This window comes from Neodiprion lecontei, chromosome 2 (assembly GCF_021901455.1).
Source record: "Neodiprion lecontei isolate iyNeoLeco1 chromosome 2, iyNeoLeco1.1, whole genome shotgun sequence".
Classification (NCBI taxonomy): Eukaryota; Metazoa; Arthropoda; class Insecta; order Hymenoptera; family Diprionidae; genus Neodiprion; species Neodiprion lecontei.
In genome coordinates this window covers 21,874,457-22,018,635 of record NC_060261.1, presented here as the reverse complement: position 1 = coordinate 22,018,635, position 144,179 = coordinate 21,874,457, and the positions used below count along the sequence as shown (strand labels likewise).

The following is a 144,179-nucleotide window of genomic DNA, read 5'->3' as shown; positions in this document are numbered from 1 at the left end:
ATTGGTGTTCCTGGTGCTCCTCTTCGAACTCCTTGACCAATGATGTTGCTGTAGATGTCAGCTCCGAGAATTACGTCGATTTGACTGGGATGTGCAAAGCTTGGATCCGCGAGGTTGAGTCCTCGTAGATGAGGCCAGTCTTCGACGAGAAGTCGAAATGAGGGTAGATACGATGTGAGTCGTGGAAGCACGAGTGCCTCCACCTGACATGAGAACGAGGTGTGAGCACGAGATTGGAGTTGCAATGTCGCGATGCCGCGAGTCACTGCCGATTGATGAGCTCCGACGCCAATGATCGGTATCGTTGCTTGATGCCGACGTAGTCGCAATTGTTGCGCTAGCGACTCCGTGACGAATGAACTTTCGGATCCTTGATCGAGTAGAGCGCGAGCGATGATTCTTTCTCCAGTCTCCGGATTCGAAGCGATCAATTGCACTGTGGCGAGAAGAACTGGAGAGCGCTTGATCATTGTAGGCTGAGCTGAGTGGTTGCTCACCTGAGAGGCGCTGTTCGAGATCGGTGCGTTCTGCACTGCAGGTTGCGCTACTGCGGCCTGTCCTTGAGATGTGCCGCTGTTGGCAGCTGTCGAGATTGAAGAAGAGTTTCGATGCAGCAAGGAATGATGTCGACCGTTGCACACGCGACACGTTTTGTTGGATCGACAGTCCTTCTGCTGATGTGGACCGAGACAATTGAAGCAAAGCTTTTTCGCAGAAACCACTTCCCTTCTTTGATCCAGAGATTTGTCGCGAAAGGTCGAACAGAACGCGATGTAGTGGTTGCCTTTGCAACAAGCACACGACTGTTCCTTTGATTGCGCTGTATGTGACCTTGTCGTCTGAAGATTTGACCTTCCTTGCGATGAGTGCGGTTTCGACGTCGCGATTTGATTATGAGCATGAGCTTGCTCCACGGCTTCGAGGGTGTGGATGCGACCGATGAGAAACGCCTTGAGCTCCGCAAACGTGGGGGGCTCGAGTTTCTCGCTAACACTTTTCTCCCATTCTTCGAGAGATGCTGGGTCGAGCTTGCGAATCGTCATGTACACGATGATGTGATCCCCTAATTTCTCGGGACTATCGAGAAGTTCGAGCGCGCCAAGAGCTTCGCAAGTGTTGCTGTGCAAGCTCTTCAGTTCTGATGACGACTTTTTCGTGACACGAGGAATCGCGAAAAGTGTCGCGAGATGAGAATCCGTCAAAAGTCTCTTGTTTTCGTACCGTGAGACGAGAGTTTCCCAGGCTCGAGGGAAGTTTTCTGCGGTGAGAGAAATGTTTTTGATAAGTTGTAACGGTTCATCGGTCACACTGGTTTTGAGGTAGTGCAGCTTTTCCACTTCCGAAAGTTGCGAATTTTCGCGAACCATCGACGAGAAGAGGTCGTGAAACGGCTTCCATTCTGAGTAGCTGCCCGCGAAAGTGGGCAGTTCGATACGCGGTAAGCGTTTTGATGATCCTCCTGCTGGTGCGTCTTGAGGAGCTGCAGCGGCTTGCACGGTTGCTGCAGGCGCAGGCTTTAGCGATTCGAGAAGATCAAGCATCACTCCTTCGCCACTCAAGAAGTGCTCTTCACACAGCCCGTAATAATCTTTCGCGAAGTACGAAAGCTTTTTTATCGCTTCGAGTTGATCACCTTTTGCTGCGAACTTGATCTCGCTGATCTTTTCGTGATTCTCTTGGAACTTATTCCAACTTGAATTTAAAGCATTAAGCCGCGACTTCACCTGCCCGTAAGTGATTTTTGCCTCGCCGAGCTTGCGCAGGTTGTCGACGGCACGAGAGATGCGCCAAATGTAGTCGTTTTGACGTTCGATATGTTCTTCGATCGACATGTTGATGTACGAGAGGATTTAAACTCACGCGACGAACTGAGTTTTCACGAACGAGACACAAACACACTGATAGTAGCGCGACGCGATTCACACTTCGAGAGATCGGTGTTGTTGACGCTCAGATCTTAGTCACGGTCACTACAGAGGACACCGCACGTTTGAATTTAACGGACGCGACTGATTTTGTTGATGGTTTTCACCGATAACGAGATTGTTCACTTTGATAACGTGAACTTTCGCAACTTGATGCACACGCGATAGTTCCGTTTCACTCACTAGCTAATTCTTTTTCCCGTAAGTCGCAACGATTCGAAAGATTCGACTCGATTTGCGAATGATCCGATTCGATTCGCGACTGATCCGGCTCGAAGGACCAAAAAATGTTTAGAGAGATGGCAAAAAGATATGGATCATCGACGTGGGATCCGCGAATTAGTGATGAGAACGAGTGTGAATGAAACGAAAGTGATGTTGAGATGGAGAGAGATAATGAATGCCGATAAACTAGAATTTTATTGGTTTTGATGAGGCGATACAAACCGTATCGCAAGAGAACGTTACAGAGAGTGAAGATTTTACAGAGCGAGAGAACACATAGATTATACACATACATGATTTCGAGATAGTAGACAATACATGAGATACAGCTGATGGGTTTTGAGTCGCGACACGGGCAAGCGGCGAGATTTGACGCAGAGACGGCAAGTAAACATTGCACGCGAGTGTGCGTAAATGTACGAGGACGATTTTGAGTGTCGCGAGACACACATTTAACTATTCGATACCTTGCCGAAACACTCAGAATTGGGGAATTTTTATGATATTCGCATACTTTAGCAAATCCCAGTTGGTCAATGCTCAGGGTGGTAGCTTCACTCGTACTTTTTTGAAAGATGAAGACCGAAACCCTTTTTGTACGGTTTAAGATGAAGAGCTTCACCTTAAGCGATCGCTTCTATCGTTTTGTTATTCCGTTTCCTCTCCTCCAATCCTCGTTTAGCCGCGCTGGCATCGTTTACAGCCTTCTCAATACCCGCAGCATCCCCCGCGAATGGACCCGTGGCGCTGAGACTGGAAATAATATGTATGAGACAAGGTGGAAATCCGCCAACTTTTGAGAGTACCGGCAGGACGCGTGGTGATTTGACGTTATGCCCACCGCCTTCTTTTTTCACAGTTTCTCGAGCACCTTTGAGTGTATCCTTAATGCTTGTTTTCGCGTTGTGGCTCGGAATCATAGACGTTTAATTTTGATTAAAACGGTTATTTGGTTGGTAGTCATCTCTTCTTGAGCTTTTCCCAGTTATTGATGTACTTGTACGGAAAAACACCTTTTTTGGTCAATAATTGAATTCATCCAAGGTACTGCAAAATTTGCGTATAATTGTTTTTTGATTATCACCCAAGTACAATGCTAATTTCTCAAGGCTGCTGGGCATCAAACAGAACAAATCTAGGAATCTAAACTTTACATCCTTTTGAGTAAGAATTTCTTCTCTGCATGCACGATGTAAGGAGACTGTAGTGTGTAGATGTTTATGTTTACCCTTTTCAATCCTTTGCTTCCGATGAGAAGCCCGTAAGACGGCAATGCCGTCTAATAAATGAGATGCGGGTGTGCAAATCATTAATCTACGAGAGAATTTTGTTGAGAATATGTAAATTTGAACAACTGGTGAATTTGAAAAATTAACGACGGAGCCAGGAATCGAACCTGGAATCTAGCGATGCTTTACCGGAGACTTACATCCTTTACATTACATCCTTTACATCCTTTTCCTTGATATATTGATAAACGAAATGTACTTCTCTTCATTAATGAATAAAAGCTGAATAGTCTCCTCGAAACATGTTGCCAATGCTTTCATCAGAAAATGTGCATCGTAACCTGATAGATTGGGGCATATCACTGGGATAGCATGTGAATTTTGATAATGTAGATTACAGCCTCGGTGAGCAGTACCATGGTAGTTTCCTGTGAAATGACAGTGATCACGATGTTCCGTGTCATTCAGAGTCAATGGTTTTTTACAAATGTGACACACTGTTGTTGAACAAAATTCGTTAATTTGGTTTGAATTGAGCGGTTTCAAAGATACATTAGTTTTGAAATATGCTTCTAACGAATGTGCCAATTCCTTCAATTTATTGACGAACCATTGAATGCAGGTTTCCCGGCGATCAATTTTTAATTTTGAAATTAAATCGTCAAACGCACAAGGCAGATAATAAGCTACACTATATGGGGAATATGCTTTCGATGAATTGCTCTTTTTTTTCCCGATGCTTTTAAGTGGGTTTTAACGAACATTCAAAATTTGCGTGAATACAGAATGGGACAACTTCTTTATGTTTGAAATTTTTGAATTTGATAATCTTGTCCTCTTCTTCTGATACCATAATTTTGCATTCATTCAAATTCGTACAATGTACACCGTGCTCCAACAAATATCTTTCAGAATCAAAGTGCGTCGGACATCTATCACATAACCAAATATGACTTGCACGTTTTGAAATTTGAGGACTTGTTAATCGCGATCAATTTTGAATCTATGCAAAATGATGTGTTACTTCCTTTTCATCATTTTCGATATCATCATCATCCTCGTCATAATCAATAATTTCAGTCTCTCACACCAAAAGACGAATGACAAGTTTATCAGACTAAATTCGGCTCAGATAAACGGTTACAATTTCACTGCGCTTTTATTTTTTAGCATATTCTATACCATAGATTTTCATCAATAGTACGTTCAGTTTTTCAAATATTGGAATTTGATTTAAAAACATCGGAAAATTCGAACCATCGTACCGTAGCACTGAGCTGAAATGCGGATACGAAGTAACTACGCTGGGATTCTTGCTGTTAGCTGGAAAGAGAGCTGCGGTCACCGACCAAAGAAACCAATATGAGTCGCTGTTACGAACGTGACGGCACCTTGAATACCCTTAGGTAGCTGTGTGTGTGTGAACACTACTCCTCGTAATGGCACGTATTTGTCAATATTCACAGAGAAATTGATTATCTCGGTCAACAACCAGTCAGAGTCTCTTTTTCGGAAATCCACCACTTTAGCCGACGCTTTTTGCCTTGGTTCTCTTTGAACCACCTGTGTATATCCGTTGTTTGGAGGATGATTCGATTTTTGGTATTAAAAAATTTAATTTCTTTTGTAATTTCAGCGTTTTTCGTTATACTGAATTCACAGGACAAGATATAGTCCGCTTATAAACTCCCAGCATGTGTAGCATCTTCTTTAGTCTTGCAACAACGAGGTGTTTAGCATCTTCCAAGAACCTGCAGAAATCCTTATGCCGCAGATTGATTACGGATCCCGTTTCAATGCGGATCTCGAAAGCTGTCTCCAAATCTTCCTACCGTACTTGATCGCTTCTTTGTCGGCATTGCAATCTGTCACTCTCTTTTTCAAACTGTTCACATTCAACTGTCAACGATTTGAAGATACCAATTGTGGTCGCAATTCGTGTCTTCTGTCCGTTCGTTGAGGCATCTTTTCGTAAAATTTTATTCAAAAGGCTGGTATTTTGGTTCCAAATCCAGTCCACTTTTGAATCTCTGTCGATGAATATTTCTCATTTAAAACCTTGAACGGAGTCTCCATGATTTTAATTAATTTCAAACATTTTTCGGAATCTATGTTTGTTCCCTCTTGTTTCAATCGCACACTTGCCAGAGATATAGTAACAAGACATGTTATAGAATGACTGTTCTACGCTCCTGCAGTCTCTTTTATGGGCGGAAAACATGACTCACACATTGATGAAAATTCGCGAACGTTATTCCAACAAAAACTTAGAGATAATTCTTTAACGAAACTGGAGCGGGTGTAAGATGGTGGGGCAGTTCTTTGAATTTGGCGAAGAACTTTCGCACGTCTCACGTACGAGCGAGAGAGAGAGAGAGAGAGAGAAAGCGGTATTTATTGTGCGCCCTGGCACTATATCCCCTCAAGCGCATTACATATAGCTTTGAGGTTAACAATAGTAGTATAAAAATAAATAAAAAGATATAACAGTATATGCATAATTAAAATAAAAATTCAAATAAAATAAAAAGTAAATAAAAATACAACACGTAGTGCTTTACAAATTCAAAAATGAATAAGAAATAAACAAAGAAAAATAGCGTGATCCTCGCTTCACGTCCACCGACAAGCTACTCGATCCACCAGCGATGGCGTAGAGGCGAGTAGAAGCACGCTTTACATTAGTAAAATTAACTATCTTCAAGTTACAGCGTTATTCAATCGTCAATAAGTGCGCAGAAAGTCGTTTTCTGAAAGTTTCCATTGTAGCAGCTTGTCGTACCGATGCTGGCAAATTATTCCAGAACGAAGGTGCTGCTCCTGCGAAAGAATTTTTGTAGAGTTCCGTCCTACATGATAGTGGCTGCAGCCAGTCTCTGGGTCATCGCGAACTCCCATGTGCGTTCCCGTTTTGGAGCGCAAGTCTGTCGTATAGGAACTTTGGAATGCGGTTGTTAAGTACTTGATACGTTACGCACCCTAGGAAGTACAACCTTCTACCTTTAGTTCTGAGCCAATTGAGTTGCCGGTAATATGCAGAGATGTGAGCATCGCGCCTAATATCCAACGTGAAGCGAATGCATGCATTTAGAGGGCGACCAACGGCAAGGTCTTGTTCGTTCGTTATATCAAGATATATTAGACAACAGTAATCTAAGTGAGGAAATACAAGCGCGGAGACTAGTTGCGCTCTCAACTTTGGAGGGAGCAGACATCTGCATTGCTTAAGCTGATAGATGATGCCATTTATTTTTTTTGCAATCTTCGTTGCGTTGGAATTCCAAGATAGAGGTCTACTGATGGTTGTACCCAAACAAGTAACATCGTTAGAGAATGGGACCTTCACATTGCCAGCCATCACCGGAGGAAGGTCGTCGAACTTAATGCTGGCAATAAAACGGCGTGTGCCAATCACAATGGATTTAGACTTTTCGCTGTTTAGAAGAAGGCCCAAATCGGCAGCCCAGATGAAGACGGCCTTAATATCTTCATTGACAGCCCTGATACCCTCCACAAGGTCATCAGGCTTGCAATGTAAATAGACTTGCAGATCGTCAGCATAGAAATTGTAACTACAATTTCTAAGTACGTTGTTAAACCCATGTAGATACATTAAAAATAGAAGAGGACTGAGTACTGAGCCCTGTGGAACCCCATTCCTGATGTTTAACCACTCAGATCGTGCCTCAGTATGACTGTCTTGTGTGGATTGTAGTCTCCCTGTTAGATACAAGCAGATCCACTGCAGCGTAGACTGCGAGAAATTAAGCGCGCGAAGTTTTTCGAAGAGTTTCTCATGCCGGACACGATCAAATGCCTCAGAATAGTCAAAAAGTATCAAAATAGTGACTTTACGTGAGTCCCCAGCCTTACGATGATCTTTGAGCACGCGCAAGAGAGCTGACTGCGTATTATGGCCAGCGCGATATGCCGATTGGCAAGGGTCTAGCAAGGCATGCATATGAAGGTGGTTCATAATCGGATCGGCCACTATCTTTTGCAGGCACTTTGAAAGAGCACAGAGAATAGAGATGGGACGGTATTCATTTGAAGTGGTCGGGAATTTTACCTTAGGAAGCGGGCAAACGAAGGCGCACTTCCACATGGTGGAAAAAATTCCTGACATGACCGAGATAGAGAAGAGATGGTGGATCATGGGCCGAATGCAGGGAAGAGCAAGTCGAATCATCTTAGTGGAGAGTTCGTCAACTCCGATGGCTGATGGTTTTGAGTGATAAATAGCCTTGTCGAGGATGTCGTAACTTATGTTAAGAAAATAGAACTTATCGTCTCTATACTCGCGCTCTCCCAGGTAATAAACCGACGGCTGTTTGTAAGTCGGATCGATGCTAGCAGATGCGAAATGCTTGTTAAGGCAGGTAACGGAGGTAGCTAAGGGTTTAGCACTATCTCGAGATTTAATAAGTCCCAGACACCGTAATTCGTTCCAGGTAGAGGCGGCACTTGTGAAGGCCGAGAAAATTCGGTTGCAGTACGTAGCTTTGACTGTTTCAATCGTGGCTTGCACAGAGTTTCTGAGAAGCTTGAATCTGTTATGTGCGTCCAAAGTGCTTCTCCTTCGCCATTCTCTTCTCGCCCTATCCCTCGCCCTCATTAACGTTTTGATCTCAACAGTTAGCCAAGGCGCAGGTGCCCTTTTGGCTTTCACCTTGGTTATTAGAGCATATATGTCCAGCCAATATGTAAGACTGGTGTTGAGTATAGACAGTTTATGTTCTAGATTGTTTGTATCGTAAAAAATACCCCAGTCCATACTGCTAAGCTGTGTTGGGAAAGCAGCACTATTGAAAGATCTTAAATCGCGACATGAGAACTCACGCGGAGGGAGCCTATCAACTTTCGGATTGTACTTAATATAAATAAGGTCGTGTACTGAGAGAAATGGTACTGCAACTTGTCCACAATCCACAAGCATGTTTTCATCATCGACCATGCAGAGGTCGAGCAGAGTAGACGCACCGCGAACATGATGTGTAGGCCCATACGGGACTAAGTGTAAATTAGACATTTCTACAAAATTAAGAAGGTGCTTGCTATCGTGCGAGATGGTATTAATATCTGAGTTGAAGTCGCCAAGTACTACTGCGTGTTGATACAGTGTACTGTGCTGAAGGTATGAGTCCTCAAATTCTGTTAAATGGCCGATATTCGGTGGTCGATATACAACACAGACTAGTATTTTAGAGTGATTAGGTATCGTTATCTCAGCAAGTATATACTCCGGTTTTATATCGCAGTTTCCTCCTGAGTCAATCAAAACATGTGCTTGCAAGCAGGAATGCACGTACATGCGTCAGATTGATCGCATCGCAATAGGCAATAGTTTTGCAGATTCACATAGTCATCAGATACCTGAAGAGTAAGCCAGGTTTCAGACATGCGTATGATGTGGTGAAAATTTCCGTTAAATAATAGCGAAACTCGTCTAGATGGCATTTTAAGGACTGACAGGTTACATAGCATATCAGAAGACAGTTCTGCGAATTATTCTCCATAATCGGTATTACGCGCGTTATCGGCAATACGTTTACACAGAATGGGGCAACGTTTTCCGTCAAGGGCATTATGTTGGCAGTCTTCATCGGTGAAGACTGCTTTGCAGTTATAACAGAGCGGTTCCTCTGCACGATTTATGCACCTCGCAGTTTCATGGTTACCCGAGCAGTGTGCGCAGTGCACGCTCTCGGTGCAGTCCTTAGCAGGATGGCCGAAAGACAGGCATCTATAGCACTGCAGTACTCTAACGTGGTCATCAAAACGACACGAGGCATAACGGACATAAATTTTTTGTTTATTTCTCAGAATCGCCCTAATTTCTGCCGAGACCTCTATAACGCACGCCCGCGAATTCCGTTTTTCGCGCGACATGTACACTATTTTCACCTCAGGATTCCCCGCTTCGACTTCCGCCAGATTCATCCTGACGATGTCGGACTGAATCTCCTCCGGAGTGAGGTCAGCTGGCACCCAATGTATAATGAGGCGTGGATTGAGTTTTGTGATTTCACTAACTTCGAGACCGAGTTTTTGCAGAGAGGGGAGAAATCGAATTTTTACTAGGTCCGCGACTTTAGCGTCGATGCGAATTCCGTTGTTCTTGGCTCCGATGGCTCGATCTACTTTCATTCCTATTTCGGCCGGGTCGAGATTTTTTTTAACGACTTCCCTCGTGCGTTTCGAGGACGGGAATTTTGCAGCTACATTGTCTTTCGGTGTAATCAAAAAGCTCACCAACTTGTCTGGAGAAATAGTAGGTCCGTGGGGGACATGCACTTTCTTGGAATGCGATGCAATGCTTGCATACGACGTGGATGCAGAGGGCTTCAGCGAGGTCGCAATTGCTTCTTTGACTCCGACAGAACAGGCTTCGGTTATTTGCGAGATTATTGTCGTATTGACGGGGGATTTGAAAGCCTCTCTTATACTAGAAATGCACGTACGAGTTATCTCGTTTTGAGCTGAAGTGACTGCCACTGCGCATCTATCTTTTGCTAAGACCTCTCCCACTAGAGTAGAATAAGCTGCAAATACCATATTATATGCAGTTTGATAAAACAGAAAAGCATCTTGCAATGCAGTTTTCTTGTCGACAGATTCCTTTAAAATGCAAATAAATTTCACTATTTCCGTATCATAGGCAAGTAACTTCGCGAGCATAGAGTTGGTATCCGCCGACGAGAGCGGTAGCTCGCGTGCCCTCTTACTCGCGTCTAGCGACGACGAATTCCGAGGAAATTCGAGCAACAGCGACAGCGGCGGGGTGAGGCCGGATCGTGACATCTTTCACCACGCGTTGAGCAGCGCCCGCCCCGCAGCCCGTGGATCACCGCCAGCACAGCCGAGTACATTATGGGTATAGTCATAAGTACGAGAGCGCATGCATGAAGGAAGAGAGAACAAAGCAAGTAACGACAGGTAGAGGAGAAATGGTAAACAAATTGAAATGAAGAAAATATGCAATTATCACGAGAAATATCACAGAGAAACACCTACTCGAATATTCCGTATGTGCCGGATGGCAAGAGGAAGCCCATCAGCACAAATTATCACCAGAACAAAGGCAAGATCCATCACAAAAAGAGAAAAAGACGAGAGTACGAAAGAGACACTCCCACTCAGCTCGACAGAGAGAGAGAGAGAGATTTTGATTGATGTCGTTTATTTAGCCCATGGCTACTTCAATGGTACATTTTACAGAGGTACAAATATGACTGTCACTTGGGAGACTTATTTTAGGCCCCGGCATTAAGGTACCGCTTGCATATCTGCACGGATTAGGGAAACCCAAGAAAAACCCAATCAGACCTCGTCTTAATAGTCACATAACGGTTCATTGTTCACACAACTTTCTCATACATACATCTCTTTGATATATTCTTTCGCTTTACGTCTAAATGTGTTCACATTGTCAATTGATTTTATACCGTTTGGTAAGTCATTATAAATTTTAAACCCGCTATATATTAGTGTGTTTTGTGATGTTGTTTGATTACGCTTTGTGATGTGTATATTATTTCGCTGTCGTGTGTTATAAGTATGTGTTTCGCCAACTAGAGTTACACTTTCCGCATGGTAAGATGGACATATCGTTAATTTAATTTTATGCACAAATATAAGCGTATTTAAAGTAACTCGCTGTTTAACATTAAAGAAATGTAATGCATTTAACATTTGTTTGATCGGTGTAAATTTACTACATCTAATTATCGCTCGCATCGCTCGATTTTGCACTTTTTGCAATAAATCAAGTTCAGTTTCGCCAACGCTTAAGAAAATCGTAGAACAATAGTCAAAGTGCGGGGCAATCAGACTTTTATAAATAATAGTCCTAGTTAGCGGCGACAAAGAGTCTCCAATTCGGAACAAAAAAATTACTTTTTCAGCAATTTTTTTAATTGTGTACTTTAGGTGTTCTTTAAAGTTTAAATGCTTGTCAATAATTATACCAAGGTATTTAATTTCATCCACATTTTCAATTAAGTTATTTTAAATTTTTATATTACATTTAAAATTGTAACTAGAGGTTCGCACTCCTCTTACCAACATGAATTTAGTTTTAGCAACATTTAAACTTATCATGTTTCTGTTTAGCCAAATAGATACCTTATTTAAATCATAGGTAATCTTCTTTTCAATGTCAATGGAATCAGAGCTACTATAATATATTATTGTGTCGTCCGCAAACATTTTACATTTACAATATTTTAATTCTCCTTTTAAATCATTAATATAAATCAAAAAGAGAAGTGGGCCCAATATTGAGCCTTGTGGAACACCATATTTCATCTGATAAATTGTCGTTAACCAAACAACAGTGGTCTAATAAAGGGAAAATTAAAGCAACCACTAGGCGAGCTTTAAGTTCGCGAAAAAGAGAATTTTTATTAAATTTCAATTAAAATAACGAAAAATGAACCTTTTGTGAGATACTTACAACATGTGATCTCCATGAAAGGTTTGATTGTAATATCACTCCAAGATTTTTTGCTTCTTGAACGTACGGGATGTCAACACCGTTTACCGAGATGGGGGTCAGTGAAGAGAAATCAATTTGTTTAATAAACGCACTGCTGCCAAAAATTATGGTTTTGGATTTGGACAAGTTCAATTTCAGACCATTAACTCTAGCGAAAGTGGTTAAGGCAGTGACGTCTTGAGTGATGCGGTGAACCCCTCCTTTCAATTCAGACGGTGGGCAGCTCAAGTAGATTTGCGTATCATCCGCGAAATTCATACGTTGGGTGTTCGTAAGAACGTCTCCTATATCGTTCAAAAATAAAGAAAATAATAAGGAGCCGAGGACTGACCCTTGAGGGACACCCGAAGAAGTAGGTAACCAATCGGAGCATACATTTCCGTCATTTAATACTGATTGGGTGCGCCCTGAGGGGTATGAGAAGATCTAGTCTAAGACAGAATCAGAGAAGCCGATTTTTTTCAGCTTACTGAGAAGAACGAAATGAGGAACAGTATCAAAGGCCTTGCTGAAATCAAATAACACAAGAATAGTAATTTGTCTTTGGTCAATTCCTCGTCTAATATCCTCGCAGATGCGAACGAGAGCCGATGGAGTGCCATGGTGTTTCCTATATCCACTGTGTCTCTGGCCAAGAATATTGTGTTCGCCGATCCAAGTTGTGATTTGCTTGTGTACAAGCCGCTCGAGCTTCTTAGATAATTCACTAAGATTTGCAATAGGACGAGTTTCCGAAGGTGAAAGAGGAGTCTCAATTTTGGAGAGTGTTCAGAGATAAGAACGTTTCCATTCTTTGGCAAATGTAGATGATGAAAGGCAAAGATTGAAAATGAATGCCAATGCAGGGCAAGTAGCAGGATAGGCTTTGTGTAACGCGAAACGAGATATGCTGTCAGGGCCAGTAAAGTGAGACAAAGAGGAGGAAAGATTTGAGAGCAGTAGCTTGATATGATCTGGTTCGATGATAGAGAAATTGAATGTGTGACACGGTAACGGCACGCTCATTTTCATTTCGTCGTATTTGGTAATAGAATAAGGAGGTAAGGTGGTGAAAACGGCAGAGTGAAAGTTATTTAAAATGTGGCTTGGAAAAAAAATGCAACGGTGAAGCGAATGAGGATCTTGCGAGTCCAAGAGTAGACAATTCTTTCCATAATCGATTGGGATCGGTGATGGAAGAGAGCCTCTGTAGGTAATAGTTATTTCTCGCAAGCCTAAGATCGTTAGTAAGCTCGTCTCGGTATTGCCTGAAAATAGCGTAGTCTAATAATGCTCTTGTCCTTTTTGCACGGGTATACAATTTATTCCGCTGAGAAATTCGACTTTTCAAAAGTCTTGTGAGCCATGGCGCCGGTGGTCCACGCACTAGAAATGAACGCGTCGGAGCTTGCGAGTCAAGAGCATCAAGAAAAGCACCGGAGAAAAGTGCTGTGATTATGTTTACATCCTTCGATGAGGAGTATAATCCTAACTTTGTACGGCTATCTACCAATGAGTCTTGAAATAGAGACTCGCTGAAATTCTCATAACTACGTTTTGAGATTGTTCGACCTTTGACCGGTTCGGCATCAAACATGTAATTTAATTCTAATAAATCGTGGCCATCGATAAAAGGTACCATAGATTGAACAAAGGACTGTTTTTTGTCAATGCTATCTATAATAAAGACATCAAGCCAAAAGTCCGACTTAGCTGTATGATACGTAGGAGTAGAGTCTACTATGCGAAGCGAGAGAGAAAGAGCGAGTTCACGGAGGTCATTAGATTCGAAGTTCTTGCGAGAAGGATCACAATTGAGATCGCCACCTATGATAATATTCTCGTAAGCTTGAGAAACATTTGAAAAGCAGTGCAAAAAATCATCAAAAAACAGTCCTTTCGGTCTCCTGTAAATGCTGATAAAGAGTGTTCAAATTGTTGCATTTAATTTCCATTAAGATAAATTCCGGGGAATTGGAGAATTAACTGGGAGAAGAAGCTAAAACTTTGACCTCGAGACAATTGTGGACATAGCAGGCAACACCTCCTCCCATTTTACCCCCTCTATCGTTGCGAATGAGAAAATAATCATCAATACTTAACAAATCATCAGAAACACCCTGGTGTAACCAGCTTTCGGAGATTTAAATAATGTGATATTTACCTGGAATAACTATGGAACGGAATGAATCCAAATGTGCTCCGAGGGAGTTTGCATTAAACTGAGCAACTCTTAGGCAACGATGACCTGAATAGTGGTGAAGTAATGGTGGAACGGATTGTGACAGTCAAACAAATTTTTCAAGGTCGGCCTCTGAGGTGGTACTGATCGGATTGTGCCCATTATCTTTAAGAACGAAGATAGTTCCGAACCGATGCCAAACATGTTTATATCCTTTTGTAGTGGCTCGACTTTTGGTTGTACGTAATAAATTGTAAATCGCAGCAGGTAGAAGCTCGTCAACAAAAATGTTGCCTTTGCGGTCGAGGTTGAAAACATTTTTTGTTGTGGTCGCAGGAACAGATGTAGCATTAGCTGCGGCTCCGTGATTTTTAATAATACTGCGTATATCTAGAATATCGCTTACAAGATTAGGTATGCCAAGAGCCGTGAAAATCTTTTCAGTACTAATTCACGGTATATCATCGATAGTTAAGGGGATGCCAGATACGATTATTTCGGCAGACGTTGTAGAAAGATTGTTGGTAACGTAGGGTGCTGTTTTGATAGCATGAACCTCTCGGTGAAGATCGTTGTTGCTGGCTTCGAGTCGGCTTATTCTTTCGTTGAAGGAATCCAACAAATTACTAAGATTTTGAAAGCTATTGAGTTTATTCGCAATGTCCTTGTAGAATATAGTTTGTTGTAAACGAAATTCAGAAATGTTAGCATTTGTGGCCTCAATATTGGCATTTGTCGCTTGAATCATCTTGAGAATATTTTTTAGCAAAGGATTCGGGGTTCAATTGTAGTTAACGTAGATTGTGAACAAGCGGGAAAGTTAATCGAAGAATGTGCACCAGGAGGTGAGCGCGGTGTTGTAACAGATCGATGCATAGCGCATGATTCGCAACGAAGATTACTGGTTAAAACGATCGGTTTAGAGAGAGAGAGAGAAAGAGAAGAGAGAGAGAGAGAGAGAGAGAGAGAGAGAGAGAGAGAGAGAGAGAGAGAGAGAGAGAGAGAGAGAGAGAGAGAGAGAGAGAGAGAGAGAGAGAGAGAGAGAGAGAGAGAGAGAGAGAGAGAGAGAGAGAGAGAGAGAGAGAGAGAGAGAGAGAGAGAGAGAGAGAGAGAGAGAGAGAGAGAGATAGTCTTATTGTTAGATAGGGATGTTTTACTTCGCCTACGGGTGAGGACCGCTCAACGTCAAGATTTCGAGGCCCACCCATTAGTGCAAACGTAACCGACAAATGTAAACGACTTCGCGATTTTCCATAGCTTCAATTGGGAACTTCAACACATGAAAAAGCTGTACGAGGGGTGGATGCCCCATACGTCTAATGAAAATCATTCGCAGTCGAACTATCGCAGCGTTTAGGTAGGTGATTGAAATCAGTGCAGTTATCAAGTCTTTACGTTCATTATGCAACAACTTGGGGATTTTACTTGAGTGAATAGAAACAATTCGACATGTGCTTTTTTAAAAATTACATCATGAGTGTTTTTTCTTTGTTTTAGATTTCTTCCATGGTCAACAAATAGCAGACACTTTGATAATAGTAGTATCAGTAGTACGACATCAAATAGACGAATAATTTTATAGGAGCAGTAGAATAAACTATTTTTTTTTTTAAATTCACATCAATCGTATAATGTTTTTAAATGTCAATCAAGATAATTGATCTTTTTACAAGGAAAATGTAGATTAATTGCAAACTTATTTAAGAGTTTCTGTATATCTTCAAATTCAATTGGATCGTATTGGCCGTCCAGTTATTGCAACAGCAACCGCTCCTCATCCATCGCCTGTACCAAGTTTTGAAATTGATTTTCATCCTCGTTCAGTAGTCCCACGATCCGTGCTGGTAAGAAGGCTCATTGTTCAGGTCTGTGACGACGCGTTGACCAAACCTTGTTTAGACTCCTCGGATGTTCGTTACTTTATAGGTTTTGAAGATTTCCAGGTCAGTTAATTTCATTGTTGGAAGAAATTCGTTCAAACTTCCAACTTTATTGATTTTAGTGAAATCCATTTTTTTGAATCTTTGGTTGTTATATTTCTTGACAAATTTCAACGTTCCAACTTCTTTGTCACTGCATTCAGCTCCGACTTTTGATAAATAACTGATTTTAAGTCACGAATATTGTTTAAGAACAGATAAATTCGCTTTCGTAATTCTGCTTTGTTTGAGCTCTCTTTATGAGAGGTGGATGATCGATGGAAGACTGACGTTCTGACGTGAAGTTCCAAGTTTGATAGATGTATTTCTCCCACCACAAACGGACAATCTTTCAGAAACTTCTAAAAGTTCCATAAGCTACAGAAAAAACGTCTGCGGAACTTTATAGAATTCAACATCACACCAAAATCTTTTGGCCGCAGACCGCTCAACGTCAAGTCGAAACTCGACGGATGATTACAAAAATTGTTTGTCAGCCTCAGCTCGTTCAGGGTCGAAGCGGGTCTTTCTCACGACTCCGAAATCTTTTGGTCACAGAGACTGCGAATGATGGCACGCACTTTTCGTACAGCATCTTCATGTATTTAGGTTCACAATTAAACCATGTGACATGGTATTTCACATCCCGTCACATGGGCTATTATGATGCACTCTTCCCTTCACAGAATAACGCATAAAAAGCGAAGGCACGTCTGAGGCCAATACTACAGAAAGAAGTACTAGCTAAATTTTAGATGAGATTTTTACATCAAGCCAACACCTGTCTATTCTCTATCTTTCGTACCGCACTACAACAGCATCCTCCAAGAACTTTGCTTCGAGAGAACTAGATATCGCAAGGCAGAGGTCACGGACCGGGTCAACAGCGTTATACCGTCAACCAGAGGACAGACTATCGCAACCTAACTCCAGGTGGATGTCTGCAAGGATTGAGAAAAGGGTCATGTTCGGTATCAGGCGCAAGGTGCCAATACAGACCTCCAATGACCAGACTTATCGGCCAGGAGCCGAACCACCTGCATTGGCGCTACAGTCGCTTGGACGCGTCGCCCACGGATACGCGAACCGTCGACAACACTTATCAGTCATGAGCTGAACCAACCCTACCACCTATTTCGCCGTCAGCCATCAAGTAAGAGCATGTTTGTCTAATGCACATGTCTCATCACAAGATCGCAGCGTGGCCACCAGACCCGAATAACAGAGGGTGGGCCATGTCAGATTGGTGAGTTTTGGATGAAGGGCCCCTGTGGTAGTCACCACCACCAGGACATCTCGGTACAATGGTGCCCTAGGGCGAGTACCGCGCTGCGACACCGGAAAAATGGACTGCGCGGGAAATACCAGCATAGCGAGGAGCATGCAGCGTCTTTCTACCTCTTTAATATCGATACCGCAACATTAAGCAGGATCATTATACAGCCCAATAACATCATGTACCGGCAAGATCTATTCCCGCATCGATACCGCATTACCGTGAGGGGTACACCTTCCCCTCTCACGCGTAGCGCGATGCAGCCGATGGCAACCCCCCTCTAGATATCGCTCAACGGATCGATAATTCAGTGTATGACAACGAGGGAGAAGATAGACTACCGCCCGTCTTATATGTTGACCCGTCTCATGTGACCTGCTGGCCCAATCGCGATCGCCCAGAACAAGGATAGGATCACGTAACGGCAGCGCGCCGAAAATCGACCGGGATCGCGAGGAGCATCCTTTGACTCGGTACATTCTACGTCCAGTGCCTGAACCATCTTGACGTGTTTTCGCTCTTAGTAGTTTCTCTTATCGCAGCCTCTATATCCTGTGTTTCGCTTCTGTCTCAAATATTCTCTACTGTATCATCTTTTCACGGAAGTGAGGTTTTCTTTGTTATATTGTAAAGCCCGCAGTTATTTGCATCGTATCTTACTTATCTCTTTTATCTTTTCTTGCAACTAGCAGTGCGTGCGCCACGTGAGCTCATCCGTTACCTCATCTCCTGTCTAATACCGCAAATAAATTCGCGACTTACTTATTTAATTTGTAGTGACTATTGCTTCCTTTCTTAATTTGACTTCGGTTATCCAATATTGCTGGATTGCAGCGTTTTGATATCGCTTTGCTTCTGATTTCATAGCAATTGTCTAATTACCTGCTTTATTTGAATAACGTATCGATCGTTCCTTGTAGTGATCAGTAAATTGATTAGCTTATATATTCTCTCAGTTTGTCTTATTCTTAGTATCTTATCTCCATCTCTTACCGTAATTTCTATTAGCTTGTCCATATCTTTTTCTTAGATTTGATTAATTCGCCTTGCTATCGAATACTGTTAAGTAATTGATATCGTAAATATACCGCGTGCGCGATCTTCCATCACTGCGCGGTGTAATACGTCGTTTTCGGAACCTGAAGTATTGCGCCGTAGTGAGTAACATCTTTCTAGTTAATTCTCGTTTCTATTATCGCCGGCACATAGTTTGTCCGTAGTTATTCTCGCTTGTGATATATCGCATATCTTTCTGATAATTTTTTTTCTTAATACGTTAAGATTATCTGTATTTTTCCTGTACCTTATCGTTATTTCTTTCATATCTATCGCATATATTTCAAGTTGGACACTACGTATTACTTTATCTTTTCTATTATAATTTCTGGGTGGTGAATATTGTATTGAGTATCTTGTTTCCTTGAATGTGGATTATTATAATATTTCGCTGAATTGAATTTATCAACCTCTGACTTAACTTTGATATTATCTGATTGATTTGTAATTCATGTTTCTTTTTGTTTTTCATAATATTTCTTAATTTCTTTATTATTTATAATATTCCCTGCTTTAACTGTAGATTATCTCGACTGAACTTTTCTTTATTGCGATCTGACTATTCTCTTGCTTTCTCATTCTGTTGTCACTTGCATTGTTAACCTAATTTAACAACCTTAGATTATGGATTGCATGTCAGTTCACCTTGATTGACTCAACTCTTGTAAATCTTGTTGAACGTATTTTAATTAATAATATCGCGAACGTACGCATTTCTATCGCTTATCACATGTCTCTTGGCTCGTTCATCTGTTAATTCTCACTCATACCTCTTTTCTGGTTGTATTTGAAATTCTGTCATGATTGAATTGCATCTGAATGTCTTGAATTTCATGCTTGTAATTAATATCACTCGAATTTTGTCAATTATATTTGATACTATCACCGTTATCTATTTTATTGTGTTCATCTGTTTGATACGACCCCTCCCCTCTGCCATTATCTTGTGTATACTGAGCCAACTGTGCAAAACCGTCGTAGAACCTGACCGTTTCTTTTCTTGTCTTTTCTCTAATTATCTTATATCTGACGCTATTGCATCGGGCACCCAACAATAGTATCTTTATCGTTAATTATCGTATTATTCAGATCAGTACCTGCGTCGTAGGGTAACCAGACTTAAGCCCTCGCAATTATCTTTTAAATTGAATAAAAATACTGGTTACAACCTACATAACATTGTGAACTGGTTTAGACTTGTCGGTTGCGTTTGCATAATACCTCCCCAGGCAGCACACTTGCTTCATTCACGTAGCTGCCTGATCACAATGAAAAAGTCAATGATACATCTGGTTTTTTACATAACTGATATGTCATATGTGCCCTACAAGGTACGTTGACCTCACTGTAACGTAACTGCTACGTGAAAATTTGATGTAAAATCCACAGAACAGATGTTACGTAACATTTAGGTCTCTAAGCATTCGTCTTTGTGTGGTCCAAAGAATTGATATATCTGTTACGTAATGACGTGTACATAAATAAAATATATCGCCGTTAACATTACCGATATGTATCAACGGATCTATTCTAGTGTGTTTCAAAGTATTTGTATCCTCGTTACATAATTCGTTTTATGTAACGATTATAGACCATTGCGAACGTATTTCATATGTTCCAGCGGATCTTTTTTTGTGTGTTTCATAGAATTGATATCCTTATTACATAATTATGTTTACGTGAGCAAAATCTGCAACGTAATTATATATATGTATATATGCGCATGGTAGTAGTCTGAATGAAATTTCATACAGTCGGTAAACACTGACTACATAGGTATAACGCCTTTTAAGGTAGCTAAAAGGGAATCGCCTGTGGACACCGAGAACTATAACAGCATTCAGCATTCGAAAATTTTTGATTCCTGCTTGAATTTCGAGAGTTTCTGTCATACTGCGGCGTGCCTATCGAATCGCAATCTAAGGATGAAGAATGCAAAACAGTGACTGCAGTATTCGAAACCGTATACATATCGACGGGCCCTAATGAAAAAGAGCCAACTCGCTAGGCTGGTTAGAAAAGAGCCAACTCGCCGGGCTGGTTAGAAAACCTCGCCAGGCTGGTTAGAAAAGAGCCAACATTTCGGCGAGATAGCTATTTTCCAACCGCCCGACGAGTTGGCTCTTTTCTAACCAGCCCGGCGAGTTGGCTCTTTTTCATTAGGACCCGTCACCGGCGATACGTACGAGTATACCGGTGGTCCTAAAATGGTGTATAGTATAGTAAGTCCATAGCGGTGCGCTGTACATAAAAAATTGGACTGGAAAAGTACAAGTGAAATTGTCAGACGCATGGGAACGAAGTTGTAATGTAATATGAGGCCCCACCTTTATTTTTTACTTTACGTTATTTTTCATTGCTTTATTTTTATCACATTAGATTACAACTGCGTTATATGACTTCGTCCCTATATGTGTCTGAGAACAATTCCACTTGTTGCTTTCTATCCCAGCTTTTCGTGTGGAACACCGCTACGGGTTTACTATACTGTAATCGTATTTTTTACCACTCTAACCTCAAAATCGCGACTTCGTCTCGATCTCTATAATAGGCTTTCGTGATAAAACATACGAGTCGAAAGTCGTATGGATAAAGTTTTTTGACTCGTGCGTTACAGCACTCGCCTTCGGTTCGTGCCGAAAACCTCACGTCTCGTCAAACCCTACTGAAAATCGAATCTCGGCATGGGATCTAATGTGCGATTTTATATGAGATATCATACGAACCTAAATAAGATCTCATATTGTCTCACATAAGATCTCAATAACGAATTTGAACACAGGAACTGAGTGAGATCTCATATGAAATGTCGTGTGAATTTTATATCAGATATTCTCATATCACATCTCACCGTACGAAAAAAACCTATGTAATGTAAACCTGTGTATAATTGTCAAAGAAATTAATAAAAAAGGGGGTTATTGTATGGAGAATGTCAACTTTCTTGGCTTTCATGCTATTCTTGAAATGTAAAATTGGATCTGCTATGAAAGTTAGTCGTTCATTTACACAACCACACCGATTTAATTTATTTTTAATCCTCAGCAGCAATCATCCAATATGTACGTAAAATAACACATATCATACAAGCAGTGCCATAGCTGAGTGGCTAGGTAACAGATTGTGGAACTAGACGGCCCTGGGTTCAATTCCCGTGCGTGTGTAAATTTTTTTTTTTCAGCAAAATTGGGTGCAATCATGCATTACGTAGCACATAGTGAGGTCATTTTCTCCATATTTGACAATTATACGTAGGTTTATATTACACAGGTTTTTTCCGTACCGTGAGATGTGATATGAGATCTGATACAAAACTCACACGACGTTTCATCAGATTTCATTCGGTTCCTGTGTTCAAATTCGTTATTGAGATCTTATAAGAGCTGATATGAGATCTCATTTAAGCCAATATGAGGTCTTATGTGAGCTCGTATGATATCTCATATAAAATCGCACATTAGATCCCATGCCGAGATTTTCAGTAGGGAAAAGACTTATGCATACTCGTTATGTACTAATACGATAATATAATATTTGATATTGCGCGCCAAGCGGATATCGGAACCGAACGTAAGGATGAGAATGCAAAACAGTGACTGTATTAATATATGTAATCGTAATATATATCCGAGTATTTTTATTCTAGCAAAATTCTCGATGTAATATTTGGTCGCACATTTTCATACAGTGTTTCACCTATCAAACGAAACACAGGCATAGTATAATTAATAATACTAAAGCCATTATTGTATATAGTCGTAGTCAATAAGTGTGACTTCCGCTTCCGACAGCCATATTGTCATCATCAACTCGGCTTGCAGCATGGCTTGCAGGCATCATGGGAGACGTCTTCCCCGCGCCCGCCTTAGACGGTGTGATCCGCGGCCATCTGATGTCGTATCAAAATATAATTAACTAAATATGTATTATTCCACCCAGTGTCATACAAGTAACAACATACAAGTGAAGTAGTGTTATGTGTACAAGACTTGAGCCAGTATCAGGTAAGTGCACATTTTACCCAAATTCATTCAAACTTCTGCTGCGCGTCTTTGGCATGACTTGTTGCGTCACTGCCGTGCGAACTTCTTTACGAAACTGGTAGCCCGTGCATTGAACTTCTCCTGAGTAAGATAAAAAATGCAATTCTTTCCACAAAATTTGCTCTCGATTATTTTCTTTCGCCACCTCATGATTATCAGTGTAGCACGTTTCATTGCCAACTCCCGCTGCCCACTGCTACATTCGGTTTCATCATCCTAGCATCCAGCTATTCGATAAGGAGTTTTATGACCAGCCACGCAAATAGCTACCAACCAAAATAGAACAGTAACGGTAAAACAGTAAACATTTAAAAAAAATAGAGGTGACTAATATACTCATTTAGTTATTTTCAAATTTCTGGAAACAAGCACCCTCATTGAAACTCTAACACTTTGCCCTTGTCTTCACTTATCTGAATGACATGGCCAGCAAGTTTACATGAAGCTGAAGTTAGCGGCCACTTCTTTTGAAGAGAATAATACGGTACAGTTAAATATGTTTACGGTACTAGAAAAGTGTTAAATTTTCTTGAGATTTGCCTGGAAACCCCCTTGCGTAGGGGATTGGCGAATGGCGTGCACTACTTTCCACGCGGTAGTGGAATGACTGCGAGTTAGTGCATAGATATAATCTGCATGGCGTAGCGTCAACAGTTTTGAATCTAGTTGCAAATCGTCCTGTGAGTCAATGGCGTTGCAAGGCAACTGTCTTGAAGTAAGATAAAAACTGACGATGAGAATTATAGTGGAAATACACCAGCTTCCAGAGAGGGTTTAGTAATCAACATTAGTGCACTTGGTGGACTAACTTGGGCTACTAGCTTCAGCTTCATCAAGTTTACAAAGGTGCAAATTAAAAAAGGCTTTGCTTCTTTGGTTTATTGAGATCTGATTTATATTTAATGAAATATTTGTGCTTTCTCGATCCGAATATTTTGTACAAATAAGATAACAATTTTTGTTGCCACATTGCTGTGAATGCAAGGTATATTTGTGAACCATGGACTATGTCTGATCCACTAACTGCCTCTTATTTCCTTGATACGTAAATAAAAAGGATAAGGATTGCGAACTCAGGGTGTCTAGTGCTCAGGGAGTCTAGTGCTCAGGGAACATCTTTAAACAAGAAATTGATAGGCAATTTCATGTTCATGGAGGTTTCAGGAAATTCCCAGAAATTCGAGTTATTTCTGGAATTTCGGATTTTTTTCTCTATCTAATATGATTTTTTACCCTGGTTTTGTCAACACCATATAATGCAAACATTTAATTTTGATAGTATTTTATTTAGCCACTGTGGCAAATCTGCTCTTCTTAACTGATGGCATTATTGAATACAGTGCTATATTTGTGCGCCATGTGAGTTCGATTTACTCATCTACATTACACAATCTAGTCATTTAAGTAGTAGAAGTGGTGTTTTTATTCAGAAAAAACCCTTATAAATCAGTGAAAAATTTGGAATTTTCAGAGAATTTTATATTTCTCAGTCACTGGACACCCTGTACACTGGACCAGAGTCCTTAGTTCACAAGTATAACCTTAATAAATTGACCGATAGTAATGCCTGAATGTCACAAAGAACCCTTATCTTTTATTTACAGATTATATGTGTGTGTATATTGTATATACTCATTGAGATGCCTAAGGTATTGAAAGATTCTCGGTATGTGACGAGAAGGCAACGAAGACGTCAAATTAAAGAAGAGTATCGGAAACTCTGTAATACCAATGACAATTCATCGATTCCTCGCCATATCCCAGCAACAGTTTGTACTTGTACAGATACAAAGTCTAATACAGCTGAGTTCAACAATGGTGGCATTACTGCAGACGTACAGCTTGATCCAATAGATTCCAACAATATTGCCTTAAGTGAACCTATTCACGAAAACCTCAATGATAATGTCAACTTTAGTGACAGTAGTGGTGGTAGCTTGCCTCAAAAATGCAAGCCGGACCCTAACATTGATAAATCAGACTTACGGAATGATCTTCGAAACTGGGTTGTTAATTGTTGCATCAATCATAGCAATGTTAATGCTTTATTGAAAATTTTAGTTAAACATGGACACGACGTACCTCTAGATGCAAGAACTTTACTTCAAACTCCTCGAAAGCTGGAAATTATTGATATGAGTCCTGGGCATTATTATCATTTTGGTCTAGCGCAAGGTTTAGTAAGAAGTGTTGCCAAGTATTATTCAACTGAAAATTGTCCGAAAGAATTACAAATCAACATTAATGTCGATGGACTTCCCTTGACAAAAAGTTCAGGCAGCCAATTTTGGCCTATACTAGCATCTATCGAAACAGATTTTTACACCGAACCCTTCATCGTCGGTCTATATCATGGTAATGAGAAGCCTCATGATAGTAATGAATTTATGAAGTACTTCACCGAAGAGTGTGATAGGATCATTGATGCAGGTTTGAGTATAGGTAATAAAACAGTTCCCATTAAAATTAATGCATTTGTTTCCGATACACCTGCGAAATGTTTCATTACTGGAACCAAAGGGCATAACGCTTATTTTGGCTGTGGGAAATGTGTGCAGGAAGGAGAATTCATTGATAATCGAGTGACATACCCTGAGACAACAGCAAGATTACGAACTAACGAATCATTTAGACTGAAAACCAATGAAGAGCATCACAAAAAAACATCTATCCTTGAAAACTTATTTATCGACATGATATTAGATTTTCCAATAGATTATATGCACTTGGTCTGTTTAGGTGTAATGAAAAAACTGTTACAGTTTTGGATCAAAGGAAACAAAGATGTTAGAATGACAAATTTTCACCGTAAACGAGCGTCAGATCTATTACTATCATTAAATAAATCCATATCAAAAGAATTTTCGAGAAAGGCAAGACCTTTGGAGGAAGTAGATCGGTTCAAGGCTACTGAACTACGACAGTTGTTATTATATACTGGACCAATAGTATTTCTCGATAATTTGCCGAGTGACAAATACAATCATTTCCTATGCTTGAGCGTTGCGATTCGAATTTTAGCGAGCCCTGAATACCACATAAAATTGAACGATTATGCCAGACAACTGCTACAGTATTTTGTTGAATCTTTTCCATTACTCTATGGTCACCAGCATGTGTCATACAACGTGCATAATTTGATACACCTTTGTAATGATGTAAAGTTGAAAGGGCCTCTAGATAAATTTAGTGCGTTTAAATTTGAAAATTATATGCAAAAAATTAAAAAGTTATTAATAACATCCAGCAAGCCTTTAGCACAACTTATAAAACGTCATCAAGAAGAATGTAAAATCAACGTCCAATCTGAAAAATTTAAATATCCAATCATAAAATATGCAAACATTGAAGAGACCAGTAATGGCAAAAAAAACATTCAATCTATTCGGTATCGTGATTTTTTTATAAGTACAAAAATTCCTGACAATTGCTGTTGCTTAAAAGATGGTGCAATTATCGAAGTATCGAGAATTCATCTCGAAAATAAAATAATATATCTAACAGGTCAGAAATTTTTAAACCCGAAATCATTCTTCAAAATACCATGTGAATCTTCAAAAATTGGAATACAACTTGTTGATAGACAGCATCAACTTGTGAAAGTTTGCATTTCCAACATTAAATTGAAATGTCTAAAATTCAAATTAACCGATAGTGAAAATGTGGTCACTCCATTGTTGCATCATTCATAACACGTAAAGTAATTATAAATATCATAGTAAAAACACAACGTCATTCTTAAATTCACGATTTATCTATTTTAAATTTCCCGCTTAGTCCCGCGTGTCACAAATGTTCGCGCTCTCGCTTTTTCTACAGATTTCCGGGCTGGCTGGTGGCCATATTGTTTTATTACGCATTTCGGTCGTAGCTCCCACGTGTCCAAGTATTGAAGTTTCGCATTAAATAATTTAATTACTTGAAATACATAGATCGATTGATCTCGATTAGTGTTATTGCGTCCAGTGCAGTCAGTGCAGTTAGTGTTGTACGCAGTCATTACGTCATTCTCACGATATATTCGGACTTCAATAATCAACCGACTGATCAGAATTGGTTCTGCCGGTTACATCTACACAATCTATAGGTAATTTTATTTGAATATTTTCCTATATAAATCGAATATCTTTTTTCATCGATGCGTCTATTTACACGGTTCCGTGATCCTATTTAAGTCACGTAAACGGGCACGTAACCTAAGTAGAGTTACGCTAAATCTAACCTAAAAATTCACAAGTTATGCTTTGCGGGTGACAGACACCGGCATCGTGGCTTCTATCGCGCGCGCGTGTATTTTCGACATCAAAGATTTCGAACTCATTTTAACCTCTTCTGCATGATATTTTACTCAGATGTAAAACTTACACGTGAATTGCGCGACTGATTGTGAGTGTCCCTCAACCATGTGGATAGCCGCCTCGTTTTGGGATGCTCGAAATTTACGTATACAAATTTTTGCAATTCTGTACATAACCGTCCAACATGCGATAGCCAGACACAAGCCGCAAAATATACGTAGTTGGTGATCGCTTTATCGCTGTTAATTATGATTAGACGAACACGCTATGATAATTCATCAACTGTCCTCTTTTTCCATTCAAGAAACATGCCGTTGCCCTACGCTGTTGTATCTTTTTCAAATGATGATTCTGACGATGAACAAGTGACATCTGAGGTCCCGAGTTGTTGGTTAACTCCCAACAATACAAAATGCTGGTGGCCTATGACAAAAAACATAAGTGCATTCATGGTTAAAAAAGTATTGCCCGATACTGAAGATCCTAAGTGGGAATTGTACGACGTCATATTCGAAAACTATTTTGGTAAAGTTTCTATTTATTTATTGTCTTGAGCAATGATCAAGATAGGCAAAAATCTGTCGATTAATTATATCACAGTCGATGTTTTAAATTATATCATCGTAAACTTGCTCGATTTAACAGTATTGTTGCGAATACAAGTCAAGGTTTTTTCATGGTGGATGTGCTCGAAAAACTTCTACTTTACTTATATGCTGGTTTTCTTTAGAAGGTATATACAGAAAATAGTTGCTTAAATGAAGCCTTGTATTCACAAAAATACAGATGATTATCAGGTCATGCGTAGTTGGGTAATAGTTAGAAAAATTTCCTGAATACCATACCAATAAACATTAATATTAATTTTAATGTATTATGTGTTTAGTATTTGCATTATTAGAAAATGAAAGGTTCGTCGAAGTTCCGGTCAGGAAGAAGAAGAATTTAATAGTTGAAAAACGTGAATATACAAAATCGACGTTTCGGCCGGGCCCTGCCGACCATCCTCAGGAAATAAAATCTAAATAGTTAACAAAAAATAGGATGCTTCAACAAAACAAATCAGAGTTGAGAGCATGGAATATGTTTAACAATACAATATTTGTTGTTTTACAGAATTAAGTGAAAATTAAACAGTTTTAACGCAGCTGTCAAAGTGACAGTTTTAGGTTACGTGTCAAAATTTGAAGATAGGTTAATCAGATGAAAAATTGGTTTAAGAGAAATGAAAATTTGTCAGAAGAAAGCTTATTAATAATTTGGAACAAAGGAGATGGGAAAAGATTAAATTAATTTAGAAAAGATTACTCACAAAAAATGACAACCGGTACATGCTTAGATGTTGTTAGTGGTACAGCATTTCGGACGGAAGTGAAGGTTAGCGGGGAACCATCCGTAAATCTATGTTGTTGATCACGTGTGAGATTTGAACTGTGCTCGAAAGTCATGGAGTACAAAGGCAGTGACCAATCAGGAGTAAGGGGCGTTACTGTTTTGAGAACCAACGATAATGTAGACTAGAGGATGTTGGAGTATAGGTGGCTAAGATTTTCGATATCTGTACGTTTGTTAACCGAGTTCCTTTTGTTCTTAGAGATATGTATCATTTCTTTGATAATGCGTTTGTACCAATTCGGTTCTGTAGCAAGGGTTATAGAGTTGTTAAAATCGAAATTGTGACCCAGGGTCAAAGCGTGATCTGCTAAAGCGCATCTTTCAGTGACATGGCATTTGATATTAGAACGATGACCAGAAATTCTATTTTTTAGGTGTTGTGACGTTTGTCCAATATAACTCATGCTACAGTCTCGACATGGTATTTTATATACACAGTTGATTTTCTCTAAATTAGGAGTAACAGATTTAAGATGAGAAAAAAGAGACAGTTTGGTAGTATTAGATATTTTAAAAGTAATTTCAATTCCCTCGTTCTTAAGAATTTTTTGGATTTGGCTAGATAGATTTTCTACATACGGTATAGAGATAGAGTTTTTAAATTTATCATTAACATCAGTTGGATTGTTGGAGTCTACATTCCAATCAATCGAGTTGTACATTTTTTCTATTCTATACTTTTTGATATCATTGATGAATTTGATAGGGTAGCCATTGGAAGTAAGAGTTGTTTCTACAAGTTTTAAATTCTTTTTAAGGAATTGAGGGTTTGATATTTTAAGGCAGCGATCGAACAAGGATATGGCGACAGATTTTTTGTGTTTGATGGGATGATGTGAGTTGAAATGAATGTATCTCCCAGACCAGGTTGGTTTATGGTGCCAATCTAAGATTATGGTGTTATTGTGGTTGATTACCATAGTGTCTAAAAAACTGATTTTTCCATCTTTTTCCAACTCGAGAGTGAATTGGATACGTGGGTGAAAGCTGTTGAATTTATTAAGAAGGAGTTGTAGATTTTCGTTTTTAACACACGTTATAATATCATCGACGTAACGATAGTAAAAAGGTAGGCTGAAAGGAAGATTTGAAATGATTTTTTTTTCTAAGTGTTCAAGTACCAGATTCGCTACTACTGGGCTAATCGGTGAGCCCATTGCTACGCCAAAAATTTGTTGGTAGAAATTATCTTTGTAGGCGAAATAGCATGAATCTAGACACAGTTTGGTGGCGGCTAGGAATTCTTTTTTATTAATGTTAGTGTGACCTTTCAAATTGGGCCAGTTTTTACTGATGATCGATATCGCTAGTTTAGTTGGAATGTTGGTAAACAATGATTTGACATCTAGGGATACTAACAGGTGATTAGGCGGAATTGTTTTTCCCCTGATTTTGTTTACAAAGGACCAAGTGTCCTTGATGTGATAGTCTGATGTACCTGTTATGTTAGATAAGACACAAGAAAAAAATCTCGAGATTTTGTAGGTGGGGGAATTGATGTTAGAAACAATCGGTCTGAGTGGAACATTTTCTTTATGAATTTTTGGTAGAAAATAAATTTTAGGAGGAAGAGAGTTATATGTTTTGAGATGTTTAGCCGAGTTGGAATCTATAAATTTTTTTTGTTGCCATAGACTTATCATATCGTTGACTTGTTTTTGTACTTTTAAAGTGGGATCACGAGAGATAAGGTTATAGGTAGTCGAATCATTAAGGATATCTTGACATTTTTGTTCAAACTCCATCTTTTCCATGACGACTGTAATGTTACCTTTGTCGGCATCGGTGACAACTAGGTGGTTATTATGTTTTAAGAATTCCTTGGTATGTTTAACCTTGGAGGTTATTTCAAAGTGAGTAGTGGGAGGATTTTTGCCAAGTTTGTTGCTAATGAGTTGGCTAATATTAGATCTTACTTTGTCTTTGGTGATTCCACTTTTGTTAAAAAGAGCTAATTCTACGCTGCTTACAATATCATCAATAGGTAAATTAATATTATTAAATGGTAAACCGTGATTAGGACCGAGTGATAAGGTATCTTTAATTTCAGAAGGTAAATCTGTCTTAGATAGGTTAACTAACCAATTATTATTGTGAAACTCTTTAGGAGTATGTATAAATTTAAGTTTGTTGAATTTTCTAATATTATCTGTCTTAATAGCATTGAATAAACGATTGGCCTTATTTATATCCAAGTTGAAGTTTTTATAATCCAAATTTGTGAAATGGTTCGAGAAGAAAAGGTTGATATTATTATTAAGTTCTTGGATTAACTGCCTTTCTTGTCGATAGCATGTTTTAATTTCAAGCGACAGACACTTTTGTTGAAAAACGCGTAATGCTTTGATGAAAGTTTTTTCACTTTTTAAATGTTGAAGGTTTTTGATTTTAAAATTTAGAAAATTTGGAATAATTCCAAATTGGCGGCATTTAAGGAGGAACACCTTACGGTTTTTGATGCGTGCTAGTTTTTGCCGGTAGTTCCAGATCTTCTTGGTTTGTGAGTGATTTGAAGTTCGGTATGACGTAGGATGACGGTGGTACGAGACGTCCACGAAGCCGTTTCGATGCATTGTGTTTAGGAAAGAAGTTTGTGACCGGGAGGTAGATTGAAAATGAAAGGTTCGTCGAAGTTCCGGTCAGGAAGAAGAAGAATTTAATAGTTGAAAAACGTGAATATACAAAATCGACGTTTCGGCCGGGCCCTGCCGACCATCCTCAGGAAATAAAATCTAAATAGTTAACAAAAAATAGGATGCTTCAACAAAACAAATCAGAGTTGAGAGCATGGAATATGTTTAACAATACAATATTTGTTGTTTTACAGAATTAAGTGAAAATTAAACAGTTTTAACGCAGCTGTCAAAGTGACAGTTTTAGGTTACGTGTCAAAATTTGAAGATAGGTTAATCAGATGAAAAATTGGTTTAAGAGAAATGAAAATTTGTCAGAAGAAAGCTTATTAATAATTTGGAACAAAGGAGATGGGAAAAGATTAAATTAATTTAGAAAAGATTACTCACAAAAAATGACAACCGGTACATGCTTAGATGTTGTTAGTGGTACAGCATTTCGGACGGAAGTGAAGGTTAGCGGGGAACCATCCGTAAATCTATGTTGTTGATCACGTGTGAGATTTGAACTGTGCTCGAAAGTCATGGAGTACAAAGGCAGTGACCAATCAGGAGTAAGGGGCGTTACTGTTTTGAGAACCAACGATAATGTAGACTAGAGGATGTTGGAGTATAGGTGGCTAAGATTTTCGATATCTGTACGTTTGTTAACCGAGTTCCTTTTGTTCTTAGAGATATGTATCATTTCTTTGATAATGCGTTTGTACCAATTCGGTTCTGTAGCAAGGGTTATAGAGTTGTTAAAATCGAAATTGTGACCCAGGGTCAAAGCGTGATCTGCTAAAGCGCATCTTTCAGTGACATGGCATTTGATATTAGAACGATGACCAGAAATTCTATTTTTTAGGTGTTGTGACGTTTGTCCAATATAACTCATGCTACAGTCTCGACATGGTATTTTATATACACAGTTGATTTTCTCTAAATTAGGAGTAACAGATTTAAGATGAGAAAAAAGAGACAGTTTGGTAGTATTAGATATTTTAAAAGTAATTTCAATTCCCTCGTTCTTAAGAATTTTTTGGATTTGGCTAGATAGATTTTCTACATACGGTATAGAGATAGAGTTTTTAAATTTATCATTAACATCAGTTGGATTGTTGGAGTCTACATTCCAATCAATCGAGTTGTACATTTTTTCTATTCTATACTTTTTGATATCATTGATGAATTTGATAGGGTAGCCATTGGAAGTAAGAGTTGTTTCTACAAGTTTTAAATTCTTTTTAAGGAATTGAGGGTTTGATATTTTAAGGCAGCGATCGAACAAGGATATGGCGACAGATTTTTTGTGTTTGATGGGATGATGTGAGTTGAAATGAATGTATCTCCCAGACCAGGTTGGTTTATGGTGCCAATCTAAGATTATGGTGTTATTGTGGTTGATTACCATAGTGTCTAAAAAACTGATTTTTCCATCTTTTTCCAACTCGAGAGTGAATTGGATACGTGGGTGAAAGCTGTTGAATTTATTAAGAAGGAGTTGTAGATTTTCGTTTTTAACACACGTTATAATATCATCGACGTAACGATAGTAAAAAGGTAGGCTGAAAGGAAGATTTGAAATGATTTTTTTTTCTAAGTGTTCAAGTACCAGATTCGCTACTACTGGGCTAATCGGTGAGCCCATTGCTACGCCAAAAATTTGTTGGTAGAAATTATCTTTGTAGGCGAAATAGCATGAATCTAGACACAGTTTGGTGGCGGCTAGGAATTCTTTTTTATTAATGTTAGTGTGACCTTTCAAATTGGGCCAGTTTTTACTGATGATCGATATCGCTAGTTTAGTTGGAATGTTGGTAAACAATGATTTGACATCTAGGGATACTAACAGGTGATTAGGCGGAATTGTTTTTCCCCTGATTTTGTTTACAAAGGACCAAGTGTCCTTGATGTGATAGTCTGATGTACCTGTTATGTTAGATAAGACACAAGAAAAAAATCTCGAGATTTTGTAGGTGGGGGAATTGATGTTAGAAACAATCGGTCTGAGTGGAACATTTTCTTTATGAATTTTTGGTAGAAAATAAATTTTAGGAGGAAGAGAGTTATATGTTTTGAGATGTTTAGCCGAGTTGGAATCTATAAATTTTTTTTGTTGCCATAGACTTATCATATCGTTGACTTGTTTTTGTACTTTTAAAGTGGGATCACGAGAGATAAGGTTATAGGTAGTCGAATCATTAAGGATATCTTGACATTTTTGTTCAAACTCCATCTTTTCCATGACGACTGTAATGTTACCTTTGTCGGCATCGGTGACAACTAGGTGGTTATTATGTTTTAAGAATTCCTTGGTATGTTTAACCTTGGAGGTTATTTCAAAGTGAGTAGTGGGAGGATTTTTGCCAAGTTTGTTGCTAATGAGTTGGCTAATATTAGATCTTACTTTGTCTTTGGTGATTCCACTTTTGTTAAAAAGAGCTAATTCTACGCTGCTTACAATATCATCAATAGGTAAATTAATATTATTAAATGGTAAACCGTGATTAGGACCGAGTGATAAGGTATCTTTAATTTCAGAAGGTAAATCTGTCTTAGATAGGTTAACTAACCAATTATTATTGTGAAACTCTTTAGGAGTATGTATAAATTTAAGTTTGTTGAATTTTCTAATATTATCTGTCTTAATAGCATTGAATAAACGATTGGCCTTATTTATATCCAAGTTGAAGTTTTTATAATCCAAATTTGTGAAATGGTTCGAGAAGAAAAGGTTGATATTATTATTAAGTTCTTGGATTAACTGCCTTTCTTGTCGATAGCATGTTTTAATTTCAAGCGACAGACACTTTTGTTGAAAAACGCGTAATGCTTTGATGAAAGTTTTTTCACTTTTTAAATGTTGAAGGTTTTTGATTTTAAAATTTAGAAAATTTGGAATAATTCCAAATTGGCGGCATTTAAGGAGGAACACCTTACGGTTTTTGATGCGTGCTAGTTTTTGCCGGTAGTTCCAGATCTTCTTGGTTTGTGAGTGATTTGAAGTTCGGTATGACGTAGGATGACGGTGGTACGAGACGTCCACGAAGCCGTTTCGATGCATTGTGTTTAGGAAAGAAGTTTGTGACCGGGAGGTAGATTGAAAATGAAAGGTTCGTCGAAGTTCCGGTCAGGAAGAAGAAGAATTTAATAGTTGAAAAACGTGAATATACAAAATCGACGTTTCGGCCGGGCCCTGCCGACCATCCTCAGGAAATAAAATCTAAATAGTTAACAAAAAATAGGATGCTTCAACAAAACAAATCAGAGTTGAGAGCATGGAATATGTTTAACAATACAATATTTGTTGTTTTACAGAATTAAGTGAAAATTAAACAGTTTTAACGCAGCTGTCAAAGTGACAGTTTTAGGTTACGTGTCAAAATTTGAAGATAGGTTAATCAGATGAAAAATTGGTTTAAGAGAAATGAAAATTTGTCAGAAGAAAGCTTATTAATAATTTGGAACAAAGGAGATGGGAAAAGATTAAATTAATTTAGAAAAGATTACTCACAAAAAATGACAACCGGTACATGCTTAGATGTTGTTAGTGGTACAGCATTTCGGACGGAAGTGAAGGTTAGCGGGGAACCATCCGTAAATCTATGTTGTTGATCACGTGTGAGATTTGAACTGTGCTCGAAAGTCATGGAGTACAAAGGCAGTGACCAATCAGGAGTAAGGGGCGTTACTGTTTTGAGAACCAACGATAATGTAGACTAGAGGATGTTGGAGTATAGGTGGCTAAGATTTTCGATATCTGTACGTTTGTTAACCGAGTTCCTTTTGTTCTTAGAGATATGTATCATTTCTTTGATAATGCGTTTGTACCAATTCGGTTCTGTAGCAAGGGTTATAGAGTTGTTAAAATCGAAATTGTGACCCAGGGTCAAAGCGTGATCTGCTAAAGCGCATCTTTCAGTGACATGGCATTTGATATTAGAACGATGACCAGAAATTCTATTTTTTAGGTGTTGTGACGTTTGTCCAATATAACTCATGCTACAGTCTCGACATGGTATTTTATATACACAGTTGATTTTCTCTAAATTAGGAGTAACAGATTTAAGATGAGAAAAAAGAGACAGTTTGGTAGTATTAGATATTTTAAAAGTAATTTCAATTCCCTCGTTCTTAAGAATTTTTTTGGATTTGGCTAGATAGATTTTCTACATACGGTATAGAGATAGAGTTTTTAAATTTATCATTAACATCAGTTGGATTGTTGGAGTCTACATTCCAATCAATCGAGTTGTACATTTTTTCTATTCTATACTTTTTGATATCATTGATGAATTTGATAGGGTAGCCATTGGAAGTAAGAGTTGTTTCTACAAGTTTTAAATTCTTTTTAAGGAATTGAGGGTTTGATATTTTAAGGCAGCGATCGAACAAGGATATGGCGACAGATTTTTTGTGTTTGATGGGATGATGTGAGTTGAAATGAATGTATCTCCCAGACCAGGTTGGTTTATGGTGCCAATCTAAGATTATGGTGTTATTGTGGTTGATTACCATAGTGTCTAAAAAACTGATTTTTCCATCTTTTTCCAACTCGAGAGTGAATTGGATACGTGGGTGAAAGCTGTTGAATTTATTAAGAAGGAGTTGTAGATTTTCGTTTTTAACACACGTTATAATATCATCGACGTAACGATAGTAAAAAGGTAGGCTGAAAGGAAGATTTGAAATGATTTTTTTTTCTAAGTGTTCAAGTACCAGATTCGCTACTACTGGGCTAATCGGTGAGCCCATTGCTACGCCAAAAATTTGTTGGTAGAAATTATCTTTGTAGGCGAAATAGCATGAATCTAGACACAGTTTGGTGGCGGCTAGGAATTCTTTTTTATTAATGTTAGTGTGACCTTTCAAATTGGGCCAGTTTTTACTGATGATCGATATCGCTAGTTTAGTTGGAATGTTGGTAAACAATGATTTGACATCTAGGGATACTAACAGGTGATTAGGCGGAATTGTTTTTCCCCTGATTTTGTTTACAAAGGACCAAGTGTCCTTGATGTGATAGTCTGATGTACCTGTTATGTTAGATAAGACACAAGAAAAAAATCTCGAGATTTTGTAGGTGGGGGAATTGATGTTAGAAACAATCGGTCTGAGTGGAACATTTTCTTTATGAATTTTTGGTAGAAAATAAATTTTAGGAGGAAGAGAGTTATATGTTTTGAGATGTTTAGCCGAGTTGGAATCTATAAATTTTTTTTGTTGCCATAGACTTATCATATCGTTGACTTGTTTTTGTACTTTTAAAGTGGGATCACGAGAGATAAGGTTATAGGTAGTCGAATCATTAAGGATATCTTGACATTTTTGTTCAAACTCCATCTTTTCCATGACGACTGTAATGTTACCTTTGTCGGCATCGGTGACAACTAGGTGGTTATTATGTTTTAAGAATTCCTTGGTATGTTTAACCTTGGAGGTTATTTCAAAGTGAGTAGTGGGAGGATTTTTGCCAAGTTTGTTGCTAATGAGTTGGCTAATATTAGATCTTACTTTGTCTTTGGTGATTCCACTTTTGTTAAAAAGAGCTAATTCTACGCTGCTTACAATATCATCAATAGGTAAATTAATATTATTAAATGGTAAACCGTGATTAGGACCGAGTGATAAGGTATCTTTAATTTCAGAAGGTAAATCTGTCTTAGATAGGTTAACTAACCAATTATTATTGTGAAACTCTTTAGGAGTATGTATAAATTTAAGTTTGTTGAATTTTCTAATATTATCTGTCTTAATAGCATTGAATAAACGATTGGCCTTATTTATATCCAAGTTGAAGTTTTTATAATCCAAATTTGTGAAATGGTTCGAGAAGAAAAGGTTGATATTATTATTAAGTTCTTGGATTAACTGCCTTTCTTGTCGATAGCATGTTTTAATTTCAAGCGACAGACACTTTTGTTGAAAAACGCGTAATGCTTTGATGAAAGTTTTTTCACTTTTTAAATGTTGAAGGTTTTTGATTTTAAAATTTAGAAAATTTGGAATAATTCCAAATTGGCGGCATTTAAGGAGGAACACCTTACGGTTTTTGATGCGTGCTAGTTTTTGCCGGTAGTTCCAGATCTTCTTGGTTTGTGAGTGATTTGAAGTTCGGTATGACGTAGGATGACGGTGGTACGAGACGTCCACGAAGCCGTTTCGATGCATTGTGTTTAGGAAAGAAGTTTGTGACCGGGAGGTAGATTGAAAATGAAAGGTTCGTCGAAGTTCCGGTCAGGAAGAAGAAGAATTTAATAGTTGAAAAACGTGAATATACAAAATCGACGTTTCGGCCGGGCCCTGCCGACCATCCTCAGGAAATAAAATCTAAATAGTTAACAAAAAATAGGATGCTTCAACAAAACAAATCAGAGTTGAGAGCATGGAATATGTTTAACAATACAATATTTGTTGTTTTACAGAATTAAGTGAAAATTAAACAGTTTTAACGCAGCTGTCAAAGTGACAGTTTTAGGTTACGTGTCAAAATTTGAAGATAGGTTAATCAGATGAAAAATTGGTTTAAGAGAAATGAAAATTTGTCAGAAGAAAGCTTATTAATAATTTGGAACAAAGGAGATGGGAAAAGATTAAATTAATTTAGAAAAGATTACTCACAAAAAATGACAACCGGTACATGCTTAGATGTTGTTAGTGGTACAGCATTTCGGACGGAAGTGAAGGTTAGCGGGGAACCATCCGTAAATCTATGTTGTTGATCACGTGTGAGATTTGAACTGTGCTCGAAAGTCATGGAGTACAAAGGCAGTGACCAATCAGGAGTAAGGGGCGTTACTGTTTTGAGAACCAACGATAATGTAGACTAGAGGATGTTGGAGTATAGGTGGCTAAGATTTTCGATATCTGTACGTTTGTTAACCGAGTTCCTTTTGTTCTTAGAGATATGTATCATTTCTTTGATAATGCGTTTGTACCAATTCGGTTCTGTAGCAAGGGTTATAGAGTTGTTAAAATCGAAATTGTGACCCAGGGTCAAAGCGTGATCTGCTAAAGCGCATCTTTCAGTGACATGGCATTTGATATTAGAACGATGACCAGAAATTCTATTTTTTAGGTGTTGTGACGTTTGTCCAATATAACTCATGCTACAGTCTCGACATGGTATTTTATATACACAGTTGATTTTCTCTAAATTAGGAGTAACAGATTTAAGATGAGAAAAAAGAGACAGTTTGGTAGTATTAGATATTTTAAAAGTAATTTCAATTCCCTCGTTCTTAAGAATTTTTTGGATTTGGCTAGATAGATTTTCTACATACGGTATAGAGATAGAGTTTTTAAATTTATCATTAACATCAGTTGGATTGTTGGAGTCTACATTCCAATCAATCGAGTTGTACATTTTTTCTATTCTATACTTTTTGATATCATTGATGAATTTGATAGGGTAGCCATTGGAAGTAAGAGTTGTTTCTACAAGTTTTAAATTCTTTTTAAGGAATTGAGGGTTTGATATTTTAAGGCAGCGATCGAACAAGGATATGGCGACAGATTTTTTGTGTTTGATGGGATGATGTGAGTTGAAATGAATGTATCTCCCAGACCAGGTTGGTTTATGGTGCCAATCTAAGATTATGGTGTTATTGTGGTTGATTACCATAGTGTCTAAAAAACTGATTTTTCCATCTTTTTCCAACTCGAGAGTGAATTGGATACGTGGGTGAAAGCTGTTGAATTTATTAAGAAGGAGTTGTAGATTTTCGTTTTTAACACACGTTATAATATCATCGACGTAACGATAGTAAAAAGGTAGGCTGAAAGGAAGATTTGAAATGATTTTTTTTTCTAAGTGTTCAAGTACCAGATTCGCTACTACTGGGCTAATCGGTGAGCCCATTGCTACGCCAAAAATTTGTTGGTAGAAATTATCTTTGTAGGCGAAATAGCATGAATCTAGACACAGTTTGGTGGCGGCTAGGAATTCTTTTTTATTAATGTTAGTGTGACCTTTCAAATTGGGCCAGTTTTTACTGATGATCGATATCGCTAGTTTAGTTGGAATGTTGGTAAACAATGATTTGACATCTAGGGATACTAACAGGTGATTAGGCGGAATTGTTTTTCCCCTGATTTTGTTTACAAAGGACCAAGTGTCCTTGATGTGATAGTCTGATGTACCTGTTATGTTAGATAAGACACAAGAAAAAAATCTCGAGATTTTGTAGGTGGGGGAATTGATGTTAGAAACAATCGGTCTGAGTGGAACATTTTCTTTATGAATTTTTGGTAGAAAATAAATTTTAGGAGGAAGAGAGTTATATGTTTTGAGATGTTTAGCCGAGTTGGAATCTATAAATTTTTTTTGTTGCCATAGACTTATCATATCGTTGACTTGTTTTTGTACTTTTAAAGTGGGATCACGAGAGATAAGGTTATAGGTAGTCGAATCATTAAGGATATCTTGACATTTTTGTTCAAACTCCATCTTTTCCATGACGACTGTAATGTTACCTTTGTCGGCATCGGTGACAACTAGGTGGTTATTATGTTTTAAGAATTCCTTGGTATGTTTAACCTTGGAGGTTATTTCAAAGTGAGTAGTGGGAGGATTTTTGCCAAGTTTGTTGCTAATGAGTTGGCTAATATTAGATCTTACTTTGTCTTTGGTGATTCCACTTTTGTTAAAAAGAGCTAATTCTACGCTGCTTACAATATCATCAATAGGTAAATTAATATTATTAAATGGTAAACCGTGATTAGGACCGAGTGATAAGGTATCTTTAATTTCAGAAGGTAAATCTGTCTTAGATAGGTTAACTAACCAATTATTATTGTGAAACTCTTTAGGAGTATGTATAAATTTAAGTTTGTTGAATTTTCTAATATTATCTGTCTTAATAGCATTGAATAAACGATTGGCCTTATTTATATCCAAGTTGAAGTTTTTATAATCCAAATTTGTGAAATGGTTCGAGAAGAAAAGGTTGATATTATTATTAAGTTCTTGGATTAACTGCCTTTCTTGTCGATAGCATGTTTTAATTTCAAGCGACAGACACTTTTGTTGAAAAACGCGTAATGCTTTGATGAAAGTTTTTTCACTTTTTAAATGTTGAAGGTTTTTGATTTTAAAATTTAGAAAATTTGGAATAATTCCAAATTGGCGGCATTTAAGGAGGAACACCTTACGGTTTTTGATGCGTGCTAGTTTTTGCCGGTAGTTCCAGATCTTCTTGGTTTGTGAGTGATTTGAAGTTCGGTATGACGTAGGATGACGGTGGTACGAGACGTCCACGAAGCCGTTTCGATGCATTGTGTTTAGGAAAGAAGTTTGTGACCGGGAGGTAGATTGAAAATGAAAGGTTCGTCGAAGTTCCGGTCAGGAAGAAGAAGAATTTAATAGTTGAAAAACGTGAATATACAAAATCGACGTTTCGGCCGGGCCCTGCCGACCATCCTCAGGAAATAAAATCTAAATAGTTAACAAAAAATAGGATGCTTCAACAAAACAAATCAGAGTTGAGAGCATGGAATATGTTTAACAATACAATATTTGTTGTTTTACAGAATTAAGTGAAAATTAAACAGTTTTAACGCAGCTGTCAAAGTGACAGTTTTAGGTTACGTGTCAAAATTTGAAGATAGGTTAATCAGATGAAAAATTGGTTTAAGAGAAATGAAAATTTGTCAGAAGAAAGCTTATTAATAATTTGGAACAAAGGAGATGGGAAAAGATTAAATTAATTTAGAAAAGATTACTCACAAAAAATGACAACCGGTACATGCTTAGATGTTGTTAGTGGTACAGCATTTCGGACGGAAGTGAAGGTTAGCGGGGAACCATCCGTAAATCTATGTTGTTGATCACGTGTGAGATTTGAACTGTGCTCGAAAGTCATGGAGTACAAAGGCAGTGACCAATCAGGAGTAAGGGGCGTTACTGTTTTGAGAACCAACGATAATGTAGACTAGAGGATGTTGGAGTATAGGTGGCTAAGATTTTCGATATCTGTACGTTTGTTAACCGAGTTCCTTTTGTTCTTAGAGATATGTATCATTTCTTTGATAATGCGTTTGTACCAATTCGGTTCTGTAGCAAGGGTTATAGAGTTGTTAAAATCGAAATTGTGACCCAGGGTCAAAGCGTGATCTGCTAAAGCGCATCTTTCAGTGACATGGCATTTGATATTAGAACGATGACCAGAAATTCTATTTTTTAGGTGTTGTGACGTTTGTCCAATATAACTCATGCTACAGTCTCGACATGGTATTTTATATACACAGTTGATTTTCTCTAAATTAGGAGTAACAGATTTAAGATGAGAAAAAAGAGACAGTTTGGTAGTATTAGATATTTTAAAAGTAATTTCAATTCCCTCGTTCTTAAGAATTTTTTGGATTTGGCTAGATAGATTTTCTACATACGGTATAGAGATAGAGTTTTTAAATTTATCATTAACATCAGTTGGATTGTTGGAGTCTACATTCCAATCAATCGAGTTGTACATTTTTTCTATTCTATACTTTTTGATATCATTGATGAATTTGATAGGGTAGCCATTGGAAGTAAGAGTTGTTTCTACAAGTTTTAAATTCTTTTTAAGGAATTGAGGGTTTGATATTTTAAGGCAGCGATCGAACAAGGATATGGCGACAGATTTTTTGTGTTTGATGGGATGATGTGAGTTGAAATGAATGTATCTCCCAGACCAGGTTGGTTTATGGTGCCAATCTAAGATTATGGTGTTATTGTGGTTGATTACCATAGTGTCTAAAAAACTGATTTTTCCATCTTTTTCCAACTCGAGAGTGAATTGGATACGTGGGTGAAAGCTGTTGAATTTATTAAGAAGGAGTTGTAGATTTTCGTTTTTAACACACGTTATAATATCATCGACGTAACGATAGTAAAAAGGTAGGCTGAAAGGAAGATTTGAAATGATTTTTTTTTCTAAGTGTTCAAGTACCAGATTCGCTACTACTGGGCTAATCGGTGAGCCCATTGCTACGCCAAAAATTTGTTGGTAGAAATTATCTTTGTAGGCGAAATAGCATGAATCTAGACACAGTTTGGTGGCGGCTAGGAATTCTTTTTTATTAATGTTAGTGTGACCTTTCAAATTGGGCCAGTTTTTACTGATGATCGATATCGCTAGTTTAGTTGGAATGTTGGTAAACAATGATTTGACATCTAGGGATACTAACAGGTGATTAGGCGGAATTGTTTTTCCCCTGATTTTGTTTACAAAGGACCAAGTGTCCTTGATGTGCATTATTAGTACATATTTCCGATACCGTAGTTGTTTTACTACCTGAAGTTCTGAATCTTCATTTGAACGAAAATTTAAAGAATTTACCATGTTATTTTGTCAGCCAAAATTCGGGAAAAATTGAAACTTGATTTCAACAGTAGAGTTTAATTTTTTGACACTTCAAGTTTCAATTTATGGAAAATTTTAGTAAAAACCAGCCTAGTATATAAACCTGTTGCAATTTTCGTTTTAATAAAGGTTTGGAATTTCAGGCATGTAGCTTTTATTCCATGAGAGTATTAATATTGTATATTATTAGTCCAATGAATCTGAAGATATTGCCTTCAGGTCACACATTTGATTGGGTGAAGAGCTACAGCTTCTTAATTATAAACAGCAGGTGTCTATAAGACCTGGAAATCTGGAAAAGCTGGAAATGTCAGGGAATTTGTACTGTCTGGAAAACTCAGGGAATCTTGTCTCATTTCACTAAGTCGGGAATTTTTTTCGAGTCTTCCAACCTTTTAAATCTCAAATTCAACGCCTCAAACATCAAAATTTGTTATCACGCTTCCCAATGCATGTCTTCACAGTCATGGGAAATTGATAATATTATTATAAAAGTACAGCACTATTTTCAGATAGGTCTCTAACTGAAGTAGCACTGTCATGATCTACTAATACTTTCGATTGCCTGTGACTAAACAAATGTTACATGCAAAACAATGGTCAGGGAAAAAAATTAATTTGGTACTGAAACACCTAGAAAAGTCAGGCAATTTCTGATTTCAGATTTGATGGCAACCCTGATTAACAGCAGAGATAGTGGTATTTACATGATCAGATAAAGTAAACAAACATATAATTATTTGGACATTTACCAATAGCTTGAGAGTCCCAATAACCATATGTTTTTTATCAACTGGATTGGTCAAAAACGTCAAGTTACTAGGACTGTCCAGCATTAGGTTCATGTCTAATGATTGGTTCATTTACCTTATTTGCCGTGATTTTCAGACTCGTTTCTTTAAAGAGAATTAATGACCAATATATTTTCAATTTTCGTTTTGTTCTCAATTTATGAATATATTTTTTGTTTACATGCAGAGAGTTTGGAAAAAGCCAGAAAAAAAGCTGAGAGTATTTCATCAAGTGATGAACAAAATATACCAGATAGAAAACGGATTCAAAGAAAAAAGAAATCTATGTCACAAAAAAAAATTATTGGAAATTCAGACAGCGAACAAGAAATGTCATGCAGAAACATGCTTAAAAAAATTCCTGATCTACCACATAATTACGTCACTAACAACAGCATGCAGTTCGATATTGAAAATATTCCTGTTATTTATGAAGAGACCGATGAACCAAAAGGTATATAAATCCAAAGTCATGCAGACAAATATTCATCTTCGTACATACAATGAACACATGATCAGGACTAGTGTAATTTGTCCCATTCTACATTTGTTTTTCTAATCCATTTCAGGTTATCCATTAACACAAACTAACATGACTTTTGACTGTCAGGCACCCACATCAAAGAAATCAGGTACACATTTTTGTATACAACAATTATTCAACACGACTGTGGTTTATGAATGACGTGACAAACACGTAGAAAATGATCAAAATTTGGAGTGTTCTAAATAAAATCGCCACTTGTAATTTATAATGATCATTATATTGGTAGAAATTATTCTCATGTGCTTTTGAGCCTTTGATGATGTTCATGGGTACTCTACATTGAAATAGGCGAACCCATAATTTTGTCATTGAAAGATTTTGTTGCGTAAATCAGTTTTGAAGCTAAAAAGTTATATGAAAATTTATGTGCTGTTATATTAAAAGTCACAAACTGAAAGTCACGAGTTTTTTGTATTTTGATAATTATATACGTAGTTTATTATAACATCTTGTATTAATTTGCTCACAATGTTCAAAAAATTAATTCATAAGAAAAAAAGAATCTACATTTTTTTTTCTCATCATCTTTTCTGTGTCCTTCAATCTTTGTATAACAAAAATTTGAATAATTTATTGAAATTTGAAACTTTCCGGAATTGATTATTGCCCGCGAGAATATATGTTTATATGAGATATGTTTTCCAATAAAAATTTCCTGAATCAGAAGATACATAGCTGAAGTATCCAGCATCTTGGAAGCTCGAGAGCCCATGACTTTGATGCCTGAAATAGATTAGTCTCCTGGTATTTATATTTCGAAAATTACTAGTAAATGAGTATTCCAGAAATGGCTTTCTTAAATGAGCTAAGACCTGGTACACTATTGCATTTGAAAAGTGAACATACTGTTTAAACAGCAATTAATTAAAATCAAGATTGTACAAGTTTCTGGTAATAGTATAGCCCCCCCAGTGCACTTCCAATTTTTGGCATTATCATCTATCATATTACTGCAGTTTTACTATAATTAATGTAACTTGATGAGTAATCAAAATACTTCTGAGATACGTGTAGTGATTAAGTTGACTGATGACTTTCATTCTAGACTCCATTTCAATTAGAACACTGAATTGCAGTCCAGTAAAGACGTTTTGTGCGTTTACAATGACATCATCAACCGATAAGCCTCACGAAACATTAACACAAAATGGTAATTTCTTTCATTCTACTTACAATTATAGTGTTCGTTATCGATTTTGTAGAAGCAATAAGTTACGTATCAAGCTCAGTTGTGAGCAAATAATCGTGCATACACAATGCACTTTATACGTTTCTCACACTTGCGTATTCTCATGTTCATATATACTCTTTATTGTCAGATTCACTTAAAACCACACGCAACGTCCCAAAAGTGTTATCGCAGCAAGTACTTACCAAAGCTCCAATTGAAACAGGTGATGTCAACTACATAATATCATGGCATGATATTTCTTGGTCTAAAACACCTTTAAAAAAATCCCTGTAGTCTGTATTAGTTTGTCAATTCGAAAAAGTTTTTGGGGGTTCGAGGCATTTTGCGTTTATATAGTTAGATTGTACCTGTTGGGTACTTTTCAGGTCCTTTTCCTTCTCTTTACTTGGAACACGCCTAGAAGCCGTAGGCCTTGAATCACACAAAAACTTTTTCTTGCCCTTTTACGAAAATACTGCCTTTGTAGCATGTATTTCATAAAACTGCATAAAAATATCGATATTTTTATCTACAGAGCAGAGATTACTTGTAGCACCAAGTTCATCACTACCAGTATATGATGCAATAACTACCTCTTTGCCATTGTACACATCTAACAGATCAGATGCGTATACACAAGGTACCTACATTTGTGACCATCTCATTGTCAGTATAGCACCGAGACTGTAACTACAAAAGAAGAATTAATGTAGTTGTAAACTGTATGTGTATACGACTGTCAGTGCCACCAAACTTGTGATTCAGAACTAGTTTTGGAAAATTGGCATATCTGTTAACAATAACATGAGGTTGATTTCCCTGTAGTTAAATCTCGGTGCCATCATTCTGACATTTCTAAATTTGTTCTAATATTTCATTATGGTATTTTATAGATAGGTCCGAGTCTTTGGTACGAATTATTGAAGGTTTGTATTATCCTCTACGTAATGAATTAGTGGTCAGATATGACAGTCTTATTGAGTAGCAGAATAATCAATCGTATTTTCCTACAGATAATTTTAATAAATTATTCAAAAAAGTTGCTGAAATAGCAGTAGAGGTAAAATCTTTGACAGCAAGTTTGAATAAATTACAAACAAGATTTCATGATGACACCGACACCCCTGCAAGTGCTGAACTGCTCATGATCACAGATTCGTTACCATTTCCTACAATTGATAAACTGAAGGACTTTGAATACCAATTGGAAATAAATGCTACCCTAAAATCTAGTGTGGTGAGTACTTGAATAGTGTTACTCTTGTTAGCTCGAAAATTTGATATTGGAATGACAGTAGAACCCTTGAGTTTATGGTAGCTCAAATCGAGAACGATTCTTTAGGAAGGTCTTAGATTAGAAGACTCAATGTTTGAGAGAAACAATGTCAAGAAGCTAACCGTTTCTATTATGTATTAAATTTGTACAAACGTTATCAATGTGGTAGCAGTTATAAATCCCACTGGATTTAAGAACTCGCAGCCCATTACCCAAGAAACACAGAATAATATCAACTCATAAAGTGAAAGTCAGTACACAGCTTCAGCTGAACGAAAACGTTGTGAAGCCACAGACCGGACGTGAAATATCTGTCTGAAGTTTTGATGGATCGAACTTGATCCGCAATTCAAATTTTCGTTGACTTAAAATACCAAAAACAAACAGCTAATTCAGATTAATTGTTAATCCCAAGTCCACGGTTTCATTCCTGCAAACAATTGTCTAAATTAAGTTCTTTGCTTTTCGACATTTTGCATTAGCGAGAATTTGAGAATAATAAGTTTGATCGACCAAAATTTCGGAAACATGGTGAAATCATTTTTGCCTCCTAATTAGGTAATTGAAACAGCTCTTATTTGATTAAATCAATTGGCTTCTTGAAATTTTCTTACTGTATATTTTGATTTTCAATTTTCAGAAGAAAGCAACTATTATGACAAAGTACGGCCATTTTGGATCATGCTATGTATAAAATTACGTGTTATATGTATTCGTTGCACTTTTTGCTATTGATTTTCTCCCTACATTGAAGCGTAAAACAATTTGAGAAATTTCATGATAATTTCTTACGTCTGTTTAGAGGTTTTTTTTCTCAGAATATATGCGAAAATGAAATCCCAAAATTATATAAGTATGAAGAATGTACGAACTAATTTATTCTTCAATTTTCTTGAATTTTATGTCATAGAATTGATTTGTTGACCATTTTGAATAACCGTAGGGATCATATTTCAAACGAATTGGAGGTAGCGGAGCAAAAGATACTACATTGCGTATTCTTCGAAGAGTTTTCTCAAATGCAGTGGCTCAGAATTGTTCCTGGTTGGGCCTACGTGATAATTTTTCAGTCCAAAATTTGGCTATAATAAAGATCACCAAAGGTATTAATTATCAACAATCAAGTAATAATCAATTCATATGATAAGAATCTTAAGATTGAACCTCAGGCAATTTTTTTTGCCACTCATGTACACACATACAATTGAATTTTACGGACAGCATTCTTAGTTATTAGAACTTACATCAAAGTGAAGTACTCATAATCTTGTTGTAATGTTGCTGTGCATGAAGTAGCACTGGATAGCTAGTGAGTGCCGAAAATTATCACAGAGATGAAACGATATTACAAGTGTGTCAATAGCGGCCAATTGCACATTGCACTAGTTTTCAGATTTTTATGTCTCTATAAACAAATTTTTCTTTACATTCAGCAAGGTTAGAGATTGTGTTACGTTATTTCATTTCAATGCGATCTGGGAAGTAATTTCTGCACAAAAAATTCGGTAGAGAATTTAGTTCGCTAAATTACGTATATTGGGATAGTGGCAAGGGGCGAGAAAAAAATCGCATGATGTTGAGTCTTAATTATGTATGTAAGTACAATATATGCTAGCAATAGTTATTGCTATTGCAATTAATCTTTGCGATACCACTAAAGTCTTCTTCACTTTGTAATGCCATTGCAGAAAAATTTCACCGCGAAGTGGATTTATCCAATGTAATTCATCTGATTCAGACTCGGAATGTTCCTTTCCCTTATAAAAATTAGATCTATTTTTATTTCCTAGATGCAGTAATGGTGAATTATAACATGACGGACAAAGAATTTGAAGAAACTTGCAGTGAGTGGTTCCGTCAAGGAAAACAAAGATTTATCAGAGAAGAGAAGGCGAAGGCCAAAGCACGAGCATAGAGGAAGCACGAGCAATCGCACAAGTTCATACTGTAAATTAACCACAGTTCAACGAATTGGAGTCAATCTTATATTTAATTTCAATTTATTCTTGTTTTACAACTTACATCTGTACTGGCTCAAGTTAATTCATGATACTCACCTACAAACTGCAATTCATATAGATTTTTAAGTTCATTTGATAGCTTTCATACCTTCATATATCTTAATCTTAAATAGTTTGAAGCTAATTTCATACCTCGAATGTTTACGGTGCAGTAGTTTCACATCAAAACCACAATTGTATCATGTTTACCATGTACTTTGTGGTTTTGTAGTAAAACTCCATACTAACAGTATAAATATTGTCCCACTTTCCGGTGATGTGAGCAACATATTCGACATGGAGTTGGATAGAAAAATTATAAACAAACTACACGGAAAAATGATATAACGGTAGTTACCTTGCGAAGCCACTATATATAGCCTATACGTTCATTTTGAATTTACGTATTTTTGAAAGGATTCCAATTCTTGTTTTATCGCGAAATATAATACCATATAATACAGCCACAAGTTACATTACAGGCACATCAGTGTTGACTTGATTCCACATAGGTTATCTATGTACCTAAGTAATTTTTTGTTTAGTTCCGTATACGTTTCATAACGTAAAAGTCAGATACTGGTTGTAGTATTACTCTTTTTAAATGTTCATTATCATATGATATGTAAAGTACAAAATACCCTGGTGGGAATTTCTACGAATTTCTAGGGAAATTGGAACAGTTTTCATTGAAAATTATTGTTTTTTTTTTTTTGTAGTTTATCAACAAATTGTAGATCCCGTGGTTCATTTGAAAAATTGTAGATTTTTGTAGTGATTCAGAAAACCTCGTTTTTGTCAATCAAATTGGAAAGAACTATAATTTTTTTTATAAAAACCTAAACTTTAATTTTCCTTGAAATTCGGACTGATTAAATTTTCAGTTACGTTCTTATGGCAATTTTTTTATTTACTTTTTCCTATGGGCCGTTCGAGTCCTCAGCGCTTATTATAGATTGTGATTGATATCTACTATAGTACCTGAATATTGTTACTTATGTGATACTACGGGTGAAATTGTGAGATTCTTATGATCTCCAAGAACCATGTTAAGTAGTGTGTACTTATTTCTCGCTGTAACACGTTGAATTTTGATATTCTATTACCTGTATTATATTAAGCAAAATACGTATAACGGTATTGTATACCCGTTTCCCTATTGTCACTTGTATGACACTACATCTTGATTTTCTAGATTCTAGTACCTTTGTTATTTTGTTATATTACTCATTTCTAGCTGGTTACTTTTATGACACATGGTATTTCGATATTCTGGGTGGTAATAAATAATCTTTTCCATATATATCCTCGTATTTATGTGCTTTTTTTAAGCAGCGTGCACGTGCGCATAAAATGAATCGCCGGATGTTACACGGAGTAACAGATACGTATTAAGTACGTTTATTCAATGGCTCTGATTTGGATGTATTACGCAGCAGTTATGAATCTGAACTGTCACTACTATATACAACTGCGCTGGATGCAAAAAATAAGAACATAAATGATACATAACGGACTTGCAAGGGCATGAATCTCATCCATATCTGTGATATCTTTGATACGTATCTCTGTTCTGTACCTGTTACGTAGCTGCCATAATGGTTTGTGGCGGACATAATAGAGTACATGTACGGTACATGTAGAGCACATGTGATGTAGCTGTGATTTCGGAAGGAACAAGATTCAAGTATTTGTTACGTTACTGGTATATGAATGTGCTGCCTGGGTCTGTCTCACTCCGTCCTATTGCACTAGTGCGTAGGCCTCGGAATCGTGAACCTGACACCCGTAGGCGACGTAGAACATCCCTATCTACTAATACTACTACACTTCCGTGGATCAGTCTGGCTATTAGTTCACTACCACTAATCTCTAGGGATGTGAAAGTTTTTCGCCAAGTTCCAAGAACTGCCCCACCATTTTACACGCGCTGCAGGCTCGTTCGAGAAATATCTTGAAATTTTTTTCGTTAACGAATGTTGCATACGGTTGTTCGCGAATTTTCGACAATGTGTGAGTCATATTATTGTTTAACCATAAAAGGGACCGTGCCAGCCTAAAGCAGTCGTTATGAAGCAAGCCGTGCGACTACAGCTTTGTCAAGTGTGTGCGATTGAAAGAAGAACGAACAAACACGGATTCGGAAAAGTGCTTGAAATTAATAACAATCATGGAGACAGCGTTTAAAATCTTATGTGAAAAATCTTCACCGACAGAGATTCAAAAGTGGATTCGATTTGGAATCCAAAATACCAGACTTATGAATAAAATTTCACGAAACAACACCTGGACGAACGAACAGAAGACACGAATTTCGACTACAATTGGAATCTTGAAATCGTTGACAGTTTCAAAACGAGGGTGACGGATTACAAAGTCGACGAAGAAGCGATCGAGTACGGTAAGAAGATTTGGAGAAAGCTTTCGAGAGCCGCATTAGAATGGGAACCGTAATCAATCTGCGGCATAAGGATTTGAGTAGGTTCTTGGAAGGTGCTAAACATCTCGTCATTGCAAGACTGAAGAAGATGCTACAAAAAGCTGGAAGTTTATATGCGAACTATGTCATGTCCTGTGCATTCAGTGTAACGAAAAACGCTGAAATCACGGAAGAAATTAAATCTTTCAATACCAAAAATCGAATCATCCTCCAACCAACGGATATACATCGGTGGTTTGAAAAGAACGTGAAGCAAAAAGTTTTTGCCAAAGTAGTGGATTTTCAAGAAAAAGGCTATGGCAAGTCGTTGACCGAAATGATCAATTTGACTGTGAATATTAACAAGTACGTGCCATTACGAGGAGTTGTGTTCATATACACAGCACTACCTAAGGATATTCAAGATAAGGAGGCTGCCGTCACATTCGTAACAGTGACTTATACTGCTTTCTTTGGTCGGTGACCGCAGCCCTTACCAGCTAACGACAAGAATACCAGCGTAGTCACTTCGTATCCACGTTTGAGCTCAGTGCTACGGTACGATGGTTCGAATTTTCCAATGTCTTCAGATCAAATTCCAAAATTTGAGAAATCTAACGTACTTTCGATTAAAGTCTGTGGTATAGAATGTACTGAAAAACGAAAGTGAAATTGTACCCGTTACTTCAAGCCGAAACAAGTCTAAAAAACCTGTAATTTATCTTTTAGTGATAGAGACTGGAATTGTTGATAATGATGATGATGATGATGATGATGATGAAATGAAAAATAATGAACAGTCACTAACACATCATTTTGCATGGATTCAAAATTGATCGCGTTTTACAAGATCACAAATTTCTGCTCATCGTGCTCGGACTTGGTTATAAGATAGGTGTCTGTCAGTCTTTCAATCTGAAAGATGTTTGTTGAAGCACAGAATTGATTGCATGACTCTGAACGAAGCCAAAGTTATTTTCCCAACAGAAGAGGACGATATTCTAAAATTCGAAAATTTAAAACACAAAGAAACCGTTCCGTTTTGCATTCACGCAGATATTAAATGTTTACTGCAACGTACTCAAAAAATTATCGGAGAAGAATGAACCATTTATCAAAAGCATATTCCGTACAGTATAGCTTATTATCTACATTGTGCGATTAACGATTTCATAATTCAAAATTAATTGTAGAGAGACTTGCATTTAATGGTATATGAATGAGTTAGTAGAATTGGTACATTTGTTACAAGTATATTCAAAAGCTGTTGTACCTATGGAACCTCTGACACGTGATCGAATTGACGAATGTCAATCCGCTTAAATATGTAATTTTTGTAAAAAAATTTTCACACCCAATAACGTGAAACATCGTGATCACTGTCATTTCACAGGAAAGTATCGCGGTGTTGCTCGTCCCGACTGTAATTTGAATTATCAAAATTTACATGCTATTTCAGTGATATTCGACAATCTATCAGGTTACGATGCACATTACCTGATTAAAGCATTGGCAACATCTTTCGAGAGTACTATTCAGTTTTTACCCATTAATAAAGGGAAATACATTTTGTTTACGAAATATGTCAAGGAAACGGATGTGAAAATTAGATTCCTAGAATTATTTCGTTTTATACCCAGCAGCCCTGAAAAATAAGCATCGCATTTGGGTGATAATCAGAAAATAATTTTACGCAAATTTCGCAGTACCTTAGATGAATTTCGAGTATTGATCACAGAAGCTGTTTTCCCGCACGAATACACCGATAACTGAGATAAGCTCGAGAGCAGACAATAACGAACCAAAGAACAGTTTCGTTCTAAATTAAATTACCAGGACATAACAAATGACAATTACGCCTACGCATGCAAAGTTTCGCAAACTTTTAACGTTCAAACTTAGGGAGAATATTCGGACTTGTATTTACTGACAGACGTTTTTCAAAATTTTCGACAGAATTGTTCGACGACACATACACTGGACCAGTTACATTATTACACAGCGCCTCGTCTGTCGTTTGACGTAATGTTAAAGTGTACCGACATCGAGCTACAGCTTTTCACTGATATAAGTATGATTATGTTTACCGAAAAAGGTATTGGTAGCGGTGTGTCGCAATGCTTGTACAGACACGCAAAAGCCAACAAGAGATATATGAGAAAGGCATTCGATCTGGAAGTCGAAGAATCTTATCCCATGTACTTTGATGTTAACAATTTATACGGTGCTGCTATGAGCTTTGCTCTGCCATGCAGTTCCTTTGAATTGGTATCAAATTTCAGACAATGCGATGTTCTTACTACCTTGGACGAAGTGGAGTTCGGTTACATATCAGCAGTGAATCTGGAATATCCTGACGAACTGCATGAAATAAATAAAGCACACTGTCTCCGCAGCATTATGTACCTCCGATTTCGATTATATCTGGTTTCGTTCTCGAGATAACAAAACGTAGTATCGCTAGTTCCACTGCAATGCCACCATGTATTTAGAGTCAAAAGAGAGAATACCCTGTCTCTCTACCTGTTTACATCTATGCTTCATAATTTTTTTTGTGCTCGATGTCATCGCACGTATAGAGTAACACGTCTTGTCAAAAACAAATTAAGGAGTGCTGGAAATGGGAAAACACAAACGGAAAAGAGAAAAAAAAAGACCGGGAGAGAATGTGAAAGAAACTGAACGCTTTGGAAAGTTTATTGACGAAGAGTCTGGAAGGGAACCCCGCACTGATACAAAGAACCCAACATGAGACGCCGCATCATGACAGTCTACCGTCAAACACAAGTGAGTATGTGCGGCAGCTAGCTGCTGATAAGGGTCTTATTAGCGATGCGCCCACACGAGCGGTGGTACATATCGTTCATTAAACTGGTTCAGTGCTTACACAAAAATGTGCCGTTGAGGGATTTTTTGCGAGACCGCGCAAATGCCTGATAACCGCGAGGGTGCCGTGGGAATGTCATATTCTCGTCCGTCAACAGCTTGCGGATATAAATATTGCTGTAAAGAAAACAGGGGTTGCCCGTGCTGCCCGTTAAAGCGTCGGTTGTCACGTGCGGAGCGGTCTCGCACGCGACGACTTACCCTCTTTGTTATTAACGAGGTTTATTTATTTATTTTTTGGTGGATTCGGGGGTGAACGTCCTCTACAGGGCGTTCCGTGGGAAATGGTTTGGAGGATTTCAATTATTATGTACCAATTTTAAATGGAAGCAAGTGGAAATATTTAATGGAATAACTAGAAGCAGCGATATTTAGACAAGGAAGCTTACAGTATGTTCTTACGCTACTCACGTTCTCGCTCTTTCTCGATCTCACTTGTGGATTCGGCTTCGGCCTCGAAGGTGCCGAAGCTTACACCTTCACTCACTCACTTACGTACTACACGGCTTGATTAAGTTCGTGGCTTTGCTTATTGCGCTTAATTCTAACTTCACAGACTGATGTCGCGACGCGAGATGCTTGAATGACCGCGGATAGATTTACAGGGAATTCTCTCTGTGATCGTCGGAGACCCAAGACTGATAACTCTTTACTCGACAGCTCTGAAGGAGCCTGATTCCGTAGATGTTGGTTTGATGCTGTCTCTAACGGGACTGTCTTCGCTCGCTCGTCCGACACCCCTTGGAACGTCGGGCGGCGAGTGAATTTCTGCTGACTTTGCAATTTAAAACAAAGGCTCGCCTCGCAACGGTCATCCTCGAAGCGCGTGATTTCGCGCTCGCCTCATCCCGGTGTTGATTACACCCGGGATCCGGCGGGCGCGAAGACGCTGACGTTGCTGGCTGTCCAACTACGCCGTTGCGCTTGGCTATACCACGAACTGGTTATGATAAAATATTTTATGTGTACTAACTAAACCTACGCTTCCTTGTCTCTAAAAATAATAATAATAAATGATGAAATTGTTATGATCGGTAATGTTACATTTTGGGTAAATGTGCGGCGCTCGTGACACGGTCATCTCCGGGGCGCTCCCCGCAAAGGGAGCCTTCAAACTGCCCTGGGGCTCGCCGGGCAAATTCCCCTGCGGGCCCGACTGGAGCAAGCGAGTCGAGTCGACCCCGAGAACACCAACAGTCAGTGAGGTTCCTGGAGAACGATGCCTCGTCTTCTGGGCCCCCACCAACGAGGAGAGCCCAGTAGTCGAACTGACTGCCCCCGAACTTCGTAACAAGAAGGGAAAATTCTTTCTTCACACGGGTTCCTCAGCTAGCTTAATCAAACTGCGTGCCCTCAACGAAGACTCAATTGTAAATACTGACGATAAAATATGGGTAAAAGGCTTAGAGGAATCGGATATTCAGACACTCGGCTCAGTTGTCCTTCATATTTCCGTAGAACCGGCTAAATTTCATGTGTTACGAAACCTGCCACTGAAAAGCGAGGCGTTAATCGGTAAACCGTATTTTTTCGCGGAGAAAGCCGAAATTTTGTTTCATCACAACACCTTAGTCACCTCAAGTGATTCTATCCGACCTAAGCCTTTCACAGGCTTGCCTCCTTCCGACGCGGAACCAACAAGACGCGTGTTAGCAGTAAAAATCACTTCGGATAAACGAAGTTATAAATTGTGCGCGCGTACAAGTGAACAAATAAACATCCCTTTGAAAAACGCGAATTTTGAGGAGGGATACTCCCCGCAAGTCGCGACTTAACCGGGAGTGTTTATCGGAGGAAGTATCGTTGCTCCAGCGGGAGGATCGTGCTATGCCTTAGCAATAAATACGCTATTCGACGACATCGAATCAGAAATCGAGCCTCAGGAACTCGAAGACTTCGAGCATTATCGAGAGGACGGCTATTGAAGCGGTAAAAGCTCCGACGGTAGCGGCAGAGAGACTACTCCGCCGACGGATCGGGTAGAAGCCATAATTAAATCATTGCGATTAGATAGGCTCAACGAGGTAGAGCGCTCACATGTTATAAACCTCATTGAAAAATACCCTCACATGTACAAGCTACTAGGCGATAGATTGCGATACACGGATCAAGTTCACCATCGAATCCCGACGGTGGACGAGCTGCCAGTAAACGCGAAACAATACAGATTTCCTGTGGTGTATCGGTCGGAACTGGAACGGCAAGTTGAGAAAAAGCTAAGGGAGGGAATAATCGTTCATTCACGCTTCCCGTATAGCTCGCCGGTCTGGATAGTTCCTAAAAAACCCGATTCTCAAGGGAATCCTCGGATGCGCATGGCCATCGATTTTCGTAAATTGAACGAGAAGACGATTTCCGTCGCGTACCCCCTTGCGAATATGATAGAAATACTGGAACAGCTGGGAAAAGCTACGTACTTTTCGACATTCGATTTAGCAAGCGGTTTCCAACAGATCCCGATGGATCGTAGCAGCGCTCCAAAGACAGCGTTTTCCACGATAAACGGGCATTACGAGTACGCTTGCATGCCTGAAGATCTCAAAAACGCGCCCGCGACCTTACAACGCCTGATGGATCGGGTGCTGATCGGGTTGCAGGGGACAGAGCTGTTCGTGTATCTCGACGATGTTGTTGTGTTTGCAGAAACTCTCGAGGAACATAAGATTAAATTCCCTCGTCTTATGCGAAGTCTCGAGGATGCTAACCTCGTCCTCGAACCAGACAAATGCGAGTTCTTGCGTAGCGAAGCCGCGTATCTCGGGCACATCGTTGGCCGTGATGGGTTGCGAATGGACCCGAAGAAACTAGCGGCAGTGCGTAAATTTCCGCGCCCGAGAACGCAGAAGAACGTGCGCCAATTTCTGGGACTTGCCGGTTAGTACCGTTGATTCATTCCGGATTTCGCTGCCAGATCGAAGCCCTTGTCCGACTTGCTCAAAAAGGGAGAAACATTCGTATGGGAGCGGGAGCAGAAAAACAGCTTTTGCAAGCTTCGCAAAGCACTGTGTCAAGAACCGATTTTGCAGTATCTCGATTTGTCCAAACACTTCATCTTGACGACCGACGCCTCGGAATTTGCACTTGGAGCAGTGTTGTCACAAATTCACGAAGGCCATGATCTATCAGTCGCTTATCATTCTAGAATTTTCTCTAATGCTGAAAAGAATTACGGAACTACGGAACAAGAGTGTCTGGCTATAATCGATTCAATAGAACATTTCTCCACATATCTGTATGGAAGGAAATTTAAGCTCGTAAGCGATCACGAGCCTCTCAAATGGATGCGTTCTACGCTCGATCTTGGCAGGAGGCTCGGTCGATGGAAAATTAGATTGTGTAAATACGATTATGAATTCCAACATAAGCCAGGGCACAAAAATGTAAATGCCGATGCACTCTTCAGTAATCCCATAAACCCGATGATAATCTCGTCTTCAAGTGATTCGGATGTAGAGCCGAACGTCACTCAGGAAGCTCAAGTTTTGCCTTCATCTTCAAAACGTTACGGTACTCGTAATGGCCCGACGTCTAGCACAGAAGTGTTGACATCTGAGACATCGGCTGGCCAGTGCTGCCAGAAAGCGTGTAAAAAGTACCCCTTCCACAGATCCCGCGCATGATTTCACACAACGTCAGCGGTGTACGTCAGTGTGTCGGGATGGCGACGGAAGCCGAACGATGCCGAGTCAGCTGACCAATCGAGGGGAAATGTTCCCCTACCAAGCAATGCGCTCTCTTCATTGCTTGGTAGGGGAACATTTCCCCTCGATTTGTCAGCTGACTCGGCATCGTTCGGCTTCCGTCGCCATCCCGACACACCGACGTGCACCGTTGACGTTGTGTGAGATGCGCGCAAGCTGCTAGGGAAGGGGTACTTTTTACTCGCTTTCTGGCAGCACTGCGGCTGGCCCGTCCAATGCCGATGCATCAATCGTAGCAGCGCGCACACGATCGCGTCTACGCAGCGTGCCTACAGTGCCAACGGTACCTGAAACGGGAGAGGGGATCTCGGAGAGCTCCAGCCCGGTGGTGAGACGCACACGCGGGAAGGTCGTTACAAGACCCGGAAGGCGCCCACCTCCCACTGTCGCGAAACCCTCCGGATCCGAATCGGAGAGCTCAGGGCCACCCATACAGCGCTTGCATCGCAGTATGTTGCCCTTACCGTTACTCCTCCCGGCAAGCCGAGTGCGAGAGAGAGGCCCAAGACAAGTATGGCCGCGGGACTCGAGCGCGAACTCGACACCTCACAGCCCGCTCGGACCTCTCTACTGCCCGGTCCCCGCCACACGGTGAGATGGTCATTGCCCAGCAACGATGCGGCCTCGGCTGCAAGATCTACACCGTACCGACCACGTGCGTTACCACGTGCTTCACTTCCCGACAATTCTAGCAGGAATAAAAGGAAACTTATAACCTTTCCCGATGATCCCATCATAAAAGGATCAAAGGACACGACTTCGTCCTCGATTACGTCCTCCTCACTAGACTCATCCAGTAAAGAGGAACCTGAGCGGGAAAAATCTATAGGAAAAACAAGTACGATAATAGGCTCGCGAGAATGCCTAACGTATAAACTGGATAATCTAGTTCATTTCATCTCTGCGGATGGAGAACTATTAACCTCAATAGGAAAAATACTCGCTAATCTAGGAAGGGTAGATGAACAAACAATTAAAGACCGGAAATTAAAAATCGGACAAATAGCGGTGACTCCATATGGGTCCAATAAAGGTTATAGTATTGTTATTAAAAAGCAGTACTACGTCAAAACCAACGCCGAACACATATTCAGGGGACTCGAGGATCTTGAATTTGCCCTTCAACGAGTGGCCGTGAAGTTGGTTCGTATTTCACGCTCGGGAGATTATAAGGACGAACTACCGAACACGAAATTCCTTGACTGGTTGAACAGGTTACTCGGTAAGTCCAACATAGTCACCACAATATGCTACGGTACAATTCGACGGCCACCGGATGAACAACACTCGCAAATAATTGAAGAATTTCACGCGAGTCTTGTCGGAGGCCATCGAGGGGTGACCAAGACCTATCGCAAAATCCGAGACCATTTTTATTGGCCTTCGCTGAGAAACGAAGTGCGAAATTACATCCGTTGTTGCAAAGGCTGTCAGGAACGTAAATTGGTTTGAGCAAAGACGCGCGAGCCGATGCTCATTACTGATACGCCGGCTGACGTCTTTGATAAGGTATCGCTCGATACGGCGGGTCCGTTGCCTACAACACCACATGGCAATAAACACAAACTAACCATGCAAGACCACCTGTCGAAGTATTGTTTAGCAGAACCGATACCCGATTCAGAAGCAACTATGATCGCCAAAAAGCTATGGCGAGGCGATTAATTGCGCAATTCGGTGCTCCCCGTGCGATCCTTACTGATCGCGGAGCAGCCTTTACCGGAAATCTATCACGCGAAATATCTGAAACTTTCATATAAAATAAGTAACGACTTCCGGCTAACGACCACAAACGAACGGAGCGCTCGAACGAAGTCACATACTGTTAGCGGAATACATATAGCAGTATGCAGATACGTACGATGATTGGGGTCGCTTGTTGCCTTACGCGGAATTATCATACAATACTAGCGTGCACGAGGCGACAAATTTTACTCCTTACGAAATCGTGTACGGGAGGCTGCCTCGGCTCCCGAGTCAGTTCCCCGTGGACGATAAACTATCAACGTATAATTCGTATGTCATCGAGTAAATAAAACGTCTCTCCGAGATACGCGAAATGGCCGGTGAAAATCAGAATCGCGCGAAAGAAACAACCAAAAAATATTATGACAAGAAAATCCGTCCTTTTCCAGGTAAAGCGAGCGACCTTGCCTATGTCCTCAAGGAACCTCGTAAGGGTAAATTCGACTCCCAATATCATGGCCCCTATAAAATTGTCCAGGTAACTGACCATAGCAATGTAATACTGGAAGCAGAAAATGGGAAGAGGATAAGGAAGCATGTCGACAAGGTAAAACTGGCGGTAGTATAAGCCGCTACCCAGTTTACTGAAATTGTACCATAAATCGCTATTCGGCACAATGAATAAATGAAGAAGATGCAACGTATATCAACGCACAGATTGATCGATTGTTTAATGATCAATCCATCCTAAGTCAAATAATCGGTAGAGAAACTCACGTGACCCATTCGAGATTCCAGGAACTACATTGAGAACATCTGATGGAACTAGACATGGTTGATAAACTGCAGGAACGAATCAATCAACTCTCTAACCAGACAAGTATGATGATGCGCCGTAATGTCTTAGCGAACTTCGCGTACCGGGTGGAAGCAGAGGTCAAGCAATATATTGAGACAAGCGAGAAGTATTTACTCGCGATATCAATGGCTAGGGAAGGACGTTACGACCCGAGCATGTTAACAGCGACACCGCTTACCGCCATCACGAGGGAAATACAGTCTCGGGCACCCGATTTTGAATTCCCCCTCGCGACCGAATACTCCATCGAATCGCTATCCTGTGTTGTTAATACGGATATCGTATTCCACTCGGGCAGGATCCTTATAGTGGTTCATATTCTCCTGCTGGAGCGAGCGGCTTATCATCTCTACCGCATGCACGCGTGGCCAGCTTCCCAACGCGGAGCAGAACTGAACGGAACGGCTCATATTCAACCGTCAACGCCGTATATAGTTGTGTCGGCGGACCGCCGCACATACTTCATGGCAGACTCCATATATATGAACGAATGTACCAGTGTGGAACACCGTTACATTTGCTCAATGGAAACCCCTCTGAAAGAGGTATCGACATCACAGTAATGCGAAGTAGTGATGTTGATAAACTCCTCAATCGACGCACACAGGCTCTGCGATGTAAGGATTCAATCAACGGACGACTCGTTTTGGGCGCATCTACCCTCCCAGGGAGGATGGCTCTATTCGCTCCATACACCGGAACATATTCATATACTCTGTCCGGCAAGGATGGAAATCACCACTACTTTGGAAGGTGCTGGGATACTCCACTTCAGCGCTGACTGTGTAGGACGCACCCGAAGTACCTCTCTTACCGGGATGCGTATTTACGAAAGTCGCGAGCAATATTTCTACGCATCAGAGATTTGACTAAACTTCTCTCTAATAACCCCAAGCTTCGGAGAACCGATTGAGGGAAGAATAGAAAATTCAGGACAAAACAACATCTTGTCGGAATATGCCAGGGAGGGAGCAGCATGGAAAATGTCACGTGCTGACGAATCCCTCGATAACGTGCAGCAACGTCTCTCCGAAATTGGCAGCCACCGCCGCGACAAGGAAAAACAGCACGTTCTGTTTACGACCGGGTTTGCCTTGGAATCCCTTCTAGGAATGGTATTGGTTATCTACATATGGCGAACCAACCTTTGCAAGATGGTGAAGCGGATTGGGTTGCCCTGCGGGCGCCCGAAACGTACAACTCACACAAATCATTATGAAGATATCGAGTTAGGCCAGACTAAACAGGCAACGGATCGAGACAACGAAGGCGCCGGAAACCCGAGCGCTGCTCTGGGAACCGCTTCGCGTTCAAAGTACGAGGTGGAAAAAGAAGAAGCAATAGGTCGGCCCGAAGGAAAAAGGGCAGAACCTTCTTGCCCTCTCCCCTGCCAAGAGGCTGAGGTAGCATATTAGAAGAATAGCACCCTAGATGACTCCGAAACTTCTCCCACTACAATATCAAGGAGAAGGAGACCCAGAGGGCCTCACAGGGATTAACAAACGCCATTCGACTCTTGAACCCAGAGCCGAGTAGTCGCGAGAAACTCGAAGAAATTCAGCGCGTTCCGAAAAACAACAAGTATGTCAATCGCCAGCATAAACTATCGCAGCACCTTCTCAAGGGCAGCATCAAACAAGGCTTGCGCGGTCTGCCGCAAGAGCCCGACCAAATGTGCAGGCTGGATCGACTGCTACCAGAGATTGGCACACTGGGCAGGAGGTTCCGACCTCAGCTCCTGCCCTTTCTGTGGGACTGAACGGCCGGGCAGCGAACAAATGAAGCACCCAACGTTGTGCCTAATAAGGTACGACAAGGCGGCACTAAACGCCAAGGCTTCAGCACCAGCACCAGCACCAGCACCGATACAGACGTCGACATCAGCTGAGGCGGCGGCCCCAACCGCCTTGCCGAAGTTGATAAAGGTGCCTCCGCCGGCGAAGATGACATCAACGACGATGACACTCGCGGTGGAAAAGGTGAGGCGCGAGGTCTGCCCAGCCTGCGGGAAAAAGGCGAGCGACCAGCACTGTGAGAAGTGCTACCTGGAGCGCTACCTCTCACACCGGAGGCCGGGGAGTAGTAACTGCACCCTCTGCGGCCAGAGCGTGGGCGACCGACCGAATCTCCACGCGGGCCACTGTGTGGAGGCTTTCGGTCGCCTCCTAGGCGCAAAGGAAGCCCCCGTTGCCCCTGCAGCTCCGAGAACCATCCGCGAGCCCGGCCCAACGACCTCGCAGGACGATTCGCCCGTGCAGACAACCCGACGGGACGGCGCGATGCAGACGACAACGTTCCGACGCCGTATAACTGTTGGCACCAAGGAGAAGGGTGTCCAAACTAAGTGGGACACCAAAGAAAAGAGGACTCAGACCGACCCGACCATGATCCAGGAGGGAGAGGAAGCTCCGTTCTTGATAGACTTTCGCAGGCTGAGCAAGATCATGATTCCCGCGGTGCGATCACACATCCTGGGGCGCTGGCTCTCGCTCCAGCGAGAAATGGACCAGCTCCTCGGACCCGCGGAGGAGGATGCAACAGAGGAAGGCGACTTAATCGCCTGGGAAGAGCCGCCGGGCGAAACACCGCCCGCGACACCAGACTCCCCGGTGAACCTCGCAGATGCTCTGCAAGGTGAACCGGAGGTCGTGTCAGACCTGATCCGGTGGGATGCATCGCCGGGCGGAACTCCACCTGCGACCCCCCCGTTAGCCGAAACTAAGGAAGACGAGGACGCCGAGGCCATCTGAGGACACCGAGGACGCCAAGGCAACCCAAAAAGGACCAGGCTCACGAGGAGGAGGCAGCTGGCGAAGCGCAAGGACAACCGAGCGACGAGCCAGCGGCGAAGTGACAACGAATTGAGTGAAGTGACCAAAACTAAAAAGTGTCGTATGTGTGCGTGGGTTATGAAAGAGCGCATGTGCGATGTATAAACCTCGTAAATACCAATTGATCAAAAAATGCGGTCAGGGGTGAGCCACCCCTCCAGTGCCGATGTCACCGTCGGCTCGGCGCACCGAGACGATGGGGGCATCGACACCTAAGGGGGGAGGGATGTCACGAACGCCGCACGTATATATACCAATGTCAATAATTGTTAATACCGCTTTTAGAAGAGAAAAGGAAGCATAGCTTCAATTCATCAGTTAAATACATATAATATATTCATTATAAAACAGTTCGTGGCACGACCAAAGCGCAACGGCGTAGTTGACCGTCAGCAACGTCAGCGTCTCCGCGCCCGCCAGATCCCGAGTGTAATCAACACCGGGATGAGGCGAGCGCGAGATCACGCGCTTCGAGGATGACCGTCGCGAGGCAAGCCTTTGTTCCAAAATTGTGAATTCAGCAAAAACCTCGCTCGCTGCCCGGCGCTCCAAGGGGTGTCGCACGAGCGAGCGAAGTCAGTCCCGTTAGAGACAGCTAAGAACGACCTCAACGGAACCCGGCTCCTTCGAAGTAACCGCGAATAGAGGTAGTAAGTCCCTTTCCGCCACCGATGATTAGAGGGTAACACTCCAATCTATACCCGGTCGGATAGGCGTCTCGCGTCGCGGCGTCAGTCCTCGAAGATTAGTATAAGTGCTAGAAGCTCGAGTCACGAACTCTGTAGAGACGTGTAGTAATAAGAATAGTGACAAGTGAGTGTAAAAGAGTGAGAGCCGTTTTTCGGATTTGTAATCAAAGAGTGAGTAGACAAAGGAGTGAATGAGAGTATTAGATGAAAACATTGTAAGCTTCCGCGTCTCAAATATTCACCTGCTGCTTTCGCTTGCTATTTGCATTTCATCCATTAAACATTGGGACTCATAATAAATATTATATTACTTAAATACCGAAATCCTCCAATCCATTTTTCAAGGACCGTCCTGTAGAGGGCGATCACCTCCCTACCCACAGAAAAAATTAAATCTAAACCTCTGCGGAAACCTGGAGGGTTTTGTCGTCGCGTGCGAGACCGCTCCGCACGTGACAGCTGCAGGTCTATCAGACTGCTATCAAAAGTTTGATAGATATAGGTGCCATAGCCCCTGCAGTTATGAAGAAGAACAATTTGTTTCGTCATATTTTCTAGTGGACAAGTATCGAGGCACCTGCTTTAGAATAAATTTACTGCTGGAAAGGAGTAGGAAACAAGATTAATACAAAGAATATATATGTCGGAGTATCACAAATCTTGTTTAATAATTCCATTCAAAATGTATTTAGTCTTTAAGAATAGAAGGATATTTCATTTGAAATTGAAATCTCGATGAGTCCACCGTATTAAGCGTCAAGCGTTATTAGCAAGCTATGAGTATAGTTGAATGACGGAATCTTAGCGACAAATAAATGGTTTGTTTATAACAAAGCTTGGACGAAATCGACAGTCACGGGTTAGCTAGCGAGCATACCGGACGTGTTCGGGATCGTCACGCTCAAATATGAATAATCCACGCCAAAATGAACACTTAACATCTTTTCCGCCTTTCCGAGGCTTCACGCCGACATCAGAAGTGGGATCTGGATCTGTTAACCCATAGGGAGCAAGTGAGGATAATGAAGAAAAGTGGCAATTACTTCTTGAACAACAGAATCGTAATTTTCTCGCGTAATTACAAGTGATGAAAACCCCTTCAGTGAATGATAATAATAATGTGCGTCTACCGGAGTTTGATCCTGATAAACTGAAAGTGAACGCGAGATCATGGATATTAACCGCGGATATTTGTATGGCTGATCAACCATTGCAAGGTGCATCTTTGATGATTGTGCTGAGTCATGCCATGAGGGGACAGGCTTCGGCATGGCTGTCTCGAGTATCATATGCCGTAATAACGTGGATTGAAATTAAAGAATTGTTCGTATCAAGGTATGATTGTCCGAAAACTTCTGCTGCATTCTCGATAAATTCATCCAGCAGTAAACCTAAAGAAGGTGAGTGTATTGCGTCATATGATGAATCGTTGATCAATCCATTGATCAATCAGTGGAAAAACTTGACCACTGAAGAGATAGCATTGTGATAGAGCTGGAACATTTGACATAAAACGTAACAGTTCTATATCCTCTCGTAGGGACTGTAACGTGGCATTTCGGTTAGGCCTGCCTATTACAAGGTACTCCCTGAACCCTGGGCGGAATCCAGGAATAAGGGTTTCGGAAATCGAGTCGCGAGATAATCATAGAGAGCGCCAGAACTAGAGTCACGCATCCGGGCTTCGACAGGGACGAAATAGCGAATTACGAATACGATATTGCAGGCTTTTGTTTTTATCTTTTTTTTTCGAGTACACCGGCCACAAGCCAGCGACCAACTCCGACGCCGAAGATATTTCGAGGCTGAGCGAAACCGCGGAGATCTCGCGGGAAGGATACCGAGGCTGCGAAGGGGGAGGCAACCCAGATCCCTGCAGCGCGGGAATCCAAGGCGGACGCGATTCCCGCTGGCGGCCGGCGCGCCGCAGCCTCCCCGCTCACACCGTCTACGCCCAACCGAGGAAACCGCGAGAGACCAGCTAGCGACGAGGGAGCACCACCCCCCCTAACCCCCGGACCCCGTAGAGCTGCGCAGAAGACGACATCGCGATCTAGCCTTAAATTCTGCGCCGCGTAGCGACGACAGGTGCGCGTCAAGTTGCGCAATCTCCAAAATCGATGACAGATCGATTGTTGCGCATTCTTAGGGTGATGACGTCACTAAGGATTAGCGTGACGAGATCGGCGTTGCGGCCGATCGGCCATCTGAGATCGCTCTAGTTCTGGCGATCAAACACCGTGGTGTCATCCGTCAAGCTTTGCGTAGAATTGAGTTTCGAGTTTTCTTTTTTTTGTTGCTACGTGCAAAGATTTCGGGTGTCGTTGCGGGGAATTGAGTTAAGTTTGGTTCTCATCTTCTTTGGTTGCGGGAAACGGAATCTTGAGTGTTGCGAGGAAAAATGGCCAGCCACCGTCACGAGGGAGTCAGTGCATTCGTAAGCTGGATGTGGAGCGGTAAGCATTGCTGATATCCTTGCGATCGAATTTCGAGAATAATTGAGCGAGGGCTTGTCCGAGAAAGGATAGCCGTTTGTAATTTTTGTGTCGAAAAATTCTCGAAATTCGTTAGCCAATTATTTCCTTTGGTGACCGTAGCCTGAGTTACGCGTAATAAATTAGAGCCAATTTCGAGGGATCGAGAAGGTCGAGTCGAGCCACGTGTTTGAGACGAGGCACTAGTGTCTCGAATTGAGTGCAACCAAATTCCGTTGCACGGGGCCACGTCGAGTCCATTAAAATAAAGTGTCACCGTTCGGGTATGTCGCGAATCGTCAAAGGGGGAGCGTTGAAACTCGCGAACCACGCTAAGACTTCGCGGAGAAGGTTGAACTCGGATACGTAGTTTCAAGTATAGTCCAGTCATTATATACATTTGGAAATGAAAATGAACCGAGAAAGCCAAATTTTGGATATTACGTGAGGGGCGGCTGGAAAAGCTTAAGTTCAAATTGTCGACCAAAATAACCTTCTGCGTTTTCCGCCATCTTGAAAAAAGAGTTAAATTTAGTTTTTTGATCATAACTTGGTTCCCCGTTGAGATACGAAATTTTTTATAAAGTACCTTTTTGTTGCTCTCTGCACGATCTACAATTAAGATTCTATACATTTTTCACGTATCGGTCGTCGTTATCGAGATATCGATAAAAAAAACCATAAATTTGGGGAAAAAAAATTGTTTTTCGCTATTTCCTTTTTTCTCGTCAAAGATATTGAAAAATGTCCGAAATGAAACTTCTAGAGCGTGTTCAGACCTACAAATTCATTTTTTATTCTTCATTTCCGACAAAAGTTACGGCCTCTAGCGCGCTGCAAAATCGGCCCCAGCGCGCCCGACGCTGCAATAATGTGCGTCTCGCCATGGAGCGCGTCTATACGGCGACCGTTAGAGTTTGGGCATGAGTCAGGTATAAAAGACCCTTTTTTCGTGTCCGTGCAGGAACATCTGCTCCTTATTCGTAGCATTTCAGTCAGGTATCTCGAGTCTTTTGAAGCGAGCGAACGTGTTTGAAAATTTGTGTGAAAATGGGTGATTGTTTCATTTGCAAGAAACTTCTGATTGACGATGTTTATGTGGCTAAAAAGAGAGCTGTTCAGATTCTCTTAGCGGCGAGCGTGAAAAGAGGACGTGTGGAGCATCAAGAGATGTTACAAAATATTGACTCAGTGAGTGTTCATAGTTCGTGCTACAAAAAATATGGAAACCAACGGCTAGCGTCAATTACTTCTCGACGAAGCGAGTCTCCATCGCAAGAACCAGAACCAGAAGAACAACTGCAGGTCATTCCCACTTTTGATTTTGAAAATCGATGTTTATTTTGTGGAGAAATATTTTGCAACGAATCAAAATTGCAAATGCATAGACGGAAAAAATTCATTCCGTGGTAGAAATATCGATGAAAGAAAAAGTTATGGGATACCTGTCTGGACGTGACGATGAATTTGCCACTTCAATCATCGAGCGTATTCATGGTATACCTGATCTCGTCGCAGTAGGAGCTCGATACCATCGAACATGTATTTCTCATGTATATCATGCACTACCTGAGGAGGGGAATAAGAAAGGACGACCTACGGGGGACAAAGTAGACGAGGCAATGGAGGCAATTTACTCCTTTCTAAAAGAAAATTCCGACGAATGTCAATTTTATATTAGCGAGTTGGTGAACCAAATAAATAGAGATTTCGTTCCTCACATCGGAACGGTTAAAAAACATTTGCAAGAGAAGTATGGAGACGACATTCTCATAATCGAAAAACAAGGACGTGATAGCGTGGTGTGCTTTCGAAATACCGGTTTCAAAATACTCTCGGATAAATGGTACGGAGAAAAAAAAAAGGATTATCACGAATGTATCGAGGAGGAACTTCAACAGCCAGGACCATCAAAACGACGAAAAACGTGTGAAAAAAATGACCACGAATAATTATTATTTTTGCTGTATAAAAATTATTTGATTAATAAATTTCATGAATTTGATTTATAATTTGGCTGGTTCATTAATTTATTTTGTATACCAATAATTCCCTGAACTACCATTCACCATTTTTACGTGTGGATACAACCGTGCGAGCGGCTCAATCGAAACCGGGCACAGTCTTACTGACTTTGCGGCGCGCTAGAGGTCGTAATTTTTGTCGGAAATGAAAAATAAAAAAATGAATTTGTAGGTTGATATCTTTGACGAGAAAAAAGGAAATAGCGAAAAACAATTTTTTCTCCCCAAATTTATGGTTTTTTTATCGATATCTCGATAACGACGATCGATACGTGAAAAATGTATGGGACCTTAATTGTAGATCGTGCAGAAAGCAACAAAAAAATATTTCATAAAAAATTTCGTATCTCAACGGGGAACCGAGTTATGATCAAAAAACTAAATTCAACTCTTTTTTCAAGATGGCGGAAAACGCAGAAGGTTATTTTGGTCGACAATTTGAACTTAAGCTTTTGTAGCCGCCTCCCACGTAATATCCAAAATTTGGCTTTCTCGGTTCATTTTCATTTCTAACCCGATTTTTCCGACGTAATGACTGGACTAGTATTAACGAAGTAGGAGTAAGAAAAGGCGTTAAGGTAGTAATTAAGATTGCGGCTAATGCGGCCCGTGTGCCTTAATATAGTTTTGTTTGTTTGCCCTTTATTACAATAGCCAAGGTGGCGATTAGCGCCATACCGTAGAGGACGATCGCGGGCAGCGCGTCGGGCAAATTTTGTTTTTGGTTTTTGTGATTTAGCGTTTATTATTGAGGCAGCGACCAGTGCACGTAGGCAGTGGAGGTCTTCTAGATCTATTACTTTTTTTTGTCTTTCTTTTTTTTTGTGTTAAACCTAAGTATTCAATTTTGAATCGAGCATAGCGACTTACGAACTATTATTTCTCTAGCTTTGTAATTGGACTCGTGAAGAGCAACTTTTGCAGTATTATTATTTTGGTTTTGTATTATCGCTGGCCGGAAATATATTATTTTAATTTTATTATTGCTTTGTAAAATAACGTGTTGGCGTACGCGTGTCGTAACTCTCTCTACCCAAAAATTACCCCTTCCCTCTCCGCGGTACTGAGCAATCGAGTAAATGCCTGAGGTATAGCGCATTAATGATTTCGAGGCGTGTTGATCACGCCAGGCGCCCAACAAATCTCGCGATATTGTTTTAGGTCCAGGATACCTCGCGGACGCCGATTTATTGTGCACGCGGTGAGTTCTCGGTCATTGTCTCCGAGTGACCGAGGAGCGGAAAAATCCACGTCACAGTACATGCCGGGGATCATTTGAACGAGTGCGAAATTCATCGTGCAGCATAGCCCGCCTTGTGCGCTCGGCTTCCTTATCGGCAGCAATGCTCAAATTACGCGATTATATGCACTTTATATGCACTATCGCTGAGCCCGGCGAGAGGCCGGGTAGTCAGTCTCAATACTGCTTTCCGGCGTTAAGCACGCCTAATTTTGCTAGTACATAAATTTAATATAGCGTTAACGCCCGCACTCACTATTGTTGTGATCAATTATAACGTAATTCTCTGTTTTGAATAAACGTATGAATATATATAATAGTTGCGTAATTTTCGCATGACAGCATTATCAACAATAATGGCGCATATTGCACGTTTTGAATCAAGTGTTCAACGTCTTGCTTACACTACTGAAACTGTCACAAGAAATCAACTCGATAACGAGTTGAAAGCTATGTCATTTTTTAAACGAAGATCTGCAGATAGTCAAAATGAACGAAATGAGGGATCCGAGTCCAAACGATTCAAGTTTACGCCTTTATCTCCCGGAATCAAATGTTTTCTATGCGGAGAAATGGGCCAAAAAGCATCAACGTGTCGGTCAAGGAAGGAAAATCATGAAAGGGAGAGACAAATTGGTATTCAAAAGGAATTGGGGAAGAAAAATTCTCCAGTTCGATCTTCAGATTCCATCATGGGTTTCAAATGTCAGAAGATTGGTCATTATGCTTCGCGCTGTCTTGAGAAAGCTGCAAAGGAAGGATTGAAAAACGGTAATGGCAAAGTTATAGAGCGCCGTGTTGACATTTGTGTAATTAACACGCCTGCTGGAGTTTCACAACAAGCCGGTGAGCGATTTTCATTTTACTATGACTCAGGATCTCAATGTTCTCCCATCAAGGAGTAAATTTCTTGCAAAATTCGTGAAAAGAGATCAAATAATGTTGGTACTGTGACTGGTATTGGGCAAACAAGCGTTAATAGCACTTTGCAAATTTTTTCGACTGTCAACATTGACGATATTACTATTGAAATACTTTTTCATGTTCTGCTTGATCGATATTTACGTCACGACGTTATGATAGGTGCGAAAATCTTAAGTCAGGGTTTATCTGTACTAATGATAGTTGACACATTGAAGTTAACCAAAACACATGTTGTAAATACGTGTAATGTAACGGTTCATGAGTTCAACCTTGACAGTGTGGACACCGATATTCCTTTGGAATTTAAATCAAAATTAGTATCAATTTTGAACAAATTCAAGAATCAATTTGTGTATGGTACTCCAAAAGGTCGTGCGGATGTTGAACCCGTAAAAATCCTCTTCAAAGACCCAAATAAAACAGTTTATCGTCGCCCATACAGGTTGAGTGAAGAAGAACGGAAAATTGTTCGTGATAAAATAAATGAACTTTTGAACGCTAAAGTAATTTGTCTCAGCTCTTCTCCTTTCGCAAGTCCTATTCTTCTTGTCAAGAAAAAGACCGAATGTGCATCGATTACAGGGAGTTGAATGACAACACCGTTCCAGAAAGATTTCTGTTGCCCCTAATTTCTGATCAAATTAACAGACTCCATGGATGTTGTTATTTTACGATCCTAGACATGGCCAGTGGATATCATCAGCTGCCGATACATCCTGATTTAATAGGAAAGACAGCATTCATCACCTCAGAAGGACACTTTGAGTATCTCGCTTTACCTTCCGGTCTTCGTAACGCTCCTGCGGCTTTCCAACGTGCAGTGATAACAGCTCTGGGTGAACTTGCTAACACGTATGTGGTAGTCTACATGGATGATATTTTTGTTGTTGAAACACAAGATGTAGAAGAATCTTTAAACCGAGTGGAGAACGTTTAAAGCACACTCACAAAGGCAGGTTTCTCTTTGAACATCAAGAAGTGTTCCTTCATGAAACAAAAGGTGGAATATCTAGGCTATGAAGTAAGTCAAGGTGAAGTTAGACCGAATCCTCGAAAGATCGAGGCCCTGGTAGCTCTGGGGCCCTGGGACCTCCTCCATAGACCGTATCCCAGTTACGGCAGTTCATAGGGTTGGCGTCTTCTTTTCGTCAATTTCTGCCTAAGTTCTCCCAAATTTTGACGCCATTTTTTGCCCTAAAAAGTTCTACAAAGAAAAATCTGAATTGAAAACCTGATCACGAGGCTATACGACAGAAAATTATCACTTCTTTCACCAACGAACCAGTACTAACAATATACAACCCTGAGAGTCCAACTGAGTTACACACGGACGCAAGTTCTATTCGCTGTGAGCCTCGCTCGTGCCGCCACCTAGCGATTTCTAAAGCTAAACAGCCGGCGTGTTAATTTACATTAGAGGCATACTGATAAATATCCAAATTAGCAAAATATTATCAAATAAGTGATATTTCCATTGTAACAGTGAAGTGAAAAGTTAAAAATAATAACGAGTTGAAACTCCAGTAGTATGTAGCAATATAATATTAATAAATACACAATGAAAACCACTACCTTTCACGAATAAAGGTTTTTATTATTCTGCTTGATAGTTTTTGTTTTATTAGAAAAAATTGGTGGCTGTAAATTTACTAAGACGCAGATAACATGAATAATATTATCGATGCAAAAGAACAAATGTTCTGGAATTTTATACAAAATTTGATATGTTTTAAGTCGTTGCATAATTCTTTCTACATGAATTCGAACTCTTGCGATGTTGTAAGTCAGATCTGTTTCTTCTTTCGAAAATTCTGATTTTTTTTCCAAAAATGGTGGCATAATAAAAAATACTTGTTTACCACTTGCATCAATGATAGATCTGATTTCAGGAAAACCTTAATCTGCTAAAACCACATCACCATCTTCCAATGAATCTACCAAATTTGATTCAATACTTAATTGGGAATCACCTTTTCTACCGCCAGCAACTTTCGATTTGAAACAGATGAACCCAGATGGTGTGATTCCAATTACTACTTTAGCTGTAAAACCTTTCTTATAATGAGAGTAACAGTAAATACGGTCGTCAACACTTGACGGAACATCTATCTTGAATTCAGTGCAGTCTATGATAAACCGAGTATTAGAGTACTGAGGTTTAAAAAATTCTGGCATAGTTTTCTGTACGGCAGCTCTACTTGGCCAAAACACTAAATTTGAAGTTGACGAACTCAAATATTGTAAAGTTGAAAAGAATATCTTGGAGATAGTTGACCGATGTAAACCAAAGAAAATTGCTATGGCTGAAAATGTCAATCCAGTTTTTATTTTCACTAAAAAAATTAAAAGCCTCTGTTCTCTTGTTATTGTAGATCTTTCCGATGGGTTTTCAGTTTTAGATAATAAAAAATTAAAGTTCTGGAAGTTCACTCCAGCAATACCTAATAAATCTTCATCGGTCTTAATAGATGGAAAACCACAGAAACTACGCTGTTTCCTATTTTGTTCAACTACAGCCTCGTTAAAACCAACCGACTTATCTACTCTATCTGTTAACAATGTGCCGCATTGTACCTCTTCATCTTTCATTTTTTTCCTATTCACAATAGTTTTGAGAGTGGCAATTTTCGGTATTTCAGTTTGAACTTCAGCATCGCAGTAGTTAGTCATGTAAATATATCTGTTACAAGTGAAAGTTTTTGTTTGTTCGATACAAGCAGAACTTACAAAATCTACTTGACACTCTTAATCACTTTTTAAAATTACTTCGGCACTGCTTATATCCATAGGTTCACGTCCACTATTATTGACAACATTGTTGGAGTCGTCATTAACTTGATTTCCAGTATGACAATTCACTCCGATGTTATGCTTGTGAAGAGTCTTTCTTCGGTTCATGAGTGGATTGTACCTATAATAAATAGATACATATGTTATTATGTACATATCGATGTATTTATTATTCAATTTTATAATTATTTTTTACTTCTCATACATTTACCTGCTCAAAACAGCTCTTTCATTTACTTGCTTTGCATGATAAACTGGAGGGAATAGAGTTGGCGCGTAGCTTGGACTCGCAGGATCATCTGATTTTTTCTTGCCAATGAAATGAGCATTACATATTACATGATGAGTTTTTGGAGTCCACTTTGAACCATCAGGACTGTAAAAAACAATAATACTTATGTATTTATATAGTGTTTCATGCAGATAGCATAACAGTTCACCTATTGATATAGTTGGCTTGATTTTAAAAATATAGAAAACTAAGGCATCGAAAGTAAAGTTATGTTACTTACTTTTTTCTTTTCACAGCAGCAATCCATTTTTGCCTTTGAACTATTTTATGTGATGCAGTTGGAAACTTGTAAAATATACAATCACTAGTTTTACCGTTATTTTTGCAGTTAACAGCACAACAAGTGTAATTCCACATACCGTCTATTGTTTCTCATACAAAATGCTATCACAACACACGCTGGCTCAACTCACTACTCGCCACCCCGCGCGCTGCGATCGTTTCGCAGCTCCCCTCCAAGCGGCGGCTCACAGCGAATAGGCTATGGGGCAATTCTTATGCAGAAGAAGGAAGGCAGGCTTTGAGCAGTGGCTTATTTCAGCAAACGCACTACGACTGCAGAATCAAAATATCACTCATACGAGTTAGAGACGCTTGCAGTTGTTAATTCGGTGAAACCTTTCAGACATTACCTACATGGCTGTAAATTTACCGTAATAACAGACTGCAGTTCGTTACAAGCGTCACGAAAGAAATTGGATCTCACACCACGAGTTCATAGGTGGTGGGCCTTCTTGCAGGCATTGGATTTTGACATTGTTCATAGAGACGGAAAGTGCATGAGTCATGCTGATTTCTTCTCTAGAAATCCTTTGCCTGAAGCTCCTCGCAAGACCTTTAATAAAGTCGAGCAAAAGGAAGTTTATACCACAGATCTTTCTGGAAATTGGTTGTCTGCTGAGCAGCAGCGGGACTCTGAAATTTCTAAGCTAATAAGTGATTCAAATGAGAACCGAGTAGACAAGGAAATGTGTAAAACCTTGGAGATCCGATCGGGCATTTTGTATCGAAAGATTCAACGTAATGGAAGATCACCGTGGTTGCCCATTTTACCTCGAGCTCTTAGATAGTCAGTCATCAATACCGCACACGAATCCTTGATGCATCTTGGATGGGAGAAAACTTTAGAAAAGTTGTATGATCTTTATTGGTTTGAAAAAATGTTCAAATCTACCAGAAAATTTGTGGATAATTGCGTCACTTGTGAAATCACTAAATCTCAATCAGGAAAAATTCAAGCAGAATTGCACCCGATTCCAAAGATCGCCATACCCGGCATACAATACATATCGACGTAACTGGCAAGCTCAGTGGTAAAAGCGACAAGAAAGAGTATGTTTTTGTAATGATTGATGTGTTTACAAAATTTGTAATTTTACGTCACGCACTTCGCATTGACACAGTAAGCAGTATCAAAGCCTTGTCATATTGTGTATTTTTGTTTGGAGCTCTTATTAGGGTGATTTCCGATCAAGGACGTTGTTTTGCGAGTACAGATTTCTGGGAATTTTGTGAATCTCACAAAATTAACCGACATCTAATAGCAACTGGAAGTTCTCGTGCGAATGGACAAGTTAAACGAGTAATGAGTACACTCAGAAATACGCTGACAGCTGTCGAAACAAGTAAAGAACGATCATGGCAGGATGCATTATCTGATGTTCAATTAGCTCTGAACTGTACTGTCAATCGAGTCACTAAATCCAGTCCATTTGAACTTTTAATGAGCAAGGTAGCTAGGCCATTAAAATTGATGCTTGCAGATGATACTGAATCGCAAATTGACTTAGACGAGGTCCGAAGTTTGGCTGTAGCAAATATGGACAAAAACGCCGAGTATGACAAAACTAGATTCGATCGGACAAAAGCAAACGTTGACAAATTCGTGATTGGAGATTTTGTATTGCTTCAAAATGAAGAATGCAATCAAACGAAGCTCGACCCTAAGTATAAAGGACCGTTTAAAGTAGTCAACGTGCTTGACGGAGACAGATACGTTCTCACAGCCCTTGATTCGAATAGAAGATACAAATACTCTCATGATCGATTAAGAAAAATGCCCGATACCAGCATTCAAGTTGACATTGAAGATCAAGACTCCTTGCTGGGTGAATCTGATGAAATTTCAAGTGTGTATACAGACTTAGAATCTTATAATTGACGGTATATAGTACAGGCTTTTCTGATTAGAAGTATCAACAAGAGGTTGAATCTGTAATATTTTATCCAACTCTGGAATACGCGTAATGAAACTGAATTTAAAAGAGTGCGCCGTGGTTAAGGCATGATAAATGAGTACCTGTCACTGGAAGGAAGTGACAGAGGTATTGTGTACCCTGTTACTGGTTAAGAGCGGGAGGTCTCATCACTGGATTAAAGTGATCTGAGTTCTTATGAGAAACTGAGTGTAAGAATGTTTCTCACTTGAATGGCCTGAACTATGTTATTAACTTCAGAATACACAGTTTTCCTATTTGAATTTGAATCAGAAGGCCAGGGTGGCCGAGGCGAATAATTATTGATATTTTTTTTTGTTTTTATTTTCTTTTGCAGATGAATCACACGAGGACGTGTGATAGATCAGAATGGCCGTGTCGGAGTATCACAAATCTTGTTTAACAATTCCATTTAAAATGTATTTAGTCTTTACGAATAAAAGGATATTTCATTTGAAATTAAACTCTCGATGAGTCCACCGTATCAAGCGTCAAGCGTTATTAGCAAGCTATGAGTATAGTTGAATGACGGAATCTTAGCGACAAACAAATGGTTTGTGTATAACAAAGCTTGGACGAAATCGACAGTCACGGGTTAGCTAGCGAGCATACCGGACATGTTCGGGATCGTCACGCTCAAATATGAATAATCCACGCCAAAATGAACACTTAACATCTTTTCCACCTTTCCGAGGCTTTACGCCGACATATATATATTTGGTTATATTTGTAATGGTAGAAAAACTTAAGTACTGAACGCGTCTGCACAGAACGGCTGTTCGCTTACGACTAACTCTCCCCTCATACGCAGCATGGACGCTTGCTACGGCACAAAGCTTTTTTCGGCTATCTCCGTAATCGCTCGAATACTCTCGTTGCGTGCATCAAACTCGAAGACTCGTCTCAACACTTCCGCCGTCTGAGTGTTTGATGCTCAGTCCGAGATTGGTGTACAACTCGATAAATCGATTCTTCGGAAGCGCCTTCGTAAATATATCTGTCAACTGAGACTCGGTTGGAACGAACAGAATGTTGATCTCGCTACTCTACTCTCTCACGTATACGATGAAATTTGATATCGATGTGTTTTGTTCTTTTGTGAAATTCAGGGTTGCGAATCAACCGAATCGCGCTTTGGTTGTCAACATAAAGTGTCGCTGGCTTACCGCACCTCTGTACTATTCCACTCAACAGTGTGCGAAGCCACACAGCTTCCTTTGCCGCAGTTGACGCTGCAACTGACTCCGATTCAGTCGTGCTCATTGATACAAGCTTTTGTCGCTGCGACGACCATGTTACGATTCCACCCGCTATGCAAAATGCGTATCCCGTCATTGAGCTACGTGTAGCAACATCGCTAGTGAAATCCGCGTCTGAGTACCCTATCAGCTCAGTTTTTGACACACTCGCGCGATATTCGATACCCATGCTAACTGTTTCGATTAGATACGAAACTATGCGTTTTACTGCGAGTCAGTGACTCTCATTGTGCTTGTCAAGAAACTTGCTTACAGCATTGATTGAATACGCAAGATCTGGACGCGTTACCACCCCGAGAAACATTATCGACCCGACCGCTTCACGATATGGTGCAGAGTGTTTTTCACTCTCGTCTTCAACCGGATACAACACCGTGTGAGAATCCGCCGGCACGGAAACCCCTTTTGCCTGACTCATCCCGAATCGTTCGATGACTTTCTTTGCGTACGCCGACTGGTGAACGAACATCGACTTGCTTACTCGAACACGACAGATTTGCATCCCGACAAACGAACTACAATCCCCGAGAGTTATTTCGAACGCTTTGCGCATGTGACGTCCCAGACGCACTAGTCAACAAAAAAAAACAATTCTTAACGTTGACGCACGCGGAGCGACACTGCAATAACGGAGCCCTGTTTTATTTGAGGGACCCGGGCCCCCGCTATGGATTATATTCGTCGTTTAGGATGATATGGGGTAACGTAAATGAGCGTCTTACCTTTAGTCGAGGTAGATGGTCTCTGGTTCGGAGTCCAGGTCGATAACTTCCGGCTCTTCTACCCAGTCGTATACGGTTGGTACAGGGAACAGCTTCCTCCTAATGTCGATTTGCTCGTATAACAGCCCCTCGCTGACTCTAGTAACCGTCTGTATGACTTCACGTTCTACGCCGTGAGTTGAGAACGGGTGGTCAACCTTGGGTTGGCTGGATGCGTGCGACGAGAAAGAGCCCGATTCTTCGTTAGAGCTAGGTTGTGTATAGATCGGAAGGATCTCTACTGGACCGTTGATACGTTTGATTCTGGCTTGTAATATAGCTTGCTTCTTAGCCCGTAGTCGTCGGCCTGCGCGATGTCTATTCTTACGACCGTGACGTTTACTGGACTTTGACATCTACCGATTATAGAAAGGGGTAGGAGTTAATTAACTTGGAAAAGCTAGTTTTACAAGCTTAATTAAGTCAGCGTCTCCGCTAACAACCAATGTTAATGTGGGTAAAAGGGAATTACCTTGGAATATTCACTGACTCTAGTTTTAGGTTCAAGAAATGAGAACTCGATGAAATAAATCTTTGTGTTTAGTATATTGTTACAGATAATTCGAAAAAGGTACAATATTTAATATTCTAGTCGCGTATATTGAGAGTTTACGTTAAACAGAGCGCTTAAGCTATAGCGAATGTATACTAGTTCTAAACGTGCAAGTCAACTGTGCGACTCGTAGAGATTTACAAGAACTAGCGAATGTGTACAAGTTCTAAACGTGCAAGCTAACTGTGTAACTCGTAGAGATTTACAAGAACTCGACTGGTCTGCTTGAAGCGCGGATGAGAAGTGATGTCCAGGGTGCGAAGCGTCGACCGTCTCAGCTCTCGAGTGTCCTGGTGCGCATGCGCGGGGCGATGGTGCGCGCGCCGCTGGCCTGCCTTGACGCGCTCGGTGTCACGTAGGCGCGCGTGACGTCAGAGCCTTGGAATGCGGCTCTTTGTTGGCGGGGTCCCGTTAGGTCCGACCTGTTGCTGCCTGCCTGCGTGCACGTGTTCGGGGTCCGGCGCCGATTTGTCGCTGCCTGCCTGCTTGCACGTGTTCGGGGCCTGACGTCATGCTGTGAGGGTTGTCTGGTTTATGGCCCTGTTGTAAACCGGTCCCTGGCTAAGTGCGGTTCTGGCTTTCATCCCTGTTTATGGCGGTCGAGTAGAACAGGTTTTTCCCGCTCGACCCTTGGCCTTTGTTCTGAGTTGGCGTCGGTCCGTCGGCCTGGGCTGGAATTGTTTGGCTCAGTTTCTCCTCGGGTATCGGATCGCCGTGTCGATGTTTCCTCTTAAGTGCTTCTCGGTACTTGGACGATTTATTGCTTCCGTCTGTTTATTGTACCGAGGTCCGGGGCTGTTTAGTCTAGAGCGTATCTTAACTATGCAAAATCTTATCTTTACTAGGATGAACGCTCAGCGGGTGTTTATGTTAGGGTTCGCCTACGAACCTTTGTTTAAGTGCTTCGAGTCCCGCTGGCCGCTCTGGTTACAGTTATTTATTTATTCTAACAAATGTGGTTATTCCTAAGAAGTGCACGTGGTCGAGCGCTGGACGTGCGGAATGTCACGTAGGCCTGCTGAAGGCGTATTTCGGATGAAGGGATAAGGTTTCCCTTTTGCGCGTCGATGACGTGTACTCCTTTTATGTAATACATATATGAGTATATTATATTTATGGGTAAGTTTATACGATTGTTTATTATATTGTTTATTTTATCATTCGTAATAAGACGGCATGATAATTATGAGTATGCATATATATGTGTACATTCCTGAATAGCGCGATATGCGTGTATTTCTCATAGTGTAATATATGATGAGCGGGCGAGCCAAGATGGCGGCCTCTTAGCACGACTGTGAATATGGCTTGCTGCCTGGTGCTTTCTGCCGGGTACGCCATGTTGCCTTGCTCTTCGCTTATGAGATATTATAATGTATTCCTACATCTTAGGTATGATACAGGTATGTGTTATGCTAATAGTAGTATACTCGAGGTAAGAGAGCAACAGTTCTAGTATGATAATAGGAAAAATATGTATATGGTAGACGTTCTTCCGGGGACGTCACACCCCCCTCCTTATTTGAAGGAAATAAGTTTTATTTCCGTAAAAGATCTTAGCGGCGTTCACTAAACCAAGTTAAGATCTTTTGCTCTCTGTTGTGCTCTTTCCTCGAGCTTCTTCAACTCTATGTCAGAATTCAAGTCTAAATTTTCTGGAAAGTGAATTGACTGTGACGGAACGTGGTAAATTATTTTATTCAGTGGTTCCGTCTGCTCCTGGGCGTCAGTCGTCATTGGTTGATCGGTCTTTTGTCCTCGTAGGTGCATTAACAGATGCGTCACCGAGTCCCACAGTGAGGCTATCAAGTGGTAACTGCATCCATATGCTGTGTGGAGCGTGTAACCATGTATGCATGTGTCGATTAAGAATTTCAGCAGTGCCCATACGGCCCAGATCCCCCATATTCCTCCGACAACACTCCCGAAGGTGGTGAATCCAGTAAATAGTCTTTTTGCCGTTGACTCTGCTATTCGCGTTAGAGTCTTTTCGTCTAACAAGTTATACATATTGATTGTTCCCGTCCCGATGGTCTCGCCTCGGGCGCCTCTGGATATGGTGTCGAGTAGTGCAGGTTTTTCTGCCGGAAACATGATGTGTTCCCGTAATTCTTGCAATTCCTCCTCAGTGTAAATTCCGCTTGATCCCAGGGGTCCAGGATTACTATATTTCCAATTCATGTTTGTCAAGGGCTTGAGTTTCTGCGGTACCTTGGCTTCGGATGCCCTAGGTGTGAACTTGTACCACGTCTCTTCTACCTTAAACATTGGCGGCACGACCTCGTTGCAGCTCCTCCTGGTTCCGGTCTTCACGAGAATCCTCGATTTGGGTCGCAGGAACATGCTCTCATTTTGGTGATTCACAGGAAGATCATTGTAACATTCTGCCGTCTTGCGGAATTCCACTTCTACTGGGATGCATTTCATGATATAGATTACTTCGCCGGCTATTGTTGCAAAATAGCCGGGGCCCTTCATTAGGTTAAAGGCAAAACTGTCAGGTGATAATTCAGCGAGATTTAATGCATTTTTCAGCACCTGTTGTTCTAATTTACATTTCTGCTCGATCACGTCCCTGTATAGGTTGGTGGTCTGCGTTCTGATGTGTTTTTCTACATAAATGAATTTTGAATTGATGTATGAAAAGATGTCGATGTTTGATACTGCTAATCTTGATCGTTGTTTGAAGACTTCCGTTGGATTGGTCTCAAAGATAAATAGACGGGGGTGCTCTGTGTTTATGATCTTATAGCCGCAAATGGTGGCTCTGGACCTTTCCATTAGCGCAAAGGTTGTGTCACCCGTCTGTAGCGAGTAAACGGTTGGAGAGTCCGTCGCGTTCGTTCGGTCTGCGTATCCCGTGTATAGTACGTCGTATTTGTCAAATTTACATTCGTCGAGGGGCGTTGTTGTCCAGTAGGTATGGCCACCCTCATCGTCGATGCACTGCCCGTCTCCAAAAGGGCAGGTTGTTCCACTCTTCAGCAAAATTTGATTGTTGGAGATCTTGACGTTCGCCGTGTACGAGTAGACCGAAATCTTGATTACTGCCTGCACGACAGCGCTTTCCCACTGTCCATAACCGTCATTGTAATATTGCCCTTGGCAGGTTCCGTCAGAGGTAAGGCTGCCGGCCAAGGTGGCGTCGCGTAGCGTCGTTACGTTTGTTGGGATCTCGACCAAATGCGTCTGTGACCCGAGGGTTAGCGTACCTGTGCGATGTAGCGTCTCACATGCTTCCCTTGAGATTCTTGGAAGGTAAGCCTTTCTTCCACCGTCGGTCACCGAGTTGTGTGAAAATTGTCCGCATCGGTAAACTGTTCTGTCGATCTCCACTTTGCATTGTAAGACTTGCGCCTGTTTGTATTCCGTGAGTTGGAGCAATTGTATAAACGTTCGTTCGTTTTGTGTCTTGTCGTGTTCCAAATCACATTGGTCGATGTCTAGTAGATTTATAGCTGTTACGTTAAGGGCAGCTCCGCCACAGTCATACCCGATTAATGCATGGGCCCCCTTCAACCAACAAATGGTAGTGAGGAGTACGAGGACGGACCTCATGGCTGGGGTTTGCATTGACCCTGTAACGTATGTCATAGTACCTATAAATTCTGACGTCTATTCTTAAATCTGCTTAGTGTACAAAATTATACGGCGTCTTTGAACATCTGACTGCCTACATAGTTAACAATTGGGCCGGAGACGGTGTACTTGGACACTTCGCCGTCCATGCCTTTACCTACGTATGTGTACGCTTCGTTCAGGTCTGGGTGAAATAGCACTGATATGTGGGTTTCGTCCGGGCGGGCGAAAAACACATCTAATACTTGATCTACTATGCCTCTTTGGCTGCGAATTCTTTTATAATACGTTCTGTAGTCGCCTTCACCCAAATCTGTTATTTTTATCATTTCCCTAAGTAATGACTTGAAAGCTTCATTGGCCTTGAAATATAGTGTTATTGTAACCTTGTACATTATGATTTTAATGTTTGTGACTGGGTATGGTAGTGTCTGCGGCTTTTCAATGAAAACTACTTCGAGATGATCGTCTTCCTCATTAGCCGGGAGCTTCATTATATTATTGTGTTCTTACTTTCTAGTGATTCCTGTGGACAGAATAATAAAGGATAGGTGCGATTATGCCTTTGCCTTTTTTAGTTTGTCCAGGTGGACCACCCTAGTTCTATTTTCAACAAGAATTTTTACATTATTATTGGGAAGAACTTCTATTACTTCGTGCGGACCAGTATAATGGTCAGCGAATTTGTTCTTTCTGGGCTCCTTTAGGAGGAACACCAGATCTCCTGGTTTTAATTGTAGCAATTTGATTTTATTATCATAGTAACGTTTATACTTGTGTTTTGCTTGAGTTAAATTCTCTGCTGCGAGAGTCTGTATTTCATGGAGATTTTTACATAAATCTAACAAGTAGCCTTCGTACGTCCTATCTGATATGGTTTCTATTGCTGCGTAGCTCGAGGGCACTCTTGCCTCTCGGCCGAACACTAATTCGTACGGTGAAAACCTTGTGCTTTCATGAGTACTGGTATTATATGAAAACATTGCTAGCTCTAGCCACTCGTCCCAATCGTTCTTGTCTGTAACGAACTGTTTCAAGTATTCTATTAGAACGTGGTGTGACCTTTCAATCGAACCATTTGACTGCGGGTGGAAAGCTGTGGTCCTGTTTTGTGTTATTCTAAATCGCTTTGTGATCGCCTTCATCAGTGAGCTAGTTAAATTGGCGCCCTGATCCGTGAGGATATGACGGGGTGCGCCGTAAATACAAATGAAGTTTTTTACCAAGCCATCAGCGATTGCCACCGAGTCGGTTTCTTTCAACGGGATTGCTAGCGAGTATTTGGTGAGGAGGTCTTGGATTGTTAAAATATGACTATTTCCTCGTTCTGTAATGGGCAGAGGGCCCACAACGTCCATGGAGATTTTCTCAAAGGCAGCGTCAGGAGTATCTGTTATTACCATTGGTTGCTTATGCTTTACTCGCGTGAGCTTCCTAGTGGCGCACTGCCAACACCTGCCTATATAATCTTGTACCTGGCGTTTCATATTCGGCCATGCGTACTTTTGTCTAATTCTACGGTAAGTTTTGGTCACACCCTTGTGACCCCCTAACGCAGATTCATGATTTTCTTGAATAATTCCGGCCCTAAGCTCCTCCGCCGGAGTTTGAATTAAGTCTTCGTAAATAGTCAGCGTGCAAGGACAATCGCTGAGTGCGATTTTTATCCTATTTAAAATTTCCTTCCACGAAATATTATCTATGAATGCTGTTCTGGCTAGTGCTATTTCTGCTAACTCTATTTCCATAATTACGTCTAACAGAGATGCCAGAGCTTCTTTAAATATTTCTCTGTCGAGGTGCCTTTTTGTTGATTCTTTGATTGGCAAACATATAATGTTTCTATTGTCCTTTTGCATTAGCCTAGCTCTTCCTAGTGCTAAGTCCTCTAATTTTGGTATCTTGAATTTACTGAATAGATCGTGCGCTCCGCGGTCTATAGGTTCACCCTGCTGCGAGACGAAGCAGACCACGTTCCCCTTGTGAATTGACAAGTTCTCTTTACTCCTAGTGATCTTTAATTCGGGGTCTGCAGCGAGCTCGTAGGGCTGCGAACCTGGTTCTATGATTTCGTCGGAGTCGCTTACGTCGCTGTCGACGCATTCATGCTCGTTACCGTGCTCGGAACCTGAATCTGAGTCTTCATCAGCATCGGTTGCTTGATTTTCTACAGGGGTGTCCTGGCCTATTACGTCAAAGGCTTTGTCCCTGTGATCTAAACTCGTCGACGCTTCCGGAAGGGAAATTCTACTGGTGTCCCCCCCTTTCTCCTGCTCCATCGTTTCTACTATAGGGTCTAAACCCGTGCTCTGATATTGGGGCGGCTCGTTTCCGAACTGTCCCAGAGGTGAACTTTCCCGATTGTCTGTCGAGGTTGGCTCAGTGGTCTCAACGTTGGGTGGAGGCAAAGCGTATATATGTATCTTGAAAGGTTGTTTGAACACCTTGTTGATTAGTTTTATTACGGTCTTCCAGGACAGTTTGTCAAGACCACAACCTATCCTGGGCATCGCGAGACGATAGTCTGCATTTCTTTTACACGTGCGCCTGAGTTGAATCAGGGCTTTTTCTAGATTTTTCAACGTAGGCTTATCGTTGCTACGTTTTTTTGTTATTAGATAATAAACGAAGCGCCTGCCCACCTGAAGCTGAGCCACTTCACCTACCTTGGCGTTCTGTTGTTTCAGTTCGTCAAGTCTACCAAATTTCTCCCGGAATTGCACTGCGATGCCGGCTCCCATATGCAGGTCCTCAGCTACGCAATGCACCAGCGAGAAATTTTCGTCTACTGTAAATAGGTCTCCTGTCATTTCGGTCGTGACCGGAGGTAGCTCGAAAATGTCTTCGTTTGTGGTGTCGGTCTCGTCTGTCGTATCTAACTCTAGTGTCTGTATGGTCGCGAGTTCGGGGTCCAACGGGGCTGGATCCGTATCGTCGACCGGGTTTCTGGAGAGGGCGTCGGCGTTCGTAGCTTTGGAATCTAAGTTTACTGTAGGTATTTTTCCTTTTAAGTAGAGGCAGATGGACCTGCTTCCACCTCCTCTGTCTCTATGGCATTGGCCCTTGTTACTCGGGGGCTGCCCGTGTTCCCCGAGGGCCCTGCTCCGTTTCCCGAGTTGTTTCGGCTGATTGTTTCATGGTATCTATGTTTACGGCATTCGTTGAATGAATGTCCTATGTTCTTGCAGTAGCTACATTCGACTACGTTTGTATTTCGCGCTGTCGATTGTTGGCTCGACGGCGGTTTGTTTTTATAACAATTTGCTGTGCTGTGGGTCGACCGCCCGCACAGCGTACACGATTCTCTATTTTCCACGGGTCTGCTTACCGCGGGTCTCCTAATCGCTCGGCACTGATCGGTTAGGTGATTACTACGGCCGCAATGTTTACACGGCTCTGCGTTATTACTCTCGGCCCTGCTCGCGCCGCGGCTCCTAGCCCGATCTCTATCTAATTCTAATGCCTTGCTGGCATCTATAGCCCTTTCGTAGGCTGTCTTCAGGTTGGAGTAACCTTTGATCAATACTGCATTCCGGCAGTCGCTCGGTAGTCCGCCGACAAATGCCTCGCAGACTTCCTCATCTAACCTGATTATCTCTGCGTTGGTTAACTCGCGGTTCTTTCTTCGTTCCGCTTCTATTAATCCCGTTTTTATGTCGCGGGTTCTCCCTATGTAATCTAGCACGTGTTCATCAGCGTATTTATACAGCTGACCAAGCTCTCCACGGTAATGATTCGCGGATCTAATGGGCGCGAACACTTCCGTGAGTTTGTCCAAGAGTCCTTGCAGGGTTGCAAAACTCTCGTCTTCGATTACTGCGTATGCTCGATCGGCGAGCTTGCTTCTGATGAGGCGCGTGAGGTACCCCTCCAAGCTGGGTGTTACCATCTCGAGTGCCCTCTTGCACGCCCGATTAAATTGCATTACGGTGATGTTTTTCCCGTCAAATTTTGGGACTACCGCTAACGCGTCTTTAACCGATATGGATTGCTCCGCTAACGGCAGAGTAGGAGGAACGGGTGCCTGCACGGTGTTAACGACTTGAGTAACTTGGGGGCGGGTGATTCCCGAGATCTTATCCTTCAGGGCCTGCTCCCTTTTCTTTAACTGTTCCTCGCGCTCAGCTAATTTCCTCCTTCTCTCCCGGTACGGATCTGCTAACGCGGCCTGGTACGCGAGTTCTTGCTCCTGCAATTCTAATTCGCGCTCCCAAATCTCTTGCTCGCGTAATTGTATTTCTAAGTCCCTATCGAGGACTAGTTCTTCCGGCACGCCTGGCTCACCTAATTCTTGAGGTCCCAGGTCCGGACCTGCTATTCCTCCGCGTAGATTTTTGAGTTTCTCGCGGTTTTCTTTTTGAATGCGTCTAATCAACGCTTCTCTAGCTAACGCTTCTGCTTCTAAATTCAAATCTTCATCGTCAGTTGGGACGGAAACCACTGACTTTATTGAAATGTGATCATTTTCTGAATTGAGGGCGTTTCTACCAATCGCTCCTCTGCTGAGTGGATCAGGGCGGTAACTGTCCACAGGGTTAGGTTTTTGAGGCGCCACGGATTTTCTTAAGTCGCCTTTCTTTCTTTCTGCCTTCTTTTTGAAGTGCAGAATTTCTGCTTCTAACCTTAATTCATCCTTACTCCGCGTACACACTGGACCGGGTTCCCTAAATGTAGCGTCTGTGGCTAATTCTATGCTTTGGGTAACTGCCCTATCTGTGCCGCGTGAATTTTGCGCTACGAGAAGTTGTACTTCCCGATCTATTTCTGCCTTCTTACGGAGGAGTTCGGACAGCTGTGTGTCCTCTACAGGACCTAACCGCGGTTCATCCATTTTCGAACGGCCCGTCGCTTCGTTAGTGTCCCTAATTTTAACGTCTGTCACGCTCGCGGAGAGCTGTGCAGGATTTTTAGAATCGTCTACCTTGCTTGTTTTGAACTGCGTAGGATATTTGATTTCTTCTACTATGCCTTTTGTTGGCTGTGTAGGATGTGGTACGTCTTGCGCGGGGCCCTCGGTCGGGTTGTGCCGCCGCGTTTTTGTATTTGCGTTCGCGATTTCTTTCGCCTCGAGCTCGGCGAGCCTGGCAAGTTTCTTTTGAACTTCTTCGGATAGCCCCGCGTCTTTACTCGATTCAATCGCGCGCTGTTTTTTCTCTAATTCAGCTTCTTGTTGTCTGAATTGTTCGCTAAGATGTTTTGACTTCTTATCTATTTCTGCTTGACGTTCCTCTAACGCTTCCCTTTCTTTTTGGAGCCTCTTTTCCTTATTGGAAACCTCCTGTTTTATGAATTCTATATCGGTCTCCGTGTATTTGAGTTGTAAGCTATCATCTACTGATGCGCCGCTTTCCTTTTTGCTACCTGTTCTAGTTTCGATAGGCATATTGGTTTCGCGTGTGAATCTTTATCCTATTTATAGAAATAATCTCAAGCGTGTGGAGTCCCCGTGTGATTCGCTTTTATTGTATTTGTCGAGCGTTATTTCACGATTCCGTCCGTAGTTTGTGCGTTCGTCCCGATCGCGTTCTTTGCGGCTGAGGTGAGTTTTCTTGCTACTCCCGTTACGCGTGTGTTGCGAAGTTCGGTTCACTGTCTTTGCTACTTTCGCGGATCTCGTCTTTAATAACTCGCACCGATTATTTTTAGTTGAATTCGGATTTTAACAAAATCAATTTTTAAACGAATCCCACCGCTGCCACCAGAAATTTTATTGCCTGTGACGTCCCAGACGCACTAGTCAACAAAAAAAAACAATTCTTAACGTTGACGCACGCGGAGCGACACTGCAATAACGGAGCCCTGTTTTATTTGAGGGACCCGGGCCCCCGCTATGGATTATATTCGTCGTTTAGGATGATATGGGGTAACGTAAATGAGCGTCTTACCTTTAGTCGAGGTAGATGGTCTCTGGTTCGGAGTCCAGGTCGATAACTTCCGGCTCTTCTACCCAGTCGTATACGGTTGGTACAGGGAACAGCTTCCTCCTAATGTCGATTTGCTCGTATAACAGCCCCTCGCTGACTCTAGTAACCGTCTGTATGACTTCACGTTCTACGCCGTGAGTTGAGAACGGGTGGTCAACCTTGGGTTGGCTGGATGCGTGCGACGAGAAAGAGCCCGATTCTTCGTTAGAGCTAGGTTGTGTATAGATCGGAAGGATCTCTACTGGACCGTTGATACGTTTGATTCTGGCTTGTAATATAGCTTGCTTCTTAGCCCGTAGTCGTCGGCCTGCGCGATGTCTATTCTTACGACCGTGACGTTTACTGGACTTTGACATCTACCGATTATAGAAAGGGGTAGGAGTTAATTAACTTGGAAAAGCTAGTTTTACAAGCTTAATTAAGTCAGCGTCTCCGCTAACAACCAATGTTAATGTGGGTAAAAGGGAATTACCTTGGAATATTCACTGACTCTAGTTTTAGGTTCAAGAAATGAGAACTCGATGAAATAAATCTTTGTGTTTAGTATATTGTTACAGATAATTCGAAAAAGGTACAATATTTAATATTCTAGTCGCGTATATTGAGAGTTTACGTTAAACAGAGCGCTTAAGCTATAGCGAATGTATACTAGTTCTAAACGTGCAAGTCAACTGTGCGACTCGTAGAGATTTACAAGAACTAGCGAATGTGTACAAGTTCTAAACGTGCAAGCTAACTGTGTAACTCGTAGAGATTTACAAGAACTCGACTGGTCTGCTTGAAGCGCGGATGAGAAGTGATGTCCAGGGTGCGAAGCGTCGACCGTCTCAGCTCTCGAGTGTCCTGGTGCGCATGCGCGGGGCGATGGTGCGCGCGCCGCTGGCCTGCCTTGACGCGCTCGGTGTCACGTAGGCGCGCGTGACGTCAGAGCCTTGGAATGCGGCTCTTTGTTGGCGGGGTCCCGTTAGGTCCGACCTGTTGCTGCCTGCCTGCGTGCACGTGTTCGGGGTCCGGCGCCGATTTGTCGCTGCCTGCCTGCTTGCACGTGTTCGGGGCCTGACGTCATGCTGTGAGGGTTGTCTGGTTTATGGCCCTGTTGTAAACCGGTCCCTGGCTAAGTGCGGTTCTGGCTTTCATCCCTGTTTATGGCGGTCGAGTAGAACAGGTTTTTCCCGCTCGACCCTTGGCCTTTGTTCTGAGTTGGCGTCGGTCCGTCGGCCTGGGCTGGAATTGTTTGGCTCAGTTTCTCCTCGGGTATCGGATCGCCGTGTCGATGTTTCCTCTTAAGTGCTTCTCGGTACTTGGACGATTTATTGCTTCCGTCTGTTTATTGTACCGAGGTCCGGGGCTGTTTAGTCTAGAGCGTATCTTAACTATGCAAAATCTTATCTTTACTAGGATGAACGCTCAGCGGGTGTTTATGTTAGGGTTCGCCTACGAACCTTTGTTTAAGTGCTTCGAGTCCCGCTGGCCGCTCTGGTTACAGTTATTTATTTATTCTAACAAATGTGGTTATTCCTAAGAAGTGCACGTGGTCGAGCGCTGGACGTGCGGAATGTCACGTAGGCCTGCTGAAGGCGTATTTCGGATGAAGGGATAAGGTTTCCCTTTTGCGCGTCGATGACGTGTACTCCTTTTATGTAATACATATATGAGTATATTATATTTATGGGTAAGTTTATACAATTGTTTATTATATTGTTTATTTTATCATTCGTAATAAGACGGCATGATAATTATGAGTATGCATATATATGTGTACATTCCTGAATAGCGCGATATGCGTGTATTTCTCATAGTGTAATATATGATGAGCGGGCGAGCCAAGATGGCGGCCTCTTAGCACGACTGTGAATATGGCTTGCTGCCTGGTGCTTTCTGCCGGGTACGCCATGTTGCCTTGCTCTTCGCTTATGAGATATTATAATGTATTCCTACATCTTAGGTATGATACAGGTATGTGTTATGCTAATAGTAGTATACTCGAGGTAAGAGAGCAACAGTTCTAGTATGATAATAGGAAAAATATGTATATGGTAGACGTTCTTCCGGGGACGTCACACGCAGATCGCTTGTTATACTGCATATTGTCTCTAGTGACTTCGACGCCACAATACCGTCGTTGAAGAACAGTGCGAGGTAGACCTCGTGTCCACCATAGCTGCCAAAAAATATGCACTTTTGGCGTCTGTTTCTTCGAGATTGAAATGCATCAAAAAATTCGCGAATTTTAGATTCCAACAACGTGGTGCTTGTTTGAGCCCGTATAGTGATTTCCGGAGCTGGCATACCACACCTCCTGGACACTTCGCTTCCTCGCTGTCATGAAGTCCCACCAGAACTTCCATTCGTATCTCCTCATCTAAGACACCGTGAAGAAATGCAGTGCGAACATCGAACTGCACAATTTCAAGATGTTCCTGCGTAATGACAGCTAGAAGTACCCTAAGTGAGTCGTATCTCACTGCCGGTGAGAACGTCTCTAAGTAGTCTACGCCATGTCGCTGCATGAATCCTCTGGCACACAGACGTGCTTTGAACCTTGCTACGTTTCCTTCTGTGTCATGTCTCGCATGATCTTAAACACCCATTTCGAGTCAATCGTTTTCCCTCCTGGGACTCTTGGGACAATTTCCCAAGTCTCGTTCTTCTCATGTGACTGAAGCTCGTCTACAATTGCTTCCGCCCATTGTGCAGCCTCCTGGCTCGATATCGCCTCTTCGTACGTCGTTGGAACACTGTACTCTACAAAGCACAACGCGTATCTCGCCGGCGGACACAACGACTTGCGATTTCGCAATTACCTTGGCGTTACTGCTTCCCGTCCTTGGATTCTCTCAACCTCGTCCACGACCTCGATAACTCTCTCCAGTGCCCAAATCACTCCCGCTTCTTTGGTGACCATATTGTTGGCACCTGCATTGCCAGCAACGACTCCGTTCCTGTTCTCGTCATCCTCGTCGTCGCTCTCGTCCGTCAAGGGCAAAGTGAGCTCGACCTCCGTCGCAGTCGCCCTTGGACTCGTACCTCGCTTGTTAAACGTCACGTGCCTGGAAACGGAGACCGTACACACCGTAGGATCGTACAACCTGTAATTCGCCGATTCGTTGTCATATCCGACCAGGATAAGCTTTCTAACTCGAGCGTCGAGCTTCGTTGTCTTCTGTTTTGGCACATACGCGCATGCATCCGATCCGAACACTCGCATATGCAGAAGATTTGCCTTCCTTCCGGCCCATTGTTCGTACGGAGTACGGTTTCCGCCCACTCTCGAGTGTCTAGTCCTGTTAAGAGTGTACACGGCCGTTGCCATTGCTTCTGCCCACAGATGCGCCGGTAGTTGCTTTGCCTGCAACATCGTTCTCGCTGCCTCAACAATCGTACGATTATCTCTCTCGGATTTGCCATTTTGTTCTGGCGTGTATGGCACCGTAGTTTTCGACGTGTGCCTTTCTGCTTCATGTAGGCTTTCATCCTCTCGTTGCAAAACTCAGTCTCGCTGTCTGTATGCAACGTCTTCGTAGTGCGTCCAAATTTGTTATTCAGCAGACGCTCGAACTCTGAACCGATCGTATACGTCAGATTTGTAACGAATGAAGCACACGAAACGAAAGCTCGTAGCATCATTCTTAAATATCACGTAATAACGCGCACCTCCGATCGAATGAACTGGCAGCGGACCATACACGTCACTGTGTATGTACTCTACCGGCTTGCTCGACGTCCTGTTGACTTCTTTTCGGAAAGGAAGTTTGTGAAGCTTGCCAAACTGACAGGCTTCACAGAAGAACTCTTCAGCGTTCTTCATATTCACTCCTTTGGCCAACTTACGACGCACCAATTCGACAAGCGACCGCTTGTAAATATGACTGAGCCTCTCATGTCACATTTTCAGATCTAATGCTGTCAAGTTAACTTCACGCTTTTGCTTCGGCCTTCGGGAAAACATTCAGAACCAACAGTTCGACTGCTTCAGTCCTGTTGCCTCGACCGCACCTCCACGCAGCACCTTGACGGCCCCAATTTCGAAATTGACTCGAAAACCCTTGTCTATACGAGCACCCACCGAGAGTAAATTTCGTTTCACACGAAGAACCAGTAGTACGTTCTCGATAACAGAGCTCTCCCATCTGCCGTCCACGAGCTTTTCGATGCGAACATTACCGACGCCCGCTACTTCACACTCGCAACATGCTCAGATGCTCCGCTGTCAGTAATCCAGACTTTACTTTCATCAGCATCCTGTAACTGACGAATCTGCTCGACTGACGGTAGCTCTCGCTTCGCATCTGTTACCGGCACTTCGTTTCTCTTAACACCCGACTCGACCACGAACGAGCACCCGCTACTTGACTGGCCTCTACCACTGTCATTGTTCTTACGCGGCTTCTTCGGTTAATCGAATTCTTTCGCGTAGTGCCCCATTTCGTGACATTTCCAACACTCTATGTATTTCTTGGGCTTTTTCTTACGCACTTCTCTCAATTTCGCGTAACTCTTTGTCCCACAGTCCGACGTCACCGCCAGCACACTCGCTGACTCACCGTCTCCTGCGAGATTCGAATCTTCCTCGGTTAACCATTCCAGCAAATATGTCACGGTCTGTCGCTCGGGATTCACACTTGCCCACGCGGTCTTGAACATACCGTACTTTGCCGTGAAATCGAAAGAATTTTCGCGATAATCGCTCCATCTGATTTTGGCTCTCTGAGATCTTTCAGCCTACTCGCCATATTTTGAACTGCAGTAACGTGTTGAACTACCGAGTCTGTTGGTCCTATCTTGTAAGAATACAATTCTTCTTCAAGTGCCCCGACGTTCGACGCAGACTTCTGCTCGTGCATCGCACTCAGCTTGTCGCACACACCAACACACAGTCCACTTGTACATTCTCCATCGCTGACGTGTTAACCGCCGTCGCCTTCGCGTCGTCTTTGAGCCACTGCTTCATACGACCAGCGTTGACACCTTCTTCGTTCTCCGGGACCTCTCTCTTTCCGTTAATCACGTCGAAAATCTCCTTGGCTTTCAGCACCACTGTGATTTTATATTTCCACGCTTGAAAATTCTTCCCGTTAAACCCTGTTAAACTTTTCAATGGAGGGATAAAAAGGATGCCCGGAGATGAAGGTGAGACACATCTGTATCTTTATACATATATACTCAATATTGAAGATGAATTTTATTTTAAAGTTGACAAAGGAATAACTCGAATAAGAATATGTCTATCGCTCTGGAACGTTCAACGACTACTACCTGCTTTTCCTCGATAACGAGACGCCACGCCTTGGCCTTGCGGCTGGATATACAAACGATATATTCTCTCTCTTTCTCTCTCTCATTCATGAGCACGCGCAAATCTCATACCAACGGCTTCAACACTTTCACCGTTTCAGCGTGCGATATCAAACTCGTTCCGAAAATCACACAAGTTTATGAAACGTTTATGATACGCAGGATTCTTCACCAATTTAATTGCACTTTGGTTATCTATATATATCTGAGTGGGCTCGACACATTGACATCCAATATCATTCAGCAGTTTCCTAAACCATACAGCTACCTTTGCTGCAGCCGCTGCCGCAACATATTCTGACTCCGTTGTGCTTAAGGTCACCAGTTTTTGGCGCTGCGATGACCAAGTCACTGGACCGTTCGCAAATTCAAAAAGATACCCAGTGGTTGACCTTCTCGTACTCATATCGCTAGCAAAATCGGCGTCAGAATAACCTACTAATTTGCATTCGCTTTCACCCGCACAATATGTTATTCCTTTTTCTTTCGTACTGGACAAATAAATGAGAATTCTTTTAACCGCACGCCAATTTTCATTATTGTGCTTGCTGAGAAATACGCTTACTAGATTAACGGCGTAGGCTATATCAGGTCGTGATATTGTCGCAAGGAAAATTAACGAACCCACTGCTTCGCGATAAGGCAATTTGCCGACTGGATCCTCGCTCTCGCTCATCGGACATAAAACCACATTTAGATCTGCAGGTACACAGAGCGGATTAGCCTCACTCATTCTGAATTTTCTTAATATGCGCTCGACATACAAGCTTTGGTGTACATATATCGATTTTTCCTTCCCTTCGCGCTTAATCTCCATTCCAATAAACATACTTGCATAGCCAAGAGTGATTTTGAACGCACTATTCAAATAATCTATCACAGGTTGAAGACGATTTTTCTTGACCTTGATGACTTGTTGATTAATGTTATTCTTGGATATGAAGGTCACAACTCAAATCCTTTTTTAAAGCGTTAACATTTCAGCCCTGATGGGGGCCCTCCTCAGAACCGATTTATTTAAACATCTGTCACGAACAAAAATAATAAAATAATGTACAACACCGTTATAACAAAATTAAACATAAGTGGTTTAGATAATAATCTAGGATGTTTATGCAGATATAAATGAGAGGAATTACCTAGTGTGGGATGACACTTTCAATTACAGCAGACAGGGCACACTCTTAAGTAGTGAATGCGTGTTGGTAAATAAATAATAAATAGAAACAATAAAAAACAAAAACCGAAACACACTGCGATCGCGATACGTAGTTCCCAAGACTTCATCCTTGTAGTTAATTTGATAAAATAAAACACACAGCCGTTATAGGTTTAAATCAAGAGCACATTTGCACATGTGGAACGTCCAGTGTGTAGTGGGGGGAGATCGATATCGATAGTTATCAGAGCAAACGCAGAGTCAACGGGTTAAAAGGAAACCAAAATTTTGTTAAGAAGGTAAAATCGAGAGCAAGCTCAGTCGGTAATGGATAATTACAATGGTTGTATCACAGAGGTGTAAATAGTACTCAGATGTTCGATGTCTTGTCTTCGGTTGACAGAATTGGGATGTGCAACAATATTGCACATTTCTAACAATAGCCTATTATAATACAATGGTTCAACGTCAATAATGCTGGCTTGAGAATAATTGAAAGAGTGGTCGAAATCGATGGCTGCCTCGTCAGTGCAGTATAATTATCCTCGTGTTCATGGATATTGCGTTTCTGCTCGGTTATCCTGGTGTGTAGTTGCCTACTTGTTTGGCCTATGTAGGACATGTTGCATTGGTTGCAGGGAATTTTGTAAACTACACCAGAACGCATACCCGGGGGTAAGGGGACCTTACCCGAATCAAACATAGAGGATAGATCATGTGCACATTTACCCACAAATTGAATTTTTTACTTAAAGAATGTTCTGTTGAGTGACTCAAACAACCCTGCAACGTATGGGATGGAAATATAGTTTTTTTGATTAGCTTGTGCAGCAGATGCATCGATATTATTGTTGGAGCTAGTCGATGACAAGATGAAATCGTATTTGAACTGTATATGCTTGTTGAGCAGACGAGATGGATAGTCATTTTTACTCAGTACCTGCTGAATCAAGGACATATTTTTGTCATGAAATTCCATACTTGAGAGTCGGATCGCTCTGTCAACCAAGCAATGAATCGTTCCAATTTTGTAAGATCTGGGATGGTGAGAATGAAAATTTAAATACCTTTGTGACCAGGTAGCCTTATGAAACCAATCTGTTTTGATGAGCTGGTTATCATTAATGATCAAGACATCTAAAAAGCTAATTCGATGATTCAACTCTATATCAGAGGTAAATTGTAATCTCGGATGGAATTGGTTGAAGACAGATGGCATTTCTGCAACTTTATCCGAAGGGACAGCTGTGATTATGTCAGCTACATATCTGAAATAGAATGAAGGCTTGAAGTCCAGTTTGTTGAGACAATATTGTTCAAGATCATCCATAACCAAATCCGACAAAATTGGAGAGAGCGGCGAGCCCATCGGTGAACCATAAGTTTGAGCATATATGTTCTGATTAAATTTGAATATGGCAGCCTTAAAACAGATGTGTGATGCTTTTATGAGTTGATTAAGTGGGACAGGAATTTTGTCCACCAAATGATGCCAACGCTGTTTCACCGCGTTGATTGCAAGATCTTGTGGAACATTTGTAAACAATGACACAACATCCAGCGAAACTAATACATGATCAGGTGGGAGACGAAAGTCCCTGATAGCATTAACCAGAGCAAAAATATCTCTCACACGTGACAAGGGAGGGACGATCTTGTTACCAATACATTGACTGAGGAAGCGTGCTAGATGGATAGTCGGACTATCTGTGAACGAAACTATAATTCTTACCGGTGATCCGGTTTATGAATTTGAGGTAGCCCGTAGGCTCTAGGTGGTAAACAATCAGTTTTTGCGATTTGACGTCTAAGTTGATCCGAGATGAGTTTACTTTTAGACCAATCCATTGTTAGTTTTTTAACTTCCTGTTGCAAGGTACAGGTAAGATCGTATCCAACAACTTTGTAGGAGTTGTTGTTGGAGAGTTGTTGCAACATTTTTTCCTCGTACATTTGTTTGTTCATCACAACAGTCGTGTTTTCCTTGTCTGCCTTCAAGAAAAGTGAATCCTGGTTGTTGTTTTGAAAGATCTTAGTTTCTTCAATTTTATGAAGGATATTCTTGTCAGCGTGAATGAGAGAAGGGGTGTTGATGAACTTTTTTATGGCTTTGGTAAAGTCTTGGCGGGCCGTATTGCGGCAATCAGAAGGAATGAAAGAAATCCTTGATTCGAAATCGGAGATAAGTTTGTTGGTTGGGATGCGGTGGAGCTTAAAAGGAATGCCATATTTGGGTTCCATTTTTAGAACGTCAGTAACATTGACAGGAATGTCCGTTCATCAACACCCCTTCTCTCATTCACGCTGACAAGAATATCCTTGATAAAATCAATGAAACTAAGATCTTTTGAAACAACAACCAGGATTCACTTTTCTTGAAGGCTGACAAGGGAAACACGACTGTTGTGATGAACAAACAAATGTACGAGGAAAAAATGTTGCAACAACTCTCCAACAACAACTCCTACAAAGTTGTTGGATACGATCTTACCTGTACCTTGCAACAGGAAGTTAAAAAACTAACAATGGATTGGTCTAAAAGTAAACTCATCTCGGATCAACTTAGACGTCAAATCGCAAAAACTGATTGTTTACCACCTAGAGCCTACGGGCTACCTCAAATTCATAAACCGGATCACCGGTAAGAATTATAGTTTCGTTCACAGATAGTCCGACTATCCATCTAGCACGCTTCCTCAGTCAATGTATTGGTAACAAGATCGTCCCTCCCTTGTCACGTGTGAGAGATATTTTTGCTCTGGTTAATGCTATCAGGGACTTTCGTCTCCCACCTGATCATGTATTAGTTTCGCTGGATGTTGTGTCATTGTTTACAAATGTTCCACAAGATCTTGCAATCAACGCGGTGAAACAGCGTTGGCATCATTTGGTGGACAAAATTCCTGTCCCACTTAATCAACTCATAAAAGCATCACACATCTGTTTTAAGGCTGCCATATTCAAATTTAATCAGAACATATATGCTCAAACTTATGGTTCACCGATGGGCTCGCCGCTCTCTCCAATTTTGTCGGATTTGGTTATGGATGATCTTGAACAATATTGTCTCAACAAACTGGACTTCAAGCCTTCATTCTATTTCAGATATGTAGCTGACATAATCACAGCTGTCCCTTCGGATAAAGTTGCAGAAATGCCATCTGTCTTCAACCAATTCCATCCGAGATTACAATTTACCTCTGATATAGAGTTGAATCATCGAATTAGCTTTTTAGATGTCTTGATCATTAATGATAACCAGCTCATCAAAACAGATTGGTTTCATAAGGCTACCTGGTCACAAAGGTATTTAAATTTTCATTCTCACCATCCCAGATCTTACAAAATTGGAACGATTCATTGCTTGGTTGACAGAGCGATCCGACTCTCAAGTATGGAATTTCATGACAAAAATATGTCCTTGATTCAGCAGGTACTGAGTAAAAATGACTATCCATCTCGTCTGCTCAACAAGCATATACAGTTCAAATACGATTTCATCTTGTCATCGACTAGCTCCAACAATAATATCGATGCATCTGCTGCACAAGCTAATCAAAAAAACTATATTTCCATCCCATACGTTGCAGGGTTGTTTGAGTCACTCAACAGAACATTCTTTAAGTAAAAAATTCAATTTGTGGGTAAATGTGCACATGATCTATCCTCTATGTTTGATTCGGGTAAGGTCCCCTTACCCCCGGGTATGCGTTCTGGTGTAGTTTACAAAATTCCCTGCAACCAATGCAACATGTCCTACATAGGCCAAACAAGTAGGCAACTACACACCAGGATAACCGAGCAGAAACGCAATATCCATGAACACGAGGATAATTATACTGCACTGACGAGGCAGCCATCGATTTCGACCACTCTTTCAATTATTCTCAAGCCAGCATTATTGACGTTGAACCATTGTATTATAATAGGCTATTGTTAGAAATGTGCAATATTGTTGCACATCCCAATTCTGTCAACCGAAGACAAGACATCGAACATCTGAGTACTATTTACACCTCTGTGATACAACCATTGTAATTATCCATTACCGACTGAGCTTGCTCTCGATTTTACCTTCTTAACAAAATTTTGGTTTCCTTTTAACCCGTTGACTCTGCGTTTGCTCTGATAACTATCGATATCGATCTCCCCCCACTACACACTGGACGTTCCACATGTGCAAATGTGCTCTTGATTTAAACCTATAACGGCTGTGTGTTTTATTTTATCAAATTAACTACAAGGATGAAGTCTTGGGAACTACGTATCGCGATCGCAGTGTGTTTCGGTTTTTGTTTTTTATTGTTTCTATTTATTATTTATTTACCAACACGCATTCACTACTTAAGAGTGTGCCCTGTCTGCTGTAATTGAAAGTGTCATCCCACACTAGGTAATTCCTCTCATTTATATCTGCATAAACATCCTAGATTATTATCTAAACCACTTATGTTTAATTTTGTTATAACGGTGTTGTACATTATTTTATTATTTTTGTTCGTGACAGATGTTTAAATAAATCGGTTCTGAGGAGGGCCCCCATCAGGGCTGAAACGTTAACGCTTTAAAAAAGTGTTTTGAGTTGTGACCTTCATATCCAAGAATAACATTAATCAATCTTTCACAGGATTAACGACTTTTTGATATTTACTCGCGATCATAGCGTCATCAACGAAAAGCGCGAGATACACGGTTTCCTCTTCAATTTCGCGTATAAAAATACATTTATCAGCCTTAGACTCTCTAAATTTAAATTCTTCAAGAAAATCACTGAATCTTTTATTCCAACAGCGCGGTGACTCTTTAAGCCCGTATAACGACCTTTTTAGTCGACACACAACACTGTCGCGTATATCGCTCGCAGGTTTACTGTTGACGTTTAGCCCCTCCGAAACTTTCATATCTCTCCTTGAAGTTCACCATGTAGAAATGCCGTCTCGACATCAAATTTCAACATTTCCAAGTCTTCGGCTGCAATTTTTGCCAATAGTACTCTTAACGAGTCATACCTTACTACCAGCGCAAATATCTCTGAGAAATCTACACTATACTCTTGCATAAAGCCTCGAGCGCATAACCGCACCTTGTACCTTCTGACTTGGCCATTTTCGTCCTTCAAACATTTTAAAACCCACTTAGAATAAATTATCTTTGCTGCGGGTTTTCTTTGTACTATTTTCCAAGTCTCGTTTTGATCATGAGCACGCAGCTCACAGTCGATCGCAGCGTTCAATCTTCTGCTTGAGGACTCTTTAGTGCTTCTTTGAATAAAAATGGCTCCAAGTATTGTGTTATATTTACCTCATACCTTATAGGACGCTTTATGTTACCTCGATTTCTCAGATTCGGCTTTGTTCTTACTGGATTCAGATTTCGATCGGTCCCTCGTCTTCTTCTTCCTCTTGCTCTTTCGCTGGTAAGAACTCCTCTTCTTCATCGCTGTTGATCACGAAGATTTCCTGTTGATCTTTTGGAAAAATCAATTCTGCTTCTTCTTCTTCTTCTTCTTCTTGTCTCTATTCGTTTTTCACGACGGCTTCTTTCTCGTTATAAACTACGTTGCGTGACACAATGACTTGTCTTTTCTCGGGGTCAAAGACACGGTAATTCGTAGATTCACCTTCATAACCTACAAATATCATCTTCTTCCCTCTAGCATGAAGTTTACTCGTCAGTTGCTTCGGTGTATTTACAAAAGCATCTGACCCAAATACACGAAGATGATCGAGACGTGGTTTTCTTCCTACCCACTTTTCGAGCGGAGATTTTCCTTCTCTTATGCTTGACGCACTCAGACTATTCAAAAGATAAACAGCCGTGTTTGCTGCTTCAGCCCATAAACTTGGAGACAAGCTCCTCGCCAAAATCATGGTTCTTGCGCTCTCAATAATTTTCCGATTGTCGCATTCTATTCGACCATTTCGTTCCGGCGAATAAGGTGCCGAATTCTCCCTCATGATACCTCGAGACTCCAGATACTCATTCATATTTTTATTACGAAATTCAAGTCCATTATCGGATCTACGGACTCTCATTCTTCGTTTGAATTTATTTTCGATCATTTTTTCAAATTTTCGGATAGTCTCAAACACATCACTCTTGTGTTTGAGAAAGTATACAAACCTGTAACTCGTGGCATCATCCTTAAGAGTAAGGATGAAACGGGCTCCTCAGGGGCTTGAGTCGCCATAGGACCACAGATATCAGTGTGAATAACCTCACCCGGCGTTGTTGTTTCTTTTTCTTGACACTGTCGAAACGGTGATCGATGTGATTTCACAATTTGGCACGAGTCGCAAAAGAAATCTATTTTTTGATTGATTTTCATTCCCTGAACAAGTTCCTTTTTCAGTATGCCTTACATTCCACGCTTGTTCAGGTGACCAAATCTTTCGTGCCAAATTTTCACGTTAACAGCCGAGACATTCACTTCGTCACTCTCTTTACCGACATCCGGTCGAAAAAACATACGATCTATCTCGTTTCTCATTTTTACCCCGTGACGCGATCACTCTTGCTTCGTCTTTCACTTTAACAAAATTGTCCTTAAACACGACTTCGCGACCACTCGACGTGAGAATACCCACAGAAAATTAATTTTTCTCAACTTGAGGCACATATGAAACGTTCTCTATATGGGCTTTCACTCATTCGTGATTCACGTACTGGAGAATGTTTATAGTTCCAATTCCGACCACGTCGCACTCCGTGTCATTACCCAAGGAGATTTTACCACCGTTTTCAACACACCGAAAAACGGTAAACCAGTCTCTATTACACGAGATGTACTTCGATGCCCCACTATCGGTCACCCAGACCTCTTTATGCTCGGTCTCGAGAACTTGCTCGATAATATCGGCCGGAGGTAACTCTGATTCGAGTTTTCCCGCAATTTCGGACACTTTTCTCGAACTTTCGGCGACAAACGGGCAATCACGTACTTTACCGGTTTCACTTCCGTCTTTACGATTTTTCACCCATACTTTGCTTTCACACTCTCTTTTAAAATGCCCTTTTTGTTTGCACTTGTAACAAAAACTTCCACAATTTTTAGGTTTTTCACTTTTTGAGCTCTGTGAATCACTTCTCGAGCTCGAGCCATGCTTTCCACTTCTTTTATCATTTTTCTTCGATTGAAAAGCCGTAAACGCACTCGCTTCTTCGTCGTTCGACGTTAGACGTAATTCCGTAATTCCTCTCGAATTAATCGTTCCTGAAGATTATCAAGTATCTGTCTCCCCGGATCAACACTGTCCCATGCTGTCAAAAAGTTCGCGTACTTCGGAGCCAAATTCGCGAGAATCTTTGCAATGAGCGTTATCTGAGACACCGGATCACCCACGTCTTTCAACTGGGCAGCCATGTTGGACACTTTCGCGAAATGTTGCACTACGGAATCCGATGACGCTATTCTGTACTCATGGAATTTCTGAGTTGAGAGTAACACATTCATAGTCGACTTTTGTTCGTGAGCTTTCAATAAAATGTCCCACATTTCTTTTGATGTCGCACATGACAGCAATGGCTGCAATTGTGAATCGTCGATCGATGTCGAAATCACAACTTTTGCGCGCGCGTCATCCTTTACCCATGCTTTTGCGAGCACTTCCTGACCAAACTGCGTTGGTTTTACTTTCTCGCCGGTTACCACGTCTGAAATCCCGTATGCATAAAATAATGCGGTAACTTGGAATTTCCACCGTTGGAAATATATATATACTGAATATTGAAGATGAATTTTATTTTAAAGTTGATAAAAGAATAACTCGTATAAGAATACGTCTATCGCTCTGGAACATTCGAAGACTACTATCTGCTTTTCCTCGATAACAAGATGCCACGCCTTGGCCTTGCGGCTAGATACGCAAAAGATATATTCTCTCTCTCTCTCTCTCATTCATGTACACCCGCAAAACTCATACTAACGGTTTTAACAAACTGCTTCGCCGAGTTCATCAAACCATCGTCCGGCATCCTTTTGTTTTTGATAGAATAAAAAAAAAACTCAAGCACGCAATAAATCCAACCAGCGGAATAATAAATCCTCGCCCACACCCACACAATTCCACAAAATTTTCCGACGTATTTATCACTGCACTCACTCTCACGATGCCCGTGACTTTTACTGTGACTCGTCCTTCGTGCCTTGTTCGCACGCTGTAATGGCCGCCTCGACCACGCCACTCTACACGCTTTCACTCTTTTCAATATTATTCGTATCTACTCAGATGCACCGCAGTCGGGATGGGGTACTTTCTTTAATGCAGAAGGGAGCCATTGACTGTGGTCAGCTGAGGACAAAGCGTGTCATATCAATTATCTGGTATTGCTCGTCATCTTTTTAGCCTTAAAAACATTCGCTCTTGACCTCAATAGCTGCGACGTTCTCCTGAGGGTAGACAATACGACGGCAATCTCCTAGGTGAATCGTAAGGGTGGAATTGAATATCCGCGTCTGAATAATCTTGCAAAAACGATCTGGCAATGGTGGGAACTGCGGAATCTTCGAATATTCACATCATACATCCCTCTAAAGGAGAACGTCAAGGCGGACAGGGAATCAAGGCTCAGTAATATAGACACTGAATGGGCACTCACAGAGACAGCCTTTGAACAAATTATTAAACGTTTTGGATTGTCAGAGATAGACCTCTTCGCTTCTAGGGTTAATACTAAATGTAACGTTTTTTTGCTCATGGTTCAAAGATCGTGAAAGATCTTTCATTGACGCGTTTACATTAAACTGGTCTACATATCCTTTCTACGCATTCCCTCCGTTCTCTCTTATACCAAGAGTCATGCAAAAAATAATAACTGATAAAGCCTGAGGTATTGTGGTTGCACCATTTTGGACCCCAGAGCTTTGGTTCCCCAGGTTCTACTCCCTCCTTTTGGAAGAAACATTAATATTACAACCGTCCAGGTACTTATTATTATCGCCATGCAGATCAATCCAACTTCCTCTGGCCAACAAACTATCATTGATTGCCGGCAAGTTATCAGGACAGCATTTACAAAGAGGAAAATCTCGATTCCTGCAACAGAAACACTGATGGCTTCCTTATCCGAAGCAACTGTAAGGCAATACTCAAGCCCAATTGAGAGCTGTTGGCAATATTGTAAAACAAAGAAGATCGATCCTTATCATTCAAGGAAACAGATTTGTTGGAATTTCTTTCGGACAAATTTCAGATAGGAGCATCTTACGGTTTCCTTGAATTCTATGAGAGCAGCAATATCTCTGATACTGAAAGAAAATTTTTCATCAAGTATAATCCTGAACAGATTCTTCAGAGAGGTATGCAAATGCCGTCCGTTGAAACCTAGATACAATAGAACGTGGGACCCGACTATAGTTTTAGATTACCTATCTAAGTTATACCAACTTAAAACATTGACACTATCTGAACTGACTGGTAAGCTAGTTACCTTATTGGCTCTAGGCACGGCTCACAGACTCTAGACGCTTTCGCTCATCAAAATCAGAAATATTAAAAGACTATTTGATAGCCTGGAGGAAGAGATTATGGACCTTATAAAGACGTCCAGAGCAGGAGTTAAATAACCGGTTCTGAAACTTCCCTTCTCAGAAAAACATCATCTCTGTACAGTCAGTACAACAGGGATATATTTGAAAGTAACCAAAGACTTGAGAAAAGACTGTGACGAGTTATCAATCACTCATAAGAAACCGTACAAAAAGGCCTCTACGTAAAAAATTAGACAGTGGATAAGAACTGTTCTAACGCAGAGCAAGGTAAACGAGGAATTTATAGCCTATAGTTCTAGGCACGCGTCGACCTCGTCCGCCTTACGAAAGGACGTAGATATTGATGGAATTGAAGAAACAGCTGGTTGGTCGAAATCCTCGCAAGTATTTGCAAGATTTTATAACCGACCCTTCAAAGAAACCGGAAAAGCTTTTGCGGAGGCCGTGTTCTTATAAAAATCTTCATTCATTAATGACAAACTATTACTATTAGTGTATTAGTAATAATCAAAGTGTTTCGGCAAAGTATCGAATTAGTTAAATGTGTGTATCACAAAACTCAAAATCGGCCTCACGCATGGACGCATACTTGCGTGCAATGTTTACTTGCTGTCTCTGCGTCAAATCTCGCCGCTTGCCCGTGTCGCGACTCAAAACCTATCAGCTGTATCTCATGTATTGTCTCTACTGTCTACATATGTGTATATAGAAATACAAAGAGATATATGTAAAAAAAAGTGTATTTTCAGATTGTATTTCAAAAAATTATGAAACAAAAGGGAACTCTTAACATCTACGTTTTGTAATCCCGAGAACGAGACCAGATATATTTGATAGATCAAACGAACATACCTCAAGTGAAGTTCGATCCAATTTATATGCTGGTCTCTTTCGAGAGGATTACAACCCACCCCAAAGCTCTACTTAAAACTGCACCACACCTCAAGGAAATATTAAGTAACGAACTGTTATTTCCTTATTTTATAATTCTATTATTTTAAACTACAAAAAGTATGAAGCATAGACGTAACCAGATAGAGAAGCAGGGTATTCTGTCTTTTTACTCTGTACACGTCGCGGCCTCGCAGTGGAACTAGAGATACTACGTTTTGTCATCCTCTGGAACGAGACCAGCATATAATTTAGATCGAACTTTAGTTGAGGTAAATTCGTTTGATCCATCAAATAGTAAACAGTGGAAATTGACCACCAAGCTACTTTCCAAACAAAACGATGTTGTTCATTATCGCGTTTTCAAACAATGTTTGCAATCGGGCTTAGGGTCAGTTAAGATTCACAAGGTTCTGAAATTCCAGCAAACACCATGAATCAAAAATTATGTATACTTGAATACCGATTTACGGAAAAAATTCATTAATGAATTCGAAAAAAACTTTTATAAGCCAATGAATCCCGCACTTTCCAATGAAACGATGGAAAATGTTGGGAAGTACAAGGATTTCAGGCTGATAACGAAATAGGATGAAAGATACAGTGCTAGTGTTGCTGTTGCCAAACCAAATTTCCATAGCTGCATGATTTTGGAGGATAATATGATAATAGTTGAATCAAGTAAAACGATAGTCGAATTAAATAAGCCATTGTATGCAGGCTTCTCCATTCTAGATCTTTCGAAAACCTGCGTTTACGATTTCCACTATAATTATGTTATAACGAAATTCGGAAACTATGCAAAATTGATGTACACTGTTACAGCTAGTTTAATCTATCAATTCACTGTCCCTCACATATACTAGTGTATGAAAGAAGGACTTGTACAAATTCGACACGTGTCCCGTACCCTTGCCTACATGGTAACGTCTATGGAATGCCTTTAGGAAATAAAAAAAGTCCTCGGCCTAATGAAAGACGAGAATAATGGAAAGATGATGTTAGAATTCGTTGGATTAGGAGCTAAATTATATTTATTTCGAGTGTTAGGAGATAAGAAAGATTCAAAACGGGTCAAGGGTGTGAAAGCATTAAAAACAATAACTTTTAACGATTATAAGGAATGTGCTTTACAACATAAAAATGTAATAAAACATCAGAATTGGGTATTAAGTCAGAAGCATGAAGTTTATACTGTGGAACAGAAGAAGCTAACACTGACAAGGAAACTGCCTAAGGTCTCCCCCCCCCCCCCCCCCCCAACGATTTCGACCATTCGAGGATATGTCATTCTTCATCGAAATCCAAGCCACACGTATTTTTTTTTTTATCGGCGGAAAAACGGTTTAAAGGAGTAAAATCAGCCCCCAAAGTTGGGCATTCTCAGTGGTTGTTTCATAGTTTCGCATACTTCCAGTTGCGATATTCAAATGAAACCAAATGGAGAATAATTCCTATGACGAATGATGAAAAATGCATTTAGGGCGGTTACGACAGAGTTCAGTAGTCGAAAATTAAAGGGGTTGAAAGTTAAAAAATTTTATAACTAAAAAAATGTTTTTCGGATTTTGATAAAATTATTTGCATTTGAAACGGCAGACAAAAGTAGGGGACACGTATTTTTGCGTTTTCCGAAATAACGTCACTTAGGGGGTGAACTACCCTTATACACGTGCAGCCGAATTCGTCATATTTAACTATACAAAGCTCTTTCTAAGCAACAATGTAGCAGCTTCTTCGTCTCAATAAATTTCGGTTGCATTTATAACAAAAACCACTCCCACAAATTGCCTAACGGTTTCTGGCATAGTTTCTCATACGATCGTGAAATCTCCCGGAGCCCGATATTTTAGTAGTTTGTGAGGTTACTGGAATCGATTCCGAGCTTACAATTTTGGAATCAACATGGCTGATGCTGTAAACGCTTAGGGCTTTGGTTATTATTTTTTTCCAAAACATTAAAAAAAATCAGAAATTTAACATGGAATGGCATGTATACCACTGAAGAAATCAAAGTTATCTTGTGACGCAGAAGCACCAAAAGAATTACATTTTGTTTCGGCGAAGTTCTAATTTTATCTGCCTGTTGCGGTTAACAAATTGACATCATTTTCATTGACCTCTATATCCAAGAAACAAATATTTATTCGTTATACAGTTACTTGTGACAACATTTCAATATTGATCAAACGCTCGTAAGTGATGAGGAAATACAGTTGAAACATCATTTTGAAAGCATATTATTAAATGCAATGGATGAATACACTGGCGTTGATATGGGGAAAGAAAGTTGCCTGTACTTTGCAGAACACTATAAAAATTTCAAAATGGAAATAGTAGCGGATGAAGAATGGTCATCTGCAATTTATGAACCAAAATCGCCTCCAGACGCATGCACCAGCAATGACAAGAACATGTCATACGAATACAAGTCAAGAGCAGTTGATTATTGGAGATCTGGAAAAAAAATTTGAACATTGAAAGTGTCCGCCAGAAGTTCAAAAAAGTGAAATATGTTCGCCAATTACGCCGCTGGGCTCATTATTTAAATAAGGGCGAAACATGAAAGCCGAAAATTGCTAAAGTTTGTGACTACACATGGCAGAACTTCAAATTCGCTGTTGATGATAGATTACCAGTGCACGATAGTGATTTACGAAGGTGGGCGCTACAAGCCCAGAAAGAAATAAGCCATGAAGATTTTTGGTTTGAAGCATCTGAACATTGGGCGAATTTATTCAAAATTGCCCTTCATATTGTATCGAGGAAAATTAATAAATTTATTACCAAAAAAAAAAAAAACAATTGAAAATGCCGAAAGTTTGAGAGAACAAGCTGAACAATTTCTACCAGGTGTGAAGCAAAATTTAAAAATATACGGTTTATCGAATGTGTATAATTCAGATGAAAGTGGATTCGAATTAGAAATGCATTCTGGGAGAACTTTAGCAGTCGAAGAAGAAAAGAAGGTGGAATGTCTAGTGCAGTCAGTTGCTTTTACTACACACAGTTACACAATTCGGCCAACTATATCAGCTGAAGGAATACTTCTTTTCCTACTTTATTTGGTTCTAAAAGAACCAAGTGGTATGTTCGGTCCAATTGTGCAACAGACATTGTTTGGATCAGATAATATGTACATAGAAGTATCGAAGTCCGGTAAATTTACTTCAGGTATAAACGTGTTATAAATTCCATGATTATTCCTTTATGGAAATGGAAAAGTAGTGTGTACAGTAGTAAATATCATATTATTATATTTTCAGAACATTTTAAAACTTGGTTGCTACATGTTTTTTTCCCCAACGTTGGTTCAAAAAGTGCACTATTGATTGATTCATGGAGTGGCCACTGCCCTGTAGCTGTACGTGAGGCAACACCTCCAAGTAGAGACGTTTTATTGCAAACTATCCTCAAAGGAACAACCGGAAAGACCCAACCCCTTGACGTTCATGGTTGTAGGGTGTGGAAAAATTTTATCAGACTTTGCTCTTACAGTGTTTTATTGATGAATTATGATCTAAATTTACATCTGAGACATAACATTATTGAATTGCAATCCCTGACTCACAATTAATTATCATGTCCATGATATGTCAACCTTTTCAAGTATTTTTGGTTCAAAAGTAGTTACACCAAAGTGAAGCCAGAAAGATTCGAAAATCCTGTGGACTTCGGGTTCGGAGAAACTTGTTCCTCACATTGTGAAATTACAGGATGCGATAATATTGCGATTACTCGTCATTCCTTGTGCAAGAAGTCCTTATGTTTTTGTCATTTTTTCGACGATTACCATTATTGCAGTACTTATAATGAGTAATGCAATGCATATTACTCCGTATACAGAAATAATTTGCCGAAGAATAACCAATTATTGTTGTCATTCAATACATTGTAGGGTTCGTAGTAAGTCGAGATTTTTATTCATCGGTGTACAATAATGTGCACTTGACGGTGGACGGATAGCGAAGAAATCAGACGGGAAAAAGAAAAAAATTATTAGACTATAGACTTAGAGCAACACTGACGTGTTTGGATTTATAAAATAAAATAGATCCCGATTTCCCTCATTCGTTGTATTTATTTCATAAATCTAACAATATCATATTTATATAATTCTGTGCCATCTACTATGTGATGATTCCAAAATTGCAAGGTCAGAATCAATAATATCAATTGATGCTCGGCTGCACATAACGACTGCATTTATTGTCTGGCCAGTCAACCAGAACAACTGATTTATTTTTATCATATGTCTCGCATAATACGTCGCAATAGGCAGATAAAATTAGAACTTCGCCGAAACAAAATCTAATTGTTTTGGTGCTTCTGCGTCACACAATAACTTTCATTTCTTCAATGGTATACAAGCCATTCCATGTTAACTTTCCGATTTCTTTTGATGTTTTGGAAAAAATAATAATGAAAGTCCTAAGTGTTTCCATCATTAGCCATGTTGATTCCAAAATTGTGAGCTCGGAATCGATTCCAGTAACCTCACAAACTACTGAAATACCGAGCTCCGGAAGATTTCACGATCGTATGAGAAACTATTCCAGAAACCGTTTTGCAATTTGTGGGAGTGGTTTTTGTTATAAATGTAACCGAAATTTATTGCAATGAAGAAGCTCCTAAATTGTAGCTTAGAAAAAGCTTTGTAATGTTAGATAAGATGAATTGAAGCAGAATAGTGCGGTTCTAATGGAGAACGCAAAAACATGTATCCTTTACTTTACTGCTGCTTCAAATGCAATCAATTTCATTAAAATCCGCATGATAGTTTTTTAGTTATAAAAATTTTTCAACTTTCAACCTCTATTATTTTCGACTATTCAACCCTGTCGTAACCGGCCAAAATGCATTTTTCATTATTGATCATAAGAATTATTCTCTAATTGGTTTCATTCAAATATCGCAACCGGAAGTATGCGAAACTATGAAACAACCACTGAGGATGCCCAACTTTGGCGGCTGATTTCACCGCTTTAAACCGTTTTTCCGCCGATAAAAAAAAAAAATGTGTCGCTTAGATTTCGATGAAGAACAACATATCGTCAAATGGTCGAAATCGGGAGTGGGACACCTCAGGCAGTTTCCTTGTGAGATGGAATGACGACAAGCGGATCGTATTCCACGACACGACCTACACGCTTCCGTGGGGCTGTAGGCCATGTAAATAAACTGGACCTCAAGTTATGAGATGTGCTTTGGCTTTATATTTACTGCATCGTAGCGTATGTGGTACAATTCGACATTGTACAGTGATGTATATAATATGTATGGGGCATTCCACGCCAAATCGACCACTTTTGAACCCGACCCCTTTCGATTTGGCTGAAAGTTTTTTGTTCCATTTCTACCTTATGAAATAGGTTGCTCAGAATTTTTTCAAATATTTTTACGACGCCAAAAAAAGTCATGAATTGTTGAAATAATAGCTTTTTTGGAATAGTTATAACTTTTCCAAAATTTGACTTATCGGAACGTTTTTTCTGAAACAATTTCTGTCTTACAATGCGCTTTTTGAAAAAACTACAAAAGAATTATTGAAACCTATCTTCATCGTTGTTTTTGGATTTTTGGAAAAGATCGAAAATTTCTCGATGATAACCAATTTTGATTTTTTTTTCTTTTTATCATAATAAACTTTGACATTTTCTGTAAATCCTCAAATTTTTTCAGGGTGGTATTTTTTTTATTTCTATTATTTTTTTTTTAATAAAAAAAAACAAATTTCTTCTACTAGCCTTATTTCTCGTAACACTGTTACGTCCGGCGTGTCACCACACGTCTCCCTTATGTTGCCACTCTCCCACGATCCTTGTAGTATCCTTATCATTTTATTCCTATCCTCATATTCACATTCTGGCTCATGCTACTCACTTTTTGCCGACTCTGCTACTTCTAGTCCCCACCATTTTGCACACCTTACGTCTAAACCTTTACGTCCGGAGACAACCGGAACTTGGGATAGGGTTAAATACCGTTTGAGTGTTTGAGGTATGAACTGTATATTTGGTTGGATAATTCGCGGAGTAGTTTTGAGTGGAGTATGTAGTTAACAATTGATGAGTAAACTTACACTTAAGATTGTTAAGTGTTGGAAAGAAAAACTTGTTCGTGTCGAACTTTGGAATCGGAATGCCTGAGGTAAAGAGGATTAGACGTAAAGTGTGCAAAATGGTGGGTAATAGAAATAGCAGAGTCGGCAAAAAGCGAGTGGAGTGAGCCAGAATGGAAATAGGAGGATAGAAATGAAATGATAGGGATGAGGGGGACGTGTGGTGATATGCCGGACGTAACACCTCCCCCCCCCCTGCCCCTCCCCTTGAAGGAAACATTGATGATGGAGAGCGAGCGAATGTTTAGAATTAGAAGAAGTCGGGGATCGAATAGCCGGAAACGATTGAAGTCGCTGGTTATAATCTGTTGTACATAACTTTGTAATCTGTTTGCGTTATGATGAGTGAGTGAAGCTTCGATTGTGTGTGTGTCGTATTATTATAAATGATTAAGATGGTACATGGTATGCATATGCGAAAGTTGTGAATACAATATTTTGAGAATGTATGATTACAAGGTGAATATGTTCATAGTGGTTTAGTTTAAAACGTTGGATATTGAACGATACCTAGATATAACAATATATGTGTTCCCATAAGTATGTGGTTACTTGTGAATTGAACTTAAAGATCAATCGAAATATTTACCTTCACGAATTAGACATTTGAGAATTATAACATGTGTGTTTACAAATTGGGCTTATACTAAAGGAAGGTAATTGAAATATTTATTGAACATGAGCTTAAACTAGGTACAGATTGGTTGATTTGTCATGTTATCATTGTTATGAAGATGGATATTCGGTACAGAAGGTAGTACATATTATGATGGTACATCGAATGATTTTATGATAAGCGCCTAGGGTTATTGCGGGCTTAAGCGGGTTAGTATACTTATTTCTAGTTTACAATACTTCTTAAAAGTATTGAAAGAATTCAAGGGGTTTTGTAGGCAGTGTAGGATTTATTCCATTTGATGTAGTTATAGTCGGAGTTGGCTTACGTTCTAAGTATACAGTAATGTAGATTTGTAAATAGCAGACAAGCGTAAACATATAGCAATTATTGTCGTGTGAGAGCCGGAGATTGGGTAGAAACGATAACGCGGTATATGACATTAACTGCGATACAGGAGCCATGGTGGCGAGATGTTAAAGTCGGTCAAGCATCCCGTAATCTAACCACGGAGAGCGTGCAAGGTCGTCATTAGCTGATAGCGCTAGCCTGGCCGGGGATTGGGAGGGGCGCTTTGATTTTTGGGACTGTTGGGTATGCTCAATGTTTTCAGGAAACATGTAAGGATGTGAGATAGTGGGTACAGCAGATCCGGTCAAATGGTGGGGCCGCGATTGTTTGGGTTTCGAATTTCGGTGGCATATGCGGCACACAATTTCAGGATATTGGAGAACAGCAAAAATTTTAAGATTGAGTATATGGGGGCAAAAGCGATGAGGGATATACGGGCGTAGGTAAGGTTGTTTGTGAGAAGGTAAGTACCTTGACGCGCGCGATAGCAAGTACTGATGTCAGTGCTTTGTCTCTCTATCTCGCGTAAAGTTATACCAGTGACGGCTTAGTCATGGATGTTAACAAACGAGGGTTTCCTTAATGGAGAGATAGATACCATTGATAGATTAGTCGAAGGGTTTGAATTGAGATTTTTGTAGATTGCTTGCAGATCAAGATGAAAGTCAGGAATATATGAGTTGGATTCAATTGATTAGAAACGTCTGCTAGTAGTCAGGGTCGTCTCTCTAGTATGTCCAGTACACGTGTTATTAAGATGTATGGTGCCAGCACCTGAAATCGAAACACGGTACGTGAAGTCGCTGGGATATAAGTTATGTAGCGTTGCTGTTTTGGAAGCAGAATAGATTCATGAATTCGAGTTAGGCAATGCAGTCCAGTACGTGCCAGTGAATGATGCCAGTCTCATGTCGCAGTTTGTGGTTGCTAATTGCCAAGGATTCAAGAATAGATCTACTTCGCAAAGTTTATGGTTTCCGATATGGAACAGAGGTTGGTTTAGTTCTCACATGTAGATGTTTTCAGTTGGGATGCACTTTGAAAAACTGAGTTCCGATAATTGGAAGTACGATGTGCGATTGAAGGCTATCGCTACGTAATCGCTTGCGGGCTGTATGAACGCGAATTATTATCTGTCGAGTCGTATTTTTGTTTTGCAGGTATTGAAAGTAGGTGAGGAAGGTTAAAAGCGTCGTTATTTAATAATGGGATAGTTATGACGTGAATCAGACGTGGTTTGATGTAAACGATGTCTAAGCTCGATATGCTATTCAGTTCTTCCAGCGTAGGGGGCGTCCGTAGGTATCGGAAATTCGAGTTGAGGTTTCAAATTTTGAATGTGTTGAAGACTAGATATGATCTGTGCTGGGGACAGGACCTTTGGGTGAATGATACCATTTTGTGCGAATAAGATGGCTTCAACCAGGTTACTTAGATCAATTTCAAACTTGTTCATATATACGTCTAGCTCGACTAAACGGTTAATGAGAGCTATTGCGAATTTGTTATTTGATATTTGAGCTTTGGAAGTAATTCCCTGGTTCGTAAGTATTATGAGTACATCATCTTAGTCACAACAACGCTGTATAATGTTGTCGAGTTTATTTTTATAGATTCCGAAAGTTGACTGTACAACGTGTGTTTGTTCGTTAAGTAGTGTCGCTAAGTGTTTTATGTCATTATACAAGTTGTCGATTTGATTGTTTAGGCATTGTCCGTTTTCTGCGTCCAGCGTCCCGAAAAGTGATTTTGCGATCGCGCCTATGAAGTATATGGCACCTCGTTTTTTTGTGACGTGTTACGAGTTTAGCCAATTCCACATGGGATTTGCTGTTGAGGCGGTGGCCTATCAATTTTTTTATTTTAGTCTGGTATTTCCTGGACGGATTCAATCTCTGGGTCAACATGCGTATATGGTCGCCTGTGTTACAATGGTTCCATGTTGCGGTACATTCATTACGAATCATGTCTAAATATTCGGAGATGCGATTGAATTCCTGGAATATGTTACCGAGGTCGATAAAGTTGATCATTCTCCATTCGTTGTTAAAGGTCCGAAGGTTTCTTAGTTGTTCGAAATAGAGACCCGGATTTGGCTCTATTCGCTTCATGGAGTATGGTACCGAGTTATTAGTGCCGTTAACAGTTATGAAGGACCTGTAATAATACGTTATGAAAATAAGGTCTGATTAAGATCCGGTCAGCCAATTAATTGTGGAGCTGTTGATAACTTCATTATCGACGTTTGGTTGTTCATGATGTAGTGGTGTCATGACATAATATTTTGGAAGTAGAATGTGCGTGGCGCGGGATGGTGGGGGGGAGATTTCAGAAACGAGAGTCGGGGTTGATTTATAGTAACGTCAGCGTGCTGTATTAAGTTTATTCATGTGGACTACTTTTGTCTTGTTATTCGGGAGATATATTTCAGCACTGATATGGTTTATGGTACGTTTCATCTAGTACAGCCCTTTGTAATTGTCTCCGAGTTTCGTTTCGGTCTCATTGAGTAGGTAAACTTGTGAACTAGGGACGAAGGCGCGAGGACGGGAATTCCTGTCACAGTAAGTGTCAGTTTTGTGTTTTGTTGCTGCAGGGTTTGCTGTAGCTCGTCTGCGGAGCTGTTATAGGAAACTACCAGCGGAGGTGACGGCGAGGGGGGGGCAGAAGGAGTAATTGGAAGGTGAGAAGGATGAATTGTAAAAGCGTCTCTGGGCAGGGAGAGGGGGTGGCGAAAGAGGCTAGGAGCGTGTGACGCGCGCTTATGGTGCGGGAGAAGATCTGTAGCCGGATTCTGTAACTCGCTATCGATAATTATCGCTATCGTTAACCAATGCTATCGACGTTTTTCGTTTGGAGTGATTCTCTACAGCCGTGATGTCGATGTTTGTTGGACGGCCGCGTCGCTAACTATCGACGAATGTTGCTTAGCTTAACGAGGACTGAAGAACGCTCGTTTAGGCTTGAATGTTGTGTTTCATAGTACTACCTACATAAGCTACGCGCAATAGGCGCCTTTGGTTAAAGAAAAAGAGTTAAAAGCCATTATACGGAGTTACAAGAACGTTCTATGCCATTGTGAATTAATTTATTCGGTTATTAATACTGAAGTATAGTGGCTATAGTTGAGGTAAGTGCCAAGTTTTCTGTATTATATATGTTTTTATCATTCAAGTCAAATGATTGATTCAATGAAATCTGATAACTGATAGGTTATGTTTGTTTATAAAGCATTCCGATGTTTACGCGTCATCCGTGTAAACTTATTATGAGGTGTAATACAAGTTGTTTTAAATTTTTAATTCATTCAAATTTTTACAGGATGGCAGAGGGTCATCTTGCGATAGATGTATTAAATTTAGATTGTAGAGTCAGGCGTTTAGAACAAACATTAGAACGCAAGTTGATGCGAAGAGAGCAAGACTCATTTGATTTAACAAATGAAGAGTTTATTGAATTATACCGCATAAACCCACAACTTGCAGCAGACCTGATTGACACTCTACAGCCTAGTTTACAACGTGTGAGGGACAGTGGACTCTTAGTCCAAACACGAGTATTATGTTTGCATGCCAATTACCCATTTGCATTTTATTGTGAACTATACTTAGTATATTCACGTGACAGGTATTAACAGCTGTGAGATCTTATGCTACCGGTTATTATCAACGTCCAGTAGGAGACCAGTGCGATATCTCATTAAGTCAGTCATCAGTGAGCCGGTGCATTCGTGATGTCACAAATGCTATTAATGAACGATTACTAAAGCCATGGGTACAATTTCCCATGACTCCGGAAGACCGGCAACGAGCAGCATCTCAATTTGTCACCGCACGTCAACCATTTCAAGGAGCTATTGGAGCAATTGATTGCACTCATGTCGCATTGTTTGGGCCTAGAGAACATCAGGTGGCATATGTTAATCACCATGGATATCACTCACTCAATGTGCAAGCGGTACAATTTTTAACCGTTATCACGTAGATACGTAGCAAATACGAGTGTAATAAAACACACAACTATGGATAATGAAAACGTTTTCCATGCAGATATGTGATCCTAATTTAACGATATTAAACATCAATGCACGTTATCCTGCGGCAAGAAATGATACATACATATGGAATACATCCTCTGTACGACGCATAATGGAGCGTGAATATAATCGAGGAGAAAGAACGTTTCTTATTGGTAAGTTGTAACTTGAAACTTGTAACATTTATGAATAGTAGTTTTTAACATGGTGATTCATTGATAAATAAATTACTCATAATGTTGAATATTTTATCAGGTGACCAGGGTTACCCCTTGGAACCACGCCTGACTCCATTACCTAATGAACGAGAAGAAACCCAACGTTTCAATTATAATCAATCGTTGTGTAGTGCAAGAAACTGTATTGAACGATTGTTTGGAGCGCTTAGAAGTACGTGGAGGTGTCTTTCTAAATAGAGTTTTGCAATATGAGCCTGGAATGGCTGGAAAAATTGTTAATGCCTGCGCAGTATTACACAATATGCGTATTGATTTTGGGCTACAACCAGATATGTATGAGGATCCAAATGAATATGTAATAAATATACCTAACATGGCGAACATGGATGATGATGACGACAATAATCTTCCGCCTCTTGCACTTGCTCGCCGTATTCAAGATCGGTTAATACATGCATGATTTAGATTATGAAAGATATAATGTTGTTACGGTGGATGTAGACCATGAGAGGCATAATATTGGTACGGGGGAACAAGTTACTCTTCATCGATTGATTTAATTTTGAGATTTTGCTGAGCGGAGCGCAGACTACTATGAATGTCAATACACTGGGACTTTTGGGTCCGGCCGTTCGTTATATTCCCAAGATATGCTTACGTATCGCAGTGGAGGTGGCACAAGTCAGGGGTGGTTTTATGTTTTTGTTTCTGGCAAATTCCGTACCCCTGACTTGGCTGACGCGGCGCGTAGGCCATACTCAAGTATACGGGTGTATGGGCCTGCTAGCCGTCTAAGGATAGCGGTACCCTGGGCAAAGGGATGGGTAGTTCTTGCTTGGTTCGCGTCCGTGAAACCGAGGCATATCACAATGTAATACGACATAATATTAAATTTAGTTTACCGAATTTTCAATAAATTTGTAAAATCTGAATAATAATATATGTATTTATTATTATTATAAAACTATAACGTGTATTTAAATTTCTTATATATTACTTATTGGTTTAACATTTTGATATTATATTTGTATATTCTAAAACGAGTATATATATCTATATTTTCACTATATCACTTATCGGTTTAACATTTTGATATTATATTTGTATATCATAAGACGAGTACATAATATCTATATTTTGACTAGAATACGTTTTGGCATTTTGAATTTAAATAATACTTATTGATATAAACTTTGGTCCATGTTCAATAGTTTGTTGTTTACGATGGAGTCCTATACTACACTACACTACACTATACTGTACTATTATTGGTGAGTTGGTAAAATCTGTGATAGTACTTCCACTAGCTGAGGCATGACTTCGATTCTCGTTTTTTCATTTCAGCGTTTTGCACAGCTGCATCAGCTTGCCGTTCCATCGCTTCTGTCAATCGACCCATAGCATCAGCATGACGCTTTGTCTCTTCTGCCTGTAATTTTGCAGCTTCAGCTAGCATCTGCGAAAATAGTTTGTGTAAATGAAAATTATCCTATATCATATAGTAAATAGATAGCAGTTTTACTGAAATTACAACTAACCATCGTTGATTGGGCATGTGACTCAGCAATTGCTGCAAACTGGTCCCGTGTAGAAGATAATTGTTTAGATTGTCTTCCTTGAAACAGAATAGCATAATTGTTACTACATAGTCTATATTCGATATCGTATCAGTGTTCTTTAAAATTCATAAATGATGATATTGTACACATGTAACATTTATGACAGAATCACGTACAACATTCTAAGTTCAATGCAAATTGAGAATACATACGTTCTCTTGGCCCTGTAGTTGGGGCACTGTCGGTTGTGTAAGGTTTTTTTTTTTGTTAATCTTTGAAGTATCGGTGGCTCTTGGCATTGACTGCTGCCGATTTGTTTTGTACATCCAATGTTTCTATTAGTGCGTGTTTTTCTATATTTTCTTTTATATTTTTGACTTGCACTTTACTTTCTGCAATGCCTTCATCGGTGTTGCTCAATTCCATATATTCCCAGTCAATGAGGTCAACATTGGGGTTTTCTATCGGTATTAAAAATAATAATGTTTGAAATGGAACAACGATTCAGAATACTTCATAATAACAAAGTCATACCGTTATCTCCATAGTCATTGGCAACGTCTGATTCAAAAACATCAGTGCATGTTGATGTACTCGCTATGTGGTCAGAGATGCTAATTACACGTGGAGGTTTTAATAATGGTGAGGAGTCGCCTGCAGCAAGCTGTTCTTGTAACTCCTATTTCAAGTCAACGAAACAAAAATTCAATGTTACAATGGGAGTATTAATAGTATATTACAAATCATGTATTCAACTACTTCAATGTCAACTTAAATATAATTTCCACAAACTATATAATAAATACCTCTTTTTCAGGAACGCTACCTGGACAATCAAAGCTACCTGCAACGTAGTTTTTGCCAATGATTCCAATGACTCTTAGCTCTAATGGTGTCAATGGAACTTCGTCAATTTCTTCATTGCCTGTTGCATTACGCTGATTTGTAATTTGACGTGCTTTCTGTGATGTTCGACATTTCATATCTCTTCAAGTCTGTGTACATGAAATTTGATCGTTCAAGTTATTTATATTGCAATTGGTAAAATATGATTAAAAATATTATGTCTTGGATTATACGTACTACTTGCCATTGAGCTGTGGTTTTGGTTGCACCTTTTGCTATATTTAAAGCATTTGCCAATTGATCCTATTTTTTACGGAGTTCTTCCTTTTTATTCATAATTAGGAATTTCTCTTCCGCAATCCCTTTGTGTGTTTCGAAAAACTGCACCATTGCCGCTAATTGTGCATCCGTCGCCCGTCCGCTTCTGATTCTTTTTTTACAAAGCGTTTAGATATACGTTTATAAATTATGTCATACTGATATTCAATTTCATCAGATTTTAAAATGATGTTGTGACGTTGCACCTAGAGTGCAAGTCATAACAAACCCCAAACCCGCGGGGAAGAGCCGAACGGGTGAGTCCTGTCCCATCGGGAAAGACCCGAACATAACCGAAGCCCCCCGACGCTCGGCAGAGCCGAGCGCCAGATTCAGTACGAGCACGGAAGTAACAGCAGCAACACCTGAGCAGCCCAGCCTAAGAGCGAACGAGAGAGAGAGAGAGAGAGAGAAAGAAAGAGAGAGAGTCACAGCCACACACCGATACACCCAGCTACACTCCACCACACCGAGAGAAAGAAGGAGAGAGAGAGTCACAACCACACACACCGATACACCCAGCTACACTCCACCACACCTCGAGACACCCACACACACGCCGACGACACCAGGTTAGCCTGCATTCTACAGCCAATCTGCTCCTCCCCTCGCAATACCAACCCTTTCTACCTCACACTCCCCGTCACACTACACCCCCCATCCCCTCGCAATACCAACCCTCCCTACCTCACATTCCGCGGCACCTCACACACTCCCCCCCCCCCGCGCGCGTATCTGTAAGTAGTATTAAGTAACGCTAAGGGCTGAGGCGTGATCAGCCCCCGCTCAAGTCTACAACCCTTTTGTATCTTTAGTAATATAAGTCGACTCACCCCCCCCGATCGCAACGCATGTACCACCTCCCCTTTATTATTTTTTTCTTTTCTCACAAAATACACACACCAAGTTTTACCTACTACATCCGCCCCGTCTCTAATTGTCTCTTCCCCTCCCCACATTATTCGTGCGGACTCAAAACCCGTCACAAATTGGCGCCCAACGTAAATTACCCACATTTTTACCGCAAATCCAAACAATTAAGAGACAAAACACAGGAATAAACGCTAACAAAGTACACATAGACTCACGAAACAAAACTACACAGTCACGAAAATTCAAATAAAGACAGTTGAACACACACACTACCAAACACGATACACACAATGGCAGACCAAGGACACAGGGAACCGCAAGGCCTAGCGCGCGAACACATGGACATACACACACCCGAACGCAACCAAAACAACTCGACACAGAGCGAGCCGCGCGCGACACGAGATCAACAAACACCGACCCAACGGCAGGAAATAAATAGACGATGCACGATAAATTCACCAAACACAATAAATATAATCGATGCAGCTATCATAGAGAATACACACAATTTACACAGTACACAAATTCAACACCAAGAAAGCCCAGAACCAACAAATCCCACACAAACATACAATACAATCCCAACACCTACACACACGCAAACTAACACGGTAACCACCAATCGAACGAACCGACACTTCACAGGAACAGACACATTTTTAGCCACCAACACACGTAACACACGACTTATACAAAACCTAATAGACCTCGAAGCATCACCAAGCGACAGAAACGTATACGAAGATCCACACATATACAGCACACAGTCAATACACCCCACAAACACAAACCACACATTAAACCCAAACAGTACATACTGGAATCAGCCAGCAATGGCAATGAAAACAATACAAACATGGAACATAAAATACTCAGGAAACACAAACGAAGACATAGACGAATTTTTACAAAATCTCCGCGACTACCAAACGGGTTATGAAATACACGACACACAATTAATCAACAACCTCAGCCCGATACTCGAAGGTGACGCAAAAAACTGGTACAGATTAAATAGAGGCAAATGGCGAACACTGGAAGAAATCGAAAGAGACATTACACACGCATTTCAAGACATACAACATAGGGACAGGCTGGAACAAAAAATCAGAAATTACGTACAAGGACCAACACAAAAAATCACACAATTCCTAATACAATTTAGAACACTACTATCACAACTAAAACCACCATACCACCCACGAACACAATTAGACTTGGCATACAGAAACATGAAAATAGAATACAAGGCATACATAGAACCATACGACTTCGCGAACTTCGACCAACTGGAAATGGCCGCAAAAGAATGGGAAGCGAATATCGAATGGGAAAACACGAGACAAACAATATTAAACAACTACACACACCCGCGAGAAGCCTACACACACCAAACACACCACACACAATACATCCCGTACAAGTACACACAAACACAACCCCGCCCAGCAATACTCCCAACACCAAATATACCACCGGCACTCACAGACAACATACGATGAAACCAAACAAACCAAAACACGCAACAGACTCGATACCCCGCAATCACGTACAACTCACCGCACTACACTCAGCAACAAACACAAACGAACCCAAACACAGGCACAACACCACGCAGATGCTTTAACTGCACCCAACCCGGGCACTTCAGATGGCAATGCACACAGGCACAGAACCAGGGAAACGAGTAAGGGTTGACCCAGCAAGGGTGGAGGGCAACCCCACAAACAACACAAACACACCCGAAACAGTAGCACCTACGACAGATAACAACAGAACGGAAAGTAGATTCCACATCAGAATAGAAATACACGGTCACGAATTTAACGCATTAATAGACACAGGCGCAACACACTCTTACCTGGGCGCAGAAGTAATACAAATACTACACAACACAGATACACAAATAAACGACACGCCCGACAGAACAGCTATAATGGGAAACGGAACACAGGTGACGATAGAAGGAGCAGTAACACTCCCAATACGCCTCGGCAACATAACAAAAGAAATTAAGTTCGGATTAATATCAAACTTAGGCTCGCAATGTATCATTGGTAACATCGACTTAAGAAGATTTGGAATACTAATAGATTATGGAAAAAACACATGGTCACTGATAGACGACCCACAGACACACTACCACATGCAAGCTAGACCACAAGAACTACCAACACCACTCAAAGAATACATACAAATACATCAAACACGAGAAACACGACACCAATCAACACAAACACACACAAAACAAGCAAAAGCAGCAGAGAAATTAGAAGCAACGAAACAACAAACAAACCCGAAAACAACAGAAAGACATGAAAACACAAAAAAAAAAACAACCATGAAACAAAAACCACTAACACCAACACTACCCAGCACAAAGACACCACCGGAAAACACCCCCCCAAAAGACAACCCACAGAACACACAAGTCACAAATAAAAAAATCACACCCACAAACGCACAAACAACAGACGGCACACAAACCAGCAAAGAAACCGAACCACAGATATGCGCAGGAATACGAGAACTCACACAATCACAACACACACAACTACAGACGACAATACAACAGAAAATCTCAACACTAACAGGCCAGCTCGGCCTAACACACCTAATTAAACACAAAATAGACACACAAGGACACGCACCCATAAAACAAAGATACTATATGGTATCACCAAAAATTAGAGAAGCCATCCACACAGAAATACACAAAATGCTGAGAGAAGACGTGATAGAACCATCAGAAAGCGAATGGTCGAGCCCAATTGTCATGATAAAAAAACCAAATAACACATATCGCTTCTGTCTAGACTTTACGAAGGTTAACTCAGTATCAAAAAAAGACGCATACCCACTACCATACATGACAGCAATATTAGACAAACTACGGACAGCACAGTACATATCAAAAATCGACTTAAGCCAAGCATACTTCCAAATACCACTCGACAAAGACAGCAAACACATAACAGCCTTTACAGTCCCGGGAATGGGCTTATTTCAATTTAAAAGAATGCCATACGGACTGACAGGCGCACCAGCGACATTCCAAAGACTACTAGACAGACTCATAGGCCCAGAATGCGAACCATATGCATTCGCATACTTAGACGACATAATAATAGTAACACAAACATTCGACGAACACTTACAAAGACTAGAGCAAATACTCAAAAGAATTACAGACGCAGGACTAACAATAAACCCAGAGAAGTGCGAATTCGGATGCGCACAAGTAAAATATCTCGGATACATAGTGGACAGACACGGACTACACATAGACCCCGACAAAACACAACCCATAGAAAACTACCCTAGCCCAAAAACAATTGTGACGTCCCAGACGCACTAGTCAACAAAAAAAAACAATTCTTAACGTTGACGCACGCGGAGCGACACTGCAATAACGGAGCCCTGTTTTATTTGAGGGACCCGGGCCCCCGCTATGGATTATATTCGTCGTTTAGGATGATATGGGGTAACGTAAATGAGCGTCTTACCTTTAGTCGAGGTAGATGGTCTCTGGTTCGGAGTCCAGGTCGATAACTTCCGGCTCTTCTACCCAGTCGTATACGGTTGGTACAGGGAACAGCTTCCTCCTAATGTCGATTTGCTCGTATAACAGCCCCTCGCTGACTCTAGTAACCGTCTGTATGACTTCACGTTCTACGCCGTGAGTTGAGAACGGGTGGTCAACCTTGGGTTGGCTGGATGCGTGCGACGAGAAAGAGCCCGATTCTTCGTTAGAGCTAGGTTGTGTATAGATCGGAAGGATCTCTACTGGACCGTTGATACGTTTGATTCTGGCTTGTAATATAGCTTGCTTCTTAGCCCGTAGTCGTCGGCCTGCGCGATGTCTATTCTTACGACCGTGACGTTTACTGGACTTTGACATCTACCGATTATAGAAAGGGGTAGGAGTTAATTAACTTGGAAAAGCTAGTTTTACAAGCTTAATTAAGTCAGCGTCTCCGCTAACAACCAATGTTAATGTGGGTAAAAGGGAATTACCTTGGAATATTCACTGACTCTAGTTTTAGGTTCAAGAAATGAGAACTCGATGAAATAAATCTTTGTGTTTAGTATATTGTTACAGATAATTCGAAAAAGGTACAATGTTTAATATTCTAGTCGCGTATATTAAGAGTTTACGTTAAACAGAGCGCTTAAGCTATAGCGAATGTATACTAGTTCTAAACGTGCAAGTCAACTGTGCGACTCGTAGAGATTTACAAGAACTAGCGAATGTGTACAAGTTCTAAACGTGCAAGCTAACTGTGTAACTCGTAGAGATTTACAAGAACTCGACTGGTCTGCTTGAAGCGCGGATGAGAAGTGATGTCCAGGGTGCGAAGCGTCGACCGTCTCAGCTCTCGAGTGTCCTGGTGCGCATGCGCGGGGCGATGGTGCGCGCGCCGCTGGCCTGCCTTGACGCGCTCGGTGTCACGTAGGCGCGCGTGACGTCAGAGCCTTGGAATGCGGCTCTTTGTTGGCGGAGTCCCGTTAGGTCCGACCTGTTGCTGCCTGCCTGCGTGCACGTGTTCGGGGTCCGGCGCCGACTTGTCGCTGCCTGCCTGCTTGCACGTGTTCGGGGCCTGACGTCATGCTGTGAGGGTTGTCTGGTTTATGGCCCTGTTGTAAACCGGTCCCTGGCTAAGTGCGGGTCTGGCTTTCATCCCTGTTTATGGCGGTCGAGTAGAACAGGTTTTTCCCGCTCGACCCTTGGCCTTTGTTCTGAGTTGGCGTCGGTCCGTCGGCCTGGGCTGGAATTGTTTGGCTCAGTTTCTCCTCGGGTATCGGATCGCCGTGTCGATGTTTCTTCTTAAGTGCTTCTCGGTACTTGGACGATTTATTGCTTCCGTCTGTTTAGTGTACCGAGGTTCGGGGCTGTTTAGTCTAGAGCGTATCTTAACTATGCAAAATCTTATCTTCACTAGGATGAACGCTCAGCGGGTGTTTATGTTAGGGTTCGCCTACGAACCTTTGTTTAAGTGCTTCGAGTCCCGCTGGCCGCTCTGGTTACAGTTATTTATTTATTCTAACAAATGTGGTTATTTCTAAGAAGTGCACGTGGTCGAGCGCTGGACGTGCGGAATGTCACGTAGGCCTGCTGAAGGCGTATTTCGGATGAAGGGATAAGGTTTCCCTTTTGCGCGTCGATGACGTGTACTCCTTTTATGTAATATGAATATGAGTATATTATATTTATGGGTAAGTTTATACGATTGTTTATTATATCGTTTATTTTATCATTCGTAATAAGACGGCATGATAATTATGAGTATGCATATATATGTGTACATTCCTGAGTAGCGCGATGTGCGTGTATTTCTCATAGTGTAGTATATGATGAGCGGGCGAGCCAAGATGGCGGCCTCTTAGCACGACTGTGAATATGGCTTGCTGCCTGGTGCTCTCTGCCGGGTACGCCATGTTGCCTTGCTCTTCGCTTATGAGATATTATAATGTATTCCTACACCTTAGGTATGATACAGGTATGTGTTATGCTAATAGTAGTATACTCGAGGTAAGAGAGCAACAGTTTTAGTATGATAATAGGAAAAATATGTATATGGTAGACGTTCTTCCGGGGACGTCACACCCCCCTCCTTATTTGAAGGAAATAAGTTTTATTTCCGTAAAAGATCTTAGCGGCGTTATTAGACCAAGTTAAGATCTTTTGCTCTCTGTTGTGCTCTTTCCTCGAGCTTCTTCAACTCTATGTCAGAATTTAAGTCTAGATTTTCTGGAAAGTGAATTGACTGTGACGGAACGTGGTAAATTATTTTATTCAGTGGTTCCGTCTGCTCCTGGGCGTCAGTCGTCATTGGTTGATCGGTCTTTTGTCCTCGTAGGTGCATTAACAGATGCGTCACCGAGTCCCACAGTGAGGCTATCAAGTGGTAACTGCATCCATATGCTGTGTGGAGCGTGTAACCATGTATGCATGTGTCGATTAAGAATTTCAGCAGTGCCCATACGGCCCAGATCCCCCATATTCCTCCGACAACACTCCCGAAGGTGGTGAATCCAGTAAATAATCTTTTTGCCGTTGATTCTGCTATTCGCGTTAGAGTCTTTTCGTCTAACAGGTTATACATATTGATTGTTCCCGTCCCGATGGTCTCGCCTCGGGCGCCTCTGGATATGGTGTCGAGTAGTGCAGGTTTTTCTGCTGGAAACATGATGTGTTCCCGTAATTCTTGCAATTCCTCCTCAGTGTAAATTCCGCTTGATCCCAGGGGTCCAGGATTACTATATTTCCAATTCATGTTTGTCAAGGGCTTGAGTTTCTGCGGTACCTTGGCTTCGGATGCCCTAGGTGTGAACTTGTACCACGTCTCTTCTACCTTAAACATTGGCGGCACGACCTCGTTGCAGCTCCTCCTGGTTCCGGTCTTCACGAGAATCCTCGACTTGGGTCGCAGGAACATGCTCTCATTTTGGTGATTCACAGGAAGATCATTGTAACATTCTGCCGTCTTGCGGAATTCCACTTCTACTGGGATGCATTTCATGATATAGATTACTTCGCCGGCTATTGTTGCAAAATAGCCGGGGCCCTTCATTAGGTTAAAGGCAAAACTGTCAGGTGATAATTCAGCGAGATTTAATGCATTTTTCAGCACCTGTTGTTCTAATTTACATTTCTGCTCGATCACGTCCCTGTATAGGTTGGTGGTCTGCGTTCTGATGTGTTTTTCTACATAAATGAATTTTGAATTGATGTATGAAAAGATGTCGATGTTTGATACTGCTAATCTTGATCGTTGTTTGAAGACTTCCGTTGGATTGGTCTCAAAGATAAATAGACGGGGGTGCTCTGTGTTTATGATCTTATAGCCGCAAATGGTGGCTCTGGACCTTTCCATTAGCGCAAAGGTTGTGTCACCCGTCTGTAGCGAGTAAACGGTTGGAGAGTCCGTCGCGTTCGTTCGGTCTGCGTATCCCGTGTATAGTACGTCGTATTTGTCAAATTTACATTCGTCGAGGGGCGTTGTTGTCCAGTAGGTATGGCCACCCTCATCGTCGATGCACTGCCCGTCTCCAAAAGGGCAGGTTGTTCCACTCTTCAGCAAAATTTGATTGTTGGAGATCTTGACGTTCGCCGTGTACGAGTAGACCGAAATCTTGATTACTGCCTGCACGACAGCGCTTTCCCACTGTCCATAACCGTCATTGTAATATTGCCCTTGGCAGGTTCCGTCAGAGGTAAGGCTGCCGGCCAAGGTGGCGTCGCGTAGCGTCGTTACGTTTGTTGGGATCTCGACCAAATGCGTCTGTGACCCGAGGGTTAGCGTACCTGTGCGATGTAGAGTCTCACATGCTTCCCTTGAGATTCTTGGAAGGTAAGCCTTTCTTCCACCGTCGGTCACCGAGTTGTGTGAAAATTGTCCGCATCGGTAAACTGTTCTGTCGATCTCCACTTTGCATTGTAAGACTTGCGCCTGTTTGTATTCCGTGAGTTGGAGCAATTGTATAAACGTTCGTTCGTTTTGTGTCTCGTCGTGTTCCAAATCACATTGGTCGATGTCTAGTAGATTTATAGTTGTTACGTTAAGGGCAGCTCCGCCACAGTCATACCCGATTAATGCATGGGCCCCCTTCAACCAACAAATGGTAGTGAGGAGTACGAGGACGGACCTCATGGCTGGGGTTTGCATTGACCCTGTAACGTATGTCATAGTACCTATAAATTCTGACGTCTACTCTTAAATCTGCTTAGTGTACAAAATTATACGGCGTCTTTGAACATCTGACTGCCTACATAGTTAACAATTGGGCCGGAGACGGTGTACTTGGACACTTCGCCGTCCATGCCTTTACCTACGTATGTGTACGCTTCGTTCAGGTCTGGGTGAAATAGCACTGATATGTGGGTTTCGTCCGGGCGGGCGAAAAACACATCTAATACTTGATCTACTATGCCTCTTTGGCTGCGAATTCTTTTATAATACGTTCTGTAGTCGCCTTCACCCAAATCTGTTATTTTTATCATTTCCCTAAGTAATGACTTGAAAGCTTCATTGGCCTTAAAATATAGTGTTATTGTAACCTTGTACATTATGATTTTAATGTTTGTGACTGGGTATGGTAGTGTCTGCGGCTTTTCAATGAAAACTACTTCGAGATGATCGTCTTCCTCATTAGCCGGGAGCTTCATTATATTATTGTGTTCTTACTTTCTAGTGATTCCTGTGGACAGAATAATAAAGGATAGGTGCGATTATGCCTTTGCCTTTTTCAGTTTGTCCAGGTGGACCACCCTAGTTCTATTTTCAACAAGAATTTTTACATTATTATTGGGTAGAACTTCTATTACTTCGTGCGGACCAGTATAATGGTCAGCGAATTTGTTCTTTCTGGGCTCCTTTAGGAGGAACACCAGATCTCCTGGTTTTAATTGTAGCAATTTGATTTTATTATCATAGTAACGTTCATACTTGTGTTTTGCTTGAGTTAAATTCTCTGCTGCGAGAGTCTGTATTTCATGGAGATTTTTACACAAATCTAACAAGTAGCCTTCGTACGTCCTATCTGATATGGTTTCTATTGCTGCGTAGCTCGAGGGCACTCTTGCCTCTCGGCCGAATACTAATTCGTACGGTGAAAACCTTGTGCTTTCATGAGTACTGGTATTATATGAAAACATTGCTAGCTCTAGCCACTCGTCCCAATCGTTCTTGTCTGTAACGAACTGTTTCAAGTATTCTATTAGAACGTGGTGTGACCTTTCAACCGAACCATTTGACTGCGGGTGGAAAGCTGTGGTCCTGTTTTGTGTTATTCTAAATCGCTTTGTGATCGCCTTCATCAGTGAGCTAGTTAAATTGGCGCCCTGATCCGTGAGGATATGACGGGGTGCGCCGTAAATACAAATGAAGTTTTTTACCAAGCCATCAGCGATTGCCACCGAGTCGGTTTCTTTCAACGGGATTGCTAGCGAGTATTTGGTGAGGAGGTCTTGGATTGTTAAAATATGACTATTTCCTCGTTCTGTAATGGGCAGAGGGCCCACAACGTCCATGGAGATTTTCTCAAAGGCAGCGTCAGGAGTATCTGTTATTACCATTGGTTGCTTATGCTTTACTCGCGTGAGCTTCCTAGTGGCGCACTGCCAACACCTGCCCATATAATCTTGTACCTGGCGTTTCATATTCGGCCATGCGTACTTTTGTCTAATTCTACGGTAAGTTTTGGTCACACCCTTGTGACCCCCTAACGCAGATTCATGATTTTCTTGAAGAATTCCGGCCCTAAGCTCCTCCGCCGGAGTTTGAATTAAGTCTTCGTAAATAGTCAGCGTGCAAGGACAATCGCTGAGTGCGATTTTTATCCTATTTAAAATTTCCTTCCACGAAATATTATCTATGAATGCTGTTCTGGCTAGTGCTATTTCTGCTAACTCTATTTCCATAATTACGTCTAACAGAGATGCCAGAGCTTCTTTAAATATTTCTCTGTCGAGGTGCCTTTTTGTTGATTCTTTGATTGGCAAACATATAATGTTTCTATTGTCTTTTTGTATTAGCCTAGCTCTTCCTAGTGCTAAATCCTCTAATTTTGGTATCTTGAATTTACTGAATAGATCGTGCGCTCCGCGGTCTATAGGTTCACCCTGCTGCGAGACGAAACAGACCATGTTCCCTTTATGAATTGATAAGTTCTCCTTACTCCTAGTGATCTTTAATTCGGGGTCTGCAGCGAGCTCGTAGGGCTGCGAACCTGGTTCTATGATTTCGTCGGAGTCGCTTACGTCGCTGTCGACGCATTCATGCTCGTTACCGTGCTCAGGACCTGAATCTGAGTCTTCATCAGCATCGGTTGCTTGATTTTCTACAGGGGTGTCCTGGCCTATTACGTCAAAGGCTTTGTCCCTGCGATCTAAACTCGTTGACGCTTCCGGAAGGGAAATTCTACTGGTGTCCCCCCCATTCTCCTGCTCCATCGTTTCTACTATAGGGTCTAAACCCGTGCTCTGATATTGGGGCGGCTCGTTTCCGAACTGTCCCAGAGGTGAACTTTCCCGATTGTCTGTCGAGGTTGGCTCAGTGGTCTCAACGTTGGGTGGAGGCAAAGCGTATATATGTATCTTGAAAGGTTGTTTGAACACCTTGTTGATTAGTTTTATTACGGTCTTCCAGGACAGTTTGTCAAGACCACAACCTATCCTGGGCATCGCGAGACGATAGTCTGCATTTCTTTTACACGTGCGCCTGAGTTGAATCAGGGCTTTTTCTAGATTTTTCAACGTAGGCTTATCGTTGCTACGTTTTTTTGTTATTAGATAATAAACGAAGCGCCTGCCCACCTGAAGCTGAGCCACTTCACCTACCTTGGCGTTCTGTTGTTTCAGTTCGTCAAGTCTACCAAATTTCTCCCGGAATTGCACTGCGATGCCGGCTCCCATATGCAGGTCCTCAGCTACGCAATGCACCAGCGAGAAATTTTCGTCTACTGTAAATAGGTCTCCTGTCATTTCGGTCGTGACCGGAGGTAGCTCGAAAATGTCTTCGTTTGTGGTGTCGGTCTCGTCTGTCGTATCTAACTCTAGTGTCTGTATGGTCGCGAGTTCGGGGTCCAACGGGGCTGGATCCGTATCGTCGACCGGGTTTCTGGAGAGGGCGTCGGCGTTCGTAGCTTTGGAATCTAAGTTTACTGTAGGTATTTTTCCTTTTAAGTAGAGGCAGATGGACCTGCTTCCACCTCCTCTGTCTCTATGGCATTGGCCCTTGTTACTCGGGGGCTGCCCGTGTTCCCCGAGGGCCCTGCTCCGTTTCCCGAGTTGTTTCGGCTGATTGTTTCATGGTATCTATGTTTACGGCATTCGTTGAATGAATGTCCTATGTTCTTGCAGTAGCTACATTCGACTACGTTTGTATTTCGCGCTGTCGATTGTTGGCTCGACGGCGGTTTGTTTTTATAACAATTTGCTGTGCTGTGGGTCGACCGCCCGCACAGCGTACACGATTCTCTATTTTCCACGGGTCTGCTTACCGCGGGTCTCCTAATCGCTCGGCACTGATCGGTTAGGTGATTACTACGGCCGCAATGTTTACACGGCTCTGCGTTATTACTCTCGGCCCTGCTCGCGCCGCGGCTCCTAGCCCGATCTCTATCTAATTCTAATGCCTTGCTGGCATCTATAGCCCTTTCGTAGGCTGTCTTCAGGTTGGAGTAACCTTTGATCAATACTGCATTCCGGCAGTCGCTCGGTAGTCCGCCGACAAATGCCTCGCAGACTTCCTCATCTAACCTGATTATCTCTGCGTTGGTTAGCTCGCGGTTCTTTCTTCGTTCCGCTTCTATTAATCCCGTTTTTATGTCGCGGGTTCTCCCTATGTAATCTAGCACGTGTTCATCAGCGTATTTATACAGCTGACCAAGCTCTCCACGGTAATGATTCGCGGATCTAATGGGCGCGAACACTTCCGTGAGTTTGTCCAAGAGTCCTTGCAGGGTTGCAAAACTCTCGTCTTCGATTACTGCGTATGCTCGATCGGCGAGCTTGCTTCTGATGAGGCGCGTGAGGTACCCCTCCAAGCTGGGTGTTACCATCTCGAGTGCCCTCTTGCACGCCCGATTAAATTGCATTACGGTGATGTTTTTCCCGTCAAATTTTGGGACTACCGCTAACGCGTCTTTAACCGATATGGATTGCTCCGCTAACGGCAGAGTAGGAGGAACGGGTGCCTGCACGGTGTTAACGACTTGAGTAACTTGGGGGCGGGTGATTCCCGAGATCTTATCCTTCAGGGCCTGCTCCCTTTTCTTTAACTGTTCCTCGCGCTCAGCTAATTTCCTCCTTCTCTCCCGGTACGGATCTGCTAACGCGGCCTGGTACGCGAGTTCTTGCTCCTGCAATTCTAATTCGCGCTCCCAGATCTCCTGCTCGCGTAATTGTATTTCCAAGTCCTTATCGAGGACTAATTCTTCCGGCACGCCTGGCTCACCTAATTGTTGAGGTCCCAGGTCCGGACCTGCTATTCCTCCGCGTAGATTTTTGAGTTTCTCGCGGTTCCCTTTTTGAATGCGTCTGATCAACGCTTCTCTAGCTAACGCTTCTGCTTCTAAATTCAAATCTTCATCGTCAGTTGGGACGGAAACCACTGACTTTATTGAAATGTGATCATTTTCTGAATTGAGGGCGTTTCTACCAATCGCTCCTCTGCTGAGTGGATCAGGGCGGTAACTGTCCACAGGGTTAGGTTTTTGAGGCGCCACAGATTTTCTTAAGTCGCCTTTCTTTCTTTCTGCCTTCTTTTTGAAGTGCAGAATTTCTGCTTCTAACCTTAATTCATCCTTACTCCGCGTACACACTGGACCGGGTTCCCTAAATGTAGCGTCTGTGGCTAATTCTATGCTTTGGGTAACTGCCCTATCTGTGCCGCGTGAATTTTGCGCTACGAGAAGTTGTACTTCCCGATCTATTTCTGCCTTCTTACGGAGGAGTTCGGACAGCTGTGTGTCCTCTACAGGACCTAACCGCGGTTCATCCATTTTCGAACGGCCCGTCGCTTCGTTAGTGTCCCTAATTTTAACGTCTGTCACGCTCGCGGAGAGCTGTGCAGGATTTTTAGAATCGTCTACCTTGCTCGTTTTGAACTGCGTAGGATATTTGATTTCTTCTACTATGCCTTTTGTTGGCTGTGTAGGATGTGGTACGTCTTGCGCGGGGCCCTCGGTCGGGTTGTGCCGCTGCGTTTTTGTATTTGCGTTCGCGATTTCTTTCGCCTCGAGCTCGGCGAGCCTGGCAAGTTTCTTTTGAACTTCTTCGGATAACCCCGCGTCTTTACTCGATTCAATCGCGCGCTGTTTTTTCTCTAATTCAGCTTCTTGTTGTCTGAATTGTTCGCTAAGATGTTTTGACTTCTTATCTATTTCTGCTTGACGTTCCTCTAACGCTTCCCTTTCTTTTTGGAGCCTCTTTTCCTTATTGGAAACCTCCTGCTTTATGAATTCTATATCGGTCTCCGTGTATTTGAGTTGTAAGCTATCATCCACTGATGCGCCGCTTTCCTTTTTGCTACCTGTTCTAGTTTCGATAGGCATATTGGTTTCGCGTGTGAATCTTTATCCTATTTATAGAAATAATCTCAAGCGTGTGGAGTCCCCGTGTGATTCGCTTTTATTGTATTTGTCGAGCGTTATTTCACGATTCCGTCCGTAGTTTGTGCGTTCGTCCCGATCGCGTTCTTTGCGGCTGAGGTGAGTTTTCTTGCTACTCCCGTTACGCGTGTGTTGCGAAGTTCGGTTCACTGTCTTTGCTACTTTCGCGGATCTCGTCTTTAATAACTCGCACCGATTATTTTTAGTTGAATTCGGATTTTAACAAAATCAATTTTTAAACGAATCCCACCGCTGCCACCAGAAATTTTATTGCCTGTGACGTCCCAGACGCACTAGTCAACAAAAAAAAACAATTCTTAACGTTGACGCACGCGGAGCGACACTGCAATAACGGAGCCCTGTTTTATTTGAGGGACCCGGGCCCCCGCTATGGATTATATTCGTCGTTTAGGATGATATGGGGTAACGTAAATGAGCGTCTTACCTTTAGTCGAGGTAGATGGTCTCTGGTTCGGAGTCCAGGTCGATAACTTCCGGCTCTTCTACCCAGTCGTATACGGTTGGTACAGGGAACAGCTTCCTCCTAATGTCGATTTGCTCGTATAACAGCCCCTCGCTGACTCTAGTAACCGTCTGTATGACTTCACGTTCTACGCCGTGAGTTGAGAACGGGTGGTCAACCTTGGGTTGGCTGGATGCGTGCGACGAGAAAGAGCCCGATTCTTCGTTAGAGCTAGGTTGTGTATAGATCGGAAGGATCTCTACTGGACCGTTGATACGTTTGATTCTGGCTTGTAATATAGCTTGCTTCTTAGCCCGTAGTCGTCGGCCTGCGCGATGTCTATTCTTACGACCGTGACGTTTACTGGACTTTGACATCTACCGATTATAGAAAGGGGTAGGAGTTAATTAACTTGGAAAAGCTAGTTTTACAAGCTTAATTAAGTCAGCGTCTCCGCTAACAACCAATGTTAATGTGGGTAAAAGGGAATTACCTTGGAATATTCACTGACTCTAGTTTTAGGTTCAAGAAATGAGAACTCGATGAAATAAATCTTTGTGTTTAGTATATTGTTACAGATAATTCGAAAAAGGTACAATGTTTAATATTCTAGTCGCGTATATTAAGAGTTTACGTTAAACAGAGCGCTTAAGCTATAGCGAATGTATACTAGTTCTAAACGTGCAAGTCAACTGTGCGACTCGTAGAGATTTACAAGAACTAGCGAATGTGTACAAGTTCTAAACGTGCAAGCTAACTGTGTAACTCGTAGAGATTTACAAGAACTCGACTGGTCTGCTTGAAGCGCGGATGAGAAGTGATGTCCAGGGTGCGAAGCGTCGACCGTCTCAGCTCTCGAGTGTCCTGGTGCGCATGCGCGGGGCGATGGTGCGCGCGCCGCTGGCCTGCCTTGACGCGCTCGGTGTCACGTAGGCGCGCGTGACGTCAGAGCCTTGGAATGCGGCTCTTTGTTGGCGGAGTCCCGTTAGGTCCGACCTGTTGCTGCCTGCCTGCGTGCACGTGTTCGGGGTCCGGCGCCGACTTGTCGCTGCCTGCCTGCTTGCACGTGTTCGGGGCCTGACGTCATGCTGTGAGGGTTGTCTGGTTTATGGCCCTGTTGTAAACCGGTCCCTGGCTAAGTGCGGGTCTGGCTTTCATCCCTGTTTATGGCGGTCGAGTAGAACAGGTTTTTCCCGCTCGACCCTTGGCCTTTGTTCTGAGTTGGCGTCGGTCCGTCGGCCTGGGCTGGAATTGTTTGGCTCAGTTTCTCCTCGGGTATCGGATCGCCGTGTCGATGTTTCTTCTTAAGTGCTTCTCGGTACTTGGACGATTTATTGCTTCCGTCTGTTTAGTGTACCGAGGTTCGGGGCTGTTTAGTCTAGAGCGTATCTTAACTATGCAAAATCTTATCTTCACTAGGATGAACGCTCAGCGGGTGTTTATGTTAGGGTTCGCCTACGAACCTTTGTTTAAGTGCTTCGAGTCCCGCTGGCCGCTCTGGTTACAGTTATTTATTTATTCTAACAAATGTGGTTATTTCTAAGAAGTGCACGTGGTCGAGCGCTGGACGTGCGGAATGTCACGTAGGCCTGCTGAAGGCGTATTTCGGATGAAGGGATAAGGTTTCCCTTTTGCGCGTCGATGACGTGTACTCCTTTTATGTAATATGAATATGAGTATATTATATTTATGGGTAAGTTTATACGATTGTTTATTATATCGTTTATTTTATCATTCGTAATAAGACGGCATGATAATTATGAGTATGCATATATATGTGTACATTCCTGAGTAGCGCGATGTGCGTGTATTTCTCATAGTGTAGTATATGATGAGCGGGCGAGCCAAGATGGCGGCCTCTTAGCACGACTGTGAATATGGCTTGCTGCCTGGTGCTCTCTGCCGGGTACGCCATGTTGCCTTGCTCTTCGCTTATGAGATATTATAATGTATTCCTACACCTTAGGTATGATACAGGTATGTGTTATGCTAATAGTAGTATACTCGAGGTAAGAGAGCAACAGTTTTAGTATGATAATAGGAAAAATATGTATATGGTAGACGTTCTTCCGGGGACGTCACACAATAAAACAATTACGGAGACTAATTGGCATGGCATCATGGTACAGACGCTTCATACCTAACTTCGCACACATTACAGAACCACTAACACGACTACTGAAAAAAGACCAGAAATGGCACTGGGGGGAAGAACAAGAAAACGCAATGAACACAATCAAACACGCACTCACATCACCACCCACACTCGCATGCCCAGACTACACACAAACATTCACACTACAAACAGACGCTAGCGGAACAGGGATAGGTGCCGTACTAACACAATCTCTCGATGACGAAGAGCATGTCATAGCCTACGCTAGCCGTGCGCTAAGCGAGGCAAAACGTAAATACTCGACAACTGAGAGAGAATGTTTGGCGGTACTCTGGTCCATTAAAAAATTCAGACCCTACGTGGAAGGATACCACTTCAAAGTCATCACAGATCACCACGCACTGAAGTGGCTTAGACAATTAAAAAACCCCACAGGCCGACTTGCACGATGGGCACTAGAACTATTAGAATACGACTTTGACATTACACACCGATGTGACGTCCCAGACGCACTAGTCAACAAAAAAAAACAATTCTTAACGTTGACGCACGCGGAGCGACACTGCAATAACGGAGCCCTGTTTTATTTGAGGGACCCGGGCCCCCGCTATGGATTATATTCGTCGTTTAGGATGATATGGGGTAACGTAAATGAGCGTCTTACCTTTAGTCGAGGTAGATGGTCTCTGGTTCGGAGTCCAGGTCGATAACTTCCGGCTCTTCTACCCAGTCGTATACGGTTGGTACAGGGAACAGCTTCCTCCTAATGTCGATTTGCTCGTATAACAGCCCCTCGCTGACTCTAGTAACCGTCTGTATGACTTCACGTTCTACGCCGTGAGTTGAGAACGGGTGGTCAACCTTGGGTTGGCTGGATGCGTGCGACGAGAAAGAGCCCGATTCTTCGTTAGAGCTAGGTTGTGTATAGATCGGAAGGATCTCTACTGGACCGTTGATACGTTTGATTCTGGCTTGTAATATAGCTTGCTTCTTAGCCCGTAGTCGTCGGCCTGCGCGATGTCTATTCTTACGACCGTGACGTTTACTGGACTTTGACATCTACCGATTATAGAAAGGGGTAGGAGTTAATTAACTTGGAAAAGCTAGTTTTACAAGCTTAATTAAGTCAGCGTCTCCGCTAACAACCAATGTTAATGTGGGTAAAAGGGAATTACCTTGGAATATTCACTGACTCTAGTTTTAGGTTCAAGAAATGAGAACTCGATGAAATAAATCTTTGTGTTTAGTATATTGTTACAGATAATTCGAAAAAGGTACAATATTTAATATTCTAGTCGCGTATATTGAGAGTTTACGTTAAACAGAGCGCTTAAGCTATAGCGAATGTATACTAGTTCTAAACGTGCAAGTCAACTGTGCGACTCGTAGAGATTTACAAGAACTAGCGAATGTGTACAAGTTCTAAACGTGCAAGCTAACTGTGTAACTCGTAGAGATTTACAAGAACTCGACTGGTCTGCTTGAAGCGCGGATGAGAAGTGATGTCCAGGGTGCGAAGCGTCGACCGTCTCAGCTCTCGAGTGTCCTGGTGCGCATGCGCGGGGCGATGGTGCGCGCGCCGCTGGCCTGCCTTGACGCGCTCGGTGTCACGTAGGCGCGCGTGACGTCAGAGCCTTGGAATGCGGCTCTTTGTTGGCGGGGTCCCGTTAGGTCCGACCTGTTGCTGCCTGCCTGCGTGCACGTGTTCGGGGTCCGGCGCCGACTTGTCGCTGCCTGCCTGCTTGCACGTGTTCGGGGCCTGACGTCATGCTGTGAGGGTTGTCTGGTTTATGGCCCTGTTGTAAACCGGTCCCTGGCTAAGTGCGGGTCTGGCTTTCATCCCTGTTTATGGCGGTCGAGTAGAACAGGTTTTTCCCGCTCGACCCTTGGCCTTTGTTCTGAGTTGGCGTCGGTCCGTCGGCCTGGGCTGGAATTGTTTGGCTCAGTTTCTCCTCGGGTATCGGATCGCCGCGTCGATGTTTCTTCTTAAGTGCTTCTCGGTACTTGGACGATTTATTGCTTCCGTCTTTTTAGTGTACCGAGGTCCGGGGCTGTTTAGTCTAGAGCGTATCTTAACTATGCAAAATCTTATCTTTACTAGGATGAACGCTCAGCGGGTGTTTATGTTAGGGTTCGCCTACGAACCTTTGTTTAAGTGCTTCGAGTCCCGCTGGCCGCTCTGGTTACAGTTATTTATTTATTTTAACAAATGTGGTTATTTCTAAGAAGTGCACGTGGTCGAGCGCTGGTCGTGCGGAATGTCACGTAGGCCTGCTGAAGGCGTATTTTGGATGAAGGGATAAGGTTTCCCTTTTGCGCGTCGATGACGTGTACTCCTTTTATGTAATATGAATATGAGTATATTATATTTATGGGTAAGTTTATACGATTGTTTATTATATCGTTTATTTTATCATTCGTAATAAGACGGCATGATAATTATGAGTATGCATATATATGTGCACATTCCTGAATAGCGCGATGTGCGTGTATTTCTCATAGTGTAGTATATGATGAGCGGGCGAGCCAAGATGGCGGCCTCTTAGCACGACTGTGAATATGGCTTGCTGCCTGGTGCTTTCTGCCGGGTACGCCATGTTGCCTTGCTCTTCGCTTATGAGATATTATAATGTATTCCTATATTTTAGGTATAATACAAGTATGTGTTATGCTAATAGTAGTATACTCGAGGTAAGAGAGCAACAGTTTTAGTATGATAATAGGAAAAATATGTATATGGTAGACGTTCTTCCGGGGACGTCACACCCCCCTCCTTATTTGAAGGAAATAAGTTTTATTTCCGTAAAAGATCTTAGCGGCGTTCACTAAACCAAGTTAAGATCTTTTGCTCTCTGTTGTGCTCTTTCCTCGAGCTTCTTCAATTCTATGTCAGAATTCAAGTCTAGATTTTCTGGAAAGTGAATTGACTGTGACGGAACGTGGTAAATTATTTTATTCAGTGGTTCCGTCTGCTCCTGGGCGTCAGTCGTCATTGGTTGATCGGTCTTTTGTCCTCGTAGGTGCATTAACAGATGCGTCACCGAGTCCCACAGTGAGGCTATCAAGTGGTAACTGCACCCATATGCTGTGTGGAGCGTGTAACCATGTATGCATGTGTCGATTAAGAATTTCAGCAGTGCCCATACGGCCCAGATCCCCCATATTCCTCCGACAACACTCCCGAAGGTGGTGAATCCAGTAAATAATCTTTTTGCCGTTGATTCTGCTATTCGCGTTAGAGTCTTTTCGTCTAACAAGTTATACATATTGATTGTTCCCGTCCCGATGGTCTCGCCTCGGGCGCCTCTGGATATGGTGTCGAGTAGTGCAGGTTTTTCTGCCGGAAACATGATGTGTTCCCGTAATTCTTGCAATTCCTCCTCAGTGTAAATTCCGCTTGATCCCAGGGGTCCAGGATTACTATATTTCCAATTCATGTTTGTCAAGGGCTTGAGTTTCTGCGGTACCTTGGCTTCGGATGCCCTAGGTGTGAACTTGTACCACGTCTCTTCTACCTTAAACATTGGCGGCACGACCTCGTTGCAGCTCCTCCTGGTTCCGGTCTTCACGAGAATCCTCGATTTGGGTCGCAGGAACATGCTCTCATTTTGGTGATTCACAGGAAGATCATTGTAACATTCTGCCGTCTTGCGGAATTCCACTTCTACTGGGATGCATTTCATGATATAGATTACTTCGCCGGCTATTGTTGCAAAATAGCCGGGGCCCTTCATTAGGTTAAAGGCAAAACTGTCAGGTGATAATTCAGCGAGATTTAATGCATTTTTCAGCACCTGTTGTTCTAATTTACATTTCTGCTCGATCACGTCCCTGTATAGGTTGGTGGTCTGCGTTCTGATGTGTTTTTCTACATAAATGAATTTTGAATTGATGTATGAAAAGATGTCGATGTTTGATACTGCTAATCTTGATCGTTGTTTGAAGACTTCCGTTGGATTGGTCTCAAAGATAAATAGACGGGGGTGCTCTGTGTTTATGATCTTATAGCCGCAAATGGTGGCTCTGGACCTTTCCATTAGCGCAAAGGTTGTGTCACCCGTCTGTAGCGAGTAAACGGTTGAAGAGTCCGTCGCGTTCGTTCGGTCTGCGTATCCCGTGTATAGTACGTCGTATTTGTCAAATTTACATTCGTCGAGGGGCGTTGTTGTCCAGTAGGTATGGCCACCCTCATCGTCGATGCACTGCCCGTCTCCAAAAGGGCAGGTTGTTCCACTCTTCAGCAGAATTTGGTTGTTGGAGATCTTGACGTTCGCCGTGTACGAGTAGACCGAAATCTTGATTACTGCCTGCACGACAGCGCTTTCCCACTGTCCATAACCGTCATTGTAATATTGCCCTTGGCAGGTTCCGTCAGAGGTAAGGCTGCCGGCCAAGGTGGCGTCGCGTAGCGTCGTTACGTTTGTTGGGATCTCGACCAAATGCGTCTGTGACCCGAGGGTTAGCGTACCTGTGCGATGTAGCGTCTCACATGCTTCCCTTGAGATTCTTGGAAGGTAAGCCTTTCTTCCTCCGTCGGTCACCGAGTTGTGTGAAAATTGTCCGCATCGGTAAACTGTTCTGTCGATCTCCACTTTGCATTGTAAGACTTGCGCCTGTTTGTATTCCGTGAGTTGGAGCAATTGTATAAACGTTCGTTCGTTTTGTGTCTTCTCGTGTTCCAAATCACATTGGTCGATGTCTAGTAGATTTATAGTTGTTACGTTAAGGGCAGCTCCGCCACAGTCATACCCGATTAATGCATGGGCCCCCTTCAACCAACAAATGGTAGTGAGGAGTACGAGGACGGACCTCATGGCTGGGGTTTGCATTGACCCTGTAACGTATGTCATAGTACCTATAAATTCTGACGTCTACTCTTAAATCTGCTTAGTGTACAAAATTATACGGCGTCTTTGAACATCTGACTGCCTACATAGTTAACAATTGGGCCGGAGACGGTGTACTTGGACACTTCGCCGTCCATGCCTTTACCTACGTATGTGTACGCTTCGTTCAGGTCTGGGTGAAATAGCACTGATATGTGGGTTTCGTCCGGGCGGGCGAAAAACACATCTAATACTTGATCTACTATGCCTCTTTGGCTGCGAATTCTTTTATAATACGTTCTGTAGTCGCCTTCACCCAAATCTGTTATTTTTATCATTTCCCTAAGTAATGACTTGAAAGCTTCATTGGCCTTAAAATATAGTGTTATTGTAACCTTGTACATTATGATTTTAATGTTTGTGACTGGGTATGGTAGTGTCTGCGGCTTTTCAATGAAAACTACTTCGAGATGATCGTCTTCCTCATTAGCCGGGAGCTTCATTATATTATTGTGTTCTTACTTTCTAGTGATTCCTGTGGACAGAATAATAAAGGATAGGTGCGATTATGCCTTTGCCTTTTTCAGTTTGTCCAGGTGGACCACCCTAGTTCTATTTTCAACAAGAATTTTTACATTATTATTGGGTAGAACTTCTATTACTTCGTGCGGACCAGTATAATGGTCAGCGAATTTGTTCTTTCTGGGCTCCTTTAGGAGGAACACCAGATCTCCTGGTTTTAATTGTAGCAATTTGATTTTATTATCATAGTAACGTTCATACTTGTGTTTTGCTTGAGTTAAATTCTCTGCTGCGAGAGTCTGTATTTCATGGAGATTTTTACACAAATCTAACAAGTAGCCTTCGTACGTCCTATCTGATATGGTTTCTATTGCTGCGTAGCTCGAGGGCACTCTTGCCTCTCGGCCGAATACTAATTCGTACGGTGAAAACCTTGTGCTTTCATGAGTACTGGTATTATATGAAAACATTGCTAGCTCTAGCCACTCGTCCCAATCGTTCTTGTCTGTAACGAACTGTTTCAAGTATTCTATTAGAACGTGGTGTGACCTTTCAACCGAACCATTTGACTGCGGGTGGAAAGCTGTGGTCCTGTTTTGTGTTATTCTAAATCGCTTTGTGATCGCCTTCATCAGTGAGCTAGTTAAATTGGCGCCCTGATCCGTGAGGATATGACGGGGTGCGCCGTAAATACAAATGAAGTTTTTTACCAAGCCATCAGCGATTGCCACCGAGTCGGTTTCTTTCAACGGGATTGCTAGCGAGTATTTGGTGAGGAGGTCTTGGATTGTTAAAATATGACTATTTCCTCGTTCTGTAATGGGCAGAGGGCCCACAACGTCCATGGAGATTTTCTCAAAGGCAGCGTCAGGAGTGTCTGTTATTACCGTTGGTTGCTTATGCTTTACTCGCGTGAGCTTCCTAGTGGCGCACTGCCAACACCTGCCTATATAATCTTGTACCTGGCGTTTCATATTCGGCCATGCGTACTTTTGTCTAATTTTACGGTAAGTTTTGGTCACACCCTTGTGACCCCCTAACGCAGATTCATGATTTTCTTGAATAATTCCGGCCCTAAGCTCCTCCGCCGGAGTTTGAATTAAGTCTTCGTAAATAGTCAGCGTGCAAGGACAATCGCTGAGTGCGATTTTTATCCTATTTAAAATTTCCTTCCACGAAATATTATCTATGAATGCTGTTCTGGCTAGTGCTATTTCTGCTAACTCTATTTCCATAATTACGTCTAACAGAGATGCCAGAGCTTCTTTAAATATTTCTCTGTCGAGGTGCCTTTTTGTTGATTCTTTGATTGGCAAACATATAATGTTTCTATTGTCCTTTTGTATTAGCCTAGCTCTTCCTAGTGCTAAATCCTCTAATTTTGGTATCTTGAATTTACTGAATAGATCGTGCGCTCCGCGGTCTATAGGTTCACCCTGCTGCGAGACGAAGCAGACCACGTTCCCCTTGTGAATTGACAAGTTCTCTTTACTCCTAGTGATCTTTAATTCGGGGTCTGCAGCGAGCTCGTAGGGCTGCGAACCTGGTTCTATGATTTCGTCGGAGTCGCTTACGTCGCTGTCGACGCATTCATGCTCGTTACCGTGCTCGGAACCTGAATCTGAGTCTTCATCAGCATCAGTTGCTTGATTTTCTACAGGGGTGTCCTGGCCTATTACGTCAAAGGCTTTGTCCCTGTGATCTAAACTCGTCGACGCTTCCGGAAGGGAAATTCTACTGGAGTCCCCCCGATTCTCCTGCTCCGTCGTTTCGACTATAGGGTCTAAACCCGTGCTTTGATATTGGGGCGGCTCGTTTCCGAACTGTCCCAGAGGTGAACTTTCCCGATTGTCTGTCGAGGTTGGCTCAGTGGTCTCAACGTTGGGTGGAGGCAAAGCGTATATATGTATCTTGAAAGGTTGTTTGAACACCTTGTTGATTAGTTTTATTACGGTCTTCCAGGACAGTTTGTCAAGACCACAACCTATCCTGGGCATCGCGAGACGATAGTCTGTATTTCTTTTACACGTGCGCCTGAGTTAAATCAGGGCTTTTTCTAGATTTTTCAACGTAGGCTTATCGTTGCTACGTTTTTTTGTTATTAGATAATAAACGAAGCGCCTGCCCACCTGAAGCTGAGCCACTTCACCTACCTTGGCGTTCTGTTGTTTCAGTTCGTCAAGTCTACCAAATTTCTCCCGGAATTGCACTGCGATGCCGGCTCCCATATGCAGGTCCTCAGCTACGCAATGCACCAGCGAGAAATTTTCGTCTACTGTAAATAGGTCTCCTGTCATTTCGGTCGTGACCGGAGGTAGCTCGAAAATGTCTTCGTTTGTGGTGTCGGTCTCGTCTGTCGTATCTAACTCTAGTGTCTGTATGGTCGCGAGTTCGGGGTCCAACGGGGCTGGATCCGTATCGTCGACCGGGTTTCTGGAGAGGGCGTCGGCGTTCGTAGCTTTGGAATCTAAGTTTACTGTAGGTATTTTTCCTTCTAAGTAGAGGCAGATGGACCTGTTTCCACCTCCTCTGTCTCTATGGCATTGGCCCTTGTTACTCGGGGGCTGCCAGTGTTCCCCGAGGGCCCTGCTCCGTTTCCCGAGTTGTTTCGGCTGATTGTTTCATGGTATCTATGTTTACGGCATTCGTTGAATGAATGTCCTATGTTCTTGCAGTAGCTACATTCGACTACGTTTGTATTTCGCGCTGTCGATTGTTGGCTCGACGGCGGTTTGTTTTTATAACAATTTGCTGTGCTGTGGGTCGACCGCCCGCACAGCGTACACGATTCTCTATTTTCCACGGGTCTGCTTACCGCGGGTCTCCTAATTGCTCGGCACTGATCGGTTAGGTGATTACTACGGCCGCAATGTTTACACGGCTCTGCGTTATTACTCTCGGCCCTGCTCGCGCCGCGGCTCCTAGCCCGATCTCTATCTAATTCTAATGCCTTGCTGGCATCTATAGCCCTTTCGTAGGCTGTCTTCAGGTTGGAGTAACCTTTGATCAATACTGCATTCCGGCAGTCGCTCGGTAGTCCGCCGACAAATGCTTCGCAGACTTCCTCATCTAACCTGATTATCTCTGCGTTGGTTAGTTCGCGGTTCTTTCTTCGTTCCGCTTCTATTAATCCCGTTTTTATGTCGCGGGTTCTCCCTATGTAATCTAGCACGTGTTCATCAGCGTATTTATACAGCTGACCAAGCTCTCCACGGTAATGATTCGCGGATCTAATGGGCGCGAATACTTCCGTGAGTTTGTCCAAGAGTCCTTGCAGGGTTGCAAAACTCTCGTCTTCGATTACTGCGTATGCTCGATCGGCGAGCTTGCTTCTGATGAGGCGCGTGAGGTACCCCTCCAAGCTGGGTGTTACCATCTCGAGTGCCCTCTTGCACGCCCGATTAAATTGCATTACGGTGATGTTTTTCCCGTCAAATTTTGGGACTACCGCTAACGCGTCTTTAACCGATATGGATTGCTCCGCTAACGGCAGAGTAGGAGGAACGGGTGCCTGTACGGTGTTAACGACTTGAGTAACTTGGGGGCGGGTGATTCCCGAGATCTTAACCTTCAGGGCCTGCTCCCTTTTCTTTAACTGTTCCTCGCGCTCAGCTAATTTCCTCCTTCTCTCCCGGTACGGATCTGCTAACGCGGCCTGGTACGCGAGTTCTTGCTCCTGCAATTCTAATTCGCGCTCCCAAATCTCCTGCTCGCGTAATTGTATTTCCAAGTCCTTATCGAGGACTAATTCTTCCGGCACGCCTGGCTCACCTAATTGTTGAGGTCCCAGGTCCGGACCTGCTATTCCTCCGCGTAGATTTTTGAGTTTCTCGCGGTTTTCTTTTTGAATGCGTCTGATCAACGCTTCTCTAGCTAACGCTTCTGCTTCTAAATTCAAATCTTCATCGTCAGTTGGGACGGAAACCACTGACTTTATTGAAATGTGATCATTTTCTGAATTGAGGGCGTTTCTACCAATCGCTCCTCTGCTGAGTGGATCAGGGCGGTAACTGTCCACAGGGTTAGGTTTTTGAGGCGCCACGGATTTTGTTAAGTCGCCTTTCTTTCTTTCTGCCTTCTTTTTGAAGTGCAGAATTTCTGCTTCTAACCTTAATTCATCCTTACTCCGCGTACACACTGGACCGGGTTCCCTAAATGTAGCGTCTGTGGCTAATTCTATGCTTTGGGTAACTGCCCTATCTGTGCCGCGTGAATTTTGCGCTACGAGAAGTTGTACTTCCCGATCTATTTCTGCCTTCTTACGGAGGAGTTCGGACAGCTGTGTGTCCTCTACAGGACCTAACCGCGGTTCATCCATTTTCGAACGGCCCGTCGCTTCGTTAGTGTCCCTAATTTTAACGTCTGTCACGCTCGCGGAGAGCTGTGCAGGATTTTTAGGATCGTCTACCTTGCTCGTTTTGAACTGCGTAGGATATTTGATTTCTTCTACTATGCCTTTTGTTGGCTGTGTAGGATGTGGTACGTCTTGCGCGGGGCCCTCGGTCGGGTTGTGCCGCTGCGTT

General features: G+C 41.5%; 4 protein-coding genes, 1 long non-coding RNA gene and 1 pseudogene across 11 annotated transcripts in view; 4 read left to right on the top strand and 2 right to left on the bottom strand.

Moving 5' to 3' along the window:
• LOC124292995 overlaps positions 1-1,832 on the bottom strand; it is a 5,277-nt gene extending 3,445 nt beyond the window's left edge. Inside the window, exon 1 of the mRNA XM_046731886.1 lies at positions 1-1,832. This exon is cut by the window's left edge and continues 3,445 nt beyond it. Coding sequence (XP_046587842.1) covers positions 1-1,832 — 1,832 coding nt within the window.
• Positions 1,833-22,082: 20,250 nt separating this feature from the next.
• Positions 22,083-25,931, top strand: LOC124292994. Its single transcript, XM_046731885.1, has 3 exons — positions 22,083-22,292; positions 23,936-25,688; positions 25,915-25,931. Exons 2-3 carry the CDS (start codon positions 23,972-23,974, stop codon positions 25,929-25,931), a joined length of 1,734 nt encoding a protein of 577 aa, XP_046587841.1. The 5' UTR covers positions 22,083-22,292; positions 23,936-23,971.
• LOC124292887 lies at positions 25,661-49,072 on the top strand. Of its 7 annotated transcripts, none has more exons than XM_046731377.1 (12): positions 25,661-26,418; positions 26,934-27,154; positions 42,648-42,683; positions 42,963-43,229; positions 43,345-43,407; positions 44,368-44,472; positions 44,642-44,716; positions 45,029-45,133; positions 45,387-45,419; positions 45,507-45,730; positions 46,713-46,872; positions 47,560-49,072. In XM_046731377.1, the coding sequence occupies exons 2-12, from the start codon at positions 26,938-26,940 to the stop codon at positions 47,682-47,684; spliced, it is 1,410 nt and encodes a 469-aa protein (XP_046587333.1). In that variant the 5' UTR covers positions 25,661-26,418; positions 26,934-26,937; the 3' UTR covers positions 47,685-49,072. The 7 variants fall into 7 exon arrangements, with proteins under 7 accessions (XP_046587333.1, XP_046587336.1, XP_046587334.1 ...); XM_046731380.1 differs by having other exon boundaries at positions 47,541-49,072; XM_046731378.1 differs by lacking the exon at positions 42,648-42,683.
• Positions 49,073-68,808: 19,736 nt separating this feature from the next.
• LOC124292725 lies at positions 68,809-75,234 on the top strand. Its single transcript, XM_046730394.1, has 2 exons — positions 68,809-69,424; positions 75,138-75,234. The coding sequence occupies exons 1-2, from the start codon at positions 68,914-68,916 to the stop codon at positions 75,158-75,160; spliced, it is 534 nt and encodes a 177-aa protein (XP_046586350.1). The 5' UTR covers positions 68,809-68,913; the 3' UTR covers positions 75,161-75,234.
• On the bottom strand, positions 72,543-73,057 carry LOC124292726. Its single transcript, XR_006902632.1, has 2 exons — positions 72,805-73,057; positions 72,543-72,668 (listed from the first exon to the last, which is right to left on the bottom strand). It is a non-coding gene; the product is annotated as an uncharacterized LOC124292726 (long non-coding RNA).
• A 27,037-nt stretch (positions 75,235-102,271) lies between the features above and the next one.
• On the top strand, positions 102,272-115,474 carry LOC124292993 (annotated as a pseudogene).
• The last annotated feature ends 28,705 nt before the right edge of the window (positions 115,475-144,179 follow it).

Excerpts from the sequence above, each read along its gene's own strand:
- LOC124292994 (XM_046731885.1), top strand. The coding sequence starts at position 23,972 with ATGCCTAAGGTATTGAAAGATTCTCGGTATGTGACGAGAAGGCAACGA.
- LOC124292887 (XM_046731377.1), top strand. The coding sequence starts at position 26,938 with ATGCCGTTGCCCTACGCTGTTGTATCTTTTTCAAATGATGATTCTGAC. Across the intron at positions 42,684-42,962 it reads GATTAACAGCAGAGATAGTG|AGAGTTTGGAAAAAGCCAGA; the intron begins GTATTTACATGA and ends GTTTACATGCAG. Across the intron at positions 45,134-45,386 it reads ATCAGATGCGTATACACAAG|ATAGGTCCGAGTCTTTGGTA; the intron begins GTACCTACATTT and ends GGTATTTTATAG.
- LOC124292725 (XM_046730394.1), top strand. The coding sequence starts at position 68,914 with ATGACAGCATTATCAACAATAATGGCGCATATTGCACGTTTTGAATCA. Across the intron at positions 69,425-75,137 it reads TGGAGTTTCACAACAAGCCG|ATGAATCACACGAGGACGTG; the intron begins GTGAGCGATTTT and ends TTTCTTTTGCAG.